Here is a 120,838-nt window from a genome sequence, read left to right as displayed (position 1 = left end):
GTGTTTGGCGTGAGGGTGGGTTTACTTCGATGAGATGAGCGCACGCTGCGGCCGCCTTATCTCTTGCTGCTTTCTGTCACTCGCTGTGCTTGGCTGCCTGCTTTAATTACCATTTCGCTTCTCTTCATTAACAGTCACCGAAACGAGAGGACGTGGGGCGACTAACATCTCGGTAAAGCAATCGACCGCCAAGTGTTTTGATAAGTGTCACTTCTCTAAGTGACATTAAATAATAATAATAATTTTGACACGCCCCCTACTTTAATCTTTTTCCTAACATGTATATTCTTGAACACTTCATCAGTCTTCCAGTCATTCTTCAACCAACGTCAGACTCTCAGACAGGTAAAGACTTTACATGGCAGTCCAACTAAAGAGGATGCTACAGTCTGTCTGTGTTACAGACCATTGAACACAATGAATTTTTGGGTGGATATCTGCAAACACCTTTTGTCGTAATAAAAAATGTGCCCTTGAAAATATTGAAACAAAAAGCCTTGCATTGATATTATTGAGCGCTCAGCCAAATCTAAATTTTTGTATGCATTTCTTTTACAGATAAGTGGTCTGAAGCTTCAGCTTTTAATTTTCAGCAAATTAATTTAGTTTGTTTGTGTTTTTTACTTTTTTGTTTTTGTACCTTTTTATGTTTACATTGTATCTTGCATTGTCCTAAATAAAACACAATAAAATGTATTCTTCTTGTTCTTATACATTACTGTCTTTTTAATAGACAGATCACATATCAATATGTAGCAATTTGGGGGGGAGGCAGTTAAAAAGGGTTTATGTGTTTCTCAAGGTTTTTTTAAAGGGACACTTCCTTAGAGTTAAACAAGTGAGATTTACCATTCAGCTGATCTCCGAGTCTGCCGGTACCACTTTTAGCATAGCTTAGCGTAATTCATTGAATCTGATTAGACTATTAGCATCACGCTCACAAATAACCAAAGAGTTTGGATATAATCAAGAACTCTGCTGCCGTACCATGGGTGCAGCGGGCGCAATAATATTACACAGTGCCCCAGCTATTGAAAGTTAGCGAGGGGACTATTTTCGGGCACTGTGTAATATCATTGCGCCTGCTGCACCCATGGTACGGCAGCAAAGTCCTTGTTTATTACGCCGGAATGAGAGTATAGTTCCTAGCCATATTGGCCTAGAAATGACAACTTTTAATTTTCAGTCAGTCTTATTACACAATGTAACTACAGAAGAGTCAAGTTTTAAATCGGAAAAATATCGAAACTCTTTAGTTACTTTTCAGGGTGATGCTAATGGTCTAATCAGATTCTTATGCTAAGCTATGCTAAAAGTGGTACCGCCAGACCCGGAGATCGACTGAATGGATTCCAGAACAGTAAAACTCAATTGTGTAACTCTACGGGAGCTGGAAAATGAGCATATTTTTCAAAAAAAGTTTAGTATCCCTTTAATTGATAGCTTTGATTTGATTTGAGACTTGAGCTGACATTCCCAGTGTGACAAATAAACACTTTTATGTTTTTTTCAGATTTTTTCTATTTGAGTTGAGTTTCTATTTGACTTTATCTAATTGGACTGACAAAAATCAATACAATTTTACAGCTTCGTGAATGTATAATGAAGGTTTGTGTAACATATATGTAGCAAATTGTCAATACTAACATGTATAGTAAGAGGGTCACGTGGATACAATGTAAAAAGTGAAAGTTGAATCTACTTAAACTTCAATTGGTAACACTTAAAAACTTTGTCAACTTAAATAGTCAATAAATTATTAATTTAAGGTAATTCAACTTTTGAAAATGGCTTCAATTGGTAAATATAAGTTTTAAAAACGTACAATTTTCACTCAAACTGAGGAAAAAGTAAGTTGGAAGAATTTCTATTTTTTTTAGGTGTTACCACAATATTTTATAAGTTAATCCAACTTTCACTTTTTGCAGCTACAATGTAAAATAATGAATAATTGTTGCATAATGCCCACAGTGTCGTTGTATTTCATTGGGAACATTTATGTCATCAGATATAAATATTTCTCTATTCTGTTGGTACTGCCAGTCACATTATAATCAGTAAACAAGGCAATAATCACGTATTAAAAAGTGTCATAACAATGTGAAAAAAAATAAAATTAAATAAAAAATATTTAAATTTTAAAAAAGAAAAAAAGTTCGACTTTTTAAATAAAAGTCACTTCTACAGACGTCATCGACGCAACGTATCAGGTCACGCGGTAATGGAATTTATGGCGGCAATATTTATCAAGCGCTACCTGATTAAAAAGATAATTAAATTGGATTAATAATTACACGCGGGTGAGTACATTTTTTTACTATTTCTTTTAAATACTGATATCTGTGCTAAAAAGGTTTGGGCATGCGCCAAAGCTATAAAACGCTTTACTTACACAATAAAATATCCATGAAAAAATATTAAACCATAGCTGTAAACTAGTTGTTTAGGTTTATTTAGTCACTATGATTCACGGTCAATCGTTTCTAAATGTTTGTAAATGCTATAACATGAGGAAAGTGACACATACAGTGGCATTATGTCGTCCACTAGGGGGCAGCGTTCACTAAGCCGCTCCGGTTGGTCACAGAAAATATGCATAGCGTTACTAATCCAGAAAGGGTGACCTTCATCCTTCTCCTCTCAAGTTCAGTGCACATGCAAGCAGCATCAAAGACACTTTTGATCCTCAACAGACACATCAACCGCTTCGGTTACACTTCACCTTTACGTCTGGTTAAGTGTCAGCAGCACAGTGAGACCTCCTATTCAACTGATCCATAGTCAGACACTGTTGGCTGGTCAAATTAGGATGTTGAGCTGAAGCATTTGTCTAAAATATAATTTTTTTGAATGATGGGTATTATTGCATTGTTTTAATTAAACCATAAACTCTCCATTAAAAATATGTTAGCTTTGAGTTATTTAAAAATGTTTTTTACTTATTTTTTTATTAATAACCATTTTTATTCTTTGTTTTAGTGTCTGTCATATGTGCTCTGGAAGCTCTGTAACCAAAGCAAACGTTTGTATGTGTAACCGTATCTGGCAAAAACCTGTATTGTTCTTAAAGGTTTTATTTTATATGTATGTTCCCATGATTTTAACTCATTCCCCCTTGTTTTTTGTTTGTTTGTTTTGAAAATTTGGGATTTTGCATTTTTTTTTTGCATCAGCATTTTTTGTGATTTTTCTGGAAAAAATAATTCTTCTGAAAATATATAAACATACAAACACTCACCTAAAGGATTATTAGGAACACCTGTTCAATTTCGCATTAATGCAATTATCTAATCAACCAATCATATGGCAGATGCTTCAATGCATTTAGGGGTGTGGTTCTGGTCAAGACAATCTCCTGAACTCCAAACTGAATGTCAGAATGGGAAAGAAAGGTGATTTAAGCAATTTTGAGCGTGACGTGGTTGTTGATGCCAGACGGGCCGGTCTGAGTATTTCACAATTTTCACGCAAACCATTTCTAGGGTTTACAAAGAATGGTGTGAAAATGGAAAAACATCCAGTATGCGGCAGTCCTGTGGGCGAAAATGCCTTTTTGATGCCAGAGGTCAGAGGAGAATGGGCCGAATGATTCAAGCTGATAGAAGAGCAACTTTGACTGAAATAACCACTCGTTAGAACCAAGGTATGCAGCAAAGCATTTGTGAAGCCACAACACGCGGATGGGCTACAACAGCACAAGACCCCACCGGGTACCACTCATCTCCACTACAAATAGGAAAAAGTGACTACAATTTGCAGGAGCTCACAAAAATTGGCCAGTTGAAGAATGGAAAAATGTTGCCTGGTCTGATGAGTCTCGATTTCTGTTGAGACATTCAGAAGGTAGAGTCAGAATTTGGCGTAAACAGAATGAGAACATGGATCCATCATGCCTTGTTACCACTGTGCAGGCTGCTGGTGGTGTAATGGTGTGTGGGATGTTTTCTTGGCACACTTTATGCCCCTTAGTGCCAATTAGGCATCGTTTAAATGCCACGGCCTACCTGAGCATTGTTTCTGACCATGTCCATCTCTTTATGACCACCATGTACCCATCCTCTGATGGCTACTTCCAGCAGGATACTGCACCATGTCACAAAGCTCGAATCATTTCAAATTGGTTTCTTGAACATGACAATGAGTTCACTGTACTAAAATGCCCCCACAGTCACCAGATCTCAACCGAATAGAACATCTTTGGGATGTGGTGAAATGGGAGCTTCGTGCCCTGGATGAGCATCCCATAAATCTCCATCAACTGCAAGATGCTATCCTATCAATATGGGCCAACATTTCTAAAGAATGCTTTCAGCACCTTGTTGAATCAATGCCACGTAGAATTAAGGCAGTTCTAAAGGCGAAAGGGGGTCAATCACAGTATTAGTATGGTGTTCCTAATAATCCTTTAGGTGAGTGTATATCAAATGAAAGAACATATCCTCTGCTTTCAAATAAACAAACAAACAAAACGGGGGGAAAAACGTTTCATCATATCTATATTTTTTTTTCTTCGCTTATAAACTCTTAACTATGGGTATTTTTCTTTAAAAACAAATTTTTTAAGCAAAAAGCTGAAATAATTGAATTTTTGTAAAAGGGATTTTGTTAGAGATCAGATTCAGAACGATTATCAAAACATACACAGAGTTTAAAATTAGTAAATACTTTTTTTGCTCCAGTTTTTTATATATTGGATAAGTGCGTCATGTGGTGGATAATCGTGGTATTACAAATTACCATAAAAACTCATCAGGAACAGGTTTATTTTATGCAAATGTTTTCTTTTAATTGACGTCAATGGCGGAGAAACAGTTAAGTACTGTATAGTGTACAAAATATGAAGAAAAGAATGGACGCTGCACTCACTGAAACGCATCTGCAAAGTTTATTGACACAGTCATCTTTGACTCACACAAAACAAAGCTTCATAAACTTATCACAGACTTTGAGAAAAAAAAAAAACATGGGTTTGAGTCAAAAATCGAATGCCGCAATCTTTTCATACTGAAATCACTACTGACCTTATTGACTCTATGAATCATTGACTCAGTTAACAGCCCTTAATTGAACCCTGGGAAAAAGGAATCATAACTTTTTGATTCAGCTATGCGTTTGGTCCCACTGTTTACCAATGGGTAATGAGTGAACAAAACACACTGACAAACAGAAAGAAAAATTTTTTATAGAATAAGAGAAAGCAATTTTCAGCATGTTTACACATAATAATAAGATAAAAAAGTTTTCTTAAAAATATTCGTATTTCATCAATATTCAAATTTATTTAAGGTTGGGGTGATCATTTATGCAATCCCTGCTTACTTCACAAAACATCATACTTTTAAAACAAATACATTTTTGTGCCAACGTACTTATATGGCTGTTTACTTATATCATTTGATTAAAAATAATTATTTCAAAACCGAAAAAGCTAAGTACGGTAAATAACATTTACCACAGAATCTGCAACACACATCAGATTCAACACATCGTACTCTACACGCGGTACATAAATAAAGTACATTACAGGGTCGACGACAAAACTGTAAGGACTGTTTGTCCCTCTCTAGGTCCTCAGAAAAACGACACTGCGCGAATGTAAAATAAATAGTCCCATTCTGTAGCCATTTCATTACAAGCATTTACTGTAAATGACAGAAAGGATTAGTACAGTTCTTTAACTTAATTTTGTCAAAACATTAACAGAAAGATGATGTTATAGAGGGGACATACAGTAAACTACAATCACATTTCATAAAGTGACAAAAAACACAAAGATTGCTCTTATTTTATACTGTAAACTGTGCAAAAGATATCATTAGAAATATACAAATCTAGGGGAGAAAATTATTCTTATGATTTTATAAGTAACGTTTCAAATTAATTTCTAAGGAAAGTACGAAGTTTATTCGACTTAAATTGTGCAAATGTCAATCAAATTACGAAAATCTTTGAAATATCGGGCCTTTAGGACATTTCAGTCTGCAAAACTTCTCCAGAGAGTTATAAATACACACCTTTACACAAGAATACATTGCCAGTGAAATGATTAAAGAGCTGACACTAAAGGAGTATAAATCCTGTTTATCTTGCACCAAAAAAAGCTGTTTTTGATCATTTGATGCTAAGCCCTAGATGTACTTCTCAGTATGGCTTGTGTGGATACAAGAAAACCAAGTCAAATGACAAGAAGTATAAACTATACAATCATAAAATTCGGTCCAATAATTCAGAAAATGAAAGAAATAAAGCGCTACAGAAATACGTCAAATACAGCTATATTGTAAAAGTTTCCTCTAATTACCATAAATTAACATTCAAGGTGAATGACCACTCAAACAACATAGATTTACGCGTATCGACATGTTGTTAGCATGGCCTGAAAAAGAGCTGGCTTATACTAATAGCAACATGAATTTAAGCGCCAGTCATCACAATTGCTTTACACAAGCTCACTGCACTGTAAAAAAATTCCGTAGAAATTTCAATGTTATTGCAGCTGGGTTGCCGGTAATTTACCGTAGATTTGTATTTCTGTTATTTACTGGCAAGAGTTTGTTCAAAGTTAAATAAATTTCAAATATTAACAAGTCTTTATCTTTACAGAATAAAACTATACAATAACCGCCTCATGCAAAGCATTCTGGGAACCAGAAATCATCATCAACCTTTTTCTGTTTTTTGGTCCAGATTTTGTTTCCCAGAATGTTTTGCTTGATGCTGTTTTTTAGTTTTACTCTGTAAAGATAAAGACTTGTAAATGTTTAATTTTCATTTAACTTTGAACAAAATGTTGCCAGAAAAAAACATAAATGTAAATCTACGGTAAATTACCGGCAACTCAGCTGCAATTTCTACGGAATTTTTTTACAGTGTGGCTAGTTATGAACAATATTAGCCTGCAGTTCATTGGAGTTTAATGATAGTACTCAAGCCACTGACATCCATCACACATTCACACATTATTGTGTCTCTTTTGCTTATTTGCCATAAATTATGAAATGTAATGTGGAAATAAACATTTCAGCTGTTTGTGTGGAAATCTGATTTGGCGTTTGATAGAAATTGATTTTTAAAGCTAACATGCTATTGCATCAATACGAACAAGGCTGTTTTCAAGATTTTTTAAGACTATTACAATGTTTGTAATTAATTGCAAATATCTTTAATTAATTACAAGCACTTTCCCATTACAATTATTATTTTTTTATGTATAGAAACAATGAATAGAAACAAAAATGAATATGTATAGAAACTCCTTTCTAGGAGGGGTCACAATGCAAGAAATCTTAATGGTCCTAAAAAGCATTTTTAAGCAAAATGTATTCTCTTTTTCTGCATTTTCATTTAGGGACATTTACCTACACAGCTCACCTGCACAACCTGTCCAATCTTAAAAATAAAGGTGCTATAAAAGTGACCCTGGACCACAAAACCAGTAAAAAGTAGCATGGGTATATTTGTAGCGATAGCCAAAAATACATTGTATCGGTCAAAATGATAGATTTTTGTGCCAAAAATCATTAGGATATTAAATCCTATGAAAATATTTTGTACATTTCTACCATTAATAAATATAAAAATGTTGCTAAGGACTTTATTTGGACAACAAAAATGTGAATTCCTTAATATTTTGATTGAAAACCCTCAGATTCCAGATATTCAAATAGTTGCATCTCGGCCAAATCATATCCTTTCATTACAGACATACATCAATAGAAAAGCTTCTTTATTCTGCTTTCAGATGATATATAAAAAATGACCCTTATGACTGATTTTGTGGTACAGAGTCACAAAAAGTTCACAATAGAGCCCTTGTAGTCAAAGGTTCTTTAAAGAACCATTTGTAAAACAGAAAGATGTTAAAGAATTAGTCAATTTTCTTAAAAAAATCCAGATAATTTACTCACCTCCATGTCATCCAAAATGTTGACGTCTTTCTTTGTTCAGTCAAGAAGAATTTATGTTTTTTTGAGGAAACAGTCCAGGATTTTTCTAATTTTAATGGATTTTAATGGACCCCAACATTTAACAGTTTTAATGCAGTTAAAATTGCAGTTTCAAAGGACTCTAAAAGAGACATAAGGGTCTTATCTAGTGAAACGATTCTCATTTTTGGCAAGAAAAATAAAAAATATACACTTTAAACCACAACTTCTTGTCTTCTTCCGGTCCTGTGATGCACCAGGGTGACCTCACTTAATACGTCATCACGTCAAGAGGTCACGGATAACGTATGCGAAACTTCGCCCCAGTGTTTAAAAGTGTGGAGAAAGAGGACCAATTCCGACATTGTTGTATGTCAAATGATACTAATTAATGTCTTTGTGTCAGTTTACTGTTTAAATAGTCCGCAAATGTGCGTTTCATATATGTAACACGTGACCTTTCTACGTCACTACGCAATTGCGTGAGGTCGCGCTGGCGCATCACAGGACCGGAGGAAGACGAGAAATTGTGGTTTAAAAGTGCATTTTTTTATTTTTCTTGCCAAAAATGACAATCGTTTCGCTATATAAGATCCTTATGCCTCGTTTGGGCAATTTTAAACTGTATTAAAACCGTAAACTGTTGGAGTCCATTAAAGTCCATTAAAATTTGAAAAATCCCATAATGTTTTCTTCAAAAAACATAATTTCTTCTCGACTGAACAAAGAAAGACATCAACATTTTGGATGACATGGTGGTGAGTAAATTATCTGGATTTTTTTAAGAAAATGGACTAATCCTTTAAAAGGTTTTTGTGGATCCATACAGCCCAAAATGGTCCTTCCATGACATTGTGTAGCACCTTAATTTTTAAGTGTGTATACATTCATACAAATTTTTATGTTATTAAACTTTCATGATATATGGATTTGTGGAACATCCTTCTGTGTTCATAAAACAAGAGGACTTTCTACACCTACAATCGTCTTCTATAACTTCGAAAAGATTTTTGGACACAGTTTTTAAAGGTCCAAAGAAAGATGTCATCACTTACACAAATACTACATACTTAATACTCATTAGGGCTGCACAATATATCCTTTCAGCATTGCATATGCAATAGTCACATCATAGAAAATTCAGAGCATTTATTAACAATTTCGGATGCTTTTACCAGTGTTGCACTATGAGAACGATTTTAAAAGACTTTGGTGAAGTCACCCAGTATTGGTCATATTGCAAACCCCCCAAAAATATGCAAAGTCCCCTTATATAGGGCTGCGCGGTATTTGGGGGTATACGTTACGATAATGCGACGTTTGTAAAAATTATATTGAGATATATTTAAAACTGAAAATTATATAGCCAACATACGTTTCACACTTTTTCATCACTTTTTTAAGTATTAAAATCATTCAGTTATTGCATACCATTATTATACATTTTTGCTGATATTACATGTATTTTGGTATATCATGCAGCCCTACTACTCACTATAATTTTCCCAGCACCATCAAAGATTAGGTCTATATTCCAGCTTTACCTCTTTTCCCAACCATCCTATCAAATTCGATTCATTTTGTTTTTCATAAAATTTCAGCGTAAGCTATTTTCCCACTGCAAGCCATTTGTTGTATTAGTAGTTGTATGTACGACAGAAATATGCATGATCTCAGCTAATCAAATATCCTTTGACGAAAACAGCTCTTTTATTGGATAACGCCTTAAGGTTGTTTCTCCTTTTCCTAGATCCCGCACATTCAAATCAGCAGTCTGGAAGAAGTTCACAGTAAATCAGAGTTTGATTAGTCTGGTGTAGGTCGTAAGATGAGGTGGTAATTATATTTTCCAGTGACGTCGGATCAATCGAAACATACAAAATTAATGTCTTTATCCGGACGGAGTGCCGCAAAATGACTCGTTTCGGTATATAAACGCTACAAATTATATCATATTAATCCCTCCATAACATCCGGCTTGTTAAACACGCATACGCGAAATTATAGCGAACCATTAACTGATTTGACCTACACGCCAAAGCTTTAGATTACGTGACGAAACATCATCAAACAGTCGTCAATCCACAAATGACTTTAGGGCACATTACAAGGGCGCAGAATGATTAACACGGCATAACATAGTTGAGGTATGAAAGCACTGTACCTTAAATCTGTTTTTCTCAGTCGAGCACAGACAAAAATTGTGAGACACTGAGGCGTATAAACTCTGCGAGACTCAAAAATGTAACATCCTACAGTATGCTATGAACAACACCAATGCAGTCTCTTATGGCTCACAGAGAGATGCGCCACCTTTAACATCTCTCAGCGTGTCACCTGAACTCTGCCGAACTGCTTGAGATATCCATTGAAAAGCCTTTATGATTCTGAGCAGCAGCAACATCGCTGGTTACCATAGCAACAGAGACCTGCGCCTGAAATACAGAAGACCTCCGTGAACGAATGCCTGAGCCTCGGAGGTTTAAGGGTTCAAAAGTCATTGCCATGGAAACAGAGACACGAGCGGTGCCTGGAGAAGTCCCTGAACTGTGACATCACCCTCTCTTTAAATATCGATCTATTCGAGATCCTTAATGGCCCTTACGAGAGACGCGGTTCGGAGCCCTAAGTGCTTCGATAGGTCTTTATGATGTCTTTGATTGCTCTCCTGCAGATGGGACAGCTCGCGTTGGCCATCTTTTTCAGACGGAGGCCACAGGTGTAGCAGAGACACATGTGTCCGCAGGCGTAGATGACCGTGTCCACTGTGTTTTCGTAGCAGATTGAACACTCGTCCGACCATGAGCCCGAGGAATATGGGAAAGTGGGTGATTTAGGGAGGCTTATGGGCGAACTGGGTGTTGTTCCTGTAAAAACGACAGAGAGATATAATTGCGAGATTTAGGAACTTTTCTTTAAATGTAAAACAATCACTACAGTCATTTTTTTTATAACTAAACATAAATGTTAAGTATTAACTTGGATAAAAACACTCTTTATACTTTAACTGTATACTGTAAAGCAAAGATTTTTTCAGAAATTACTTATAGATTAACTTTTCCCTCGCCAGTGTGTTTTTTTTTTAAGTTGCCAGCGCCAGCTTTTTTTCATGATTTTGACAAAATTTTAAAAGAAAATGTTCTTCTAAAAATATATAAACTAGTGCTGGGCAACGATTAATCGCGATTAATCGCATACAAAATAAAAGTGAGTCTGTGCTGTGTGTAATTAATATGTATATATAAATACACATACATTCATGTATGTATTTAAGAAACATTTACATGTGTATATATATATATATATATATATATATATATATATATATATATATATATATATATTTATTTATTTATTTATTTATATTTTTATATATCATATATTAACAATAAAATGTTAACATAAAAATGTTCTGAAATGTATATATGTATGTGTGTGTGTTTAAATATAGATAATAATTTCACACAGTACACACACATATATTAGGCAAAAATGCACTTTTATTTTGTATGCGATTAATCGTGATTAACTTTGCAGAGCACTAAAATATATCAATTGAAAGAACAGACCCTCTGATTAAAAAAAAAAAAAAATGTCATCCTACCTTCATGTTTTCTCTTTTTATCACCTCCCAAATATGGGTAGGTTTCTTCAAAAACACACAATTTTGTGTAAAAAGTTGATATAATTCAATTTTCGTGAAAGAATTTTGATAGAGATCAGATGCAGAGCGATGATCAAAACATACACGGACATATGGCTGTTTTCCCTAGGGTGATACTTCGGGGTTTTATAAGTTGAGGAAGAGCACCACCTGGTGGATAATAGCGGTATTACGGATTGCCGGAAATACTCGTCATTGGCAAGGAAGCGTTTTCTGTTAATTGACGAGTTAACTGGTCAATGGTGGGGAAAGAGTTAAGGTTTACATTAAATTAGTGCTAAATAAAGTTTTTGTTTACATAATAATTATACACATCAACAAATATTATGTATATATAAATTCAAACACATGTATGTATGTATAATTTTAAGGAAAATATATTGATATAATAAATATTTATTTTTCTATATGATATAAATTATATGTAAATATACAAATGTTTATAAACTCGCAAATATTTCTTAAATACATGCATGTGTGTGCATTTATATATAAATTATTATTATACACATTACACACACATTTAATATGCAAACCAAAACTTTTTAACAATTAGTCGCGACTAATCGTTAGGCAGCTCTACATTAAATCACGATGCATGTACTCCAGGGCTCAATCCATGACCTTTAAAAGCTGCTAATGCAATGCTCTACCAATTGAGCTACAAGTATTTAACACAAAATATTAAAAGGTGCAGACCTTCAGTAGAGTTGCAGAAGGAAACCGAGCAGCCCCGATCAGTAAGACCGGGTTCTGGACTTCCACCACACAATCCGCTGGGCGAGAGGGGCGAGGCAGAGGGCGACCCTGGGCTAGATGGGTCACGAGCATCACCCAAGAAACTGGAGCCTTGAACGATAAAAACAATACACCAAATGTCCATTATATTAATAGATATAGGCTTGTGATAGATTTGTGTGGCATGATGGGAAGGTGAAATGGCATGTTAAACCCACAAAGGATCGCGCATGTGGATTTAGTATAACTAAATGTGCTAAACCACATCTACGTGTTGTATTTGTGAATTTTATGGGGGTGTTGGTATAGGTCCAGGACTGAGTAATCGGAATCTGAATGTGACACCTTTAAATATGACCTGAAAGTCATTAACAGATCATGCAACCTAGCTTGGAGCCAGCATTGTACTAACTTTCATCCGTGGAACATTAAACAAGTTATTTATAGCATAATTCCCAAGTTGTGTTTTTTTCCGAACCATGAAAGTGAATGGTGACCACAACTGTCGATAAAAGTTGCCCTTAGACTTGGCCAACAGTGAATGTCATATTGACTACTTTTAAAATACTTTGAATGATTTTTTTGACAGCCCCTGATCATTTTCACTTTTATTGTATGCAAGAGGGAAGCACAAACGTTATTTAAATTATTTTAAAGACAAAAAAATCATTAGGATATTAAGTAAAGATCAAATATATTTTGTAAATTCCCTACCGTAAATATATCAAAAATGTATTTATTATTAGTAATATCTGTTGCTAAGGACTTCATTTGGACAACTTTAAAGGTAATTTTCTCAATATTTAGATTTTTTGCCCCCCCATAGATTAATGGAAAGCTTATTTATTCAGTATAAATCTCAATTTAAAAAAAAACGTGCCCTTATGACTGATTATGTGATCCTCACATAAAGACGTTTAACTCTGTTGTGTTGTGTTCCTTAAAAGAAAGTTACACCAGATTGGAAGGATAGGGAATACGTTTTTAGGTGAAGTATCTTTTTAAGAAAGAGCCGAGAGCGAATTAAATTGAACTGAACTTATTTCTGCTATACTGTCTTCTCTGAGCAAGGCTTTGAACTGGTTCATGGAACGAAAACAAAAAACAGAAATAAAAACAAAAAACAGAAAAGCTTTAAAAAGTAGCGAGTGAGGGTATTACTGATGTGCTGTATGTTTTAGAATAAAACATGAAATCTTTTTTGCCTTGTGTTAACCCAAGGTCTTATTTAAAGGGGTCATATTATGAAATGTTTTTAAGATGTAAAATAAGTCTTTAGTGCTCCCAGAGTGTGAGGTTTTAGCTCAAAGATAATGAATGTTAAAATTGCCATTTTGTAGGCCTAAGCAAAACTGTGCCGCTTTTGGGTGTGTCCTTTAAAATGCAAATACTGATCACAATGATTGTGCTTTGTTGCAATTGAAACTCAAATGTGCTGTCAAAAATTTTTTCTCTCTCGATATTTTTTCTCTGCACTAAATGGCAGCAGTGGTTGGATAGTGCATATTAGGGGATGGTTTTATTGTAATTAGCCTTACTACCTACCTCACAAAACAGGCGCAATCTGGACAACCTAATTTTTCCCATGCTTGCAAAGAATGGCTTTCCAAAACTAAATAACTGTGTTGATCTTTTTTCACATTTTCTAGTTTGATAGTAGCAATTGGGGACCTAGTTATATCACTTAACTCTTTCACCGCCAGCGTTTTTTAAAAAAAGTTGCCAGTCAGCGCCTGCATTTTTCATGATTTTCACCAAAGTTTAATGTCTTCCAGAAAATGTTCTTCTTTAAACATATAAACATACAATATACCAAATAAAAGAACAGACCCTCTGCTTTCAAACAAAAACCGTTTCATCCTACCTTTAGTGGTTCTTTTGCAATCAGCTTTTGAATATGGGTAGGTTTTTGCAAAAACACCATATTTTGAGCAAAAAGCAGAGATAATTCAATTTTTATGACGGACTTTTCATAGAGATCCCATTCAGAGCGATCTTTAAAACAGACACGGACATGCAGCAGCTTGCCATAGGGCAATACTTCCGGTTTTAAAAAGTTGCGGAAGGGCGCCACCTGGTGGATAATAGCGGTATTGCGGAAAGACGGAAAATCTCGTCATTGGCGGGGAAGCGTTTTCTCTTAATTGACGAGATATCTCGTCAATGGCGGGGAAAGAGTTAAGCGTGGAAAAGTCAGATTTTCACACTTTGACCCCTTTAAGACAATTAACCAAAACCCCATTGACTTCGGGAAGGCTGAACCGGAAGTGCTAAAATGCTAACTCTCTTCTGGGTTTTCCCTCGAAAAATACATCCCCCCTGCCGCACCCTTTTACAAATGATCCAGTGATATTCCCCAAGACTTTATAGCAATGTATGCTATTTGTATGTGCTCCATTCGCATGTTTCACAGAATGTAAACCCTACAACGTGATCCTCTATTAGCGCGGAGACTCTGAGCGTGATCCTTTTGAGTTTAGCATGCCATTCCACCTTCCCATCATGCCACACAGAGACACATCATAAATCCCCTTGTCCAGGCCACAGCAGCTGGCCCTGGATCACAAGTGCCAAGCCTATTTCACCGCATCTCAACCAGATTAACGGAGACGCTAGAACAGCCGTAGAGAGACAGACTTCAAAAACAACATAATAGAGAGACTCGGCTTTCTCTAAAGCCCTTTGTCATGCTGAAAATGAGCACTATGTGACAACATGGCACAAAGTCTTTTCTATATTGAAAACTGAAAGATACTGAAAGTTTATGAAGAGTATGGTTTTATTCAAGGTGTTGGTTGCTTTAGTTACTTCTTTCAGTTTAATTTTCATTTGGCTTTGGAGCAGTTAAACTTATCCAGGGGTGAACGGCTTTGATTGAATTTCACTTCCTCTCTCTTCAAGTTAACTGTTTCTTCATTTTTACAATTGCTGCCACCTACACCACAGGAAGCAAACTGTGGTTGCGTTGGGTTTATTATAGTATGTGGACGTAAAAGAATGAGTAACATTTAGAATCATTCTGTACTTCCATGATCCCATAAACATTTGTATGGGCTGTTTTACATTTATGCGTTTGGCAGACGCTTTCATTGCGAGCGACTTAAAGTGCATTACAAAGTCTACAGTCTGGATAAAACCTAAATAAAAGCTACTGTCTGGATAAAACCTGTTTCATAATCACAAATCAATCACGCCCACTGTGTATCATATCAGCTGCATCTCCAGAGAAGCTAAATAGATTTAGCTTTAATTGTTTTCAGTAGGAAAGCAAAGCACGTCAGGGCTTGCTGACGTGGTTTCGCTTTTGATTTGTTATTATTCCTGGGCATAATAAGACAAATTTGACTGTTTTTCCTGTGAATTATGGCCCTGTTAAAGACTTTTATTTTCCACCAATCAGATCAACAGCCATATCTTCCACTTAGTGAGGCATTGTGACCTCTTAATGGCATCACTGGGAAAAACCGTGATGACTGTAGCCACCTGCATGACAGATAAACTGTGCTGGGGTCAGCAATAATATTTGAGCTAGTGTTGGGCGATATGCCCCATTGTGAGATCGTCCCATCACCAGCCTGTGACATCGCCGATAAACGATAGTAGGTAGTCGTTTACTCATTTTTTCTTTACTCATTTATTACAAGCCACCTGATAGCTGGACATAAAAAAGCTGATTTACTTTAAGAGCAACACTTTTATGACCACAACCACCTTAAAACGAATGACATTAATCAGAGTGCGTCTTTAAACCCCTGCGTGCCAGACAACTTCTTTTGTGCAAAGAAATGGCAAAACCGCGCTTATTTAAAGTACAGGTGCGAGGAAAAGCATGCAATAAGGGATTATCACGCTTGTGGGTTACGAGGGCGGGACTTGCGGGACTTTGTGCATGTCCACTTCTGGTGCAGTTAGGTTAGGTATCTAACATCCTGTTAGGCAGTGGTGGAATGTAAGTTAACAAAGTATAAATACTTCATTACTCTATTTAAGTAAATTTTCCCCATATTTGTACTTTACTCAAGTAGAATCTATGGTGCAAACTTTTGACTTTTACTTTGTTACATTTTGCAACAAATTATCTGTACTTTTACTTTACTACATTTCTACAACACCATCGTTCCTTTATGTACCTTTCTCAACTTTCTCAAAAGACAAATAGACAATAGTATCAACACAACCCTAATTTAAGCACTACAATGAGTATGTATATGATAGTATTATTTTTAACAGTGTACTGACACATTAATACGGATCATTACATACTATAGATCAAATTATATGGATCGAACAATATGACGCATTGAGGTAATAATGTTAAAAAAAAAAAAAGTCTGTGCACTGTAACAAGTGAAAGTTGGATTAACTTAAAAAATTCCTTTACTTGGTAACACCTTTTTTTTAGTTAAGCTTTTAAGTAATTTAAAAAAAGTTTTTTCACATTATGGGCCCTATCTTGCACCCAGCGCAATTGACTTTGTCAGTGACGCATGTATCATTCGTATTTTGCACCGGCGCACAGCGGGTTTTTCCCTCCACAGACGCACGTCGGCAAACTAGGGAATGAACTTGCGCTCCCTGGGCGGTTCGACGCAAAAAAGGAGGCGTGTTGCGGCGCAAACCATCCCTGATGCTATTTTGCAGTTTCAAAAAACAATTGCGCCACTGACAAAAAAAAACTAGTCTAAAGTCAGTGGCGCATTGCGCGTGGTTCATTATGCTATTTTAAGGGCGCATGCTTGACCATAATGTATAGCGTGCACAACGCGCATACACTTTGCTTATCTAATCTACACAGATGCAACAGTTATTTTTGCAAATCATAAATTGTTACAATAAAAAATATTAACACATGAGATAAGGGGAATCATTGTGGTGAGCATTGTGGTGATAGTTTTTATTATTTTGTGGCTGCGTTTAAAAATTCTCATGCAATTACGATTATAATATTTTCATATTTGTTGTGTGGCTGTATTACGTTTATTTTATGTAAATAATAATTAAAATGTTTTCATAAGAAACCTTAATGTATATGAACTTGATTTGTAAGTGTTCTTTGGGGTTGGACTGCTTGCGTTTCTTGGGTCCGATTTCAAAGCCCCCAAACCCTTTAAGCGGTGAGGGTGGACGCAGCGATGTCCTCTGCTGGCGTCAGGTCCTGTTTAGAGGCAGATCCACCTCCCGTTACACGGCGTGCCCAATTTATGCTGGCAAGCTTGGAATTCCCCCATCTCCTGACATCATCGTAGCGCTTGGCGCAACGATGGGGATTCCAGCTGATGAGACAATTGTGGCTATTTCCTCTCACGCCTGTTTAACCTACCCTGATTTGGGCAGGTTTCTCCTATCCCCATACAAAACAACTTCTCTGTCTTTGACTGCTCTTACAAGAACTTCGGTCTCCTCGGCTGTGAACCGCTCCTGGCGTGCGCCTGGTAAATCCATCATAATAATAGCAACCCGCCATGGAACTTGCGCCCTTGCGTTTAAAGTCAATGTTGGATAGCGTTCTTATTGGTTTATTTGACGTTACGCCCAAACCACACCTATGAATAATGAACCTACTTCAGACCAACCCCTTATTGATTTGCGCCTGGCGCAAGAGTTATTTCTCCCACCGGTAATAGCAACAGTGCCCAAGATCCGCCCACAAAGTCACTTGCGCTTTGCACTTCGCACTTGCGTTTCAGAACGTTAAAATAGGGCCCTAAATATTTTCCTAAAAGTGAGAAAATTTAACTTGAAAACACAAAAAGATTTTAAGTGCTAACTATTTTTTTTTTGTAGATTGTTTAACTTTTTAAAGTGTAAACAATATAGCTTTTTTTTAAACTAGCGTTGCATTTTTGCTGAAAACACAAATTCCTGTTTTAACGCGCATGCACTGTATGATAAGCTATTAAAAATAGAAACAAAGTAGTAATAGTAGCATAAACATTTTTACATTTCAAAACTGTCGGATGCAAGTTTTGCGGTGTTAATAATTTGTAATTGTATGACTGGCAAAAAGAATCAATACCTGATCATATCGTGATGTAACGCCCCTATTTAGTCTAGCGTTATATAACTTAATACCCTACCACAGAACAACATGCTAACAACCGCTTAGATCACTTTAGCAAGTGCATATCAGACTTTGTCAATTAAACCACTGGTGCAATGACAAGCTTTGCACAGGCAATAGAGACGTTTTGACCCTAAATCACGAAAGAACAAAAACACCAGGCAAAGAAATAGCAAAAATACAGGAGAGAAATGTTCTCAAATGAAGTGTTAATCGCCCACTCGCCTCTTCACTTTCTCATTTCCCTTCTCTCACTGCATGCTAATGAGACGAGCGTGCATGTTTGCGTAGCACTGGGGATGGAGGGAAGATTCTTGTAGAGAGACAGACATGTTGGAAAGTGCACACGGAGCTAACGGAGGTCACAGACCTCCCACACAAACTCCTGATATACTTCCTGTTTTTAGCTGTTAACGTTAATGCGTTTGTGGGCCTATTCCTTTTCTAGTTTAATTTCGCCATAAAATTTGCAGGTGTGTGGGCAAGAACAAAAGAGCTGTCTGTTATTCTGAAAGGTTACTCATGTTTGTTCATTTTTACTTATTTGTATACTATGGAATTTATGTGATCTATACAAATAGTTAAAATTTGTATAAAATAAGGCAAACAGGCATTTTTTGTTTTTAATAAATAAATGAGGTTTAGTGCAAACTTTGTGGGGAATTTAACTAGGAAAGTTGTTGTTGCCTTTGCATACTAGGCTGGAAAAAGAGAAAGTGATGACAAGTCATGTGTATATATAATTTAAAGCTGCAATTCGTAAGCCTCTCTATTGCCATCTTGGTTTAAAACATAAATGATGTCAAACTGACATTTCCAATAAAATTGTTCCCGATTTACAAATCATAGTTGACCTCTAAACCATTATTCTTAGCTTACTGTAGCAAATTATGTTTTATGTATGTCCTCATATGCTTTTTTGTTTATATTCAACCACAGAAAGTTGTGGTATACAGCTGTATTTTTTACTGTACGAATGTAGCACAACATTATTTAAACGCTTACCCAGAATCCTCAGCTGCGTGACAGCACCGTGAAGTCCAAAAAACATCCAGAGCGGTCGCGAGTTGTCCACACAAACCTGCATCCCTACATTGGTGCCGTTGTGACTCAGAATGACTTCCCCTTCCTGTGTAACCAGAAAGCCCAGTATATCACCACTCTGGAGGGTGGTGGGCACCCTGCACACGGCCCAGAATTCCTTGCGGTCAACCAGTGCTTCTGGATTGTAAGGAAGATCGCTAGGACGGAGCACCGCCGGGTCACATGAAGTCACACCGTACGACAGGGATCCGGATCGTGCAGAGCTGGACTTTATGACTTTGATGAAGATGGTTTCGCCGATTTTGAGTGGCCGATCGGTGAAGACCAGCGTACGTTCCTCACGGCCGTGTTCGGACCGCGCCACCGTCTGTTCGTTAAGGGTTTTTATGTGGGCACCTCTGAGCTGATGGAAACGTAGGTCACATTCCAGGCTGTGAGGAAGCAGTGTCGACTGCTGGGAATTCATGGAATTTTGAGGAATCGGACAGGCGACAGGGGCGGGAGGGAGGCGGAGCCTTGTGTCATCTCGCTGGGAGTTAAGATCGCACAGGCTGACGGAGAGACGGGAGGTATCCGCTTCACGTCGTAAAGAGGTGGAGCCACGCACTGTGGTGAAGGACCGTGGCCGAAGAATGTCTGGAGGGACGATTTCACTGTCTGTGGGGCAGATGCAAAGTACATAGTTAGTAGATATACGATTAGGACAACAAAGTATTTGTGTTCATGAGATGGCCTAAGGTGGTTTGATGGCCATCAGCAAATCTGGCTAAGCTAGTTTTATAAGTTTTTTTTAAAGGAAAACACAACCGTTTTTCAATATCTTACTATGTTCTTACCTCAAGTTAGATGAATTAATACATACCTATCTTTTTTCAATGCGTGCACTTAATCTTTGTACAGATCGTCGTGAATGTGTTAGCATTTAGCCCCATTCATTCCTTAGGATCCAAACAGGGATGAATTTAGAAACCACCAAACACTTCCATGTTTTCCCTTTTTAAAGACTGTTACGTGAGTAGTTACACAAGTAAGTATGGTGGCACAAAATAAAAAGTGGCGATTTGCCGAGGTTGAAGTGCCGCAAACTAAGTGCTCTTCCGCCACAATATAGTTATCTATTTTATCCACTTTAAAAATCACCACGTTTTATTTTGTGCCACCATAATTACTCGTCTTTAAATAGGGAAAACATGGAAGTGTTTGGTGGCTTCTTAATTCATCCCTGTTTGGATCCTAAGGAATGAATGGGGCTAGGCTAAATGTCAAAACAATCATGACGCGCTGTACAAAGATTAAGTGCACGTATTGAAAAAAGATACGTATGTACTAATTTGTCTAAGTTGAGGTAAGAACATAGTAAAATATTGAAAAACGGTGGTGTTTTCCTTTAAGGGTTTTGGAGTTGATCAGCTGGTCAGATTGGCATCCAGTACCACACTGTAAAAAAGTTAAAAAGTAAGTTACCTGGTTGCCTTAAACATTTGAGTTAATTCAACTTTAAAAATATTAGTTGACAACTATTTTTAAGTTGAATTAAAATGTAAAGGCAACCAGGTAACTTCTTTAGGTTGAACCAACAAATCTTTTTAAAAGTGCAAGCAATAAAAAAATCTCGAGTTTGCCTCTAAATGAGTGCTGTAGCGTTTTGAGCTCACATAGACAAAGTGTAAATTTGATGCGTTACTATTTTAAATTGCTTTTACTACGGAGTAATGAATACGTTTTTCCAAAATGGCTGCCAGGGAGTGCCTCTTCACCATTTATACCAGTTAGCTTAACAGGTGCCCGAAATAGAACGTTATAGTAATGTAATAGTAGCCTTGCATAGTAGAGTATAGCGATCTCAACATACCCACATTGCTTTTCCAGTCTGCCTAAAATAGTTCAAAATATTATTGAAATGCTGTGCTAGTAAAGTGTTGCGCGTACACCAAATGTAATGCCCCGTTCCAAGTAGCCTAAAATAGCGTATTACAGTAGTTTAAAGGGAGGCTAGCTATAGCTTATCATAGCTCAGCACTCAAACCAGCTGAATGCTGTGGCCCTTCCTTTCGTAACTGATAGCCCAGCTGGAGTGTGCCCTGTATTTAGACCCCATCTGTGCATTCAAAGACATTCAGACTCCAGACAAAGATATTAATATTAAAAATAGCCTGTTGTGTTAATTGGCCTAATTGGTTGTTTTTCCTAACTATATAAAACCACACAGCATGTCAGGGTGTTAGATTTGACCAGCCTTAAAGGAACAGTTCTGTCAAATAATTTACTAACCATCATGACATCCCACATCACATGTATATGACTTCAGTTTAAAATAATATATGTATATATGTCCATATATAAAGGTCTCAACATGTTGAAGCTCCAAATAGCTCATGCATACATAAAGCCAACACAATCCCATTGCAATTCATACATACACTATTTTGCCAAAAGTTTTGGGACACCCCTCCAAATCAATGAATTCAGGTGTTCCAATCACTTCCAGGGAAAGTAATGCTTCATCATACCAAAACATTTGGACAATTTTCCAACTTTGTGGGAACAGTTTGGGGATGGCCCCTTCCTGTTCCAACATGACTGTGCACCAGTGCACAAAGCTAGGTCCATAAAGACATGGATGAGCGAGTTTGGTGTGGAGGAACTTGACTGACCTCATCCCAATAGGCTTTATGCCCAGCTGCACTACTTTCTGAACTTCAGCCAGCTCCTTTTTCCTGTCTGCCATTATTGGACAAACTGATTAATCCAGGTGTGTCTGATTATTGTTGTTGTGACTACTAAGGTCAGGCACACCTGGATTAGGCTGAAGTTCAGGAAGTGGTGCAGCTGGGCATAAAGCCTATAGAACATCTTTGGGATGAATAAGAGCGGAGACGATCGAGGCCTTCTCGTCCAACATCATTGTCTGACCTTACAAATGTGCTTTTAAAAGAATGGTCAAAAAATCCCATAAACACACTCCTAAACCTTGTAGAAAGTCTTTTAAGAAGAGTTGAAGCTGCTATAACTGCAAAGTGTGGGCCAACTCCATATTAAACCCTATGGAGTAAGGGTTGTCATTCAGGTTTATGTGCATATAAAGGCAGGTGTCCCAAAACTTTTGGCAATATAGTGCATTTTACGACGTGGTTAATTCATAATAATTCTTACCACCACATTCATATGTTTTTTGTGTGATTTGCTTTCACCTCTGTGACGTTGGGGTTAGGGGCAGGGGTTTCATTATTTAAGACCAGGGGTTCCCAAACTTTTTTTCCTGCGCACCCCCTTCTATGTCCCAACCGGGTTGGCGCACCCCCAATCCCCGATCAAAAAAAAAAAAACACGCAAACGCTAAAAATATATTTTTTTAAAGACTCATGTTTAATCATGCGCAAATAACCAGGGGCCGGTTGCAACAGCCGGACGTTAAGAAGTTGGGTGTAAAGCCCGTCCTACGTCGAGCTTAGCTACGTCTGACATTGTGAAAAATATTTACGCGTGTTGCACCATCTGAAACTACGACCAGACGCAGCTACGCTCAGCGTAGATGATGCGCGCCCCGGTGTATGCATTTAACCACTGTGATATTTAGATGCCATTCGAGTTTACAATGGTTAAAAACGTACACTTACTGCCGTCAGCTAATAGATGATATATGAGAGTTTCCTCACGTTTACCAGTGCGCTCTCCTTCTAGATGCGTGCATAACGTGCAGACCCATCATTCACGAAAGCCTTTACTGTTCGCACAAAAGGTGTATAATAGATTCATTATAACAGCTCAAGTTTAAAACAAAATTAAATGAAAGCTTTTAATAAGTTCCCTACAGTGTCTTTTTAAGTATTTATGTATTTTATTATATAATTTATTGGCGGTCTCTTTACCATGCATGAAAACACAATGCTCGCGTATCCTGTGCATTATCCTGCACCCATCTCGTTACATTTCATTATTTCTATTTTGGCCATAAAAAAGTCTCTCTCTCTTGGTCCCTCTCCTCCTTCGTGACTAACAACTTTATCATAAGACATCCCACACTTGACAGTTTCCCTGATTTCAGCCAGTTAAGCATATTTATAATATATGAATGAAACGAGTTGGCACGTATATAGCGGCTGCAGTGCATAACAGAAGAGCAGTGCGTAGAAAAAGACAGCAGCTGTCTTCTACGTTTCTATCAAAAACTAATTAATTATAGTTTTTATTACAAAGGAAATGTTTACTGTTCATTTATTTATTTATTTATTGTATGGAAAAATCACACTTAAAGAAACAGACCGCCATTACATTTTTCCTCTCGCGCACCCCCTGGTGGCAGCTCACGTACCCCTGGGGGTGTGCGCACCACACTTTGGGAATCCCTGTTTTAGACGATGGGTTTCATTATTTTTTTTTCTTACAGTCGTACGTTTTTGTATGGTTCATTTTGTACAATTTTATACAAATTAGCGGACTCGTTAAATACGTACGAATTCCTGTGAGATCAGGCTGCATACAACACATAATTCGCTAAATAAGCTCAAAAATATTTATATATTTGATAAAATACAATAGCCTCTTTCACAAAGTAATTCCGGTAAATGACCATGAATTTACCAGAATGAATTTACCAGTAAATACAAAAATGTGCTGTTCACATACGCAGTGACATTCCGTCTTTTTACCAGTAAAACATCATTCGGACATCAGTATCAAAATACCAGTAAACTCGTTGAGAAAGCGGAAGTTACCTGTGGCACGCGGCGAGCTCAGTGTTGTATTTGTAAACAATCCACGTCATTCATATACACGATCCGTATTTTGTTGTTTTCACATCTGTGGTAAACGCTGACGGTTGCAAAGTTGCTCGTGACCAAACAACATTACATAAGGTGACGTCAAACCGAAAATGCATTTAAAACAACAGTACTTTTTGCACACTAGGCTTCACAGACGGCGTGCTAAGGACGTAGGCAATTTGGCAAGTAAAGATGGTAAACTGTTTTAAACAACTTTGGTGAAGAAATGTGGACGTAAACTTCAGGTGTGCTCGACTTTCAAGCAGCGCGTGTGTGGAAACGTCCGTAAACAGTGCGGGGGTAAACACGTCATCTGTATTAAAATGTTATTATTGGCCCGAAGCTGTCAGCGCGGTCTGACGTCGTCTGTTCTAAACGCAGCTAATCTATATTTTTGTGTTCACACATAGCGGTAAATTACTGGTAATCTTACAACCTCTCTTACTGGTAAATTGGCAGCACTGATTTACCGGAAAGGTTCTGTTCACACAAGACCTGTTAACTGCAATTTACCAGTAAAGTAAAGACTGTATGTGTGAAAGGAACTAATGTTATCTAAATACCAGACATGGGGACTTGTTACTTGGTGACTTGGACTCGAGTCGACTCGAGTCGCTATTTTTGTGACTTGTGACTTGACTTGACAAAAAATAAAATACTTGAGACTTGACTCGGACTTGGAAGTTAAAGACTCGGGACTTGACTTGACTTGAGACACAATGACTTGAATGACTTGAGTGTTAATCACATCATGTTTTCAGTTTAAATATAAAATATATAAATTATTTTAAAAAATAAAGTCGACCCAGCTGGAGCGCAGGCTGAGAATGGTGTTGTCATGACTAAATCACGACACTATCATTCGCCATGCCCTCTCGTACCTTACGCACACCACGCCCACTTAGATCAGATATCAACATGTCAGCCGGAGGGGTGCGGAGGGTCATTGCTTTTGGCTTCAACAAGATGGCAAAAGACGAACAGTGCGTTGCAAGACATGCAACATTAAAATCACAGGCAGCCAGACGGCAACCTCCAATTTTGGTCGTCATTTAAAGAGCCATTATGCCCAGTAAGTTCTTGTCAATTTGTTAATATCTTAGTTGGTAGTTAGCTAATGTAATAATAGCTAATGTAGCCCTCATCATACTGTGTTGGGGACAAATGTGGGCAAAATAATTTTGATTTATTTTTTAAAATACTTATTTTTATTTTTGAATACTTCTTTTTCAAGTTTGCCACCTGAACACACACACAGAGAAAAATTACTTGATTCTACAATGTTAGGGGCGGTTCACATGTCACATCTTTTGCATGCTCAAGTTCGTTATTTCAAATTTAGGCGCGCGAACGGAAGAGGTGCGACGTGCTCGTTTTTTCTGGGCACATGTTTGAGAGAGAGAGAGAGAGAGAGAGAGAGAGAGAGAGAGAGAGAGAGAGAGAGAGAGAGAGAGAGAGAGAGAGAGAGAGAGAGAGAGAAATGTAACAAAGTTTAATGTTGTACGTAAACTGTGTGTTCGAGAGAGAGGGAGGTGTTCAGAGAGGGGTCTGTTGGATGTTAAGCTGTTATTTGTTTTATGGACTCAATGTGGAAAATTTCAAACACGGTTGGCAGAAGTGAAAAATAAATAATTTATGAAGTTACAATTTTGTTTGATTCCAAGATGTATTTTACTGAACATGAGTATTTACAATGCAAATCCAAATTATTGTAATTTACTGATAGTTACTTACTGTATATCTTATCACTTTATTAAGATCAGATTCTGCAGGTAAAATTAAAATAATAAGGTGACTTGACTTGGACTTGACTTGACCTACTACAGGACTTGACTTGACTTGCCCAAGAAAAAAAATACTTGGGACTTACTTGAGACTTGAAGGTTCAGACTTAAGACTTACTTGAGACTTGCACATGTGTGACTTGGTCCCATCTCTGCTAAATACAATGTGTAATTTGTTAAGGTGTTAATTAAAACGTTAGGGAAACGTTAAACTTACCAAAAAAACGTTATATTTTCTTAAAGAAAACTTTCCTGGCTAACCAAAAACAAACCTTGGAAAATAACATTCTGGATTGAGGCGGCATGTATTAGAGTGGTTTGTTGGCCCGTAAGCTCTGTGTATAAGCAGCAAAGCGTTTGACACCATTGACCACTCTGTTCTAATTTCACGTTTAGAGCACTGGGTGGGCATTCGGGGAAATGCTCTTAAATGGTTTCAAACTTATTTGAGTAACAGAAAGTTTTCAGTTAAAATTGGTGAGTTTACTTCAAATGCAGCACCACTTACATGTGGGGTCCCTCAAGGCTCCATCCTTGCGCCGATTTTATTCTCTTTATATATGCTTCCCCTAGGTTCAATTTTTAGGAAATATGGAATCTCCTTTCATAGCTATGCAGATGATACCCAAGTCTACTTACCCCTGGGATCAAACAACACTGGCTTAGATAATCTGTTGGCTTGTCTAACAGAGGTAAAGGCTTGGATGTCCCTAAATTTTCTCCACCTTAATGAAAGTACAACTGAGATTATTGTTTTTGAATCATCAGAAGCTGTGAACGGCCCTTGCGTAAATTTTGGGCCTCTACTTTCATGTGTAAAACCATTTGTGAAGAACCTAGGTGTGGTTTTCGATAACACTCTTACATTTGACAAGCAGATTAACATGGTAGTCAAAACCAGTTTTTTTCATCTCAGACTACTAGCCAAAGTTAAATCTTTTCTTTCTTTTAAGGAGTTTGAAAGGGTGATTCATGCTTTTATTTCGACAAGGCTTGACTATTGCAATTCCATGTACTTAGGCATCAACCAAGCAAATTGTAATCGTCTGCAAATGGTGCAGAATGCAGCTGCTAGGCTCCTTACTGGTGTGCGCAAACAAGAGCATATTACCCCTGTGCTTAAGTCTCTGCACTGGCTCCCAATACGTTTTAGAATTGATTTTAAAGTTTTGATGCTGGTTTTTAAATCTTTGAATGGGCTGGCTCCTGAATACATTTCTGACTTAATCTCCATCCATAATCCTGGAAGATCACTTACAGTAGGTCATCCAATCAGAGAATGTTAAGTGTTCCGCGGGTTAAATTAAAAACTAGAGGAGATCGAGCGTTTTCTGTGGTTGCACCAAAACTATGGAACAGTCTACCTGCTGTTATTAGAACTGCCACCACACTACATGAGTTTAAGGTTAAATTCAAAACCTACTTGTTTTCCTTGGCGTACAAGTGTAGTTGATATTGCGGTGTCTGGAGTGTTTTTATGTATTTGTCCTGTCTTTCTGGTGTAATTGATGCTTTTAGTTATATTTATTGTTAATACTATGGATCAATGTACAGCACCTTGGTCAACAATCGTTGTTTTTAGTGGTGCTATATAAATAAAGTTGAGTTGAGTGAGTTGAGTTGAGCTATAGGCAAACCATTTTCTGTTATAGGAATATATATTATACTACATTTTGCATGATGTTATTCAAAGTGACTTGGTGTAGGGATCGACCGATATGGATTTTTCAGTGCCGATGCCGATTTTTGTTTCATCTGCCTTAGCCGATGACCGATACAGGCTGCCGATTTTCTTGAGCCGATACTTAGGGCCGATACTGCTTTTGCTCACTCAATTTACATCATAAACATGACAAAATGATGATGCCAAATGTTACAAGTCTCAATTTTAAAAAAGTAACATTTATTGAACTTAAAAAAAAACTATATTCAACAAATAGTAAAAACAGGTGAGGGTGCTATGGAACCACAAACTGCATGCTTTAAATTGAAACCCCTCGTCAGTTTTAGGAGAAGTGCTGTTTCGGTTGACGTGCCTCTCACGGAGAAAGCACAGCCATACTTGCGCTCGCTCAATTGGTTAGACTGTCACAAAGCATATTTCTCGAAAATCGCATCATATCGCATCCTTTCGTGATTTGCTAATCGCAACGTTTCACATCGCGATTGCGGTTCAATTTCGATTAATCGCCCAGCCCTACTAAAATCATTACTTGTGTCCATCAATACAGGGCATTGATGTATTTTAAGATATGTTAAAAAGAGATGTTATAAGTTTGGACAGTTCTTACATTTATTTTAGTCTAGGACTAGTCTAATCCCTGTCCGGGAAACCGCCCCATAGAGATGAGAAATAAAAACCTGCTTTGTCTATGATCAGCTGTTAGGCTGCGCTTTCGATGTTGTCATAGAAAGGTTGGTCGTCATTAGTCACATGACCTGCAATCGCTTGCGGCTTCCAGCACTCTGTCTGTAAATAATGCCGGGAAAAATCGGCGAACACGGCAGCCACATATCGATGCCGATACACATAAAACTATCAAATATCGGCCCGATATATCGGCCGGCCGATAAATCGGTCTATCACTACTTTGGTGTCGCTAGCACTATGCTCTATCAGATACAGAAAATAAGTTACGTCCTTAAAGATCTAGAGAGGTTTTTTCTTAATCCTGTCTCTTACACTGTTGTATCCTGAGACAAACTAATGTTAGGGGATGAGCAGGAACATTTGGCTTGCATGGAAATCCAGATTTACCAATTTAAACAATGTATTTTTATTTGGGCTACTTATATTAATTTCTGGCTACCGAGTACCTGCCCGAAGGGCTACCAGGGATTTATAAATTTTGCGAGCCTTGATTAAATCCATCCTATTAATTGCAGAAAAAATTGACGAAAATACACTACACATTAATCTACTATAATCGTAGCATCACCGGCATGAGAGGGAGAGTTGAATGTTTAACAGAACAGAGCGGAAGGTGCAAGAAGCCAAAAACAAAGATTGAGGTCAAGAAGTGTAATAGAGGAAGATAAAAGGAAAGAGAGGCCATTTACCTCCATAAGGTCTCTCTCTCACTCCACATCTCTTCCTCTTCCTGTCTTTATCTATCAGCAGTGACCGCCGATTAACTCTTGTCACAGATAAACCCTCTTAGACCCAGTTACAGCTTGTAAGAGTGTCTCAGGATACAACAGTGTAAGAGACAGGATCAAGAAAAAACCTCTCTAGATCTTTAAGGACGTAACTTATTTTCTGTATCTGAAAGCGACACCAAAGTCATTGGTTCGACTCCCGGGGGCACACAAACCTAAAGTACTATTTAATGCACAGCAAGTCGCTTTGAATAACATCATCTGCCAAATGCAGTTTAATAAACTGTATATTCCTATAACAGAAAATGGTTTGCCTATAGCTTTGCTGCTTATACACAGAGCTTACGGGCCAACAAAGCACTGTAATGCATGCCGCCTCATTCCCCTAATGATACCACCGGCTAATGTACAAACATAAAGAATAAATATCTGTGACATACTACAGTACTGTATGTCTCTCTCTCTTTGTCTTAGAAGAGTCAACATAGACTTATTGTGGTAGCCTAGAGGTTATTACAGTATCACTAAGGTTTTCAAATACTTGCAGAGTAAAGATATGGTAAGGAAATAGTGTAAAATGCAGTACAATAAATGGAAAAGCTTGGATATAGTAAGAAGTTGGGTGCTATAAGAAGTATAAACTCCTTCTCACTTCTGTTTGTGTGTGGTCTCGTTCTCGCTAATTCTCTGAAAGTTAAGGATTTGGCAAAGTTTTTAAAATGTTGTGCTCTTTTACTACAGAAAAGAATCTCTTGTTTTTAGTGGGATCTGCTTTTCCAACTGGATGTCACAACAGTGAGATTTATATCTACAGTAGATGTTACTTTCATCTGGCTATCATTACAGATAGACGTCTGCTTTATGCCAATTCTGTTCCTATACTGTATGAACAAAAAGGTCGGATTTGTTTGGCTAGTAGTTTTTAAGTCAAATCTTTGACATATTCTACCCATCGATAAAGACTCACATCTGGAGTATTTTGCCATAGCTGGTTTACTTCATCTATTTATCTGATGCTATTTTCTAAACAGTTGTGTTTTATCTATTATGGTGGCCTTTTACGCACCATCATGGATTTATGCACAGAGCTTAAATCAAATGCTTTGCATCTGCTTTGTGGTCAGGTGCCTTGCATTAACAGATCTAGATGGTTTAACAGTGGACAGTATGCACATTTAAACATACATACTTAGAAACAAAGCAATAAGAAGTTATATTCTTATTATTCTTTTTTTTAAAGGTCTGTTAATTGATTAGTTTTATGGTTCAATGTTCCAGGTTGTTTAAGTTCACATCTTTCTCCTGAGTTCTTCTCTTATTTTATTTATCCATTGTTTTGGCCAGGGGACAAAAGGCCATTTAACATGACATCATCTTTCTCACACACACACACACACACACATACACAAAAGCTTAATGCACATTTTCTATTTGGCAGAGTCTAACCCATCTTACCGGCATAAATGAATCTTACACTGTAAAAAATTACTCTGGAGGGTGTTAAATTTAACCCATGAAAATTAGTTATAATTTAATTAAGTATATAAGCTAGCAAGTAAAATAAAAAATAATGGGTATATTCTACCTTCACTATCCAATTTTTAACAGTAATAACTGCAATACTAAAAAAATAAGTAACATATACCCCAAAATATTGGCCTTAGCACCGCAAAGTGCGCATGAATCAACATCCAGGCGGGACTCGAGTCACCATTTTTTCATATCATATCGGCGGGAGAACTGCGGTTTGTTGACAGGTAAGTTTTTATTTAACTTGTTGATATCATCATGAATGGAAATGTTAAGTTGGTTAACTGTAAAATCTACCAGAAGTTTAGTCATTTGCGTGCTTCTCTGTTGTTGACAGATTGATAGGTTAGAATATGTCAGTCAGGTTAGCTTTGAATGAAACATCGCCCAGTTCTTGCACCTGCGAATACGAATAAATATCCATATTTATGATTAAAATTTTAACTTCCATTATTATTATTTACATGTCTGAATCTCGTGAACAGCGGAGCTGCTCAATATGAGTGGTTGAACTTGAGCAAGCCACGTGACGAGAGAGAGCAGCGGACGGTTGATGTACGATACAGACGGGAGGGCGTCGAGCAGACAAACAAACAACGGTAAAGCTGTCGATGCTAGATAATTACTGTAAAAGTTTTCTTGCATTTATCTGTTAATATATTGAGTTTTGTTTTAGAAGGGATCCATTTATGAAGCCATTTTATTATTATTATTATTATTATTATTATCATTTACGGATATATACTTAACGTTGCCTTTCGCTTTTTAATGTCTGTTCAAAAAAGTATTTCGGAGTTCATATGTTATATATGAGACTTGTATATGAAGTTGAATCACTTAAAATTGAATGTAAGTACTTCTTGTTAGTGTTCAATGTTTTATGCACGTGTACTGTGAGTTATAGCATAATATGAAGTTGTATTTTTGCACTTAATAAGTTTTAAATGAAGTTGAAATGTTTGTTTGTATCGATATAGCATGCTAGTCTACTGAGGTAAATGAGATCAGTTTTTCCTCTCATATTATTGTCTTCTTTAATTTTCTAATGATAACGTGAAGAACAGTATTTAGGAATCTTGCTTTTAATGGTTTTTTAACATCTCATGAAGCCTTGGTTTATTTTGTTTTATGAAATAATATTTTCAAGAAGCTTTATGTAAAACTATGATATGTTGTATTTCACTTGAAATGTATTGGGGTTATTATACGTCCAATAATTAGTTTTAAATGTTTACAGAATGTTATTTGGTCAATAAAGCAAGCAATTTATGCAATCTTGTGCATGACTATTTTCTTATTCAACCCTCTCTGAATAAGTAATATGTAATGTTTCTTAATGGCTTATCATTATTAATAATAATTTAATAGATCTGTGCCTTAATACCAATAGGGTTAATGTTATTCATTTTTTTATAAGTAATTAGTTATGAAAAAATAGGTAGACCTTACCTAATTTTTTTTACTTTATCATAGTAATTAAATTTAGGTACTTTTTAATCAAATATATAGGATATAATTTACTCAAACAAAGTGAGTGCAAATTGTTACAACAATTTTTTTGAGTAAATTCTATAGGTTGTTTTTTACAGTGTACAGCAGATCTTGCGTCACGGTAAGATAAATGAATCTAAGGACGCACAAAGACAATTCCCAATTCTATTTTGGTCTCTGATTTCCATTTACGCATTTGGCAGACACTTTAAACTAAAGCCACTCATAACGTTGATTCTTTAAAGGAAATTGGGAGCTTCAAAACGTCTTGGAAAGAAAAAGGTCTTAATAAGTGAATATTACAAACAAGAGAACGATAGCCTTGAGGCTTTAACACAACTAATATAAAATCAACATATATATTGTAACTTTAACATATCAAATGAAGTTAAACAATTTCAACTTATTTTTATAAGTTTTGTCAACTTATCATACGTCAAAACTTAAAATAGTAGGTTGAATTGACTTGCATAACTAACTGTTCTAACATCCTGCATTTTTTTTACAGTGTACAGATTATTCAAGACAAGGACGTTTAAAGCTATTTACACACAACAAGAAAAATAAATAAATATTAGTCACTGCACTGTAAAACATTAAGTTACCTGGTTCCCTTTTAACAAACTTAAAAATATTAGTTCTCAAAGTTTTGTAAAAATTGATGTCAACTAATGTTGAATTAACTCAAAATTTTTAAGGCAAGAAGGTAACTTAAGTACAGGTATGCAGTACAAACTAAAGCACCAATATTTCTAAAATATTTTTTTTAACATTTTGACATATCTTATTTATCTGTGTTTGACTGCACAGTTAAAATCCGTTTGTACACACTGTAAAAAGTGAAAAGTTGGATCGACAAAATTGAAATGTCAACCCTCAAATGTTTTTTTTTTCTAATCAGTAAATGTTTCACTTGAAGTATTTTAATTATTGAAATACCTCAATTTATAATAACTAAGATTTTTTTTAGGGGTTACCAATTGAAGTAATTTTTTAAGTTGTTCCAACTTTTCACTTTTTACATTGCACGGCTAAACCATAGACTGTAAAAAAGATGGATGTCGCGAAACAGCTTCCTTCCATTATAATGAACTGAACATAAAATGTACGACGATGTGCGTAAACACGTTTCGCAAAAACGTCAGCTTGGAGCCAGGGCATGCGCAGAAGGAATCGTCCGTGGACGCCGGAGGCGGAGCCGCGGTATCAAACTTCCGCCCAAACGCTCGCACACCAATTTCGACCACGCCTCTTGAACGTCTTATTTGACTGGCTTGCTAAAATAATGTAAGAAAATACAACCCATTTTGTCGGTGTGAAATAACCCAGAAATCGAAAATTAATAGTTAGTTACATCTTCAATCTTCCCTCGAAGTCCGCTCAGACAAGCTGTCAATCACAAATGTCAATCATAACGACACGCCCCGTTTTCTAAAGCATCAAATTACTAGTCAAAATAAAACTTGTCACAAAAATGAACCATTGAACATTACTGTGCTAACAACTACCTTAAAGGACCAAAACCATCTTTCGGAAAATTTTATTGGAAGTGTAAATTCTTTTTTATTTTTATCCGAAGCCACCAGGGGGCGATCAAAGAGACAGCAGCTTCACTTTTTAGGACGTATGACGCACACCCAGGCTTATACCCACACAGGATCATGTGAAGAGTGACATCATCGCTGGGGTGCGGCTTGATCGTGTCTTTTTGATCAGGATTTATACAGTGTAGAGAGTAAATAGGATTAATCCAGGCATTTTTGTTCAACTGACCTGGACCTGGTCAAATTTGAACACATATGATGGATTGTTTTAACGCACGGATGATCAAATATCAACATTTTCTGGGTTAATTATTTTACCCACATACAGTACGGAATTTGTTCCTTTTTGACCCAACACTGGATTTAAAATAACCCATGCATAACAGTCAGTGCATTTATTTCTGTTTATTAGTTTTACTATATTTCCAAAACTTTCTACAATCTGTCTGCACTTCACATTCATAAACATTAAAAAGCATCCGTCACAATGACCAAAAATTTGCATACAGTGTCCGTTTTATATCCTTAATCTAGGCAAAGCGCTGCAATTATAAAATAATACTCAAACTGTATTTTAACTGAAGGAGAGGTGGAAAATGTGAAGGAGGGGTAAGAGAGCGTTGATGCCAAGATGTCTGTGACCGGTGGCAGCTGCTGCCCCTCTAATTACCCTGCACCTGCTTAGCTCCCGGTCGCCATTTTCCCTTTGTCTTATTGGTCCTCTCAAACAAAGCTGCGATTCGATTGGCCGATGCCAAACCGTAATCTCTTTGAAAACAAGAGACTCTTAAAAAAGGCAGTTTAGATGTTTTTCAGAGAGGATCTAAATCCAAGCGAGCAAATAAACGTCCCACTGCAGCGAAGGAGACGCAGCTGCTGAGACAAAAAGCAAAAGCCCATGTTTTTGTCCTTTTTTGTCTTAGGTGCTGTTTTGGTTTAGCACCAGAGTCCAGCACCTGTTAGGCTAAACACAAAAGGCAGTGGAAAATAAGCAGATGAGGTCTCTGATAAACAAAAGCCGCTCTTGGTTCAGTCAGAAAGAGCCCGGCCAGGAACGAAATGGCCTAAAATGGAAGTGCGCTTTCTAAGCTTTGATTTGCGAGTTTTAGCTGCAAGGCATTGGACAGGATTGCGCAGGATAAGATTGTGTTTAATCAAGCTTTTCATGCTGATTTGTTTGTTCGCTTTATATTGCTTATAGGATGCGCAGATTTTATTGAGTCTCAACTTATATGTTCTGGCATTTAGGGGCTTTTGCACATCTGAGCTCCTCAATTATTATTTTTTTATTTCTTATCTATTATTATTTTATTATAAAAAGTAAATTCTCAACAACAGGGCATTGAGATGCATTGGTGCCTGTGTTGTATGTTTGAGAGTAACAGTAGGGGGCGACGGTGAGCATGTTGGCTTTATGCCACACTTGGCTGTCGGCTCTATTTGTTAGGAATAATGGCCACACATGCAACACGTGGACCCACTGACAAATGATCTCGGGGTCACGAAAGTCCCTTCCTTGAGGTCATTCTTCACTTTAACTCTCAAACAAACACGTACACGACCAAATCATGTTTTTTTTGCCTCGTGTGACAAAAATGGAAACAAAACTGACCCTATTTAACTGTTGTCATGCACGTTTCTGCTTTAATTTTGACAAGTTCATGTTGCTTTGGTTATGTTGGTAAAAATCTTTTATGTAAAGGTTATTAGGTGCTCTTCCTATGAAACGAATTTCATTTTTATCTGCCGACCTTTAACCAGATATCATACAGAAGCAATCCAATTAATTTTTAAAATTGATAAAGCCATGCATTTTTTCATTGAATATTACATTTACTTTTTTTAAAATATGCACATTATGAATGTAAAATGGGTGACCGACAATGACCCAGACAGCAGATGACTCCAGGTCGGATCCGCATTGGAGATAAAGTTAGCAGCTCCGGTGCGGATCCGGCCCAGAGTTGTCTGCTGTCTGGTTAGTAATTTAGTGATACGTTTATGCAATGGTTTAATACAATTCTTGTGTTTATCTTATACTATACCCTATCTAGTCCCATTCGACACATGGTTACTTTGACTAATGCCTTATAATTACACCTCGTAGGCTAGGGAATAAAACCAGGCTATTAACTCATTAAGTTCCTACATTGTTGTTTTGGTCAATGACACGGGCACATTTTGACCCCTTAAGGCCATTGCATTAAGCCGAAAGAGCCAATGCACACAAAAGCCTATTTAAATCTGAAATTTCGCCCCGGGACTCATACTCCGGAAACATGACTGTCTGCGATGTTTTACCGTAGCTCTAAATATGTAGATGTTTATCTAGCAGTCTATAAACTGATCTGAAGTGCTCTGCCTATATATAAGACAAGACAGCCACACCTTATCAGCTTCCATGTTTGGATGTCCCGAGGTCTTGGTATGAGGGAAATAAAGGAAAAGGGGAGATCTAAGTTTGGAGAAGGGACACGAGGACACTCAACAGCAGGAAAGGGAAGGTGTTCTGTTTTGGAACGGGTCACGCTACATATTCCCGCCACCTTCCCAGAACTTCCTGTTGGTGTGATCTCTCGAAAAACATAATTTGACCTCTTGACTAGCACTTCTTTACCGGATTATTTTTTTCCTTGGGCTTACAAAGAAGCAGAAACACTGTCAAATAGCCAAATGGTACAACATCTGTTGTTCTAATTTTTTAATTCGTTCCACCCCAAGGCAGTCGGTCAGCCAAACAAACACAATTACTACTGTTAACAGCCATTATATGTGTACTTGCGCAGAAACAACCCTACAGTTGGACTCATTTTGAATTTTCTAGTGCATGTTGATCATATTGTAGAAGGGATATTATCTACATTTACGCATTTTGTAGATGCTTTCTATACAAAGCGACTCACAGTAGTTTATGTGTGTTTCGTAGGATCGAACCTCTGATGTTTGCAGTGCTACTGCAATTAAGCTACAGGAACGCTGAAACAATCTTCTGACATACTGAAAACACTTGACAATTTTTGTCTTGCTAGTCACTTCTCGGACATCTTCTGACCGTCATCCATCAAGGCTTTGTGCGCTAACAGAATAAATCCTGTTTTATTACGTCATTGTACGTCCTGTACACAACATTGCATTCCACAATTACTGCCGATCGTCTTACGAAATAAAAAGGAGAAGATTAATAGCACTTGGAAATAAACACAATTTTGTAAATGTAACTTTGTAACATACTAGATCACTGCAGCTGCCTTTAAATTTTTAGTTAATTCAACTTAAAAATATTAGTTGAAACATGTTTACAAAACTTTTTTAATTTAAAGGATTAGTCCATTTTCTTAAAAAAAAATCCAGATAATTTGCTCACCACCATGTCATCCAAAATGTTGATGTCTTTTTTTTGTTCAGTCGAGAAGAAATTATGTTTTTTGAGGAAAACATTCCAGGATTTTTCTCATTTTAATGGACTTTAATGGACCTCAACACTTAACAGTTTTAATGCAGTTTAAAATTGCAGTTTCAAAGGACTCTAAATGATCCCAAACGAGGCATAAGGGTCTTATCTACCTAAACGATTGTCATTTTTAACAAGAAAAATAAAATATATGGACTTTTAAACCACAACTTCTTGTCTTTCACATCACGTAATACGTCATCACGTCAAGAGGTCACGGATGACGTATCGAAACTACGCCCGAGTGTTTATAAGTGTGGAGAAAGAGGACCGTTCTGACGTTGTTGTATGTCGAATGATAATAATTCATGTCTTTGTGTCAGTTAATTGTTTAAAATGGTCCGCAAATGTGCGTTTCATATATGTAACACGTGACCTTTCGACGTCATTACGCAATTACGTGAGATTGCGCTGGGGCGTCACAGGACCGGAGGAAGAAGAGATATTGTGGTTTAAAAGTGCAAATTTTTATTTTTCTTGCCAATAATGACAATCTTTTCGCTAGATAAGACCCTTATGAGATAATTTAGAGTCCTTTGAAACTGCAATTTTAAACTGCATTAAAACTGTTAATGGTTGGGGGTCCATTAAAATGAAAAAAATCCTGGAATGTTTTCCTCAAAAAACATAATTTCTTTTGACTGAACAAAGAAAGACATCAACATTTTGGATGACATGGTGGTGAATATTTTTAACCAATAAATTGTTTTTACGTCGATCAAATCTGAGGGATGAGGAAATTGTCAACTTTACAATTACTAAAGTCTGGTATACACTGTGCAATTTGAAATAGTCCTTTAGGATTGTTGTTTGCAACAATGTGCGATCAAGATCGTAGTAAAGTCCATTTCAGACTGTATGATCTCAGTTTCCATCAATATCAGACAGTACGATTTTAAAGACTCACGCAAACCAACGTGTCTGTAGTTTTACGTCATCGATCGGCGACGGCTGGCGAACAAACACTGAAGCGAAACAACATCTAGCATTCATTTTAATCATGACTTGTTTCGAGGATAAAAAGTAGAATAAACGAAGGAGATTTGTATTTTCAGCACGTATGTCCACCTGGCTCTTTTCAATACATGTCTGCGTTGATTTGTTGTTGTCGCACTAATTGCGTCATTGGGTTCTGTGCTTCTATTGGTTCTTGATCTGCTGGTTGTCATAGGGAGTCACACAGCAGTATAGTGTCTTAAAATTTGACACTTCCAGAATTTTGTCGGAGGATAATTTTAATCACAACAGTCATTAATTGGCTGTCTGTGAACATTTCAAACTAGCGATCAAAGACGGCAGATTTTAGCCTAGGATTCTAGGAATCTTTTAGGATTTCAAAATTTGTCCCAGACAGATAAATCCTGGCTGAAATCTCACAGTGTGCACCGGGCTTTATTTCTAAAGTTTACGAAAGACTGACAAGTCATTTAGTTAGGTGACATCAATTTAAAGTTTCAACACAATAACATCTGAAATGATTAATCTTTCCGATGACTCGGATCACCGACTTTAGCTGCCTTTAGCCTGGTTAGCAAGTGCATTTCGGAAAGAGTAGCTGAAGGCTGTGTATTTATTAAACAACATTCCAGCCTCACTGCTTTTTCAAATGCCTTAGGGGACGACTTCATCACACTACTGTTATATTTTGGCACCCTGAAAACCACACCACAAGAGCTAAGTTCAAGGTCCGGCTAAACACTTAATCACACGTTAAGAAGCCGTCTGCTGGTTTCTAGCCGCAGGAATAATAAAGAGCGTTTGGATGTTACAGGAGAAAAAGGGAAATCTGAAAGACGAGATATCTTTATAAGCAAGTATTTACATGTACCTGTACACACCCACTGCTTCTGGCAATTTTTTTTCTTTAAGTGTTTTAACAATAAGTAAAAGTAAAAAATCAGGAATTTGTTTTAGTGTCTCTACAGGCTACTTTCTACATTGTCTAGAAAATTTAAATTGACCCCATTTATTTTCTTACACATGTTAATTTATCAAAGAGTTTACTTCTCTGCTGACTTCACCTGGCACTATATAATTTTCAAGTGACAGTAATCCAGTAACAATCCTTTAACAAAGGAGAAAATTGACCTGTCAGAAAATGGTCCCTACACTCTAAAAAATGCTGGGTTGTTTTTAACCCAGAGCTGGGTCACTATTGGACAGAACACACTGCCGGGTTAAAATGACACAACTGCTGGGTTATTTTAACCCAACTGCTGGGTTGTTTCAACACGGATGATTGACAATAACCCAGCAATTGGGTTTAAACAACCCAGCAGTTGGGTCATTTTAACCTGGCAGTGTGTTCTGTCCAATAGTGACCCAGCCCTGGGTTAAAAACAACCCAGCATTTTTTAGAGTGTAGCTGTCACTTGGGCGGCACCCTTTCAAATACACATTTGAACCTAAAGAGGTTAAATTACTACCTCAAGGGTACATATTGGTAGCCAATAGTGTATATTAGTGCATCAAAGGTACATAAAATGTAGTAGAATAGAGTTTATATTAATACCTCAAAGGTACATATTGGTACCAAGTGTATACATATCTTTTGCATATATAGTAGGGGTGCGCGGGGCAAAAACTATCGCAGGGTTAGGTATAACACGGACCGTTTACATTGTTGCAGGGTTAAGTGATTTTTTCTCCCGTAATGTTTTCATGCTGCCTCCCGCACATTTATGGAAATGTATAATATTTTTCCAGAGAGTTATTGATGTTTTGGTGGCATGTAAGTAAAAAAAATTATCATATGTTTTTTTGGGTTTCTAAGCTGGGTGTGTAAGATACCAAATCCAATGTTATGTCAGCTTAATCAGTGTCTTGTTGACTAAAACATAGCATCGTTTTGAAATATGTCTGCGGCTCTTAGCAAAATTTTTTGGTAAGCTTGAAAATATTTTGACCCAGTGGGGTTAATTGTAGCGCTGTGTTACAACTAACCCCTCAGCATTTACGATATGAAAACCGCTAACGTTAGCGTAATTCTTGCCGTTGTTTTAAATAGGCTACACACGAATGATTGCTGGCTGCCAACAAAATAAATGTGCCTGTCTTATCAAAAACTGTGTGTCAAATTGATTTTTGTTCATATCTTTAATATTGATTGAATAAGGTCACGTCAAAGATTGAAATCATAATGAAATGAATGGCTAAAATCAGACTTTGATGCTCATTATTTCAGAATTTGATTTTGAGATTTTAGTATGGTTTTTACAGACTGGGTCAATATAAATTGTGCAGATTTTTTCTCACATATTTAGACATTTGTATCTATTTATAATTGAATTATGGTTAGATGAGGGATGAATAATGTAGATTCCCGTCTATTATAGGCAGATATATAAACAATATCCACTTCAAGTATATAGACAAAATAATATTGAAATATTTGCCTGCAAACTTAATTTTTAGCAAGTGTTACAACTAACCCCCTGCCTGTTACAATTAACCCCACCTATGGGGTAAGTTGTAACGTTTGCACTTCTGTCACATTTGGTGTAATTGTCCAAGAATGGTTAGTAATAGAAACAAACTTCAAATGTTCATTTGTAGCAGAGATCTGTGTGTTGCTTGTGTAAAAATATAATGAATCAAACTCAAATATTTTTTTAATGATTGAGCCAAAACCAAAAAGCGTTCTCCCCCTACATATTAGGACCCTTTATAATGCCCTAGTAACAGCATGGGACCATTTTTTGACAGTGTAAGGTGTAATTCTGCAAGTTTACAGTGCATAATATGACATTTATACATCACAGAAGGAAATTACAATTTCATTGACCATAATAAATGATCTCTCATTGAAGGATAGGATTGACCGGATTGATTAGTTTATTTGGAGTCATAAAATAATGTCTAATAAATCATAAGTTGTTGGTGTTTAATGATTTATTGAATGACAGCTTGGATAAGACTCTGCTGTCTCGATATGCATGCATGGCAACCGTAAATTCAAATTAAGGGCATGTTAGTGTGTGTCATAAATCTAGGCATGTTTTTCAAGTAGACATACCTCAAATGAATTCACAGTACAGGCTGTGTCGTAAGAGTGGGTGTGCTTGTTTGTTATTGCGTAAGATGTGTTAATGTGTGCACTGTGTTTGTGTGTTTCAAAGTCATGTCTGTGAGATAGTTTTGACGTGTATTTAAGCCCGAGGCACTCGAAACGCAGTTTCTCAAGATAAGAAAAGCTAAAATTACCAGCAAGAGTTTAAGGCATTTGTACAAATGAGTCATAACACATTGAAATTCATCTTTAAACCTTCTGTAAAAGATTCACAAATGTTTTTTTCTCCCTAAACAAGAATGTATTTATTATGCACAGGAAAAACTCAACTTTATTATGAAGTTAACATGAAACTGCTTTGATCTATAAACCTCCAAAACGGCTATTTTTCATGAAACTACAAAATTAACACATTGGGCTATTTGCAGGTTTGTTATTCCCAAATAACAACGGCTCAAAACTACACTGTAAAAAATCTGCTGTATTTATGCAACTGGTTGCCAGTAACTTACTGTAGAAAATAAAAACTGAAAAAGTTTCATGTTCGTTTAACTTTGAACAAACTGTTGCCAGTAAATAACATAAATGTAAAATCTACAGTAAGTTACTGCCAGTATACTGTAATTTCTACAGACATTTTTTACAGTGTAATAACGCGCGGTAGCCTGGATGCTGCAAATCATTTTGACAGGTACAGTTTAATTTGACACAAAATTTAATATAAATATGTATTAACATATATGACATTATATTTACAAATGATTAAACAAAATAGTGTGTTTGTGAAATTTGAAAGTCTTATCTTAAAACCAACAGTAAACGAGTTTTCCTCGCGAAAGTTCTGCATTCAGTAAACATTAGCTAATAAAATATTTTAAATCAATATTTATTGTTCCTTACCTTACTTATGAGGTAATAGACGTGTAATAAGCAGGATTATGTACAGGAAGCCGGTTGTTATTGTGAAATAAGACCCTTCAGTGTCATTGTCTAAGCTAAATACTGGACATGCGCAAACACACACACACATAAGCATATGCATGCATTCTTTGGTCCCTGCGTGGCACTGGACTGTTTTACAACACCGATTCAGTGGTGTATGTCAACGCTGGACATTGTGAGGCAGAAGCACAGATAAAATGACTCGTGTACGCACTGCCGCATGTAACGAAATGCATCCCACACAGCAGACAGATAGCAGATGGGGAGACTACCCTCAATTGCCACGGAGCTCAATTAGGATAAATGGAGCTATCTCTGGTGTGTGTGACCTGCTTCTATATTTAACCTGGGGGATGACAGCATTACAGCCTGGTACACATATATGCGTGTGAGATGTGAATGCCTCACCCCTTCACCCAACGCACCAACACCCCCAATCAGACACACGCACATACGTCGGTACTTCAAAGCGGGGTGTGCGGTATCCCTTTATGTATGAGCTGAGATGATTTACTGCGTATATTTAGACCATGAGCTATTCTGGATAATGCACATCATAAACACAAAAAAGTCTTTAAATTTACAATTAAGTAATTGTGGGTAATGGTTACAAACCCACCAGGAATTTTTATAAAAAGATATAGTTGATATACGAAAATTATTTTTTTAATTATTATAGAGCTTAATTATGGGGCACAAACACCAGAAGCGAATTCAACTACTTGCGTGAGTAGATTAAAGAGGACCTATTGTCCGATTCACGTTTTTAACTTTCCTTTGGTGTGTAAGTGTGTATTAGTACATGTACAAACCCCAAAGTAAACAATGACGCGAGTTATCATCTTCAACGTAAATCTCTTTTCTCGGACTACAACAAACACACGGATTGTAGGCAACATTTTCCTTCCTGGGATTGGTGACGTGGACAAGACCGACATTATCATAATTCCTCCCGCTTTGACTCATGGACTGTAAGTTAACTCCTGTTAGCATTGCATTGTGAGCGAATCTTTCAAACATGGTAAGGAGCGTCACATTTCCGGCTGACGTCAGAGGTATTCAGACCAATCACAATGTACGGATGAGCTGGCCAATCAGGGACACAGAGCTTTGTGTGAAGAGAGTGAAATCTGGAGCTATAAAAATGCACGTTATGTATAAAATAATTTTTTTCAACCATAAACAATGCGAACACATTGTATTATACCAAAAATAACGTTGTTTTAGCACTAAAATAGGTGCACTTTAAGCAGAGCCGGCCTTAAGCATCTGGTGGCCCGTTTCAATAACTAATAGGAGGCCCTACCCACATAAAACATAAGCATAATAGAGCAAAAAGCAAGGATTCCTGTTGGTTTGCATCAATGGTATATTATTTTATTACGTGCACTTTTAGCTTCACGAACAGGCAGCTCAAAAGAAGTGATCCAACCTTATTTAATTACAACTATACAATTATAGTTGCCTCGCCCTTTCATGGACGCTAAATTCTCTGCTTAATTGATTTGCGCAGTATATTTTCAGCTGTCTGGGCTGACTTTAAAAAAAAACATCTCAAACATCCCCTCAACTTGAATTATTTAACAAAAGCAAACAAGACAAGTGTCTGACTGACACTGAACCGAACTTATAAATAAGGATGGGCTCCGCGTTTTTTCAGCACCGTAGACAGCTCACCTGGCGGCGAGCGTAGATTTCACCTAAACCTTATTAGAAATCCACCTTTCTGTGTTTGGGTGCTGAGAATTCCCTGATAAGTTTATCTTTGTCCAGCGATTTTGTCACCTCGTGCTCAATAAAAATCTGAACGAGAGCTGACGGCATCTATGTTCAATAGGCTATTATAAAAACAGTTTACATTGTTATGCGGGAGCAAAGCAAAAATAGACGATTTCCAAGCCACTGTAAAAAAAAATCACCCCTCATTTATCTAAAGTTCTTGGTCATTATGTTCATTTAATGGAACATTGTGTGGATGTTGCGTTAGAGGAAAATGCCGTCATGCACAAAATATATTAAAGGCAGTCAGTAAATGCACACAGATGTTATACACATATTTTAAATACAATTAAATACTGCATTAAGGTTAGTATAAAATCCAATAATATTATTTAAAAAAAAAAACATTGAAATCAGTCCCTAAAATAATGTATTATTAAAAACCTGGAATCGCACTTGCACAGACAAGCCTGATGAGAGAGAGCATGGTCGAATTCAAAACTGCGTTTTTGCGCCCTTGAAGGGCACTTAGGGACGGGAGCCGCTTAAACTTTCACTCCAGATAAAATGAAAATGACGTTGCTTTCATTGCTCTATTCTCCAAGTGTATTTTAGCGGTCACAGTCACGCAATGAGACACAATTGCGCAACTCTCTGCACAGCTCTGATATTTGAAGGGAATAAATAGGGCATATAGCGATGAGTACTTCAAATTGATATTCTCTCCATTTGTGACGGAAAATTTGTCGGAATGAATGCGCACGGGCTAACTACGACAGGTAACACATTTAAGAAATGTCGGTTTTCACAAAAATAAGGCTATTAAGCTCTCGTCTAGTGATCCCGATGCTAAAGAATAATTAAACCTCTAGAATTATCCACATGTGCACGTTTTCTTAGAGTTTTTATAAAGCACTGTGATGCTGCTGTAAACGATTCTACATTGATTTATAAAAATGAAAGAAATTACTTTTGAAAATAATTTAAATGACATATAATAAATATTAATGCAGTTCTATATTTTTTTATAAAATACATTCATTTCATATTAATAATCCGATTTCTACAGGCTAAAGCGCGTATGAACGTCCGAGAGAAAATAAAGAGCAGAAATTAATTGATTTAAAATGAAAGATATGTGATTGCTTAACATCCACAGGCACTGACAATGTGAGCTCCCCCGTGCAGGAATCATAGCCCCACGTTCAAACATTCTTACGCCGGGCTGGGGCCCTCCTTTAGGGCGGGGCCCGTTTCAATTGAAACGGTTGAAACATAGCTAAGGCCGCCTCTGACTTTAAGTCAATGCAAAAACGCAAATAGACGCAAATTTGCGCGGGGCGATGCTAATGACGCGAATTGGGTAGGGATGCACTGATAGGATTTTTTTGGGCCGATACCGATTTAAACAGACAACTTCTGTCCGATACCGATATTAAACACTTGTATACAATATAGTGCTGCAACGACGCGTCGACGTCATCGATTACGTCGACTATGAAAATACGTCGACATGCGTAAAATGCGTCGACGCGTCGCTGTTAACATTCATTTCGCGTAATGGCGGCTTCTGCTCCTGGCAGTGTTATACATACATTGATTTGTTTGTGTGTGCCATAAAATCAACAATGGCCGCAACATTTACATTTTTATTTTCCTTTAAAACGGCTTCATTTATTGTTGTGAGCGCTCTGTGGTTCCTCTCTTGTGCACGCGCGCTCTCTCTCTTTCTCTGCGTGAAGCCCCTAGACAGCGCCTCTCATACATGACACTGAGTGAAAGAATTAAAAGTTGGCTGTGTTTTCCATGCGGATTCCTCTGTGTACTTGCATTTTCACGTAAACGTCAGATGTTACTGGCAGAGAAGACGACTGATTCGAGTTTATCATGAAAGGTTAGCGGTGTTTTCACACACACACTGGTTCTCTATGTGCTTGTGCGCGAGCTCTCTCTCTCCTATGCCCGCGCATGCCTTCTCTAGTAACTCTGTGTAATGGCAATTTTTTAATTTGCGCCGAATTGTCTGCGATGTCGCGTTTATAAATCAAGATTTTAGTAACTTAGTAGTTAAAGTAACAGCTGGTTGGATTAAACACAAGGTTATTGGGTCATGTTTAGTCACTATTTTAATAGTCTTTGGGGTGGTTTCCTGGACAGAGATTAGCTTATGCCAGGACTAGACCTTAGTGTAATTAGGAAATATAATTAGTTTAAACAAACATGCCTTACTAAAAACATTACTTGTGTGCATTTTGAGGCCAAACTAAGGGCAGTGATGTATTTAAAGATATGTCAGTGCAAGATGTTTTCAGTTTGGACAGCTCTTACATTTATTTTAGTCTAGGACTAGTCTAATTCCTGTCTGGGAAACCGCCCCTATTTGTCTGACAACAGAACAGATAATATAAACATGCCTTACTAAAAACATTACTTGTGTGCATTTTGAGGCCAAACTAAGGGCAGTGATGTATTTAAAGATATGTCAGTGCAAGATGCAAAAAGAACACTGTATTAATAATAAAAAATAGTCGTTAGAGTAGTCGACTAATCGGAAAAATAATCGCTAGATTAGTCGACAGAAGAAATAGTCGTTAGTTGCAGCTCTAATACAATACTATACAGTTGGTCTATAAGCTAGTTTATTTCTGCATCAAATAATTTTTACTGAACTTGGATTGGATCTAATTAACATTCAACTGACCAACATAATAAGAGAGGCACAAATTAAGCTAAAACAAATATAATAAGACAACATGACAACCTTCAAAGGTGGTTTTTGCTATTCAGCATTTCTTTTATTAACAACATTAACTCTTTTTTTTGCATATAATGGATTTCTTTATGCAGTTAATTAATAAACAATCGGTATCGGCCTTTCTCGTGCTATTGCCGATATGCCGATGGTTTCAAATTCATCAAAAATCGGCCGATAAATATCGGCGGCCGATACATCGGTGCATCACTAGAATTGGTGGTGCGATTCCCGCGAACATGTGCTATCCGCTTTAAATTCTTCTTCTGCGCAAGTTTTGATTTGTATGTTTACATAAAATATGTTTATCACATTTGGGTAAACTACTCCTTTAAGAAAGTATGTTTGCAATTCAGATGTCACTCACCCAGCAGCTGTACTCCTCTTGTCAGACCGTACACATCGATGAGAGCCCACAACGGCTCTGTGGTCCTCACGCCACTGAAGAACAACATGGGGCTGGAGTCATTGATGCGATAAAACACTCTCCCCTTCTTGTCCACCCAGAATGAAATGAGGTTTCCTTCGTTTGCAAACTCCTCCGGCAGGGCTTTCGCCCAGAAGCCGCTCTGCGACACTAGGTCGGGGCAGGCGTATTTGGGCAGGCTGTCGGGGTTGATTCGAGACGGGTCTTTCGAAGTGAAACCCAGGCGGAGAGCTCCACTCCAACAGCACTGTTTTTTAGTGATCTAGAGAGAAATAGAGATATCATTTAGGGCTCTTCATAATCCAACACAGTGTATAAAAGAATGCTTTGTGTATTTTTGAGAGTTGGAATTTAAGGCCACCTATTTAAGCAGCGCTTTAGGCCATGGGGCAAAAGCTGTGAGTAGAGGGTATGTTTTCTAATGGTCATACAATGGTTAAACATAAGGAGGGATTCAGGGGTTGCAGGAGGTAGTAGTGTAGTGTGTTTGGAGTAAAGGAGCTCTGTTTAATTTGACTTGCAGTAACAACTGCCTGGACTATAGGAATGAGATCTACAAACATGTCAGGAACATAGTGAGTTATGTCGAAGCGACCCTACGCTCCTGAGAATATCAAGATATCAAGAGAGAAACTGGTTTAGAAAGTACACACACACACACACAAACGTCTATATTGGTTGAGTAACTCGTTAGGCAAGATTAAGCCCCATGGCCTTGTGCAGGAGTGTTTGTTTTGCATTCTTATTGCATTAATAGTCTAACATCAGAACGACTGCCATTACTTATTTTTTGCTACATTTTAAATGCATTTTGAATTTATATTTAATTGCTTTATCCATGTCTTAGAGTTTTAGTCTTAAAGGGGACATCTGACTTTTTCGATGTTTAAGTGCTATAATTGGGTCCCAAGTGTTTCTATCAACCTAGAAAATGTAAAAAAAAGAACAAACCAGTAACTTAGTTTTGGTAAACCATTCTCTGCAAGCATGTGAAAAAATAGATCATTGAAATCTGGCTCCCCTTGTGATGTCAGAAGGGAATAATACCGCCCCTTTAAGAGACACTCCACTTTTTTTGAAAATATGCGCATTTTCCAGCTCCCCTAAACATTTGATTTATACCGTTTTGGAATCCATTCAGCTGATCTCCGGGTCTGGCGCTACCACTTTTAGCATAGCTTAGCATAATCCATTGAATCAGATTAGACCATTAGCATCGCGCTTAAAAAAAAAAATAACCAAAGAGTTTCGATATGACAAGGAACTATACTCTCATTCTGGCGTAATAACAAGGACTTTGATGCTGTAACATGGCTGCAGCAGGTGCAATGATATTACCAGTGTCTGAAAATAGTTCCCTTGGTTACTTTCCTTGGGGACTATTTTCGGGAACTGTGTAATATCTTTGCGCCTCCTTAGTTTAAAGCACTTCGACCTCGCGCGCAGTAACATCATCACTCCTGACTACTCCCCCTCTCGCTCAAACTTCCGTCAGTATTACTGCGCCTGAGGTCGAAGTGCTACAAACTAAGTGCTCTTCTGCCATACAATATAGTTCTCATTTTTATCCACTTAAAAAATCGCCACGTTTTATTTTGTGTCACCATACTTACTCGTGTAACTACTCACGTAACAGTCTTTAAATAGGGAAAACATGGAAGTGTTTGGTGGCTTCTAAATTCATCCCTGTTTGGATCCTAAGGAATGAATGGGGCTAGGCTAAATGCTAACACATTCACGACGCGGTGTACAAAGATTATGTGCACGCATTGAAAAAATTAGGTATGTATTAATTTGACTAAGCTATGGTAAGAACATAGTAAAATATTGAAAAATGGTGGTGTTTTCCTTTAAAAAAATTATTACCCTCAGAAGACCGTTGTTTATCATCGTGGACCTGTTTAGATTTATTTTGTGAAAGATGGATGCACATTTTTGGACTTGAAGGATGTGGACTAGGGCTGCACTATTCGTAGAAAAAATCGAATTGCAATTTTTCTGATCAAAATTGCGATTCGCGATTTAAAGTGCAATTCATTAGTTTATAATAAAAAAGCTACGTCCAGGTTTGTTGTGGTGGTTTTAATAGCACCAAAGAAAGATGCTGTGCTGTTTATTTAAGACCTCTTACACATTGTACCACTTTTTTTTTTTAAATCTAAGAACATTAAGAAAATACAGTTTAACAAAAATTTATTGAAAGTTTTATTTAAAATAACATATAGGCCAATGTATTTTGGCTGTCACTACAACAATGCTTCTGTCAAGCAAATGTTTAGTTTTTTCTTTTAATCATAAGACTATACTCATCTTGTTTAACTTTTCAGGCATCTGTCATAAATGTAAATATATTAGTATTAGAATCTATGATTTAACATAAGCAAAACATACAAATAAAACACTGCACAGTCCTCACTGTAGGATTTTAAATGTGGAGCTGCAGAAGCTTGTTCAGTTAAGAGTAAGGAGTGATTTTAATTTTTGGTGTGTAATAAACATTTCTGACACAGAAAGCACCAGGTTCCTGTCTGTCACTTTAAGACACAAGACAGCTTTAAAACTGCTTTGCTTTAATGTACTGATAAACATCCAGCTGTTTATGTTCAATTAGACAAGAAAGAAAACTTAAGTTTGGTGATCACGCGTGTGCTGACTACAAAGTCCATGTGTGCGCGCTTCATGAACCCTCGTGCCGGTAAATATTCAAAGCGGTGCAGATGTGCGCGTCCAAGAAAGTATAATGTACCTCTTTCGTCTGCTGTGTTCCGGGCTTTAATGAAACCTGCTTATAGTCTGATGAGGCGCTTGTCATTGATTGCGAAGCATGACGAGAAACGGACGTATATACACCTTTCTTTAAGTCCAACATTACACAAAAGGGAAATTTTTTCGCGCATTTCTGTCCTTTCATTTGCCGGTTAATGAGTTATAATGGGTTTTTAAAATGTCTGAATCCAAAATCTGCCAACTTCCATGACACTCCGCGTTGTGCAGTTAATTCCATTTGTATGCTTGGATTTCGCGATTCTGTCCGTGTTTTCCGCATCGCGGAAATCATATGGCCGTACACTTTGTTGGGGAGTTGAACTGCTGCTCGCGCAATGGCGTTATCTGACGTTCAGTCAGCACCTCAGTGTTAATGCACTCTATTGGTTTAAACTGCATCAAACGTAAAACGTGCATGAAGCGAACTGTCAAAAACTGCGTACTAGATGTTTGTTATATTTAATAGTTCTGAATCGAAATAATCGCAGCTTTTGCGATTCGAAAATCGTACCCATCAAAATCGCGATTTCAGTTTAAAAACAATTAACCGTGAGCCCTAATGTGGACTCCACATTTAATTAACTGAAAGATCTAAAACATTTTCTAAAAATATCTGAAAATGTGTTTGTCTGAAAAACAATGGACATATGCATCTCGGACAGTTTGGGGGTGAGTAAGTATAATTTTTGGCCGAACTATCCCTTTAATACATGAAATCTTGCTAAATGGAAAATCAAGCTAGACAATAATTTTTTCCTTGCTTTGAATCATTTTATCAGATTATGCAAACTCTATGCTTGTACTATGCATTTATATTAGACAAATAAACTACTGCGAGTGTGAAATGTAGTTTAATTTTATTATGTTCACTAGGCCATAAATGTAGACATTTAAAGTCTCTTCCGCATACCTTCAGAAGTATTAGCATCCGCTCGTGTGTATCGTCTCCCCATAAAACATTTCAGCATTCCACACTCCCTCTGTATATCCCACAATTCCCAAACATTTACTACATTACATTTATGCATTTTGGCAGACGCTTACAGTCCATGACAAGGCATTTTATCAGTATGTGTGTATGACTTTAAACCCATTTCCGTTGCGCTGCTTCCACTAGCAACCTCTGCAGTATCGCCTGTGCTATTTTTCCTCCTTACCTTTAAGCGGACCTGCTCATACGGAGCTATGGGTCGATTGCTGAACGTGATGGCGTTGCAGAAGCTGGCCTGCCGTTTGACGCTCTTTTGCGCCAGATCCATGACGATCTGAGATCCTTTAGCATTGGGGTGGAACAGAAGGGGGCTCACCGGTACACCTCCGCACGAATGCAGGGGCAGACAGCGCTTGGGTTTGTGGTGACACCTGTGAATTGTTGAGGGGAATGGTCCACCGAAAGAATCTGAAAAAAAGAGAGAGCTTATTAAACCATGATCTGCCAATATAGAGGTTTTAAAAATTTTGCTTTATACAGACGGTGCTTTTTTAGCTGAACCTTTTGGAAGAAAGTTAACTTAATAGCTAACACAGGTATTAACCACACTTGTGATCGTTTTCTCCCTACAGTAATTGTGCTTAAAACCTGAGCCTCAATATAACTAAAGCCTGGACTTTACTTTCAAATCAATGAACCGCATTTAATAGCTTCAGTTGTCTGACCCCATTTCGCAGTAGTTTATGTTTACCACATTTTTATTAGACAAAGTGATTTTAATCCACATACAGTGTTTCTGATTCAATTTGCGCAACAGTTTTAGTCCTAAAGCACAGCATGCTAAAATGCATTGTAAACTGCTTCGGATTAAAGCACCTACCAAAGGTAAAGTATAAGGAACTGTAAATATAAACTATGCTGTATTATGTAACTAACTTCTTTCTAATTCACTTATATAAATTATATTAATACTAATTAAATGTTTATACCCATTAATGGGAAATGATCAGGGTTGTAACAGTGGCCCAGTTTGCTGCAACAAAATGAATAAACTGACACAGCAACAGAGCACCAAAAAAAAAAAAAAAACTGAATTGTTTTTCTGTATTTATACACCCTTTTGTATTTCCACCCTTACCTACAAACATTTAAATCCCAACACGTCATACCAGAAAATGCAGTCGCACTAAACTGGGCTTCCAAGTAATGGGTATAAACATTTAATTAGCATCAATATAATTAAGTGAATAATTCAGTTAGTTACATAATACTGCATAGTTTCTATTTACAGCACCTTACACTTTAGCTTTGGTAGACGGCGCTACATATCCAAAGAGATTTACAGTGCATTTATATCAGTATTTAACCATTTGATCAGTATTTGTGTGCCCTATAAATCGAACCCACAAGCTGCTAGTGCCCCAAACACAACTGAAAACAAAAACTCAATACTGAAGCATCCAAAAGTGAACCGTACTGTAACTTTTCCTTTTAAGTTGTTTTAACCATTTTGAATATATCTGGACCAAAAAAAATACAGTCACAAGAGTCAAAGTATTTTTTAATTTTTATTGAATTCATCTGAAAGCTGAATAAATACGCTTTCCATTGATGTATGGTTTGTTAGGATAGGACAATAGTTGGGCTTCTTGAAATAAATACAGCTATTTGAAAATCTGGAATCTGAGGGTGCAAAAAAACTCAAAATATTGAGAAAAATCACCTTTCCAAATGAAGTTCTTAGCAACACATATGATATTTATATATATATACAGGGTCGCAAATTTACCAAAATATCTCCATACAACATGATCTCTACTTAAAGGAATATTCCATTTTCTTAAAAGAAAAATCCAGATAATTTACTCACCACCATGTCATCCAAAATGTTGATGTCTTTCTTTGATCAGTCGAGAAGAAATTATGTTTTTTGAGGAAAACATTTCAGGATTTTCTCATTTTAATGGACTTTAATGGACACCACCACTTAACACTCAACTCAACACTTAACAGTTTTTTCAACGGAGTTTCAAAGGACTCTAAACGACCCCAATGAGGCATAAGGGTCTTATCTAGCAAAACGATTGTCATTTTTGACAATAAAAATAACAAATATCCACTTTAAAAACACAACTTCTCATTTAGATTTGGTCGTCATGCGCTAGCGTGACCCGACGCAATACGTCATCACGTCAAGAGGTCACAGAGGACGAACGCGAAACTCCGCCCCAGTGTTTACAAATGTGGTGAAAGAGGACCGTTCCTACGTTGTTGTATATCAACTGATACTAATTAATGTCTTTATTGTCAGTTTATTGTTTAAAATGGTCCGCAAATGTGCGTTTTATATATGTAACACGTGACCTCCCTACGTCACTACGCATTTACGTTAGGTCGCGCTGGACCGGACCTAAACGAAAAGTTGTGCTTTAAAAGTGTATATTTGTTATTTTTCTGGTCAAAAATGACAATCGTTTTGCTAGACAAGACCCTTATGCCTCGTTTGGGATCATTTAGAGTCCTTTGAAACTCCGTTGAAAAAAACTGTTAAGTGTTGAATTAAGTGTTAATTGTTGGTGTCTATTAAAGTCCATTAAAATGAGAAAAATCCTGCAATGTTTTCCTCAAAAAACATAATTTCATCTCGACTGAACAAAGAAAGACATCAACATTTTGGATGACATTGTGGTGAGTAAATTATCTGGATTTTTCTTTTAAGAAAATTGAATATTCCTTTAATATACTTATGATTTTTGAAATCAATTTTGACCCATACAGTGTTTTGTTGGCTAAAGCTACCTGTGCGACTTATGACCGATTTTGTGGTCCAGGGTCACATATCACATCTATATACATATCTTTTCCAATGCATCTGATGTTTTTATAACAGATATTTAAACATCCTTAACATCTGTCTGTCAACCATATATATATATATTAGTGATGCACCGATGTATTGGCCGCTGATATTTATCGCCCGATTTTTGATACATTTGAAACCATCGGCATATCGGCAATAGCACGAGAAAGGCCGATACCGATTGTTTATTAATTAACTGCATAAAGAAAAAGTTGAATTAGCGTAAGTTATTTCATTTTTTTTATTTATTGCAACTCATCACTGGTCAGAAATTTCAGCTGACCCAACTGAGCTACAGGAATGTATTACATCTATACACTCGCCTAAAGGATTATTAGGAACACCATACTAATACTGTGTTTGACCCCCTTCGCCTTCAGAACTGCCTTAATTCTACGTGGCATTGATTCAACAAGATGCTGAAATTGAAATAAACTTTCTATTTAATTGGATGAAACTTAAATTAACCTACACTGTAAAAATTCCTTACATTTTTGTGTTAGCCATTGCATTCGTCTTATTAGCAGCTGCCCAAGTCCAAAGACTCACTGTGATTTATAATGTGTTCAGTAAGGCAGACATTTAAAAGCCAATATGCACATTATGCAGATGCATTCAGCAAAAAATTTGGACTCCCGGTCGCCTATCTCCACTGATTCACGTCCAGCATTTCCTTGGGCTCCTTTAACAGGATAACACACCATCACAGGTCTGTAATGGGCCAGACACATTTAGAGGAGTGTTCACCGACACCAATCAGGTCAGCTTTTGTGGCTCCCCTGTAGTAAACTGATAGTGGGCAGTGACATGTTTCCTGAGCAATGCAGATAAGAGCCATGCCGGTCTCAAAAGAAGATATGCCAGATGAATAAAGACCAGCCATCTTTTCTAGCTGGCAACCACTGGCCTTACACTATTAAAACAATGTGTTTTGACCCAGTGTTGGCAAAAAAAGAGGCAAACCCAACCCATTGGATTGTAATTGAACCTATGCTGGGTTGTTTCAACCTAAAATGTTCTTGGGGCTCTTATTAACCTCTTTATCTTCATTATTTGGTCCAAGTCATCCATTTTCAAAAACATTCTTTTAAAATCTTTGTATTGTAATAAAAAATAACATATTGGCTCAACATAACATACTGTAACACACCATATGTTTTCACCACATAACTCATTTTTAAACATTAAGACCTTCATGCCTTAAGGTTTATAAGATTGCAAAAAACATTTCAGTCACAAAACTTTCGAAAAGTAGTGTAAGCGTGCGGTCAGACGGCAGACGGTCTTTGTGCATCACCATCGCAGTCTGAGCACTCAGAGATGAATACATTATCAAACACAAGAGCTACAGCTGTCAGACAGAAAATGGAGGTTAAGTAGCAGCTCAGGTTACTTAGCAACGTTGCCATGGAGAAAGCTTTCTCTTTAAGTCTGATCTGAGATCAGCCTCTGTGCTTTTCCTAGGTATAGATAAGCCTGAGAAAGCTGCTCTTAGATCACTTACAAACGGCTTCACTTTAGGGCTGCATCATGGTTTAATACAGTATGTCTGGTAAATGCTGTTTAACCGTTTGAGCGCTAAACTGGCTTTCAAAGGTGCAGATAAATCAAATAAAGCATTTAGAAAATTATTTTGCACATTAATTAAATAAATGTGTTGCAGGATAAGTTTTACATCAAGACTTGGCATGTTTATTTAATCTAAATAAAAAATGAAGATAGAGCTTTTTAGGTTTTGTTTTTGATTTAGATCGTTGATGTTGTAATGCTTAAAAAAATCGCATCGTAGGAATAGCCATCAGTCTCAATTTTTCTATGAAATCTAGTTAGACAATTTAAAGATGATGTAATCATCATTTATAACTTGCTATTGTTATCCAAAACTTTCTTATGTAAGGTGCACAAAATACATACAAGACCACGCAGACACAGACGCATTGTAGATAATGCAAGTCAGTGACGTGAACGGTCTCCCGATGCACAGCAGATTCCCCTCTGGGCTACAGAATACAGATGCATCATTTCTATGGCAACCACATCTTTTTGTAAAGTAACTATTGGATGGTCGTGTCTTACATAACATCAATTTATGAAAGAACAGCCTGAGGGAACTGAATCAACTTATTTGAGCATAAAAATCATTTATTTTACATTTATGCATTTGGCAGATGCTTTTATCCAAAGCAACTTCAAACTATACATTTTTTTTATCAGTTCCAGTGAATCGAACCCACATGGCCTTTGCATTGCTACGCAATGCTCAACCAACTGAGCTACAGGAATTTATATATTATATCTATACACTCACCTAAAGGATTATTAGGAACACCATACTAATACTGTGTTAGACCCCCTACGCCTTCAGAACTGACTTAAATCTATGTGGCATTGTTTCAACAAGATGCTGAAAGCATTCTTTAGAAATGTTGGCCCATATTGATAGGATAGCATCTTGCAGTTGATGGAGATTTGTGGGATGCACATCCAGGGCACGAAGCTCCCGTTCCACCATATTCCAAAGATGCTCTTTTGGGTTAAGATCTGGTGACGGTACAGTGAACTCAAGAAACGAAGTTAAAATTATTTGAGCTTTGTGACATGGTGCATTATCCTGCTGGAAGTAGCCATCAGAGGATGGGTACATGTTGGTCATAAAGGAATGGACATGGTCAGAAACAATGCTCAGGAAGGCTGTGGCATTTAAACGATGCCAATTTGGCTCTAAGGGGCCTAAAGTGTGCCAAGAAAACATCTCCCACACCGTTACACCACCACCAGCATCCTGCACAGTGGTAACAAGGCATGATGGATCCATGTTCTCATTCTGTTTACGCCAAATTCTGACTCTACCATCTGAATGTCTCAACAGAAATCGAGACTCATCAGACCAGGCAACATTTTTCCAGTCTTCAACTGTCCAATTTTGGTGAGCTCTGGCAAATTGTAGCCTCTTTTTCCTATTTGTAGTGGAGATGAGTGGTACTTGTGGTGGGGTCTTCTGCTGTTGTAGCCCATCCGCCTCAAGGTTGTGCGTGTTGTGGCTTCACAAATGCTTTGCTGCATACCTCAGTTGTAACGAATGGTTAAATCAGTCAAAGAAAATTAATGAGAAATTGAACAGGTGTTCCTAATAATCCTTTAGGTGAGTGTATACTACTGTATATGCAAACCTATCCTTATGGATTTGTCTATTCTATTTCATTCTTAGTATTTTTTTGCCAACCAATCGTTCTTCAAAAGCAATTTTTTTATTATTTAAAGAGGTTTAATAAAGCACTAACTGTATAATTACTCTTCAAGTGCCAAGGGTTTTAATTGAAGGGTACTGTAGACATAACCCGAGCTCCCATGTGGTCCGTTAGTATGGATCACTTGACATAACTCGACTCTCTTCTGGTGCCAGGTCAGATTTAAAATCGCGATGCCGCAAGTGTATCTCTAACCCTGTAACAGTCTCATTACCATGAACACCTGTTCAGGGCGGGTTCACATGTGGTGCCAAAGGTCAAACAATGTCAGGTCATGTGTAAACAGCCCACATCACTCACTTCACGATCAAATAAATGCCTGCCATGAAAAGCATCCCCAAGGCTTGGTTTGCTGAATATACAGAAAATTTGATACAAACGGGGTTACATGAGATAGTAAGGGCAGTTTAGAGCAAAACGCACAAAATGCAGTGTGGTGCCTGTTGTGCAATATCTGCTAGGTAAGACTATTAAATGTTATATTGTTATATAATATAATTATTTTCATATTTTTCTCTAATAACCTGTTTTGCATGAGAGCCTCAGGCTTAACTGTTTTTATGTAAATAAAATAAGCAGGTCAGGTGAAATGTGCAACATATGCAAATATGATCATTATTACTCATTTATTTGCTAAGGTGTGTTACAGTAGTTTCTCAGCAGGTTTTTATATCTTAAAGTATCTTTAAACTCTATTGAGGAAAATAATTTTATTAAAGAAATTGCATTTCATTACATTTCAACTTTATAAGTCAAGCACTGACTTTCTTTTAATGGGATAGTTCATCCAAAAATTCTGCCTTCATTTACTCGCCCTAATGTTGTTACAAACCTGTGTTAATATATTTGTTCTGCTGAACACAAAGGACGATATTTTGAGCAATGTTATGTTTGTAACCAAAGGTTTTTGAGCACCATTAACTTCCATAGTAGTATTTTCACCTACTATGGAAGTCAATGGTGCTTCTGTTTCCTGCTTAATTACAAATGTCTTTTTACCCAGTTAAAAGAGATTTACAGAATATATTAAAATGTTGACCGAATTTTCGAGCATTTTATTTTTATTCAGAAAGGACAGTAAAGAGTGACTGAAGGCGTTTGTTTTAGAAGTAGCGATTTTTGCATGTACTTGTAGCGAAAGACAAATTTGATAAAGGAAAACACCGCCGTTTTTCAATATTTTACGTTGTTCTTACCTCAACTTAGATGAATTAATACATACCAAGCTTTTTTAAATGCGTGCACTTAATCTTTGTACAGCACTTCGTAAATGTGTTAGCATTTAGCCTAGCCCCATTCATTCCTATGGCTCCAAACAAAAGTTTTATTTTGTGCCACCATACTTACTCGTGGCACAAGTCATGTAACAGTCTTTAAATAGGAAAAACATGGAAGTGTTTGGTGGCTTCTAAATTCATCCCTGTTTGGAGCCATAGGAATGAATGGGGTTAGGCTAAATGCTAACACATTCACAAGCGCTGTACAAAAATTTAGTGCATGCATTGAAAAAAAGACAGGCATGTATTAGTTTGTCTAAGTTGAGGTAAGAACATAGTATAATATTGAAAAACTGTGGTGTTTTCCTTTAAATACCAATGAAAGTGACATTGTAAAAATAAGGCATTTTAATTTCTGACTATTAACCTTTTCATTGCCATTAAAGTAAAATTACTGAAACTAAACATAAGATGCTCATTACCAAGAAAACGTGTCACCCGCTCACACTTAGAGGAGTTTACATCTAAACTCTTCAATTATTTAAAGGGACCAGAGGAAATCGACACCTTAAGAAACGACGTACTTGGCAACCATAATGTGCAAATTGGTAAGAGGTGAGAGACGCACCATGTGACCAGAAAATATCACCATGGCAACCAGCTTGGCTAAAAATCCATGTGATAATAGATTTGGGTATTCTAATGCTTCGTCTGTCAGCTAAAATAACCAGGACATCGTAGAGAGAGATGATCTGAATCTGATACAAACATCCACAAACACCCAAAGTGTCCTCTCCCCAAACAAACACGCACATCAACAAGCAACAGATGCATGATATACACACACTGTCAGTTATCAACACAAGATGATCACATCAGTTCTTATTTATTTTAACTTCAAACAATAGCTAAGACCTGGAGGCGGCCACTCAGGGTCAAAGGAAACACTATACTTTGATACTTGTTTATACGTTTGATATAAATATAACATAAAATCCTAACAGTGCACTCGTGGATCCAAATGTAACGTGTGTATTATTATTCAAGACAGAAAAAAAACATATAGGTGAAATAGCTAAAATTGCTGTTAAAATGAAATGTCTGTACTCTATTACAAATTTTTCATGGGTTAGCTTTGATCATAAGCATATTGCTATCCTCATTTCTCAAATTCAGTCAATGTGTTCACTTCACGTACAAACAACTTTAAACAGACCACTATCAAAACCTTACTCCACTAAAACCTGTCACATAAATGTCAAGACTTCTCCTTTAAGCCCTAAATTACGATCCATCAAATGTGTTTATTCTCAAGGTTCAGTTTTGGGCTTTCCAGGCAGGCATCTAAAACATGATGCTCGTGTTGCATGTAAAATACTAACAATAGCTAGCTGACCTAATTCTTTCACAACAGTATAACCAAGTATAACTGACATGTTGTTTTTTGGGAGTACCTCATAATAAAATTTTCATGGGCTGAATCTGATTTCATTAAGGCCTGGAACAACATGTGTCGGTCATATCCCGCCCCAAAAAAACTAAACAAATAATCTAAACAAATTTCAACTTGTTTAGTTATGTCAACTATATACAGTCAAAACGTACAGATTTTTAAGACATCCCATTTCCATGGGACAAGACGCTATCTCATGGCACGTATTTTATATGTACTTTACAATGTGGCTAATTCGTATTAATTCTTACGACCACATTCTTATATTTTTTTATGATTTGCCTTGACCCTGAAACGTTGGGGTTAGCGGCGGGTGTTAGGGGTGGGGTTTAGTTTTTTATGATAATCATACATTTATACACTGTTATTTTTGTATGAATTCATACGAATTAGCTAATTCATAAAATATGTATGAATTCTCGTTAGAACAGACAGGACAAGATTTTTTTTTATTGGTTGTATTTGTTGTAATGCTTGTATATACATTTTATAAAAATGTAAATGCTTCAGTTCATCCTATATAGTTGCATACATTTTCTAGATTAATTTTAATCGGTTGGGTTCGTCCATATTTGACCCAGACGTGGGTGATTCTCGCTAAATTAGACTTACGAGGTGTCATGAAAGATTTTGATAAAAAAAGTAAATACAAAGTAAGATTATCAAAATAAGAAGCATACAGTTACAAACATCTCTTCATGTACTATTTTGCACATGATTTCAAATGACATCATACAAACCAATTTTGTTGTTTTTTCCACATTTAAGGGGACAATTTTCATTACTGCAACGTGTCCATGACTGGATTTGGGTTCTTTGACATATATTTATAATTAAAAAATGTAAAAAAATAAAAAGCTTCAGTGCATGTTATACTATAAACATTTACAGTAAAGAAACATGTGGTATTTGATGATCATTGGTAAATGTAGAGACAATAATAAGGAATATAAATGTGTCCAAGACCAATTTTCTCATCCTCCGCAACAATTTTCAATCATTGTTTAAGCCCTCAAGGAACTAACATTTTCAAAAAAAAAAAAAAAAATTGGAAGGGACATAATTGACTGTGACACTCAAGATGGCTACCAGGTAAGCAGTTTTTATTTTTTCTCTCCAGATAAAAGTTGATGTTTTGTTTGTCATAGTACCTAGACAACTTTTTAGTTCTCATTACCGAAACATGAGTTGTAAATGCATATATATTTAATGTAATATCATGTTGCGGTAATGATAATTTTTGATTATGATAATCTAAAAAATGTAAATAAATCTATAGGAAATATTTTTTTAATCCTCTAAACATAATGGTTAAAGTAAGTTGGATACATCATCTGGCCATGGTTTTATGCGTTGCATCCATTCCCTGCTATTTTGAGATCAGCTTCATACGTACCAGTTGTCCTTTGCTAGTCTAAACCCGGCAGGTACATGATAGCTTCTAACAATTAGGCTGTAATAAAGATAATATCAGTTTCCACGTATTGTTTCATTGTATTTCTGGGCTAAGCGCGCCTGTGTTTGCGATCATGTTCCGAACACAATTAGCAACTATCTGGTCGTGTGGCAATAAAGTATCTTTACCGAGTGCGGAGGACATAAGCTCTGGTCTTTTGCCACGGCTTGCCCCTGTGTGATCTGATACGTGTACAAACGGCAGCGTGAGGTGGTGTCATTTAATTTCTGCTAAGAGTGGGGATTAAATGACTCATCAAGGATGCGGTCCGCCGAGTTGCGGTGGATGGTTACCAAGCAGCATGGGCATCTGATCTGCACACATGTTTCTGTCATGCCACGGTGAATAAGAAATGTAATGGCAGCAGGGATTCCAGATATAAGCTTTCCTACACCAATCCATCGGATGCATGTCGACCAATTGCTGATGATCAATCACAACGTGCCCAATAAAAAAAGGAACTCCAAACAAACATTTGTTCCAGTGTTAACAATTTCCTTATGTTGTTTGTGCATGGCTCGCTTGTTGTGCTTTCAACAAAACAATGTCATGGTTATTGATTCAACAATCTTAACGCACGGTGTGGAACTCTAAACACATTACTTGTGTCTATCAAATTGACTCTTTGCTAAGCCCCCCCCCCCCCGTTACCGTCAGGAAGACTTTACAAGAAAGTGCTTTTCCAAAGTCAATAAAAAATAATAACTTTAGTGTAACTGTCTCTAACTATTCTATAACATACTCACCAAAGTATCCCTGTACCTCTATTGGTAATGTATTGCGTTAACAGAGAAAAGGCAGAAGAATGGTCAAATTTTTACGCATACGCGGGGATATTTTCGTTAACAGAAGATTTTTTTAAACATGCTTACATTGTACGCATAAGTCACGCATGCTCAGGAGAATGTAGCCCAGGAGATGCATTGCATTTTATCACATTGCGCATGCGTCGAATGTCTGTGCATGCCTTGCACATGCCTAAAAGAGAATATAGATTGTAGCCCAGGAGATGCATTGCTTTGTATGCTATTGTGCATGCATCAAACATCTGTGCATGCCTCACGCATGCCTACAGGGGAATGTAGTATGTAGCCCAGGAGATGCACTGCATTTTGTTGCATTGTGCCTGCATCGGATGTCTGTGCATGCCTACAGGGGAATGTAGTATGTAGCCCAGGGTATGCATTGCATTTTGTTGCAATGTGCATGCATTAAACGTCTGTGCATGCCTTGTGCATGCCTAAGGGAGAATGTAGTATGTAGCCCAGGAGATGCACTGCATTTTGTTGCATTGTGCATGCATCGAATGTCTATGCATGTTTGCACATGCCTAAAGGAGAATGTAGTATGTAGCCCAGGAGATGCATTGCATTTTGTCGCATTACGCATGCACTGAACATCTGTGCATACCTACAGGGGAATGTAGTATGTAGCCCAGGAGATGCCCTGCATTTTGTCACATTACGCATGCGCTGAATGTCTGTGCATGCCTACAGGGGAAAGTCATATGTAGCCCAGGAGATGCATTGCATTTTTTTTACATTGCATATGCATTGAACATCTGTGCATGCGTCGCGCATTCCTAAAGGAGAATGTAGTATGTAGCCCAGAAGGTGCACTGCATTTTGTCGCATTACGCATGCGCCGAACGTCTGTGCATGCCTAAAGGAAAATGTCATATGTAGCCCAGGAGATGCACTGCATTTTTTCACATTGCGTATGCATCGAACATCTGTGCATGCGTCACGCATGCCTAAAGGAGAATGTAGTATGTAGCCCAAGATATGCATTGCATTTTGTCGCATCACGTATGCGTCGAACGTCTGTGCATACCTCGCTCTTGCCTAAAGGAGAGTGTAGAATGTAGTCCAGGAGATGCATTGCATTTTGTCGCATTGTGCATGCATCGAACGTCTGTGCATGCCGTGCCATGCCTAAAGGAGAGTGTAGAATGTAGTCCAGGAGATGCATTGCATTTTGTCGCATTACGCATGCACTGAACATCTGTGCATACCTACAGGGGAATGTATTATGTAGCCCAGGAGATGCACTGCATTTTGTCGCATAACGCATGCGCTGAATGTCTGTGCATGCCTACAGGGGAAAGTCATGTGTAGCCCAGGAGATGCATTGTATTTTTTCACATTGCATATGCATCGAACATCTGTGCATGGCATGCGTTGTGCATTCCTAAAGGAGAATGTAGTATGTAGCCCAGAAGGTGCACTGCATTTTGTCGCATTACACATGCGCCGAACGTCTGTGCATGCCTAAAGGAAAATGTCATACGTAGCCCAGGAGATGCATTGCAATTTTTCACATTGCGTATGCATCGAACATCTGTGCATGCGTCACGCATGCCTAAAGGAGAATGTAGTATGTAGCCCAAGATATGCATTGCATTTTGTCGCATCACGCATGCGTCGAACGTCTGTGCATGCCTTGCTCTTTAATAAAGGAGAGTGTAGTATGTAGCCCTGGAGAATAAACTATACTTTGCAAGGCTATGCATTCGACTGGGTGCATATGTTCGGGAACACATAAAAAACAGACTATACTCTGGGCTTTAAGGTCATGGGTTTCAATTCCAGGGAACACACATACTGATAAAATGTAGACCTTGAATGCACTTTAAGTATGTTTAAAAGCATCTTCCAAATGCATAAATATAAAGTAGTGTGAACTCATGTAATTCGTGTAACATTATAAATATATTAATTTATCTCTGAGCAAATGAAGGCAATCTTACTACAACTTTTTATTTTATGTCATAGTTTTTATCTTATTTCATAGTGCAAAACCTTTGTTTAAAGATGTGCTCTTATGATATTTAAATTTGTTTTTGTATTGTTGGCAGACAATTTTTTTTTTTAAATGTAATGTACATTACTTGACAAAATTCTTTATCATTTGTTGCATGGACCCTCATCTGTGTACTACCGTGCCTTTGCCATTTATCCAAATACTCTAAATTTAAATTGTAATAAAGGATTTTTTTTTAATTGGCTCCTCCAATTAAATTGAGTAATCGGGTATTCCTTATCGATGTTATAAATGCTCATGTGAGAATAAGTGCGTACACACGGTTAATTCACATCATATGATTCCTAAGATTCGTCAAGGCTAGAAATACCCTGTATTTCCTCTCTGGGTGTCTTATGTTACCCTGACCACAACAACTTCCCATATTTTTGGATAATTTCTCAAAGCAATTAATTGATTCAGCACTGACGGCACTAAAACAAATTTTTAATATCTAAATAAATTTTGCTTTAAAAGTTAAATTCCACTGGTTCACACTGCTTTTGGTGTAACAAGGGAGGGAATTTCTAGAGCAACTGTCAGAATGTGCCATTTTTAACAACAACAAAAATCCCACTTATTATTCATGTCTGTCCTGGATTCGAGGCCAGGAGATATTTCAGAGTGAAAGGTGCATAACAAACATACTTTAAGGCTACATGTAAGTAAAGCCTGTAGTATGACAAGTCTATATCCGTCTAAAACCAGACTATCTTGGTTCAATTACCGTGAGAAAACAGGCCCTCGTGTTTCCTACAGAGATCAGATACAGAAACCGCTGTAATCTGAGGTGAAAGATGCTCGCGTACCACCATAAGCAATTCATCTCGACTGTCAGCCTGCTGTAAGAATGAAAAAACAATCTCTCTGACTCAGAAATAGCACTCAGAAAGTGAAACCAGGCAGACGGTTCATCATTCTAGTCCTCCAAACATCTCCGAATAAACTACAGACCGGGATTTTGTTTATGTTTTAACATAAACAAAAATTAGTTGACACTTTAACCACCGGTGTACGGGACACCCCCACAACCTAACATACCAAAATAAAATAAACAACATATGCAATCATTTGATTAAGGGTTGTGCCGTACACTACACAAGTGTGCAAATGCAAATGCTGCTAACTACGTAAGCCCGTTGTGTTTTGAAATGTATCAGGTACAGTATGTGTTGTATGTTTGGCATTGCAACAAGGGGTGATCAATAACACTCTTAAAAAGAAGGTTCTTTGTCGGGATGTATGGTTCCATGAGGAAGTGCAGACTAAAAAGATGATATAAGCAAGTTACTTTAACTTACAAATAAGTATCTCTGCAATATAAACTGGAATTTTAGGCGTAATTTAAATTGATAAAAAAGCCAAGCATACAACGGCCAAAAGGCTAACACCGGACCCTCTACAAATGCTGATCTGTTATCTCCCTAGTCCCTATTTACCTAATTGGATTTCATATAGCGCTTTAATATTAAGAACGAATAAATAAGTGGGTCAAGTACACCATATTAATACCATTTACATTCATTTGTGCATTTGGCAGACGGTTTTAACCAAACAACTTGCAGTGCAATACATTTGATCAATATGTGCACTCTTTGGGAACAAACCCAATGGTCCATACATTTGTAAATTCAACGTAGTAAAGAGGGATTATCCAAATTTTTACCAAAACTCAAAGCAGCACAACAGTCTGAACATGAATTAGCAGCTAGCTCCTATCAGCACATACTGTTCAGTACACTTACTCTGTATTACCAACACCCCTGTTTTTTGACTGATTCGATTGATTTTATTGATTTATGTGGTTCCCTTTGGAGCCATGCAGCTGCCCAACAGGCGTGCAAATGGAAATACAGGCTTTCGAAACCCCAGTAAATCCCTCTTTTTCCCAACAACGGAGGGAATCCCCACAAATCCCCTTTCCTTTCAGCCGCTGTACTAGGGGAAACACGTATCTTGTGAGGCGCGTTCACAGAAACGAGCGCCTGGACGCGGAGACGCGCTCTATGAGGAGCCGTACTGTAATCGTTCCTGGAAGCGCAAAATCGAAGACTGTACAAATATAATGCACATTATGTCTATGATTTATTTAATAAATGCAATTCGTAATAATATAGTATATATTTGATAAGTTAAAGCAAGCTAGTAGTCGTTTTGCCTTTTAAATGTGCGTCTTTTCTTCAATACAAGTGAATGTCCAGCGCTTAATTTGCAGGTAAAGAGAAACATTATTTGTAGCTCATATATTGCAGATTTTATATGTTACATATTGTATATGTTGCAATTGTTATATACGTATGTACGTATTGCGATTCCTCACCGTACAAGGCGTTTCGGGTAATCTGGCCTCCCATGACTCAACGCCGGGCCACTTTTGTGCGCTGTCCGCGGTTATTTCTCAAAGGCTGCGAGTGAGATACATCCACACCGACATCATGCTGGAGGAAAATCACTGTGGACCCCCGAAAGCAGATGTAAACAGTCGGACCCTCCTCCTGTCTCCGCGTTCATTCACTGACTGAGCGCACGCACACGAGCGCCACACTCACATTTACATAGGAGGTGGAGCTTTACCTTCAATACTGAATACAGTGCCACAGCATACAGGAACCCCATGTGCTGTGGGATTTACGTTTTTTCACAAAGAGTTTATTAAGAAATGCAACACTGAAAACTTCATATTGCCAATATGTATTATTATAAACACAAAATTACATATACACGCACACACACACAGACACACAAATAGCTAATCAACCAACTCAATGCATTTAGGCATCTAGAAATGGTGATGACGACTTGTGCAAACCGAGCATCAAAATGGGGAAGAAAGGGAATTCAAGGGACTTTAAATCTGGCATGATTGTTGGTCTAAGTATTTGAAAAACTTGTGATCTGGGATTTTCACGCAGAGGACCCATCTCTAGGGTTTACAGAGGCTGATCTGAAAAGCAGTGAGCAGGTGTTGTGTGGATAAAAATGCCTTGTTGATGTCTGAAGTCAGAGGCGAATACTGTAGGCCAGTGGTTCTCAAACTGGGGGCCATGGTCCCTTGGGGGGGGGGGGCACCAGTTGTATATTTATAAAATACATTAATTTATCATGAATTCTGTGTAATTAAACCTCAGAAAAATAAGACTACTAACCAACCACACTACATTGTATATTTTAATACATTTTGGTTAACTGAAATTGTATGTTTTACAATGTTTTATGTGCAAGTGGGGGTCACCATACACAAGGGGGGGCCGCACGCCGGAAAAGTTTGAAAACCACCGCTGTAGGCACACTGGTTCGACCATAGACTGTAAATAAAGATGGACGCGCGACATTGCCTCCTTCCATTGTAATAAATTGAAGCCAAAAATGTCCAACCATGGTTGCCGCCATGTTACGTAAAAACGTCAGTTTGGAGCCAAGGCATGTGCAGAAGGAATCATTCGTGGAGCCAGAGGTGGAGACGAGGTATCTAACACCTGCCCAAACGCTTGTGCGCCCAATTCAAGCACGCCAATCATAACTACACGCCCCGTTCCTACACTGAAAAAAAGGAATCATTCAATTTACTAAATTTTTTTAAGGTAAGTGGTTGCAATCAATTTATTTTGGCTACATTTGAACAAAAAAGATTAGTAAAGTAAAATAAAATAAAAAACTTTTGTTTAAATGTAGCTTAAATAAATTGATTGCAACCAGTTACTGTACCTTAAAAAAATTGAGTAAATTGAATGAATCATTTTTTTTCAGTGTATAGCATCAAATTACGAGCTAAAATGAAACGTATCACAAAAATGAACAACTGAAGATATATCAGCTTGATAACAACTACCATAAAGTACCAATACCATCTTTCTGAAACATTTTTTTGGAAGTGTAAATAAAAATTATTTAGCGCAGAGTCCCATTCATTTGCATGGAGAGGGCGGGGTTTATGACTTATGGGTTTACTGCTGCCAGCCAACAGGGGGCGATCAAAGAGCCAGATGCTTCACTTTTCAAGTAACTCAAAAAGTAACTCAAATACAACCAAGGTATGCAGAATACCATCTTTGAATGCACAACACGTCAAATGTTGAAGCAGATGGGCTACAACAGCCGAAGACCTCACCCGGTGCCCCTCCTGTTTGCTAGCCGATTAGAAAAACGTTGCCTGGTCTGATGAGTCTTGATTTCAGCTGCGGTATTTAGATGGTTGGGTCGGTAAACAACATGAAAGGATGGATCCATCCTGCTGTGTATCAGGCTGCTGGTGGTGGTGTAATAGTGTGGGGGATATTTTCTTGGCACACTTTGGGCCCCTTAGTACCAATTGAGCATTGTTTAAATGCCACGGCCTACCTGAGTATTGTTGCTAGCCATGCCCATCCCTTTATGACCACAGTGTACCCATGGCTACTTCCAGCAGGATAACATGCCATGTCATAAACCGCGAATCATCTCAAACTGGTTTCTTGGACATTCACCGGCTCCTATTCCAATAGAGCACCTTTGGGATGTGGCGGAACGGTAGATTCGCATCATGGATGTGCAACCAACAAATCTGCAGCAACTGTGTGATGCTATCATGTCAAAATGGACCAAGTGAAACTTCTTCAAAAGCATCTCAAAACAAGACCTCAATAAGTTGGCTGATAAAATGCCAGTTTTGATTCATGATGAATTTTTTAGTCACATTATAATTCCCAAAGTTTTCTGTATTTTTTAATTGTTGAGCAAACGTTTTAGACGCGCGTGTGTGTCTATGTTTATATCAGCCCAATCTCATGGAAATTTGTGTTATATTTACGAAATCTTTGATTCATTTTGATAAATTTGTGCTATTGACACGATTTTCCGTGTCCCTGGAGCACTAATGTCTTTTTCGTGGCCCACAGCACGAATTTCTAGAAACAGTTTTTGTGCTTGTGGCATGACTTTCTGTATTGTGTCTTTTTATATGTTGTTTTCGTATTGTTTTTTCCTATTTTTTTACCATTGTCGCTTGGGGTTGGGGTTAGAATCACTTTCTGCAACATCCTAGCCCAAATCCCAACTCCAGGCGAGAATAGTTTTGTGCACGAAAAACATGAAGAAACCAATGCATAAAATTACATCCTAATGCAAACCACGAATCTAACCCTAACCCCAAGCGACAAAGATTTAAAAATAGGACAAACAATGAGAAAAACTAAATAAAATGACACGAAAACAGTTTCTAGAAATTCGTGCTGTGTGCCACGAAAAAAAGACATTCGTGCTCCAGGGACACGAAAAACAGCGGAAAATCTTGTCAATAGCACAAATAAATAAATGAATTAATAAATTAATACAAAATATTGTGATTGTAACACAACTTGCCGTGAGATAGGTTAGGTTTATATACATACAGCTGCAGAAAGAATTAAGAGACAACTTCAAGATTATTTTCGGTTTTTTAAAAATGTACTATTTATATAGTTATGTGTTTATTACAATACAATTAAAATTTTTGTTTTTTAATTCTGCCAACTATCGATAACATTTCTGCCAAGTTCCTAATAAAAATTATGTTTTTATTTGCATTTATTTACTGAAACTTGAAACGCCATTGTATAGACGGTTTCATCGGACGCACGTGATACACGTCTGGATCCGAACTTTACTTCCGGTTTCGTTTTTTTTAATGGTCTGACTAGTTGCTAAACTGATCTCTTGAACAAATGCCTCGTCGAAAAGAACAAATGTTTTGGTTTCCTATTTAATCTATGTGTTGTTTTTTGCTTGTTATATAAATAAACTACGTTTAAAGTACTTTGTTATTATTTATTTTTAGCGGAGTTTACCGGAAGTTACGTGCGGACCGCGACAGCCGCTTGTTTATGTTGTTACTGCTGAAACCGTCTATATGTGGCATATTAACAACAAAAAAATCACTATTCATTACATTAAATTAATTAGAAAGAGAAACATTGACAGGCTTCTCTGATGTGGTTGAGATAAAGGAACATCTCATGAGGAAGTTTATCTGTCAGATAATCAAAAAAAGAGGAATTGTAAATTACGTGGGTGTTTCTAGATTAGCATCACAGCCTTCTGCATTTTATATGCCAACAAAAAGACAGAATAGAGGATTGGCATATAACTTCTGCAGCAAACAGTCACAATGCCAAAAGATGACGTGTAATGGGCTAGTTATTAACTTGTAACTGCTCAACATATTGTATATATTTCACTTTCCATTGCAAAACATGGGAATACTTTACTTATGTCAATGACGTTTTAGTTAGACCTGTGAAATCTAACTCCAAACAAAACCCATATGGCCAATTCCCTCTACATATAAGCACTATAACTCTTAAAGAGATAGTTCACCCAAAAATGAAAATTTTGTCATCATTTACTCACTCTCATGTTGTTACAAACCTGTATACATTTTACAAAAGAAGGCATTTTGAGAAATGTTTGTTAAAAAAAAAAACATTTGTGAGCCCTATTCATTTCCATAGTAGGAAAAAATAGTGAATGGGGCTCACAAACGGTTTAACTGATCCTACACTGCACTGATCTGGGACCGGTTTTTCCCAACCTGCAACCCAAATCTAACTCCTATCCACCTCAAGAAAAGCTCCAAGCGGCAATGCCTGCTTATATTATTTCTGATCCATTTTAAGGGACAGTAAATTCATAAAATTTTCAAACAGACATGACGGACCAAATGTTACCCAAGATAGAAATTCTCAAATAACGTTTACGCTACACGCACAGATGTAAATATAAATCTGCTTGAGACCAAACAGCTGAGAGAGCTAATTCTACCCTTAATCACATGACCAGAAAGATATAAACTCAATTAAAATCATTCTCACTATTGCCTTTCTGTGATTATGTGGAAAACATTATCCACTAAAATCACGTTAGCAATAATATTTACTTCTTTCGCCGTCCCATTTTTAACAATTGGAACTTTGAAGGGAACCATAACAAACCGCAGGCTCTCGTTCCAGAACACCAGCACTTTGATCAAAATGAAATCATCGCCTGCTCCGCAGCGATGGGCTGATTGGTGTGGTGAAACAGGCGCTCTCCCTCACACATGGTGCGCACATTTTGGCAACCCTCGCCCGAAACGCACAAGCGCTCGTGCTACTTTCGCATACAGCGTCGGGACGTATTCATGCGGCTTTCATTAGCGCCGCTTTGGAAGATAAATCAAGATCCTTTTACAATACATGACAAAACTAAATCCGTTGTGCTCTTGCAAAATCCTCCTTTAAGAATTATGACAGTGCATGTTTGTGTTGTTGTTCGGTTGTTTGAAGAGACTTTTGGAGCCATTTGTGATGTAGCAAGTCATGTTTTATTAGGTTGATTGAGGTTTATTTTCAACAGTTTTGAATAGTCGCTGAAATAACACAAATGCCAGGACCTTCTCCTTACCAACTTCATGAGGTGCAATCTCAGAAAATAAGGAACAAAAGCTGTCACTGGGTCAAAAAGTACACCTTTGTAACTAAATGGTACATATTGGGACCTTTTTAAGGATACCCTCCCAGTGACAGCTTTTGTACCTTTCTTTCTGTTTTACTTTTACAGATACCAGCTGATCTGGTTCAAACACTGCTAACTCTAACCTGTTTCATAACCCTTTTTTCAAACCACGCAAACCAAGAAAGAATAACTTCTGCCAATAATATTTCTCATGCATGAGACCCATAATAATCCCAGCAACCATGGCACCTGCACTCTAAAACAAACGATGCTAAATAGCACTAAAGTGGTTCTTGGCTCGTAATCAAAGAGGAACCATTTTAAGTGCCATATAGCACAAATGAAGTACCTGTGTAGAACCATGTTGTGCTATGTAGAACCAAATGTGTTATATGTGACCCCCGTATGGTTCTTCATAGGTGCTAAAAATGGTTCCTCTATGATTACGAGCCAAGAACCACTTTAAGTGCTATGTAGCACCGTTTGTTTTTAATGTGTGCATTCAGTCTTTAAAGGGGGTGGGGGGGTTATAGGTATTTCATGCATTCTGACTTCTTAAAACCGTTTAAGAGTTAGATTCCTCATGCTAAACATTGTATCAAGTCAGGGTTCGTACAAGTTCTTGAAAGTTTTTATTCGAACATGATAATTCATACATGGGCATTTTCAGTGCAGGAAGTACAGTTGAAGTCCTTATATGGGCACTTTAACCGGAATAGCGCACAAACACGTCAAGCAAGAGCTGACGCAAAATAAAAGTGACTAAAGAAGTGAGTTGTTGTTTGTGAGGTAAATTTAAGTTTGTTCAGCTTCCCAAACAACACAGTATGGAAATACGTTGAAGCATTGAAATCGGGCATTCTGAACCAGGTCATAAGTCGCAGGTGGTAAGTAAAACTGCATCAAATGTCATCATAAGTCCATCATAAGTTCTCCAGAGATACAGTAGTGGGATAATGTTTTGTGTGTGTTGCTTGCTTCGTATGCTTCGAGGCGGTCGGGTTTATTCAAAAAGAATTGGTGGAGCTGATCTTTCTTTTATAAATGTGATAAAACTAAAGACTCTTTGGATATATGAAGAATGTAATACAACTCTATAAGGACTTAAGATTAACATGAGATAAGCAGAAACAATGTGTGTTATGAGAGCTTAAAGGATTAGTCAATTCTCTTAAAAGAAAAATCCAGATAATTTACTCACCACCATGTCATCCAAAATGTTGATGTCTTTCTTTGTTCAGTCGAGAAGAAATTATGTTTTTTGATGAAAACATTGCAGGATTTTTCTCATTTTAATGGAGCCTTACATATAATACTTAACATAACACTTAACAGTTTTTTTCAACCGAGTTTCAAAGGACTATAAACAATTCCAAACGAGGCATAAGGGTCTTATCTAGCAAAACGATTGTCATTTTTGACAATAAAAATAACAAATATACACTTTTAAACCACAACTTCTCGTCATGTAGATCCGGTCGTGATGCGTCAGCGTGACCCCACGCAATACGTCATGACGTCAAGAGGTCACAGAGGACGAACGGGAAACTCCGCCCCAGTGTTTACAAGTGTGTTGAAAGAGGACCGTTCCGACGTTGTTGTATGTCAACTGATACTAATTCATGTCTTTGTGTCAGTTTATTGTTTACAATGGTCCGCAAATGTGCGTTTTATATATGTAACACGTGACCTCCCTACATCACTACGCATTTACGTTAGGTCGCGCTGGACCGAACCTACACGAAAAGTTGTGGTTTAAAAGGACATATTTTTTATTTTTCTTGTCAAAAATGACAATCGTATTGCTAGATAAGACCCTTATGCCTCGTTTGGGATCGTTTAGAGTCCTTTGAAACTTCTGAAAAAAACCATTAAGTGTTGAGTTAAGTATTAAATGTTGGGCTCTATTAAAGTCCATTAAAATGAGAAAACTCCTGCAATGTTTTCCTCAAAAAACATAATTTCTTCTGGACTGAACATAGAAAGACATCAACATTTTGGATGACATAGTGGTGAGTAAATTATCTGGATTTTTCTTTTAAGAAAATGGAATATTCCGTTAAGGCCAGATTTACTAAATGGGGTAAATTAGCGTGAGAGCGCATTTCCAAAAAAGCGCCAATGGGAGTGTTAATATCTGCGGGTTATTCACAAAAAAGCGCAAATTAGATAACACAGGCACAACAGCTGATTTCCATAATGACCAATGCAATCTACTAAGAGCAGCTCAAAATAGTTCAGGGTCGCAAATAAGCAAAGCTGATGCTCCTGCAGGTGCCAGAGATCTACTAACACCTGATGCCCTTGAGTTCAGCACCACAGACATTGCAGCGGAAAATTCAGGGTGTGTAATCAGAGTTAACAAAGCTATAGTACACTGAAAAGAACTGGAGGACAAAATGTTGGTATTGTGCTGGTATTGTGTGACTTCTAGTGTAACTACTCTTGAATTAGGGAAAACATGGAAGTGTTTGGTGGCTTCTAAATTCATCCCTGTTTGGATGCTAAGGAATCAATGGGGCTAGGCTAAACGCTAACATGTTCATGACGCATCATAGTAAAATATTAAATAAACAGTAAAATATAAAAAACGGTGGTGTTTTCCTTTAAATATCATATATGGATATAAGTATCATAAATTTCTAAAATAACACTTAATGCAATTTAATTGGAGATTCGAAATACTATTCTCATTAAAACAGAGACAGCTTATGCAACACAAGCACTTTTGGACCTGCTGGACACTGCGGCTGATCCCCAGACTGCATCTGAATGCTGGGGAGAGAGCCAACGCCTTTAACGCTGACCTTTAGGAAACAGATCTCAAAGCAAACACTTTTGCAGACAGAACTTAAAATCTGTATAGTGGAAGAAAAGTTAGTTGATGCTCATGCTGCACATCCGTGTGTATTAGTTTCAGTCGTGCATTGACTATTTATTTTAATTTCAGACACATTTTCTCTTACATAATACATGAAAAGGAAATGCTTTGGAGAGGTTCTACTAATAAAGCAATGCATTATATCACTCCTCCTGTTAAAACACATCAAGCTTTTAAAATTAGACCTCATAATTATATTAAACCTACACACGGTCACAGTGTCGTTTCAATTGGATAATTATTTGTTATACAATATCTCACACAACCGAAGAGACTAAAATGGTTTTTGTTATACCACATAAAACAAATCATAAACTCACCAGTCGTATTAAATGGTTCCTGGAATATCTGAATGTGATTTTGTGAGGTGAAATATTTTTGTATAATGATCACTAAACCGTATAACCGACACATTCGCATGCCAATTCGTATGTTTTTACGAGGTGGCTAATTCGTATTATTTCATACGACCACATTTGTATGTTTTAGTACGATTTGCTTTCGCCCGTGACTTCGGTGTTTTGGTTTCAATTTACTAATAATCATACGTTTTTGAATTATTTACTTCGTACGAATCATATGAATTAGCTAACTCGTAAAATACCTACGAATTAAGATCAGGCTGATATCCTATCCTTTCTGTTTTTCCTGTCAAATAATAAAATTATTACAAATAAAATAACTTTGATCAATAAAATCAATTAAAAATTTCGGATCTACAAAATATTTATCTTTGGAAGCGCTTTGGAAAGCAGAAGAAAGCGACACGTTACTAGTTTTTTAGCTTTTTAAATTTTTTCCAATAAATGGTCGGGACACAATCAACTTTGGCATCAAGTGGTGGGGACATGTTACACCCATCACACCCGCAAATTACACCTATAAATGGACACGCCCATGAGTGCATGATGAGTCATCCATATTTCTGGTTCATCTTTTTGAGGTAAAGAATACGCAAATAGACAGACTAGAATCACCCAGTCTTTACTTTTGATTATCTATAAATGTCTTTGTCTTGTATATGGCTTTATACTCCAAATTGTTACATTATGTGACTTCAAGCTGTGTATTTTGAAATATAATCTTACGTCAGAGAGTATTGTAAACTCTACTTTTGCTTTGCCTCGATATTGTTTGGCGTTAGAGCGAGAATTGCAGGCCAGAACCAAATTAAGCTTGATTATATTGATCAAGGACAGACATCGCTTCCAGTGTCACGGTGCTGTGCAAGTTGGTTTGTATTGAGTAAACACTCCCTGTCCGCCGAAGGTGTGTGTGTAATATTTACGAAGATATAGGGTGTGTGTGTGCACTGTAAAAATTCATTCTGCAGGCTTGTAGATTTTATGAAATTGAATATGTAAACTTTATTTAATAAAATTAATTTCATGTAGTTTGTTATTTTTTTTGTGTTAAAATTCTTTAAAAATGACTGGAATAAAAACAACTTATTGTTTTTGTGAAGGATTTAGCTATTCTTATTGTGTATCTGCGCATGTAGCGAATACTGAATAAATCCAACGTAATATTAATGAGCTGTTTTAAATCAAAAACCATTCCGGGTTGTATTGCAGGTCGTGAGCGCTGAGCAGACGGATTTAGGAAATATTTCTGTTATTGTGCCAAAATTCAAAGTTTTGAAAGCATTTCAGTCGAGAATGTATGTTTTTTAAACAAGAATCTGCAGTAGGTTCATAAAGATATCGCCTATTTAAACATTTCCTTCGAGTTTTGTGGCGATGGGAGCTCCAGATAATCAGCGGGAGCTCCGCGCGTAAATATACCGGACAACGTCGCCTCACCTCGGCCAGTGTCGCTGAAAATCTCCGCTGGCTGTGACGTCAATGTAGTGTTTAAACTGTGGATAAAATTCATTTCGGGTAAATTTAACGGGCAATCTTTAGTCTTATAAGTCTATAAGCAGGGTTTCTTTGTATAATTTGTTTGTAATTTGTAAATATTAATTACAATAAGGATTAATATGAACTGGGTTTGGACGTAACTTCAGCTTTAGGACCCAGGAGGTCGCATATCTAGGATGCATTCGTCGATTCGCATGCTGCGATTGGTGGTCCAGATTCAACTCATTTTGAGTGACAGAAAAACTGACCAATCATACTGTTCCTCTGAATGGGTGGGTTCTCTTATCACTAACTCTCATAGATATGTATCATGTATGTATCTATTATGACAAATTCTGCTCGCTCTCTCGCTTGGTTCGTATTATAAAAATAAATGTGACTTTACTGCGGTCTTTTTCGGTTTATTTAGTTTTGTGTTAATTATATCCACAAAGTATTCGAATAAATTGGTAATGTAAAACTATTCTTCGCTGTAAATTAATTGTGTGCTCAATTGCGACGCCCTGTGTTGAATTTTCCCGCGAGTACAGTATCATTACTGAGGGGAAATATAACATTATTCATTTAATTCCACAAAAGGTGAGTAAGATATTAAATGTATAAGTTGTCTTTTTAAAATGTTTAAGCTTTCTACATAATGTAAATTGAACATTCACTATTAATTTCGCGACCTATTATCTAAATTGTGTGTTCATGAAGGCCTGTAAAGTAACGTTACTGCAGCTTCCTGCAGGCAACGTGAAACATTGCTGAGGGAGAACTTTATTCACAACAAAAGGTGAGGAATATTATTAAATAAATATATTGTACATATTATATTGTGTATATAGTGTATGTGTGTGTATATACACATGTGAGTAACTTGGTTAACAAATAAATATGTGACTGTCGTGTGACAGAAAAAAATGTAGGGAAAAGATTTGCCCTAATTATAAATATAGATTATATATCTTTTCAAACATTTTTTGATATTATTTGTGATTCCAATGAGAATTTTTTTTATCAGTTTTCAATATTATTGCACATTTCAAACATACCTAATAAGCCACAAACTCAGATGAACTCCATTGCACATATCTTCCAGTTTTCTTTAAAACATTTTAATATACAAGTTTAATGTGTGGATTATTTCAATATTCAAGCTGTATACATTTATAAAGGTTTTAAGACATATTTGCTGTTTAATGTTGCAGGATAAAGATGAAGAGGCGGGACTTGAGCAGCTTGTGATGGCTGTAATTGTAAAGAATGGATCTTCTAGGAGTGGAAGCCCAAAGGATGCTGGGATTGTTATTGAGGCCTTAAAGGTGTTCACAGGGCATGCTTTATCCTTGGATCTATGCATTGAATCTCCAGTATCCCAGGCATCTTTTCAGGTGTTTCAGAAACTTTTCTTGGAGCTGGATTCTTCAAAGTTTATAAACTGATTACAGTACAGTAAGTCTAAACTGCTGTCTGATGTTCTGGTTGTTAATCAATGTAACAGAACACAAACATGGAACATTTCGTCGGGAAATGTGGACGGTTTTCTTTAAAGACTGTAAAATACTTTTTGAAGTTTACACTGTTACAAATACATCATTAAAATGAGATGCTTTCCTGTTCTTTTGACTGCAATAAAATAAGAATTGATTCATCTTTGTCTGTCATTCTGAAATCAGATATAATACTCATTACTAATAAAAATATTAATGGATGATGTTAAATTAAAATAGTATAATTGAATAGAATTTATTGTATAGTGCTAGGTCTTTGTCCTGTATACCCAATATTTTGTTTCAATTTAAATTAATTTCTAATTGCAAATTGCAGATTACCTTTTTGAATGGGTTACTATTAAAGAGTTTATGGAGTGATTCTAACACAATTTTTATTTATTGAATTTAATTAATGATATTGCTTGTAATCTGTTGCCACACTTTTATTGAGTAGATATCACATAATATTTTTTATTGTATAGTGCTAGATCTTTGTCTAGTATACCCAATATTTTTGTTTAAATTTTAATAAAAATTTTAATTGCAAATTGCAGTTTGGCTTTTTGAATATGTAAATATTAAGGAGTTTATAGAGTAAATCTAAATCAATATTGATTTGTTTAATGTAATTAATGATATTGCTTGTAATCTGTTGCCACAATTTTATTGAGTAGATGGGGCATATTATTTTTTACAGTGTGTGTGTATGTGGGCGTATGCACATTTTTACAGCCATCATCTGCTGTCGTACACCAGCTGCGGACTAGCAGAGGTTTCCACGACAACCAGCGTTTATGGACCATGGTTCAAATCACACACGTCCACTCACAGACACAAAGACAGATCCAGAAATATTACAAGCGCACATCAAACATTCATCTGAATAAAACATGAATTTTCAATGAATGTCTTCAATGAATTTTCAATGAATGTCTTCACACACAAACTCTGATGTTTTAAATCGGTATGGAGCTTAAGCTCCATCCTGACAGAAAGACATATGAGCAGATTTCTGTTATCCTATTTTCTTTAGGCTAAATTGTTATTTGATGATTATGCCCCAAAAACATAGTGTTTCTATTGTACCATATAAAACACATTGTACTACCGTGGTGATTTTTGTTAATGGAATAAATGAGGAAGTTGTTCTGAGCCACTGCAATAAATAAATAAGGAGGGATCTGTAGAGACACACACACACGCGCTCATAATGTCTCTAAACAATAAGACAATTCAAATACAGATATGTAGTACAGCAGCATGCCATGTGCTAAATATTACAGAGAAACATTAGATGCTTTCATTATAGCATGAGGGGGGCGAGAGAGAAAGGGGGAGAGATAGAAAGAGAGAGAGAAGTAAACAACTTCACTGTAAAAAGAAAAAAACTGGATCAACTAAAAAATTATTTTAGTTGGTAACACCTAAAAAAAGAAGTTTTTATGAAACATTTTCACTTAAAGTCGCCATGAAACAGATATAACGATCTTCTTGTTTTTCGATGGTGAGAGGGAAATGTAGGGACTTGAATTTTTCTACCAAGAACTGCTTGGATCTTTTGAAGTTGGGTCATGTTGCTAATTGCTAATCGCTGCAATGTTTTCCCGGACTCCGCCCACCTGCCATACCATACCATACCGGAAGTAAAGAGAGATCATTTCAAGGATGGGAGGAGATTTGCGTTTTTGATTTAAAGGAACACTCCACTTTTTTGAAAATATGCTCATTTTCCAGCTCCCCTAGAGTTAAACATTTGATTTTTACTGTTTTGAAATCCATTCAGCTGATCTCCGGGTCTGGCGGTACCACTTTTAGCATAGCTTAGCACAATCCATTGAATCTGAGACCATTAGCATTGCACTAAAAAAGAACCAAAGAGTTTTGATATTTTTCCTATTTAAAACTTGACTCTTCTGTAGTTACATCGTGTACTACAGAAAATTAAAAGTTGTGATTTTTTTAAGGAGATATGGCTAGGAACTATACTTTCATTCTGGCGTAATAATCAAGGACTTTTGTGCTGTAACATGGCTGCAGGAGGCGCAATGATATTATGCAGTGCCCGAAAATAGTCCCCTGCTATTGAAAGTTACCAAGGGGACTATTTTCAGGTGCTGCGTAATATCGTCCTAGAGAATTGCAACTTTTACTTTTTTTGTCTGTCTTAGTACATGATGTAACTACAGAAGAGTCAAGTTTTAAATAGGAAAAATATCGAAACTCTTTGGTTGTTTTTAAGCGTGATGCTAATGGTCTAATCAGATTCAATGGATTGTGCTAAGCTATGCTAAAAGTGGTACCGCCAGACCCGGAGATCGGCTGAATGGATTCCAAAATGGTACAAATCAAATGTTTAACTCTAGGGGAGCTGGAAAATGAGCATATTTTCAAAAAAAGTGGAGTGTACCTTTAAGATTATGTTACATTGATTTTTTATATTGAAGCTCACAGATAAGTCATTTGTAAAAAAAAAAATACATAACACAATATTTCAAAACAAATGACAGTTTTTCATTTCAATTATATTTCGACTTTAAAGTGAGAAAAATTAAGTTGCAAAAACTTTAAATATTTAGGCGTTACCATTTGAAGTAATTTTTTAGTTGATCCAACTTTTTACTGTGGTTTTATCGCCTTGTAAAGAAGTAGTTATGATATCAGATGATAATTCAAAGATACTCTGATCCTGAAAAAAAAAAGAAAATTTATGTCATTCATGTAAACTACATACTGTAGTACCATGTCCATAATGTGGCATTTTATTTGCACAAGTTATAATACTACACTACTTGTTTGTAAGTGTCTGTACTTCAAGTCTATATAACCTTGTCTTCTGTTATATCTAAGCTTAAACCAATTACCCCTCGGGGATTAATAAAGCTTTAAACTATAAACTAAACTATATCAATTTTTAGATATATCTATTTTTTTATGTCTTTCTATTTTTAGACTGTTTCTAAATTATAATAACTAATAATTCCTTATCTCAGATAAGAAATTGGATGAAGGGATTTATTGGCTTTAATAAAAGACGAATGAGTCAAAGGCTTGCAGTGATCCAGTGAGAGGAGATGAGAGTCATGTGGTAATAGAATCTGTCATTCACATTTAATAACAACAACACACAGAGAGAGATTGTGCAGGATTATATCTAAAAGGAGCCTAAAAAGTAAGAAATTCTTGAGAAGCAGGATTCAATATAAGAGATGTGAAGTGAATTTATATTAAACAATACTGTAAATAGATTGCAAGTGTCGCCATAGAAAAATAATTTCTAGATCTATATTTGCGAACGGTTAAAAAATCCAAGAATGCATTGCACACAATGAAGAAATTAAGTTCGACATAATTGCTAACTAATAATAAAAAATACAAAAAACCCAAAAAGGAAATAAATCCAACTCAAAATCTTGCATTCAATATATTAGCGTGATAGCATTAAATTCTTTCGTTTCAACCTAATCTCATGGCCTTTCGTGATATAATTACAAAATATTTTATTTATTTATTTGATTAATTTATTTTAATTTTCCTTCTTTTCCATGTCACTCAGCACAAATTTCTACAAATTGTTTTTAGTATTGTTTTTCATTCCCAGAGCACAACAATTTGTGTAAGTTCTGTTTACTGTTACATTTCAGACATAACCCAAAACCCAAACCTTACCCCAACCCTAAGCAACAATTATTTAAAAATAGAAAATAAAATTGAAAAAACCAACATGATCTCACAAAGTTCCGTGGGATAGTCACGGAATTTTGTGCTCATTTTTCCGTGGCATTCTCACGGATCTCCACATTTTTCCGTGGCCCTGCTACGGACTGTCTTTTTCCGTGGCATTCTCACGGATTGGTTACTCAACTGCTTTTTCCTATTTTCAAACCATTTTCGTTTCATTTTAGGGTTAGATTTGGTGTTCGCGTTAGTATGTCACTTTAACTATTGGTTTATACTATTTTTTTCTGATTTATTCTTTTATATTTTCTAAACTTTAAACAATTGTCGCCTGGCGTTGGGGTTAGAGTTGGGTTTGGGTAGGGATGTCATTTCATGTAAATCTAACCCTAAACCGAATGAAAATGGTAAGAAAATAGGACAAAACAGTTGAGTAACCAATCCATGAGAATGCCACGGAAAAAGACAGTCCGTAGCAGGGCCACGGAAAAATGCGGAGATCCTTGAGAATGCCACGGAAAAATGAGCACAAAATTCCGTGACTATGCCACGGAAATTCAACATTACATGAAATGACACGAAAAGGAAAGTCGTGTTCTGGAACATGATAAAAAAAATATAGAATTTAGTGCTGAGTGACACGAAAAAGAAATTTGTGCTCATTGACATGAAAAAATAAACACAAATAAATATTTTGTGACTATGCCACGAAATGCTGTGGGCTGTCTGTTTAGTTAGTTTAGTTTAGTAAATCTGTGATTGGTTTATGTGTCTAACTTTATTTGTGTGCGGCTTGAAGTTTCTATATATAAATAATAAAAAAATTGCATCTTATAAGACAACGCTGTATGTTGCAAAAATGCAGCACTGAATGTTTTACATGCCAAAATCAAACTGAGAGAGGTATTGTCTACAAAACCCCTCTCCTGACATGCATCCCAAAATTCCATGTTTTCGAGGATTTTCCTACCCTGTAAATTGCATTTGCAAGTTTTTAGTGTAGTAACCCTCATGTGGTATTACTTCAGAAGCCTCGTGGATCATGGAAATTGCTGTTCCGATCACAACAGGCTGTTTATTAGTCATTATATTAGCGTTAATCCGCTCCATCTGTTCCATGTTTTCATAAATATGGTTCAGTCCAATTAGATTTTCAGTCAGGGGCTGTGATGATGTTTGCGGTTTTTAAAATCATCCTTCAGAACTGGACCCGATAACCCTGCAACTGCTGTGAATGCATTCGGATTTGGCCTGCAGCCTTGTGATTTCGGCACCATGGGTCATCGCCATCGGCGCAATGCAAAGTTTTTACTTTGAACCTTGGAGTGGCAAGTTGCTACTATTATAGCGGTGTTATTCTGCATCTGTTTTTGCATGTGTTTTTGGTCAAGGGTGTTTGGCTAAAAGACAGGGCTCTAGGTTACACCAGAGATCAGTCCTGAAAGGTAGCTTACTGCATAACCACAGCATACCGTGGCTGTAAATGTTTTACTCTTAAATAGAAAGTTAAACATTGAGCAAATATCAACAAAACATTTGTAACCATGGACGGGTACTGCAAACATAGTGCATATCGCATATGCATATCGCTGCCTTTGTGTACCAGTGAGTAAAGCATACAGAGAAACTACTTCTTTAAGAGGGTGTGTTCTGTTTAATACTCTTTTAAAGGATTAGCGCAACTAAAATAAAATAAAAATGTTTATTATTTACGTATCCAAACCCACATGCTGATATTTTTGAAGAGCACAAGAGACTTTTAAAGAATTTTCATGCAGCTTTTTTCTATCTTTTTCTATATAGTATTTTTATATATTTTCTAACAAGTAAACTGTAAAAATTATATCAAATCAATATATATTTTTATGTTAAAAACAATTTAAAATTGTGATAAGTTGAAATAACTAACAAGTCAAAACTTAAAATTAGTACATTAAATGTAACTTTTTTTTTACAGTATACTATAAGTCAAGAAATTACTTTCTTTTTTGTTTTGTTTTCAGTACAAATATCTAAACTACAGAGAAACAATTATTTTCAAGACAAAATTTTCATAGTATTTTTGTGTAGTTTTTAGTAAAAATATCAAAAATTCTTAAATTAAGAGGTTTTTTCTTAATGAGCAAAACGACCCAAGACAATAAGTCTAGTTTTTAGACTAAAAATATCAAATTTAAGTGATTTTGTGCATAAAACAAGCAAAAAATAAATAAAAAAATCTGCCAATGGGGTAAGCAAAAAAATCTTGAAAATTTTTCATTAACAATAAATTCAAGAAAAATTCAAGAAAAATTTGCTCACCCCATTGGCATATTGTTTTGCCTGTTTTATGCACAAAATCACTTAAATTAGATATTTTTGGTCTAAAATTTTCTTTGAATTTTTTTCGGACTTATTTTCTAGGGTCGTTATGCTCATCAAGAAAAAGCATCTTAATTAAGCATCTTAATCTGAATTTTTTTTACTGAAAACAAGACAAAAATACTAAGAATTTGTTTTTCTTGAAAATCATTTTTTGCATTGTAGATTTAGTTTTATACCAAAAATATAAAAATTTAAAGAAACACACCAACTTTTTGGGATTTTAGCTTATTCAACGTATCCCCCAGATTTAGATACATCCATACATACCCTTTTCATCTCCGTGCACCCTGTATCTCTGTATGACGCACCCACCGCTAGCCTAGCTTAGCACAAAGACTTGAAGTATATGGCTCCAGCTAGCATACCGCTCCCAATAAGTGACAAAATAACGCCACATTTTCCTATTTATATGTTGTGATTTGTATAGTCACAGCGTTTACAAATAACAAGGTCATATGAGACACAGCCATCTTTTAACCGTATACATACTGGGAAATATATTCTCAAATGGCGAAAGTTAGCGTGTTCCTTTAAATGAAATTTGTACATAAAACAAGCAAAAAACTTTAAAACTCTTAAAAACTTTATTCAAGAAAAAAATCTAGCAAAATCTGCTTGGCACATTTTTTTTTTTTTTTTTTTGCTTGTTTTAAGCACAAATGTAATAAAAAATGTTATATTTGTATTTAAAACAAGACAAAAATACTAAGTAAGAAAGTCATTTTGTGCAGTGTAAAAAACTACTCTGATTTTTATTACAAGTCTTTTGCAATCATACGTGAGCTTTGTGTGAGGAACATGCCAATAGTTAAGTCATTATTCACTGATATGCACAGGTTTATTGTCATGAGGTGGTCACAAGATATGCTAGAATCCTCTCATCCATTTTGAAGCTTTATAAACATGGTTGCTATAAACTGTAAGAGACAGAAACATGTGAAGATTCTTCGAAGTTCTCCCTTTGTCTTCTAGGAAAAACAGCACAAGTTTGGAACAACATGAGTAATGACGTCAATTTGTATTTTTGGGGAAAATGATCCCTTCAAGACACATATTTAAACATCTGACATATATATGACTGTGAGTCAGTACTAAAGCAAGTCCAATGAGGCGGAGCCGCAAGTATTAACTCTAATACTCTCTGTGGTCCAAGGATTTCGTGTGGACCGATCAGTCACTAAACTCTGGCTGCAAATCATGGGGGAAGAATTTAAATTTACACACCGTAGCAAATTTGATCATAAACCCCAGATTCCCCCAAAGCCCCTTGCAAACTAAAAAACAATGCGTTTAAAAATCTCATCAGGCCCTTATAGTCATATTACACTTACTTTATGCCAAATGCTTCTTTTATAACCTATATCTGATTGAGTTGGTCACAGTTCTAGCCTGCAATGCCCAACACCGGATACTGTTTAAGGTGAATGTTGCTCCCATGACAGGACACAAACGTGTATTCTTTCTAAACCTTCAGCTCAGCATAGACCCAAGGGGGCTTTCTCACAACGGAAAACACGAGGACTTTTAGCAACCACTAACCAGCAGACTTAATTATTCTGGGATAAATCTCTCTTCCCGACGGGAATACAAAATCTAATCGCATTCCCTGCAGCGTTAAACCTGAGAGACACTTTGGAGTTCTGTGAGTACTGAAGCAGACAGGTGATAAGCTGCAAATAGTAGTCGCCTGCAGGGCTGATCTAGGATCAGATGACGGGCGGCGCTGTTAATTGCGAGTGATGAAGGACGCGACTGCTCGTGAAGGTGAAGCACTGACCTCTAGCTGAGCTCCTGTGTGGAAGAAGTTGAAGTATAATCGGTAAAACATTTCAATTAAATTTACAATATACTTTTAGAATTGACTATAGCACTGTGTGTCGCCTCTTTCTATTTAAATACCCAGCTAGGTATTTAATTTTTGGAGATGGTGTGCCACTCCTCTTATTTTTTTTGGGGGGGGGGGGGGCAATTGTTTGTTCACAACCTTGGGTCAAATCATTTTACTATATCTCTCATATGTATCTGACAGATGGCAAGCAGGATAAAATCCCAGAATAAAAAAGTAATCCCTTCCTCACGTGGGCTGGCACTTGCCCGCCAGATTATCCTATCAGAGAGGGTGGAGGAAGTGAAAAGCAGGAACAGATATAGGTGTGGTGTTTTTTCTTGACTATGTAAGCTTAGAGAAGATGGGTGTAGATAGCCATTTGGACAAATGGACAAATCTCAAAATTATTTCGGGAATCCCCCTGCTGCCCCCTATAGCAGTTAGCTGTGATTAGAACAGCATGAAGATGAGTTTGCAATAGACAGCATGTAAACTAGTACTGTATGTGGACCAGTTCTCATTTTTTAAAACACAGTTTTTCAATATTTTACAATGTTCTTACCTCAACTTAGGGGCTGTTTACACTTGGTATTAAGATGTTTTTTCCTCGATCAGATCACAAGTGGACGAGAGAGACACATTACGTTTACACCTGGTATTTAAATCCGTCTCTTTTGTCCACTTTCGACCGCTTCTGTCCTGAATACTGTGAGGGGGTGGTCCGTGAGACGGTGGGCGAGTCTCTCTGCTGTCATTCAAACGCGAGCGGGAGTAATTATGAGTTTATATGGACGCAAACTAATATTATGTCGGAGTCTGCTGCTTGTTTAGCAAGTATACATGCTGCACAGAGTTTTGTATGTTTATATTTTGGAGCTTTCTCTGAATTTTCAGCGCAATTGATGAAATAGGATCGCGCAACTTTCACGCTTTCAAAACGAAACTACGGAGAACACCCGCAGTAGTTTTATCAATGAAAGGCTAAAAATAGCGCTGTTCACCGTATGTTCACGCCAGAAGTCAAAAAAAGACGTAAAACTTGTGTTTAATACCTCAGATTAGATAAATGGGCGGAGAGAAGGCGGTCGCGTGTGGCTGTTCGAACACATTCAACCACATTTGCGTTCCGCAACTCCAAAGCGATCCGATCGAAAGTGGTTTCGACTACCTCTGGATGTGGTTGAAAGTGGTCGAAAGTGGACGCGTTCAAAACATTTTGAACACCGTTTACACCTGGCATTAACGTCATCCACTTGTGAATGCCAAGTGTAAACAGCCTCTTAGATTTATTAATACATACCTATCTTTATTCAATGCGTGCACTTAATCTTTGTACAGCACGTTGTGAATATGTTAGCATTTAGCCTAGCCCCATTCATTCCTATGGCTCCAAACAAAAGTTTTCTTTTGCGCCACCATACTTACTCGTGTAACTACTCATGTAACAGTCTTTAAATAGGAAAAACATGGAAGTGTTTGGTGGCTTCTAAATTCATTCCGGTTTGGAGCCATAGGAATGTATGGGGGGTATGTATTAATTTGTCTAAGTTGAGGTAAGAACATAGTAAAATAATGAAAAAACTGTGGTGTTTTCCTTTAAGAGTTTACTTGAGAAATATAGGTGGATGTGTTGGAGTATGGTAAGAAAAAATTCCTCTAGGATGTAGATATTGAGCAAGATTGAGCCCGCCTGACACACAGTGTTGACTCATGGGAGCTCAAAATCCAAATGTTATCTGCTCTTGAAATCTTACCACAGAGAACGCTGCGGCTAACACTTTCCAGAACATAATTTAAACGCCTTGGGTGGTCTTAAAATATCACAATGCATGTTGTATAATACTATCTCGTCTTTCATAAAGCTGTAACATAAAAAAATCTGCGGTGAAAATTCCTCGGAACATCACTGAAATCGCCTTCGGTGGAAAGATCTTTGATATTAAAATACAGTGATGCACATTTCGCGGGCCAGCGCTCTGATTGTGTAACTGAAAGGCACGACCACAGCACCACAAACGCCTGCGTTGTTTGCAACCCCTGAATGTACAGCATCCAGAACCGAGCACCGCGTCCGCATGTCATCTTTGGGTCATCGCGAACGAACGCGCTCTCCGCACACACGCATGCCATGGCCCACGCAGTGCAGTCTAGGCCCGAGGCCTGAGATGTGGAGGTGGAGAAAGTGAGAGATAATGAGTAAGAAAGAGACACTGAGAAAAACAATACTGGTTCTGGATAAAATTGCACAATATGGTAATAAAATTACCAAATGCTCAAAACTTGCAGCATGCTTTTTTACTTTGTTTCATATACAGGAGCCCTAGACACAACAAACAGTGTCATGATCGCCAAGAGCTGCCTACATGACAAGCAATGCAGTGCTGTTCGTAGCAAACAACTTTAGTGAAAATCATGTCGAATCGTATTTCAACCAGCTGTGATTTGATTTAGGTCATGGGTTTGATTCTCAAAGAGCACCTTGTTGTCATTTTCTATAGAAAGAATTGCTTAATGCATACATGTTAATAGACATAAACACTAAAGTATACGACAAAGAGTTTCTGTGTTTGGTGTGCTGTTCTTTATCTTCGACAAACATTCTTTGAGAAACAACCAGTTCCAGTATTTTCGTAGAAAGCCAGCGCACTCTGAGGGAAGAACAGACGGAAAATATCTGTTTCTGCAACTGTTTTGCTTTGGACTCCATCTGTGACGTGATGGGGAAACCCCAACAGGGAGTCTCTCCAGGGGTCCGAACGCCTCACTGATCATGCAGGGCTTATAAAGCTCTGAAACGCATTAAAACACGAATCATTCCCCCAGCGAAACGCACAGAGAATCCCTTTCAACTCTAGAGAGAAACTTGGCAGAAAAGTCTCAACAACAGGCACGGTCCAAATCTGGTCTTACTTAGCAATGAAAATACACATCCAGCACAATCCTTTTTTGTAATAAGTACTGCGTTTTCTGGTTTTGTAATAGAATTGACCTTACTAGTGTCTCTATAGTATGGTACTTCCATACTTTTATAATCTATAGTATGACACCTTCTATAATCTATAGAATGGCACTTCTATAATTCTATAATCTATAATACAGCACTTTTATAAACTTTAGTATGGTACTTCTATACTTCTATTATCTATAGTATGGTACTATACCTCTATAATCTGTAGTATTTTAATTCAAAAAACCTATAATCTATAATAGAGCACTTTCATAAACTTTAGTGCGGTACTTTTATACTTCTATAATCTATAGTATAGTATTACTTTACTTCTATAATCTATAGTATGGTACTACTTACTTTTATAATCTATAGAATGGTACATCTATAATTCTATTATATAGCACTTTTATAAACTTTAGTATGGTACTTCTATACTTTTATAATCTATAGTATGGTACCTTCTATACTTCTATAATCTATATTATGGTACTACTATAATTCTATAATCTATAGTATGGTACCTTCTATACTTCTATAAACTTAAGTACTTCTTTAATTCAATAAACTATAGTGTAGTACTTCTATAGCGTATCGTATAGTACGTATATAATCTATAGTATGTTACTTCTATAATATAAAGTATGGTACTTTTATACATCATATGGTACCTTCAACACCTCTTTAATCAATAATATGGTACCTTTTATATTTCTATAACCTATAGTATAGTATGTACATCATCTATAGTATGGTACTTCTATTATCTATAGTACCTTCTATACTTCTACATTCTACCTTCTATTGTCCTATAATCTATAGTTTTGTACCTTCTATACTTTTAGAATTTTTAGTATGGTACATTCTATACTTCTATCATCTATAGAATGGCACCATCTTTAATCTATAGTATGGTACTTCTATACGTCTATAGTATGGTACTACTGTACAGTACTTCTATAATCTATAATATAGTACTTCTATACGTCTATAGTCTATATTATGGTGCAACTATACTTCTATAATCTATAGTATGGTACTACTACTTCTATCATCTAAAGTATATCGCAGTATAGCACTACTTCTATAAACTTAAGTATGGAACTTATTTAATTCAAAAACTATAGTATGGTACCTTCTATACCTCTTTAATCAATAATATGGTACCTATTCTATATTCATATAACCTATAGTATAGTACAGTATATATATCATCTACAGTATGGTACTTCTATAATCTGTAGTATGTTACTTCTATACTTCTATAATCTATAGTATGCTACTTTCTCTTATCTAGAGTATGGTACTCTAATACTTCTATAATCTATATTATTTCTCTTATGGTACTTATATACTTCTATAATCCATAATGTGGTACCTTCTATAATTCTAGAATATGTCCTATTGCCCTATAATCCATAGTTTTGTACCTTCTATACTTTTAGAATCTTTAGCATGGTACGTTCTATACTTCTACAATCTACAGTATGGCACCTTCTTTAATCTATAGATTGGCACTTCTATAATATATAGTATGGTACTGCTATACTTATATCATCTATAGTATGGTACTTTCATACTTCTATCATCTATAGTACGGTACCTACTATACTTCTATAAACTATAGAATGATACTTCTATAATTCTGTAATCTATAATATAACAATTCTATAATAACCTACAGTATTGTATGTATATAATCTATAGTATGGTACTTTTATACTCCTATAATCTTGTACCTTTTATGTTTCTATAATTTATAATATGGTACCTTCTATATTTATCTATCTTCTATTGTCCTATAATCTATAGTTTTGTACCTTTTATACTTCTATAATATATAGTATGGTACGTCTATACTTCTATAATCTATAATCTGGTACTTCTAAACCTCTATAATCTACAGTATGATACTTACAGTTACTTTTATAATCTATAGTATGTTTCTTCTATACTACTTCTGTTGTATATACTGCAGAACATAGCATATACATTGTATATATAAATACATGACTTGCTACATTCAGCTAAATCATCTTGCTTTTAATTTAAAGACAATTTGCGTAATAAATAGTTTGAAAAATCTTTCTTTTGTGTGTTTAGAGGGCAAAGAGTTTCTACAGAAAATTAAGGTGCATCATTCGTTTTAAATTGTAATCGATTTCATCTCATACAAGTCATGTGTCAAATGTGAAAAATTTACGGTCGTGTAATTACGATGTTCCACGCACCAGTTTTTTTAAACAGTAGCCCAAAGAATTCAGAGACAGACTTCACATTCTTCCAATTAATCTGTATATGGTTGGGTTTGGTGGTCGTTGTGTTCTGCTGGTAAACATTCCTTTATACAGGGCCCTTCTGTACAAACATACAAAGCAAGTTTTTGACTTTTGAAAGCACTTATTCCAGCCAGAAGGTCAGATTAGTGCTGTTTTAAAGGCTCTTTAATCATACTGTCATGTTCCTCTGTTGAGCCAGTTCCCACTTATTGCTCATAGGGCTGAGTTCACAAATATAAACCCATATATCATCCGTCTGGACCCAAGCTCAAAGCAACGAAGAACAGTGATGGTTCTGTCTCAGTGTGGCTAATTATAGATTTCAAACATAAAGTCAAAGGTCTGGCATCGAACTATGGATCGAGATGTCTTCAGCTTCCTGGCTTACAGATAGTTTTGGATTATGTGCAGTTGCCATCTGTTTTACGCTTTCAGTGTAGCAAAGCTTATAATGTAAAGCTAGCGTTTTAGCATGTTGTATTCAGCTATCCAGCTGTTTCGAATTTTAAAAGTCTCTTTGCTTGTGTATAGTTTTTGTTTGATTAATCTTCTCATGCTGAATGTGCAATAGCTATAGTAAAGTTTTCACAATCGTGGTGGTGTTCTTAAGAGACTCGGCCCAGGAATAATATTTATGTGAGCTTGTTTTACGATACAGATTTCACACTTGCGTTAGTGTGACAGTAACAAACATTGGTGGCAATTAGTACAGTGCATTTAGCCTATACATTTTATGTGTACGTGCATTCTGGGACTTGAAACCATGACAATGGTGTTGCAAGAGTAGAAAATTTTTTGAGGAAAAACAGAAAGATATCGGAGAAACACATTTAATCAGATAACTGATCCTAATCTGAAAATAAAACAATCCTCTTTTTTAACATGTGTTTGTGTTTTTAAACAGCACTTTAACCACAGAGCTTTTATCTCCGTAGCTGTGAAATTCATGCCGATTTTTTATCCGATTCTGTGATTTTGTGCAATTAAACTGAGATTTATGAAGGTATGTGACAGCTGTGTGGACCTTGTGCACGTTTAACCATTTATTTGACATTTGTGGTTATTAAATACTTATAAAATTTGTCTTATTTGTTTATTCTTAATTTATTAGATTATGGCATCTTAAGCTAGTGATTTTCAAAATGCTTTTTTCCAAGTGCATATGACACATATGTTTAAAATGAGATGTATCATCAATGAGACTATATTAGGACTTATCACATGACTTTTTGGAATGCTTGATTCTGATTGGCCAGTCAGGACATTTTGCAAGTTTGTTTTTCCCAGATAACACTCAATCAAAACTAATAACATGGTAAAAGATGCTGCAAATCATTTTGACAGGTACGGTTTAATATCACATAAAATTAAATATAAATATGTCTTTAAATAACATTATATTTACAAATGATTCAACCAAATAGTGTGTTCAAAGGGGAACATAACTAAAAGTAACTAAATCTAAAATTATTTTGATCTGAACAAAACTAAACTGAAATACTTTCCTTGTGAAACGTGAACCAGGGCACCACACTGCTCAGTTTGATGTAAAAATTTATTTTTGAATCATGTACTGTATACACCTCATGACTATGAAGCACCAAATAAAATTGGGAAGTTATTATTCTTTTGCTTTCATATGGTTTAAAACATGGGAAACAAATTCAAGATTCAGACCGAGACTGCTGAGGCAAAGAAAGTAAATACAAGACAATGAATGTAAATACAGTACAATTGTATTGTTTTTACTGAGCTGCAGAAGTTACAGTTCTGCTTTTATATAAGAAATTACATTATTATGTACATTTGTAACTGATAAAACCACATGACCTGGCACATGAGTTTGTCTTTCACAGCATCAGAGATATATTTGTGATAAAACATTTTAAATAAAGCTTAGCATATAATACTGTATCAGTACATTTCATTTTGAGGCAGAATTATCTGTCAACAAATAAATTAAACGTTTAATGTGCCTTTTTATAATTTACAAACTCTTAAAAAAAGCAAAACCATTATTGTCACAAGATTTATGCCCCAAACTGACTGCCACATCCCTATTAAAGAAAAAAAAACATTTAGTCAGATGACTGATCCTAATCTAAAAAATAAAACAAGGATCTTTTAACACGTGTTTGTGTTTTTTATACACAGTACTGTGACTACAAAGCTTATCTGTGTAATTCTATGATTTTGTGCAGTTACACTATGATTTATGGAGGGTATGTGGACCTTGTGTACATTTAAACATGAACACTGTAAAAAAATACAACATTATGTTTAAACAGCTTATTTATGCAAGTAAATTTACTTGCATAAAAACTTAAATTTTTTAAGTTTCGACTTAATTGACATAACTTAGAAAAACAAGTTGAAAAAGTTAAAGTAATATATGATGTAATATATTGGATATGATGATTTTTTTACAGTGTACTTGTTATTCAGGTTATTTATTAAGGTTTATTTGACTTTTTTCTTTTAATGAGTACATTAGAGGCATCTTTTAGCTATGCTAAGTGATTTTCCTTAAAATGCTTTTGGCAAACATGTGACCGTGTCTGTGAAATCAAGGCTAAAGTCTCATAATCTATAGTTTTAATCAATGACTTATTCAATAATTGATTGCACATTGATTTCAATCTTCGACATGACCTTATTCAATCAGTATTAAATTCCCAGAATGTTTCCAAAAAAAAATGTTTGCTGGGTTTTCACAGCAGGGTCACATACACTGTAAAAAGTTGGATCAACTTAAAAAAATCAATTGGTAACACCTATATATATATATATATATATATATATATATATATATATATATATATATATATATATATATATATATATATATATATATATTCAACTTATATGTTTAAGGAAAAAATACTTTGGTAAACACTTGAAGGGGTGTTCATAAGACTGACATGACACATTCATAACCATGCTAACATGAAGGAGATTTTATACACGTTTCTGGCCACTGTCATTAAGAGTCATTTGTTCAATTATGTCATTTTTAATGCAAAGATGACATTGTTTGAGACTTTGAGAAAGTGACATAACTGCCCACTCAACTACAGTGGTACAAATATAATTTGTCATTAAAATGTCATTAAGTGTTAATACTCTGTCATATAGTTTTATAACAGCGTCATGAATATTTTTCTTGACCTCAACTACAGTGGTACAAATATAATTTGTCATTAAAATGTCATTAAGTGTTAATACTCTGTCATATAGTTTTATTACAGTGTCATGAATATTTCTTGACCTCAACTACAGTGGTACAAATATAATTTGTCATTAAAATGTCATTAAGTGTTAATACTCTCTTATATAGTTTTATTACAGTGTCATGAATATTTTTCTTGACCTCAACTACAGTGGTACAAATAAAATTTGTCATTAAAATGTTATTAATTGTTAATACTCTGTCATATAGTTTTATTACAGTGTCATGGATATTTTTCTTGACCTCAACTACAGTGGTACAAATATAATTTGTCATTAAAATGTCATTAAGTGTTAATACTCTGTCATATAGTTTTATTACAGTGTCATGAATATTTTTCTTGACCTCAACTACAGTGGTACAAATATAATTTGTCATTAAAATGTCATTAAGTGTTAATACTCTGTCATATAGTTTTATTACAGTGTCATGAATATTTTTCTTGACCTCAACTACAGTGGTACAAATATAATTTTGTCATTAAAATGTCATTAAGTGTTAATACTCTGTCAAATAGTGTTATAACAGTGTCATGAATATTTTTCTTGACCTCAACTACAGTGGTACAAATATAATTTGTCATTAAAATGTCATTAAGTGTTAATACTCTGTCATATAGTTTTATAACAATGTCATGAATATTTTTCTTGACCTCAACTACAGTGGTACAAATATAATTTGTCATTAAAATGTCATTAAGTGTTAATACTCTGTCATATAGTTTTATAACAGCGTCATGAATATTTTTCTTGACCTCAACTACAGTGGTACAAATATAATTTGTCATTAAAATGTCATTAAGTGTTAATAATCTGTCAAATAGTTTTATAACAGCGTCATTAATATTCTTCAGTTCATAATGTTTTTTTTATTTCCTCCAGGTGTTAGAGAAATAAAATCAATCATTTAATAATAATAATAATAATAACAATAATAAAAACAATAATAATTCAAATTGATAAAATTATATTTTATTGCATTTAGAGACCGATTCACCTAAAATTAAATGAAAACTGTACAATAATGGGTTATGCCATGTAGTGTTGGGTCCATATCGCTGCAAAAACAGTAAATTAATGTTTAAATGTTTTGTTAATTTTTTCTTCTATGTCAAAATATTTGTCAGTTTTTTATGAATTGTCCACATACATTATTTTGATGTATATGTTGCATTTTGTTGAGGTATTTAAAATGATTTGACAGAGTATTAACACTTAATGACATTTAAATGACAGTTTAATGTAATATTAACCCATAAAGCTAGGTATTTTCTTAAATTTGATAATTATTCTGCTATGTCATGTTTATGACAGATTTATGGCAAGTTATAATGTATTGGTTTATGTCAAGTTGTCATAACAAAGACAATTCAAACAATGTCATCTTTGCACAAAAAATGACATAATTGAACAAATGACACTTAATGACAGTTGTCATAAATGTGCCTAAAATCTCCTTCATGTTCATGACACCTGTCATGTCAGTCTTATAAACACCCCTTCAAGTAAAGTGTAACCAATACTTCAAGTGAAAAATTTAAGTTGCGAAAGCTTTTTTCAGCCGGCTGCCAGCTTTCTTCAGCTGAGTGCTTTGGTTGCTCATACTTCTGCTTTGTTTATCAGTCATGGTACGATGCATCAGTTGGTTGTTGTAATATTTGTCCCACCCCTCCTCCACTGTGATTGGACAGCCATGTGAGAACTGACATTGACGAGCTGAGCTTTTCACCCAAAGTTGAAAATTTTTCAACAGTTTTCAGCGCAAAAAAAAAAAAACGTCAGCTGCTGGCTTTTTGGAAAAACACCATGCTTCCATTGGAAACAATTGAAAACATACACCGGCCGCCGGCGTAAAAGCTTTGGTGTGCACGGCCCCTAACTGTGGGTTCACACCAGCCGCGGAAGAGGCGGCAAAAACGCGCTATTCGCGCGTAGTTGGACGCTTGAACATTTGAGTTCACTCGCTTCATTCTCACGTGAAAGCCGCGGGTGAAATTCTAGTCATTCGAGAAATTCACGCGGAAATCCGCGTCATGGGAGGGGCTTCTGCGACTCCGCGGAGACTACACCACTCCGCTCGCTTCCTGTAATCACGTCACTACTACAGCAAGCTCCTGATTGGTTAACGCGGCGCGGAATTCCGCCAAAGTTCAGATTTTTGAACTTGCGCGATTCCCGCGGCAACGCTCAATTCGCGCGGAACGCGCCATCTGCGCCGCGGCTACCGCGTGTACCGCGCCGCAGGATGCCTAATCGCGTGTTTGCATTGACTTAAAATGTAAATCATCCGCGCTTGCCGCCTCTTCCGCGGCTGGTGTGAATGCACAGTAAGACTCATCCAGCGCACACATGCCTTTGCAGCGCCAAAGTTTACTTCTCATACTTTTTCAGGGAAATTAATATCTTATTAAACTGAGATAGGAGAAAATATTTGAACACACATCACTATTAAGTCCTAGTCAAATATTGCCTGTGAAAAATGAAATTAATGTGTCAAATTGGCCCATCTGAGACGGTTCACAGACTGTGTGTTCCAATTTCCACTTAGTAACTCTTAACCTCCACAAAATGTTTTCCAGCGTTGTGGAAAATTGATGTCTGCAATGCTATGCAATCACTAAATGTAATTTCCCTAATGAGAACGCCCTAAAACAAGGGTCAAGTTTTGATTACTTGAAATTCTTCCTGTCTAATTGAGCAGGCTGGACGAGGGCGCATTGAACAGAGGCAAAATCAGGTTAGCCATGTGTATTGCACAATTTCTACTCCCGACTTTAGAGGAAACGTTCCCATTGGTGACCTTGATCTCCACAGTCAGTTCTGCTGATTTATAGTCCGGAGCTGCCAATTAATCTCTTTGGATGGAAAACATCTCACTTTTAACTGAGAACTTCAGTCGGTGATACCAGACGAGTTAGTCTAGGACAATGTACACAAAAAGAGGGGAAAACCAGCATTTTGCTTTAATATCAAAGACTTTGGCATATATCTGGCCGTATTTGTGCTATGGAGATCCATTTTGTTCCTCAAATGGCCGGCCATTTCTACACACCACAATATCATAGGGACTTGGAGTTAGGGTTGTTTGATTTTGGTCAGTTAGCTGTGTCCAATTTTGTCCCATCTCCTATATGGTGCAGGTGCACTACTGTGATGGTCTGCCATCGTTCTCTTCCCCCCTCTCTCTCTCTGTCTACATTATTTTTCTTTCTTTTATTATAGTAAACATTACAGATCGAATTCCACACTGCCAGAGTTCACTTTACATAACAGGCAATACTGTGCACCTTCCCAATCCTTTAAAAAACAACAAAAGCCTTTGAGCCATTAACAGATCTCTGACCTTTTTTATTTGGCCGATGCAAATCACGCAGCTGTCAGAAATGAGCCGTGAGCCATTATTCACTCAGTTCACTGCAGAATGCTGTGATGTTTTTTTTTTAAAATCTTGCCATGTTAAAAGCAACTTCAAATGTACCGGAACTAAACCGTTGTCCCAAAGGGAAAACTACATCAAGCTGTGAATGTGTTTATATTTAATATACAGTGGTCTGTATCTGTATGTGTGCATTTCATGCAAACGGGTTTGGAAAACCGTCCCGACAGCATCCATCTGAATGTCTGAATAAATTTGATGATCGACGTATGCAACATGCTATGAGTGGATTTTGCATGCTTGACCAGAGCTATGGGTAATTTTTCCAGTATGGCATGTTTTGTGGATGAAAACAGATGAAGGGATTTGGCACATAATGTAATAAATAAATGAACCATATGTTTAAATAGGTTTGAACTATAGACTGTTAAAAATATGGATGTAGTGTACGTGAGGTCACCCATAGGTTTGTATAAAGGTTTGTTGAAGCCAATAGTAGGTGGTGCCTGTCGTCGCCATCTTGGCCGCGTGTCACCACGCATCACTCACAGATAACTGAAAATAGGTAAATAGGCGGGATGTGGGTGAAGCTGAAGTTGCTGTTTGCTGAAACCACACCCACCTAGCTCAACGGTAGTGATGGCAGTGGCAGTTCACCTGTCACTCAAGTGGCCACACCCTAAATTATGCTTATAATATCTTTACAGTTGTCATGAAAGGCAAAATTAGCTATATAGACCAAAAACACTTTTTGTTCCAGGGTGTAATGGTGTGTTCACACCAGACGCGGAAGAGGCAGCAAGCGTGAGTGATTTACATGTTAAGTCAATGCATAGACGCAAATAGGCATCCTGCGGCACGGTAAGCGCGAATGGGGCGGAGGACAATAGAGGACAAGCATCATCGCTACATGAGACATCTTCGTACTTTTACAGGAATTAAAAGGATCTTGTTTGGAAGAAAGTAAGCGAGGAAGTCGGACAATCTGGTAAGTTTACTCAATTTGAGCTATATAAGCCCCTCCCATGATGGGAATTTACACGTGAGTGTCTCGAATGACTAGAATTTCACGCACGAATGACGCGAGTAAACTCAAAATGTTCAAGCGTTCAACGTTTTTGCTGCCTTTTCCGCGTCTGGTGTGAACGCACAGTAAACGTGTATATCTTCTGTAATGGCATTTTAACATGAGATAAACTCCCTTTTGGAGTCGATGAATTGCGGTTTAAGTCACTTCCGTGTTATCTTCACAATAGATATCGAAAGGTTGCCCTTGATTCAAACCCATGACCTTTAGCGCTGCTAATGCAATGCTCTACGACTGAGCTACACAGGAGCACAAACAGAAATACAATCAGCCAATCGGATTGGGGCTTAGATCAAGAAAGTCTTTTTGGATTTCGCCTGCATCAGGCATCATAGGCGAATGGACTGTGGGCGTGTCCAACAAGATCTGCACTGTTAGTGCACACTTACTAGTTTAAATCATGACCCATTAGCATGCATAAAGAAGAAGATACGATAATGGATCACAGATGCATAAACAATGACACATGTGCACAGACATCTACAGTATATTACTGTCTCACACGTTCCCTCCCTCTGTAAAATCCATGAATCAACCCACAGCTCACAATGTGTTTCAGCAGATATATACTTTATGAGCAGAAATACATTTTTGTCAATTTACATCAATTCCATATTCAGTTCAACAAGTTACTGTGAGTCATTTGTCTTCCTGGTGTGACCAGGGTCGCTAAATGTGATGTAAATGTCTCATGTGTCTTGTTTATGATGCATTGTAACGTATCTCTCATTCAGAGAAAATCAGATTTAGGATAAACCTGACAGTAATTTCCAGTCAAAATTATATAATATAAAACATCACTGTTCAGTGTAACTATTAAGTATCAAACTACTACCCTACAGCAAATCGTAAAGAAGCATGTCTATGAATCAAATGTTTCATCCTGTAATACTAAGGGATGATCGCCATGGTAACGGTTTACATGCTATCCCTGTAGTCAAGGAGATCCCGTCATAAAGGATAATGGGTTCCTCTGTACCCTCCGCCTCCTGTTCCCAACACGAGAGTACATGCTTGCAAACACTTAATCATGCTATTTGTAGGCAAATGGCTGTCCTGTTTCCTTTGGGAGTGTAATGATTTTCATATTTACTACAAAGCTTTTAAAAGCACTTTAATTCACCTTTAGTGTAGCCTGTGTGCAAATAGCGGATGATGTGTTGCCTGCCTCCAACCTTTGAATAAAGATAATTGCACTTTATTATTCATTTTCTCTTTTATCTTCTGCTTTCCTGTAATGATTGAGAAAAGTCAATACTAAATAGAAAAAAATCTGCTTTATATGTTTTGCAAAGCGTTAAATGTACAAATAATTTGTTTTCAGCTTGATTATTGTTTGTGGCTCTTCTGTGCCCGCTGTGCCTTGTCAATGGCACAGACAATTAAAGCCCCCTTTTGCACGTCTTTATTTGGATAGCCTAAAATGACTTTTTGCTAATGAGGGGAATAATGTTCATAATCGGATGCCGGGTTATTCATGAATCAGGGGAGATTTGGAACAGAGAGAAAATCTCAAAAACTGGACCTCCTAGCACCGCCTAAGTTCAAGGGCTGGGAAAGTGCTGGCCTTAATAAAATAAATTATGTTTTTGAAGGATTTCTGTTGACGCAAGTGAGACCATTAAACAGTTCACCTGATGAACTGGACCTAAAGTGCATGAGCTTTTGGAACAGACAGTGGAAATACAGGTTATTGGTTTCATTAGTGATAATGTATCTCTTGGATCACACTGTACAGTACTTTACCGTCATTGTACGGACGGCATGTATTTACTTAAGTAAATTCTGAGTAATGCTAATGTACAATGTCCAGAATGTTTAATTATTTTGCTTGCGTGCTTGTAATTAGGTGTTGTAATTGTTATGACTGTAGTAATTAATTCATTATAGTGCGCTAAGACACTGGCACTGTACTGTTGTTTTACAACTACCAGTTTCATCATTGGGTAATACTTTAATGTAAGATTGTTTATGTTAGCTAATGTGTAATTGCTCAGCTTTAGTTAATCAATGTTAACATAAACACGTTTTGATGTAAATATGTATGTGTAGAAAATAACAAGCCAAGATTATTAAATTGCATTAAAGCACTTCAGTATTAGTTTGTGTTAACATTTCCATTTCGTAAGGCATAATGTACAGGGTGAAATGCTTGGTAACTTTATATTGCCTGTTAATATGTGAACTGAACGTCTGATACGGCACACTTAAAGGTGTAATGTGGGTTTCTAGTGGTGAGACTCTGAATAGCAACCATCAACCCCACTTTCGAAACGCAAAGCAAGTTTTGCCTTGTTGTTATGAATCTTAGAGACGTTTGTAAATAAATGATTTACTGGGTGCACACCGGTGTGTTATTTTGGAGACATTTCCTCGCCCCTAAACATGACGCTGCTTATTACACGACTACTGGCCACATGAGTAAGTGATTTGACACAAAATTGAGCTAAATACAAATGGAAAAAATTGACATATTTTAGTAGCTTATTTGTATCAAAATCCAACCTGGCAAAACAAATACAAAGATACAGCGAAGTGATGCTTCAACATCTAAGTAGTACCCGGATTAGTGGTGTAAAGTATACGGACCAAGAAAAAGCAAGCATTACAGAGACCTGTTTAAAATCAAATATTAAAGATAATTATTTTAAAGTGTGTTGGTGATGCAAATTTATTAAAATGTGTGTATTAATGCAGATTTGTACTGTATAGGCCATACATAATACATAATGCACACGTATTCAAATTTTGGCCTGACCGAGCGCTGTCCATCAGCACCCACTTGAACTCACCATGTGAAGCATATATACATTGCAAAAAACTTTCTAAAGATAAATCTGCTACAATAAGGATGAATAGCTTAAAATTAAATGCCTTAGAAATGTTCTGTCTTGAACGTAGAGAGTGACGCAAAAGGTCACCGGTCGAGCCCCAGCCTAAAAATGTATAAACTGAATGCACTAAAAGTCACTTTGAAAAGCGTCTGCTAAAAACTGACCTTTTTGTAAGTTTTGAAGTCTTTGAAATCGGTTGTGATGTCCTCTGTGTAGTGCTGTGAAACCGGACACACGGTTTCCCATGACTGCTGCTGTTGATCTCCAGATGTTGCGTTTTACGCGTCAGACTTTAATAACGCCCAGCTCGTCCCTTGCTAGATTTAGTGACGCTCGTGTCTCTGACAATTGGGGTGTGAAACACAGATTCGGACGTTTCTCTCTGCTCGATGAAATGTCAGTGGAAAGTAAGTGCTATCAAAACGCGCTCGCCTCGAGCTGCAGGTGCAAGACGCGCGCGTTTGAGCTTCAAGCGCGCATACAAAATCGGATATTTAAACTAAATACGATCAAATACGATTTGATTTGTTAACGTTTTCCCTCGGATATTGTGACTGTCATCCTGTTCTGGTCAGTTTGGTGCTCTTCTCCATAAAGGGATTTGACGCATCCGTCGCGCCTGGATCCATTCAATCTAATGATCAAGACAGTGGCATCATAATAGTTATATAATCCAATAATCTGTACAGTTAGGGTAGTAGTGGATCCCTAAAGAAAATTAGCAATGATTTTACTATTTAACCATCATAGCAAAACTATGGTAATATAGTCAAAAACATGGTGTACTGTAATAAAACCATGGTTAATTTTCTGAAGGGAGGTTTTATGAACGATAGCAGTCAATGAAAGGGGACAAAAATAGTCACAAAACACTACTAAATTGTGAAAGATTTGACATTTACATTGCGAGAAGTCAAATGTTGAAAAAACAAGGGCCCATGTTTCACCTATTTGCATCCATGGTAAGATCCCTGTTGAAAAAAACCCAATAAAACCATTAGAATTTTCTAATGGTTTTATTGGGAATTTCATTGTGGGGTGAGACTGTGTAGCCAAAACACACTACAGTGTATTGGCTTTTATTCGTCTCTAATGGTATGTATTGGTTCTAATGGAATATGTATTGGTTTTAATGGTAAAAACTAATGGTTCCTATTGGTATTTTAACGGAAACCATTAGAATTTTCTGTAATGGTTTTATTGTATTTTTTCAGCAGGGATGTCTAACACGCCTGTTTCCACTCTCACTGCGTCATGTGACATGCGTCACTTATAGGGACAGTAAAGTGTCATTAGTGTTATATTATGCAATCGGCTAAATGCGTTTTACCTAAATACATGTGTATCAGATTTGCAGCGTTTGTCACATCTATTTCAAATCTGTGGACCTGATGTTTCATTCAGTTGTAAAATAAAATCTACAAACATCTATACAAACACCAGAAATTTCAATGCGTATGGACGGTTTCATCTGACGCAGGCGCGCTGTCTCGGTTACATCTGGACGAAACTTAACTTCCGGTCTCTGTTTGGTCAATGGTCTGGCTAGATTTAACTCTGGAACAGATACCTTGGCGAAAATAACATAATATTTTTTTTTGGCTAAAAACTAGGGTTAGATCACCGCTATTTGGTAACTGAACTGTTGTTAATATTTTATACATTACACATTTTACACAGTAATATAGTTTTTGATACGCTTAAGCTATGATTTGAACTAAGGTAATCCACTTCTTGTTTATTTTGCTTGTTATCAGAAATAAACTACTCTAAATGTTTGTTTAATGAAAGCCATTTGTTATTGCTGAAATACCCAACAAACTTTGGGTGCTAGAACGTGTTGGTAACGTTAGTTTTTGTTTCTCGAGCTAATATTCTCTATTGGTTAGTCAGAATAGTTATCTTAATGTAAATTAAACGTTCTCGTTAGGTTCCCATAACGTTTTGCTATTAGTTCTCATTAAAAATAATTAATAATAGGATTAATGTTCATATCATGTTTTTATCCATTATTTATTAAGTCAAACACATCATCCCATACACATGAAGGATTAGATAAATATGCATAATTTGTGCATGATATTAAAATAAAATATAAATAAAATATTCAATTTATTCTTTACTGAAATTACTTTCTATTTAAACATGTATCTATATATGTATCAGTGTTTGTTTTCGGGTCATACTGATTCGTGATCACTGTGGACGTTACATTGTGTGAAGCTGCCACCTAGTGTAAAAAACAACACACAAACAAATCCAGATACTCGTGCTAATAAACCGTACAACCATTACATGATGTTCGACACAGTATTCTTCCAAGTCATGTGCTTTTTATTTTCAGAATTGCATGGTATTTTTTAAGCAGCAGGAACTGAGAGTGTACACAGTTACAATCTCTTTCTGAGGCAAACTGGTTGAACCGAGGTGCGGTTGCCAGGCAACGAAGACGCGTATCCGTAGTGACCGGAAAACAAGTGCTGAGCGTGTTGTTGAAGCAAAACATACTCATCATGTATGTTTCAGTTCATTAAATAATCAACAACGACAGGAACATCGCATAGAGGACAAACAAACGACCAAAATGGAGGTATGTTGATCTGAAAGTGTGGAGTGAAATAAGAAGGGACAGGAGATCAGATAACGTTACTCGAGCGGAGTTTTGCTCCTGTGATGCCTCAGAAGTTAAAAAGTAGATTTACGACATAAAACATGGTGACATGTAAATACAACGTGTTATCAAAATGAAAAATGTTTAGTGGTTTTCTTTTGACGTTTTCTATACAGTTTCAGTTCATATAGGCTATTTGACTTACACACTATAACATAAAGTTATAACGTCATTGTGTTGTCGCCCTTTTCACGACACAGTTATTCAAATTAAATAAAAAATATGTGGGGTTACATGCCACAAACTCAGAAATAAAAGTACAAAAGCTGTCACTAAAGTGGTACCCTTTAAAAAAGTACACATTTGTACCGATTTGTATTTAAATGTAGCATATTACATCAACGTTACATATCTGTATACAAATAGTACCGTCCCAGTAACTGCTTTTGTACTTTTACCTGACAATGCAGCCAGTGCAAACTTAAAGGGATAGTTCACCCAAAAACGAAAATTCTGTCATCATTTACTCACTCTTGTGTTGTTATAAACCTGTATTAATTTCTTTGTTCTGATGACCACGAAGGAAGCTATTTTGAGGAATGTTTGTAACCAAACAATTTGTGATCCCCATTCACTTCCATAGTAGGAAAAAGAATACTATGGAAGTGAATGGGGCTCACCATCTGTTTGATTACGAACACTAAAAAATGGTTTGCAATCCTTATTGTATGTTATATGTTATCATTATTTCAATCAGCGCTAGTTTCTGGTTATGTGGATATATTCAGAGTTCATATTTGTACTTAGAAATATATATATATATATATATATATATATTTCTAAGTATCTATCTATCTATCTACGTATCTATCTACGTATCTATCTACGTATCTATCTATCTATCTATCTATCTATTAATATATATATATATATATATATATATATATATATATATATATATATATATATATATATATATATAAACGAATCACATATTTGAACGCAAAACTGTTAAGGTGATTAAAGAAAACATATTTGTGACCCGGCCAATGTCACTTTTTTGTTATTTACGGCTTTCTACATATAGTCATCCTACATAATGTAAATAACATTCTGTGAAAAATTACTTATAAATAGAAATCATCAAGACACAGTTTAACTCATATACATTGTTAGGACAGTTGTTGTCTGTTAATATCACATGTCACACCTAATAATGTCACTTTTTTCCTAATGGCCCTCTAAATATATTTTCAGACTGAGGAGAGCTCTGAAACCCAGGAAATAAATTTCCAGGAGGTTTTAATGGAGTTGGAGGGAGGCAGCAACCCAGAAAAGTTCCGCGTGGAATACGAGAAGCTGGTCAAAGCCTTGCAGAAGTCCCATGAGAACGAAAAGAGGCTGATGGCTAAATGCCGGGAGCTGAACGCCGAGACTGTGTCCAGCAACGTCAAATTATCCACTGCCATGAAACTGGTGGACGAAGATCAATCCACAATCACCACTCTTAAAATGGTACATTAGCCGGCACTCTAAAACGCAAGCTGTGTTTATTGCGTAGAACATTGGGCTTATTTTAAAGCTGTTACCACATCATTTGCCACTGCCAATTGTCATCTGTGTCTTAACTCTTTGATTAGGAAATTGATAAGGCCTGGAAAATGGTTGAAGCTGCGCATGAAAAAGAAGTTCAGGCAAAAGAAACAATCCAAAAGCTTAAAGAGGACATCACAAATCTCAATAAGCTTCTGGAGAAAGGCGCTGGAGTCTCTGAGGACCAAGAACACAGGTAAGCAACATTGTTTGGCATATTCTGCCTAAAAAAATATTTTGTTTTAATGCTTATGTCGCTTATATGCGGCTGTAATGTTGTTGGAGTGTTCAAGTTGGGTTCTCACATAGATTTAAAAAACACAATGAACGTTGAACGTTTCTAGCATAAGCAATCAATTGAAGATCAAAGAGGACCTGACCAAGCAGAGAGACGAGCTGCAGTCAGAAGTGGTCACGCTCCGGCAGCACCTTGATAAAGCCACCAGTGCTCAGCAGGAGATAGAGACAGAGAAGAACAAAGCAATGGACATGATAGCGCAGGTACTACATGAGAGCGCATTGTTATGTCTCCACTGGGGTTGTTTTTAACGTTATCACAGGGTAACTGCCAAGTCAAGTTCTTGATAAATACTTAAGAAGTGCATGTATTTAATAGGACAACACTGGCACATTCTTATTAACCGGGGTCCGTTTCCCAAAAGCATTGGTAGCCAACTACTGTATGGTCGTAAGTCCTGTAGTTACCGCATAGTTCAACGATTCTATGCTGTAAAACCATTGCTCCAATAAACATTCTTAAAGGACAAGTTCGGTATTTTACACTTAAAGCCCTGTTTTCAGATTGTTTATGATGAAATAGAACGCGGTTTTGACTGAAATTTGGACATATGATGCTAGCCCGAGAATTTTCGGCTGTTTCTTCACCTCCCACCTCTATAATGGCTGTATAGACGGTTTCAGCAGTAACAACATAAACAAGCGGCTGTCGTGGTCTGCACGTAACTTCCGGTAAACTCAGCTAAGAATAAATAACAACAAAGTTCTTTAAACGTAGTTTAATAAACAACACATAGATTACATTGGAAACCAAAACATTTATTTTCGACGAGGCATTTGTTCAAGATCAGTTTAGCAACTAGTCAGACCATTAAAAAAAACCAAAACCGGAAGTACGTTCGGATCCAGACGTATATCGCGTCAGCGCACGTGCGTCCGATGAAACCGTCTATAGGTGCACAGGAACAATCATTTCTAAAATGCATTAAACTTTTATTTACAAAGACGTGAAACTCACCGAGTGGTCAGGGGTGTTCACTGATATGCTCACACAAAAATCGCTGCAAAAATGCTTTCCAACAGGTTTTATTGTAGTTTTGTCCAACTCCATTGACTTGTATTAGATGTGCTGTGAGGTACGGTATAACTCTGCGCCGGGAACTTTGTTTGTATTTTTGCAATTGGCAAAGGCGAATTATCGCCACCAACTGGGCTGGAGTGTTTATTATTCAAGCTCTCAACCGAAGAATATACGGGTGTGAGGTTTTGGAAAAATAGGTCCACAAGTTTACAACGAATGGTAAAACGAATTGTTGGAACAAATCTTTTGCAGCGATTTTTGTGTGAGCATATCAGTGAATACCCCTGACCACTCGGTGAGTTTCACGTCTTTGTAAACGAAAGTTTAATGCATTTTAGGAAGGATTGTTCCAGTGCACCTATAGACGGTTTCAGCAGTAACAACATAAACAAGCGGCTGATGGTTCAGTATTTTACTTGCCCAGTCTGAATTTTCACTGACATCACAAAAAAGTAAAATATAAAATACAAATAAAATAGGCCTAATCTATATTTGTTGTTTCTGACATGTGTAACCCTAATAAATATGAAACCTAAGATTAAAGGTGCCATAGGATGTGTTGTCATAATATGTTAAATTGTTCTTTGACAATTACATAGAAGGTATGTTGCTTTATTAAGTGCAAAAATTATCCAGAAACGTTTTTACATGTCTATTTACAACCATGGAATTTGTCATTTTAATTAAATTGTCTATTTTTGCCCTATTTGAAAGGGTCATGAATAATAATGTTGAGCTCTGCTCTGATTGGCTCATGCCAGAAGCTCACATTAGTAATCAGGCCTTATATTTTGAGCCCTTATCAGACAAAAATACATTTTGATTAAACAACTAATCAGCTAAACCCTAGCATATGATATAGCATTTATTGGCATGTAGCGCTAATTCAGCAGTCACAACTTTGTTTTTAGCATTTTAACAAATTTGTAATTAATGTGTAATTTAATGTTTTCAAAACATGCACATTGTGTAATGGCTTCCTTTGCTGCATTATAAACCTAGACTACTAAGAAGATATTTTTTTTTAAAAACGAAGTCAGAATTGCGTTAATATATATACTTTTTATAAAAAAAAGGAAAGAAAAAATATACATAATTATGAGAAGTGCCCTTTATTTCACTTGAGCCCCTGCCCCTCAAAATGTCTGTGCACCTCCCTGGTTTCACATATGTGACACGTGACCTTTCGATGTGCTTACGCATTTGCGTAAGGTCGCACTGTCGCATCACATGGCTAGTGCAAGACCAGAAGTTGTGGTTTAAAAGTGCTTATTTTGGATTTCCTTGTCAAAAATGACAATCGTTTTGCTAGATAAGACCCTTATGGCTTGGTTGGGATTGTTTAGACCCATTTGAAGCTGCGTTGAAACTGCAATTTTAAACTGCATTGGAACTGTTGCGGTCCAGTAAAGTCTATTAAAATGAGAAAAAATCCTGGAATGTTTTCCTCAACAAACAAAAAAATCTCTTCTTGACTAAACAAATAAAGACATAAACAACTTGGATGACTTGGGGTGATTTTTTTATTAAAGGATTAGTCAATTTTCTTAAAAAAATCCAGATAATTTACTCACCACCATGTCATCCAAAATGTTGATGCTTTCTTTGTTCAGTCGAGAGGAAATTATGTTTTTTGAGGAAAACATTTCCAAGATTTTTCTTATTTTAATGGACTTTAATGGAACCCAACACTTTACACTTAACTCAACTCTAACTCTAAACTCTAAAGGACTCTAAACGATCCCAAACTAGGCATAAGGGTCGTATCTAGCAAACAATTGTCAATTTTTGACAAGAAAAATTAAAAATATGCACTTTTAAACCAAAACTTCTTGCCTATCTCCGGTCCTAAAAAGCGCCAGTGCGACCTCACGCAATACGTCAAGAGGTCACAGAGGACGAACGCGAAACTACGCCCCAGTGTTTACAGGTGTGGAGAAAGAGGACAGTTCCGACATTGTTGTATGTGGAATGATACTAATTAATGTCTTTGTGTCAGTTTACCTTTCTACGTCACTATGCATTTACGTGAGGTCGCGCTGGCGCGTCACAGGACCGGAGCTAGACGAGAAATTGTGGTTTAAAAGTGCATATATTTTATTTTTCTTGTCAAAAATGACAATCGTTTCGCTAGATAAGACCCTTATGCCTCGTTTGAAATCGTTTAGAGTCCTTTGAAACTCCACTGAAAAAAACTGTTAAGTGTTGAGTTAAGTGTTAAGTGTTGGGGTCCATTAAAGTCCATTAAAATGAGAAAAATCCTGGAATGTTTTCCTCAAAAAACATAATTTCTTCTCGACTGAACAAAGAAAGACATCAACATTTTGGATGACATGGTGGTGAGTAAATTATCTGGATTTTTTAAAAGAAAAGGACTAATCCTTTAAAGTGGAGTAATCCTTTAAACTGCATCACAAACTTGTGAAGTTGGACCTGCAGCTATCAAGCTGTAGTTAGAAGCATAGTTCCTTGTTAAGGGCGTTCAGACTGTACACGGCAATCGTGAGCATCTAGTTCATTTTTAATAGGAGGCTTTCGGAAAGTGGCAAAACGCTGGCAGTTTTGTGCATCATTTAGTGCAAATAAACCCTTCCACTACATGAGAAAAGCGGTAGCTGTTCACCGATTCCACTTCTTGCCGCATAACGTGTGAAACTCTGTTTAATCTGAGACTTACAATGATCACGGTAAAGCGCTGTTTTTGAAGAGTGTGCATGTGCATTTGTGCTCTAGTACGCCGAAGACGCCCTGAAGTGATGTGCACAGGAACTGCAATTGAATGAAATTTCAGGAAATAAAGCAAAACAATGGAGAACACAAAGTTGTCATTAGATGCCATGTTCGTTATACTCTGACATTAATTAGATCTCAAATGAATTAATTAGTATACGAAGTTATTACTCCAACTTATTTTTGACATCATTAACTACTGTATGTTGTTGAAACATGGTGGTTCAAATGATAGATGTATGCGACAAAGTTACTATTTTTTTTATGAAACAGTTATGACTAGCTAGTTAGTTTCTCCAACGATGCATTGTACTACGGTATAAAGTTATGTGGTTGTTCGAGAAACGCACCCCTGATCTGTTGTTTAAATATGCAGTGGCTGGTTGGTAACATCTTTCACGATCTAGATCTTTACAGAGTTGCACACGAAAAGTTCATTTTAAGATGTAATTGACGTATCGACAGTCAACATTTGTAGGCTTAGCTACCGTTTTTCTCAATTTGAGGCAATGAACATGTTTGGAGAATAAATGAAAGCGTTTGTCTTCGCTGTCTAGCTGTGGCGACAAATCAATATTAGTGGGACTGAAAATTGTGGGTCTTCAAAACTATAGATCCTCTGACAGTTGTAGTCTATACCATCAAATGTGGTATAAAGCGGAACATAAAACCTGTGAAAGTGGCAGACGTGGACAGATATGATCCTCTGCCACATCCCTGGAAAATAAACTAGTTTGTGTATAACACACTAAGAAAATCGATAAGTGGACTGAACCAAAAATAAACTGTGAGTGCTTTTCAGTCTATAGTGATCATGTAGTGTTTCATCCAGAGGCTTTAACCTCCACGGTAAGAGCTGCTGGGTTAATGGAACAATTTTGAACATACAGTACTTACTGTACTGTACTTAAACTTTTGCTTTTAGGTCATTTAGTAAAATCAGGATTTTTGCTGATTGTAACCATTGACTTTCATAGTAGAAAAACAAATATTGTTCAGAAATGATGAAGATATTGATAAATGATGGTAAGCACACAGTTGACAGTGTGCTTACCATCATTTATCGAAATATCTTCTTTTGTGTTCATCAGAAAAAGAAATTCATACAGATTTAGAACAACATGAGGATGAGAAAATGATGACAAAATTTAAATTTTTGCATAAACTATACCTTTAAAGTAGTTATTTTTGAGCCACAAAATTGCTATCATGATTGTTTGCGTTGGTATCATTTATGGCATTTAGAACACACTCTCTTCTTCTCACAGCTCCAGCAGGACATCCAGGTGCGTCAGAATGAAGTTCATCGGGAGACCAGGAATAGGGAGAAGAAGGAGAAAGAAGTGAAGAAGCTTCAATCAGATCTGGAGTCCAAACACTCCGAAATAAAAACGCTGAATCAGCAGTGCCAGCGTTTGCAAGACGATCAGCAGAAACTGGAACAACAGCTACAGGAACATAAAGTACGAGATTCTGATCTTGGATCAGTGGGTGTGGGCGCACCAGATCAGGTTGATATACAGTGGACAGATCTAAAGTTAGTGAGATTGGGGGTGACATGTAACGTTATTAAAGGGAGAGACAGATGAAGATTGAAGTTAACTGGTTTGGAGACAGCGGTAGAACCTCTTATTGTATTTTAACCCCATACATAGCTCTACAATGAATGTCCTGCTCTTTTAGAGCACAAAAAATCCAACTATACAGGATCTGTAAATGAGAAATTTTGTCAGAAATAGCATTTTCCAGCAATTAAGATGTGCACTGGAATCACACAAAAACATGCAGAACGTGTGCCGGTGACCACAGAGAGTAATTTGTGTTATTCCTGACAGATCATAAATGAGAAAGTCAGTAAAGAATTGGAACAGTTCCAACATCGCAATGCCAAACTCCAGCAGGATAATGAACAAAACTCTGTCAGCCTTGAACAGCTCTCACTGCAGAACCAACAGAAAGCAGCAGACCTAAAGGTACATACACAAAAAAACATATACACACACACACACACACCAAACCCAATGTGAAGGACATAACATTGAATTTTTTTATCGGTTTTCATAACAAGCTAAAGATATGCTATACCTTTATATACTTAAAGGATCACCTAATACTGTATGTTCACCTACTACACTGTAAAAATGCAGCATGAAAGTCAATTCAACCAACTTTTTGGGCCCTATTTTAACGATCTAAGCGCATTCTCTAAAGCGCACAGTGCAACGTCTAAATGGGTGTGGCCGAATCCACTTTTGCTAGTTTAATGACGATAAAAATGGTTTGTGCGCCGAGCGCATGGTCAAAAAGGGTTGGTCCTTTTTTTTAATGAGTAATGGGAGTATTTTGGGCGTAACGTGCAATAAACCAATGAGAGTCTCAGCTCTCATTCCCCTTAAAAGCCAGTTGCGCTGGCGCTATGTCTAAACCCTATTTAGATGACGGACTTTGTAAACTGAAAAACTAAGCGGAGGAAGAAGATCCCCAGTTTAAGATAAATGTTAAATAATTGTGTTGTTTTTCACTTGTATTGAAATTGTTATTTTTTTATTAAAACTTTTAAAACCCGTTTTCTTTTAGTCATGGAATAAAAAAGCAGGCTTTTTTGCTTTAAATGTATGGCTATCCAATATCATCAAAAAATAATTTAAGTCTGTAAGAAAAGGTTTGTACTCTAAGAATACTTTATTTGTAACAAACAGGAGATAAAGAATTTACAAACGGCTCTCCGCACGTTTCAGCACTTGGACAGCGTCAGTTTTTTTAAGCATTACTTAAAAATGTTTCTCATCTCACCATATCCAAAGGTTCAGAGTCATCATAAACAATAAATCCGTTTTTAAAAAACATTTAAAAACAGATGCATTTGTTTAAAGCAAAGCATTTATTTACTTACCAGGCTGCAGGTGAAGCAGCTCTTTGTGCCTTCTAACGTCTCATAATCTGTCCTCATTTATGTCCAAGAGACTCAATAATAATCTTTTACATTCAATCCTTTAATCTTTCATATTTAAAAGCGTTTTTGTGCTGCTGCGCATTCATGTATGTGATAAGCAAACCCGCCTTATCGTCCCGTTTATAGGCGCATATTACTAATGCGCTCTTTAAATAACAAAAAAACATATTGCGCCATTGACTTTAGACTTTAGACCAGGTTTTTGTTGGTCAATGGCGTAGTCTATATTAGTTGCCTCAAAATAGCAACGCGCCAACAATGCCCCCGAACACACCTTTTTTTCAGACCAGAACGCCCATGGGCACTAAAGGGGGCGCAAATGCATTTGCTATTTAAACAACGTGGCACTAAATGTGAAAATGATAATTCCGCAGGGTGGAAACTAGCAAAAGACACTTGCGTCGCGCATTGATCTGCATTGCGCCGGGTGTAAGATAGAGCCCTTTAAAGTTTTGAAATAACTTAGAAAACAAGTTGAAATTGTTTAACTAAATTTGTTAAGTTAAAGTAACATAAAAATATATTTTGATTTGAAATAATTTTTTACAGTGTAGTAACGATCACCTAAAAGTTTTACTATGTTTGCGAGAAATTTGTAATATTTCTTCAATAATTAAAGGTGCATTTTGCAACTTTTAAAAGATTCTCTTGACATAAATGCAATATAATATACATAACTATATTATCAGTGGTGTATTAAGTTATGTTTTATTACCTTAGAATGAGACGCGAATTGTCTGTGTGTCTCGAATGACTAGAATTTCACGCGCGAATGAAGCGAGTAAACTCAAAATGTTTACACGTCCAACTAACATATTTTTTCAACATATATTTCTATGTTACCGTGGCTGGTGTGAACGCAGGGGTAACCTTTATAAAAACACCAAATTCTCTGAATTCAAACATTATTGAAACAGTTGGGATAATAAAAGTACAGTACACATGTGAACAAAATATATAACACTGAATATTTCAGTCCAAAAATCTTATACTGTATATTGTGCATCTAAGTATTGTTTACCTCTATGTACCCCAGACATTATGATATACAGATAACCATGTACATAAAACGTAAGTGTGGAGATCTCAGATATGTCCAAAGGGATTTTTTTGTCACATTTAGTTAACTTCTGGGTACAATTTTCCCCCTTAAAGGATAGTTCGGTACATAAACACACAAAGTCTACTGTATGTCTACCCAACAGATTTATAGCGCTGCCATCTCCTACTTCTGTCAAAACTGTCTCGCTCTTATATAATTAGTGCCCTAGAGGATGAAGGTTTACGCTCCTCATCGGCTCCCATCAGACCTGTGATAGATCTTTCCCGCTCACAACTTCTGCCAGACTCATAACTGAATCACAGTGGGGGTTAATACGGCGAATGTAATACCTTTAATGAAATGCCTCGCATTCTCTTTGTTTCGGTGTGCATTGTAGTGGCTTGAACCCGGCGTGATATATGCATTTGATTGCAGACCACTGCAGGATATGAAAGCGGTATTGTTAGGCATTCTGTTTAATATGGGCATATTTTGTAGTGTCGTTTTGTTGACCAGTAAGAAACAAAAAACATAGACATGAACAAAACATTTCACTTCATGATTCTGCAGAGAGAGAGAGAGAGAGAGAGAGAGAGAGAGAGAGAGAGAGAGAGAGAGAGAGAGAGAGAGAGAGAGAGAGAGAGAGAGAGAGAGAGAGAGAGAGAGAGAGAGAGAGAGAGACTTTATTAACTCAGTTTAAATGAAACAAAACCAGATTTTAAAAGATTCCCATTTCTAATGTACAGCTCCATTTTAATCAGTATGCTCCTATATAGCTGACTGGTAAAGCTAGTGCTAGAGGTTTGAACCCACATACTGATAAAAACGTATACCTCGTAAGTTCCTCTGTGGATAAAAGCATTATGTAAATCTATAATATGTTCATTGGTTATGAGCAGAAACCTAATTTAGGCCACTAGGGGGCAGAATTTCAGCACTGTGGAAACTTGCTTCAAATGCATGAGGATGTATGCTTAGCATAACCTTAGTCAATTTTCAACTTTGAAATGTTATTTATTGGCATTTAGACTAGTAGCAAATGGTTAATACAATTCAAAGTGATGATATAAAGGAAAAGGTCTCTGCAATGCGAAAATCACCGTTGTATAAAAGTGTGAGACATCAAATATTATTAAAAAAGAAAGAATTCAGTAAATGTTGTATTAGCTCTCATAAGACCTCATAAACCCCTTATTCAAAAGTTTTAATAACAATATAGTCCTAAAGCATGTCCTTCATATTTATGAAGAAAAGAAAAAATATATAAAAAATAACAATTACCAGCTTTTCATCTTTATGGTGCCTAGATAGTGATAACTGTGGTATAACTGAAAGTATAAAAGAGAAGAATAATTAAAAGCAGATTTCTTCCTGTTTTGTTAGCCCTATTATCCCGTATTCCTTAATGTGCTGAGATTTGTGATAAAGAGCTTTTTGGGGGTCTCTGGAGTGCCATTAATTCAACCTGAAGAGCATGTTTACATTCTTTTAGAAAAGCTAGACACACAAACGATAAAGCAAATTACCTCAGTTTCTTCGTGAACACACACCGCCTAATACGCAACCTTACACACGTACGATCCTCTGAGAATTGTCCTTCATTATCTGTCTGATATGATATCAAATTGGTTTGGCAGAGAAACGGGGGACCCATAGGGCTACAACTGAGACACATTACACTTGTGCATTGACAATGTAGTCATTCATTTACGCAAACAAATTTGAACAAATTTCCATTATACACAGGGACACGGACTTTTAAAGCTGTATCAGTCCTGAACGCAATGGCTTTCAAGCTATTGATATTTTTCATCCCCTTACCCTCTTACAATCCGGTTCACATAATTAGATTTAGAGCAAAAGACAATTTGACTAATTTATTAGGCTTTTGAATATAATTATTTATCCAACTATTCTCCACCCTAGTACCACCCTTATGTCTATCCAATTATCTTAGTACCATTATTCCTTGTATCCAACCTGCATTTCCTATTATACCACCCTTGTGTGTATTCTATTGTCTATTCCAGTGGTTCTCAAGATGGTGCCAGGGGGGGGGGGCCCAGTTTTATGACATTTTATAAAATACATTAATTTATCATGAATTCTGTGTAATTAAACCTAAAGAAATAAGGCTACTAACCAACAGCACTACTTGTATAACTTAATATGGTTTATTTAATTAAAATGTTAAATTTTAGAACAGTTTTTTGTCATACATATTCTTTGGGGGGCCGCGAAGGAACATACTGTACACAAGGGGGGCCGCAAGCGGAAAAAGCTTGAGAACCACTGGTCTATTCGACTGTGCATGCGCCGATCCTACTTTGTCTGCTTGTCTCTTATACTGGTATCTATCCTGCTCCACTTTTGTCTGCCCTACACTAATGTCCTGTATCCCACGCGGTTCAGGTGAAAGAGGAGGAAGTCATTCAACTGAAGCAAGAGATCGCTGCGCTCACCAAGTTCAGAGAGGGGGTGCAGAGGAGACTCAGACAGATGGAGGAGCAGAAGACGGAGGTGGAGAAACAGAGAGACACACTCAAGAATCAGATCAGTGGACTGGAGAGAGGCGAGTGGGCACACATTCACACAGAAATGTAAAGTTTTAAGCTTTAGGGGGTTACTAAATATAATAAAATGATGATGAAATTACTTTTTACTGTACTACGGTTTGTTTGGATGGTTCATGATGACATATATAATATTTTAGGTCATCAGGTTCAAAGTTGCTGCTTGTTATTGTTTCATCACTAATGAATTATGAATTAAATGAATTATGGTCTGCTTAATTTTTTTTGTTTAGTGTAAACTATTTGTAAACCTTTGTTTTACAGTTTTTTTTGCAGGCACTGCCAAATGAGTTGAAAAATATGACTCTGATTAAATTATGAGCCATTCCACCAAATCAGTGCCATTTGCATGTCATAAATCATCACAATTGAAGTTAATCTTTTTAAACACTGAAACTAATCACACACATATGGGCAGTTTCCTAGTCCAAACCTAAAATGGCATGTTTGAGCTGCCTTAATTTAAAAACACCTTGTCTTAACATGTATCAGTGCCACTGTTTTGTCTCAAGATGCACACCAGTATTGCTTCTGTATGGTTTGTTTGTAAAAACTACTTAAATGTCCTTATGTAACTAACATGGTTTCCACTGGTCAGGAAATCCTTGAAAGTTTGTGAATCTGGGGGAAAAAATTCAAGGCCCTTGGAAGTTTTTGAAAATATGCATACATAGGTACAGGTCGTTGAAAGTGCTTTAATCTATTTTATACAAGAAGTTTTCTGGAAAAAAATCCATATTATTCCCTCTGTAGGATGATATCATACAAATTCTAGACTTTTTAAGCACACATGCTAAACCGTTCGCTTTAAATGTTTATATCTGTATGCGAATGTTGATTCATACCAAAATGCTTTTTTGCATAGTTTGACACATGAAAACGTCTCGGGTTACGTATGTAACAGTTGTTCCCTGAGAAGTGAATGAGACGCTGCGTATCCCTTGCCATACTTCCTGCGTCCCTGTAACGTGGTCTTTGGCAATATTTCAGATGGCAATATACTTCCTGGCTCCCACGACACCCTGTCTTTGTCGTTAAGCCTCACCATTGGTTGAATTTGATATACACATTCAGACGTACTTACCACTTGAGGTGTCCCCAAAGTGTCACCGCAGTGAGGCAGCGCAAGTTCCCTCAAAAGGTTAATGTAACAATATATCTTTAAAAAAGTAACACAATGTTACCTTGCTCTCACTTGAAATGTGTCCCCACATTTAGTCTTTGCATTTGAGGGTATTGGACTTAAAGTCCTTGAAAGGTCCTTGAATTTGAAGTTAACTAAGGTGTGGGAACCCTGAACTAACGCCTAGTCCTGGATTAATCCAAACCCAAAGAAAAAGCCTGATATTTTATTTCAAAATATATATTGGTTAATTGCAGGTAACTACTTATTATTTTTTAACATGGCATTTTAGTAACAGGACTGAAAATAACAAAATGAAAAAATATAAAATAAATACATAACATCACAGAAAAAAAAGGTACAGGAAGATTCAGAAGTTTCACTCGAGGGGTACCTTTAAAAAAAAAAAGTTTACCTTTGGTACCTCAAAGGTACACATTGGTACCTTAGAGGTACATACTGGTTACTCAAAGGTACATATCTGAACCAAAATGGTACAGATATTGTTCCAGTGACAACTTTTGTACCTTTTTTCTGAGGGTGTATATGCAGCCACACAAAAATGCAAAAAATAAAGATATCTGAAGGATTTTATACATTTTAAGGAGACAGATAGATAACAACTGCTCTTTTAGTGTTATGGGTTAACGTTTTAAATTATATAGTTAAAAATATATTCTCCAGGACACTTTGCTTAATAAAAAAATGTATCTTAGAATGTGTACACTGTAAAAATGTCTGTAGATATGGCAGTATTACTGTTTGCCAGTAATTTAATGTAGATTTAAATGCACGTTATTTACTGGCAACAGTTTATTCATAAAAACAAAGAGGTTGATGAGGATTTCTGGTTCTTAAAATCACTTTTTGCAGTGCATGTTTACTGAGTGTTGAGACAGTGCATGTTTTGCTTTGCCCCTGGTGTGAAGTTTTGGGCGGGGCTACAAAAGTGGTCGTTATATTTTGGGTTTGGGGAGGTGTTTAAATTCTAATCTGCCGTCATATTTCAGCACATTCCTGAATCGACTGATTTAATGTCTTCGTGCCAATAGCTGTTATATTTCAGTAAAGAGGACGTTTTCAGTTCTCAAGCTTGTTCATTTAAGTATGATGACCTCTTATATATAAAATTCATTTTTTGATTCACTGCCAATTTAACTTTGAACAAAGTGTTGCCAGTAAATAGCATAAATTTAAATCTTAAGTAAATTACTGGCAAACAGCTGCACAACTACAGCAAATATTTTAGAAATATAAGTATCTTGCATTTCTATACAGTATATATAATGTGTACAGGAATGGCATAGATTCGATGAAATAACATTAAACATTACAGCTCTAAATAGATAACAAAGGTAGTTTGAAAGTAGTTGGCTACTTTTGTAGCTTGACAAAATACTGATACACTGATACAATGCAACATTTTATAGTCTACAGCCCCATTCATTTTCACAACTGTAATTCTTGGAGTATTTCTGTGCATGCATCCCTCTGAAATCTAATTAAAATTAATTCAAAGGGGTCAAATAATAGAAAACATTTGAAATAAAACCTTACTAAGTAGACCAAGTAATGTTCAGAAATCTCTCTGCTGGTGGTTAACTGAATGAGCTTGTAAATACTGTATATGTCCACATTTATTGTTCAATGGAAAGTACTTTTTAATTCATATAAAAATTAGGTTAGCCAATTATAACAGAGGTCCACATAAAGGTCTTTCATAATTATATTCAAAGAATGAATATGTCATCTTATTTTATTTTCTCATATGACCTCTTTCCTCCACCTCATAGATTTTCTCTCCATTTGGCACATTGTGTCTACACCTCTCTAATCCTTTGTTGCTGATTTGAATTCAGATCTCTCTGTTTTGCATGTTTTACACTTAATTTCCTTAAACATCTGTTGCTGAGTATGTGTGATTCTGATAATCTAAAAAAGCTAATGTAGATATGTTTTCTTAACATACAGTGCATTCAAAAAGAAAACCATTTACTCCATTATATCCTTTTATCCTTTTACCATTATATCCTTTTAAAGCTCTGTTAATTCATTACTTCTTTGGAAAGAGAAATGGCATTTTCACCATGTAATAACAATGCATGGGACTCATTGTTAAATGTCATTGTTAAATGACTGGTGCTACAAGCACCTATAAGCTGAATGTCAACTATGAATGATTGACAGGCAGACAGCTTATTCGATTTGCTAAAAAAGTGCAGGCCACTCCCCTAACTCTTTTCTTTTTTGGGTTGTTTACGTAGACTAGGGCTGTCACAGCGTGACGGGTGTGATGTCTAAGGACACATATTTCAGCAATATCCGTGATGTACTGAGGCCACTGTATGCGTGGCATTAAAATAAAATCACTTACATCGCCATTAATGCTTGCAGTGTGAATTTATTTGTCAATAAAACACTGATGCGTGACATCTAGTGGCCAATGTCAGACTAGTAAATTTATAACAAAACTTTTCACCATTACAAATATTTCCTCGCAGGCCCCAGAGGCTCAGGGTGTTCAGGAACTGTCATAAGGAAAATGAAAGTGAGGCAGCGTTAGACTCCAGGGTGATAAAATGACCTCAGTTTCATTCTGATTCATGTTCAGAGCCTAGACTGCTTATCTGCAGGGTTAAAGCAGTCACTTTATTAATGGTTTGTAAGGTGTTACATGCGTGATTTAACTAAATAATAGAAAAGGCAAATGAATAGGAAAACAATAAAAACAGGGAAATGAGTGGAACAGAATAGATTTAAAAATATCTCCCAGTTCATCCAAAAATTTTATTCTTTTATTATTTAATTATGTCCATTCACTTAAATTATTGAAAAAGAGTGATAGGGGAGGTCTTTAGTAGGTTGTCAATGGATGGACGGACAGACACAGTATATGGATGGATGATGGATGGATGTAGGTAGATAGAATGATAGAATGATAAACAGAATGATAGAATAATAGATAGATAGATGGATAGTTGGATAGATGGATAATGGATAGATCAATAGATAGACACAGCAGATAGATGGATGGATGGACACAGTAAATGGATGGATGGATGGACGTATGGACAGACAGACAGATAGATAGATGGATAGTGGGATAGATGGATAGATGAATAGATAGATGGATGGATAGATGGATACAGTAAATGGATGGATGGATGGACACAGTAGATGGATGGATTGATGGGCGGATGGACGGATGGACAGGCGGATGGATGGACATAGTATATGGATGGATGGTCGATGGATGGACACACTATATGGATGGATGATGGATGGATAGAGTAGGTAGAATGAAAGATAGATTGACAAATAGAATGATAGATAGAATAATAGAACAATAGACAGATAGATGGATGGTGGGATAGATCGATAATGGATAGATAAATAGATAGATGAATAGATAGATGGATGAATAGATGGATAAATGGATGAATGGACACAGTAGATGGATTGATGGATGGATGGACAGATGGATGGACACAGTTTATGGATGGATGGTCGATGGATGGACACACTATATGGATGGATAATGGATGGATAGAGTAGGTAGATAGAATGATAAATAGATTGACAAATAGAATGATAGATAGAATAATAGAACAATAGACAGATAGATGGATGGTGGGATAGATAGATAATGGATAGATAAATGGATGGATGGACACAGTAAATGGATGTATGGACGGATGGGCAGGCAGACAGACAGACAGACAGATAGATGGATGATGGATAGATGAATAGATAGATGGATAAATGGATGGATGGATGAATAGATGTATGTATGTTTGTATGGACGTATGGACAGACGGATATATGGATAGCGGGATGATGGATAGATTAATAGATAGATGAATATAGATGGATGGATGGATGGACAGATGGATGGACACAGTATATGGATGGATGGTCGATGGATGGATGGACA

At 36.6% G+C, this 120,838-nt stretch overlaps 2 protein-coding genes and 1 long non-coding RNA gene across 3 annotated transcripts in view; 2 read left to right on the top strand and 1 right to left on the bottom strand.

The window, feature by feature from the left end:
• Positions 1–8,626: 8,626 nt before the first annotated feature.
• Positions 8,627–66,214, bottom strand: neurl1aa (neuralized E3 ubiquitin protein ligase 1Aa). Its single transcript, XM_065295395.2, has 6 exons — positions 65,997–66,214; positions 50,867–51,108; positions 46,884–47,205; positions 19,394–20,089; positions 12,289–12,438; positions 8,627–10,792 (listed from the first exon to the last, which is right to left on the bottom strand). The coding sequence occupies exons 1-6, from the start codon at positions 66,028–66,030 to the stop codon at positions 10,551–10,553; spliced, it is 1,686 nt and encodes a 561-aa protein (XP_065151467.1). The 5' UTR covers positions 66,031–66,214; the 3' UTR covers positions 8,627–10,550.
• A 9,126-nt stretch (positions 66,215–75,340) lies between these two features.
• Positions 75,341–77,501, top strand: LOC135757613 (uncharacterized). Its single transcript, XR_012336615.1, has 2 exons — positions 75,341–76,643; positions 77,059–77,501. It is a non-coding gene; the product is annotated as an uncharacterized lncRNA (long non-coding RNA).
• A 20,410-nt stretch (positions 77,502–97,911) lies between these two features.
• Positions 97,912–120,838, top strand: part of LOC135786148 (cilia- and flagella-associated protein 58) — a 138,309-nt gene continuing 115,382 nt past the window's right edge. Inside the window, exons 1-9 of the mRNA XM_065295840.2 lie at positions 97,912–98,003; positions 101,178–101,368; positions 103,370–103,551; positions 104,830–105,087; positions 105,213–105,361; positions 105,510–105,666; positions 110,482–110,676; positions 111,049–111,186; positions 115,621–115,780. Of these exons, the coding sequence (XP_065151912.2) occupies positions 97,912–98,003; positions 101,178–101,368; positions 103,370–103,551; positions 104,830–105,087; positions 105,213–105,361; positions 105,510–105,666; positions 110,482–110,676; positions 111,049–111,186; positions 115,621–115,780 (1,522 nt within the window). The remainder of the gene's footprint in view (positions 98,004–101,177; positions 101,369–103,369; positions 103,552–104,829; positions 105,088–105,212; positions 105,362–105,509; positions 105,667–110,481; positions 110,677–111,048; positions 111,187–115,620; positions 115,781–120,838) is intronic.

This window comes from Paramisgurnus dabryanus, chromosome 4 (genome assembly GCF_030506205.2).
Source record: "Paramisgurnus dabryanus chromosome 4, PD_genome_1.1, whole genome shotgun sequence".
Classification (NCBI taxonomy): Eukaryota; Metazoa; Chordata; class Actinopteri; order Cypriniformes; family Cobitidae; genus Paramisgurnus; species Paramisgurnus dabryanus.
This window is presented reverse-complemented; position numbering and strand designations above follow the sequence as displayed.

What these genes read in the sequence shown, in the direction of transcription:
- neurl1aa (XM_065295395.2), bottom strand. Translation starts at nt 66,030, where the DNA reads ATGGGAGGCCAGATTACCCGAAACGCCTTGTACG. An exon ending in ATGAGCAGGTCCGCTTAAAG is followed by an intron (nt 47,206 to 50,866) that starts GTAAGGAGGAAA and finishes ATTTCTCTCTAG; the next exon opens with ATCACTAAAAAACAGTGCTG. An exon ending in AAGAGGAGTACAGCTGCTGG is followed by an intron (nt 20,090 to 46,883) that starts GTGAGTGACATC and finishes TCTGCCCCACAG; the next exon opens with ACAGTGAAATCGTCCCTCCA.